Raw genomic sequence first — 112,337 nt, forward strand, 5'->3', positions numbered from 1 at the left:
CAGCTGCCAAAGGCATTTATTGGACAACAGCAACAGTCTGTGGACTTCCTCATCTACTTGATTACACAATCTCGTTACAAACTCCGTGGTACTTCTTTTAAATGGGGAGGAAAGATCAACAGAGTTTATCTGATGTGGACTTTGTTAGGGAGTAAACTACATCCTTCAGAAGGCATCAATCCCTATTTTTTTAAATTAATGTCACTGCAAACAAGCCAATAACTACAAAATATAAGACTTTATTCAACTTGTCAAATTAAAATGTACCTCCTCAGAACCACAGTACATTCATTACTATGAATATCACATTCTCTTTCATTTGCTAAGATACCACAGAAAGAAGTTTCCCTGTCTAATTGTCACTCAGAATAAAATCAAGAAAGCAACTTCATTCACCTGAAACATCTTGGTCTGTTCAATACACCACCTTGGCCCATAAATTTCAGGTAAATTCCACGATGCTAAAAAAATTCCTACTAAAATTAATGCACATTGATGGAAGTAAATTTAAGTTTTACATAAATTCATTCATTCAAAAACAAAATTAATATTTATCATTTCAAAATACCTTAGAATATCTCCTCTCACAAATTGAAAAATAATAATCACAATCTCTTCATGCAGTCTTTAACTGAATTTAAATACTAGTTAACATCATGAAAAAATGTCATACTAAGAACTACAGATATCTCTTAAGATGCCTCTTACTTCAATATTTTTGATATTAGTTTTCTGTAAACACCACTGTAACTGACTGTGGAATCCTCCCATTTTGAAGAAGCTGAAATCTTATCTTACTCCCCTTATGTTATCTCCTCCCTTGACCCGAACTCTAGACTCCCCCCATGGAATACCCGATAAAACCCCACCACCCTGCCCCTGCGGGCTCTCTTCACCTTCTCCTCCCTCAGAGGCTCGGGGTGGGGGGATGGAAATAAAATGGACTCTCGTACTTAACCAAAGAGACTTGTCTCGTCTGTTTCCCTGCCGGCGGCTGTACCTCCCTGGACACAATGAACACTGTAGCCACGCCGTGCTACAACTAACACCTTAATAAGTACTTTACTTTTCTTAAAATATTAATAACCAACATTTTCACCCAGTCCTACATGCATTTAATAACACAAGGATGCCATATAATGCAATTAATAATACAAGGGATGTTAAAAATTGTTCGTCAACAAAACGTGCAGCAATTCTCTGCATATATCATGTCTGGGTTTTTCAATGTCATACACTCCCATACTGTGATACTAAAAGCTATGCTGAATATTTGCAGTGTCCAGTAGTGTTCACAAGCCTCTTTAGAAAGCTACTCTTGGGTTTCAAAAATAAGTGTTTTAACAAAATGCAAAATTTAAAATAAAGATTGTAAATGAATAATTTCATGGATAACTCCAAGATCTTATTTATCTTTTCACCTACCATTTGTATAGCCATCTGGATACAATCCTGAGTATTGTGCTCTAGGGGAATGTGCTTGAGCAGGAACATTGGACTAGATGACTTCCAAAGCTACCTTTTGATGTTACCCAGTCAGTCATTCTGACATTTTGTTACATAGTTATATATTCACCAATTCCTACTTGTTGCATTAGAGCTAATTTATGCATTAGACTATGACCTGTGCTTCTGAAATGGCACAAGAACAGACAAATTCCATTTCAGATCAGGAGAGAATGCTCTTTCTTCCTTAAAAAAGAAAAGGAAGAAAAGGTGTAAATGCAGGAATTTCACTTGATATATTAACAATAAGACTCCAATTAATTAATGCTATTCACCTCAACAACAATTACTAGTGCATTTCAGAAATTTCTGATTCTGTAAGTATTCTAAGCTTAATAAGTCTCTTCACTTACTGGTTGTATAAATCAGTGAAGAGTCTCTGAAAGAGTCTGTTGCTTGAACATCGATCCAGCCACATATTAACTAGTGGGAAGTCAGGGGCATGGAGTTTACTGCTTAGGAGACTTAAACTGCTGGCCTGAGGCTTTGATTATTTTGTTTCCATGCACTGCATCTTCATTTGGCCTGACCATCTACTGGGAATTTTACTGGTTGTTTTCACAATGTCACTCATCACAGATACAACAGCCTTCCAGAATAAACATGCAGAAGTCTTTGTGCCCTTTAAAATCTATCCTTCTCAAAGTGCATCAGCATCCTCCTTTCTTACCAGGTTAATTCAACAGTTTCTAGATCCTGTGTCAATCTTGATGGCCATGTTGCAATACATACTAACACTAGAGGGTGACAGCTTCATGTAGCATAATCAAAGATAATACTGGCCACTCCAAGCAGGCTGTGATGACACCAAGGTATTTGTAAATCAAAGTAAGTTAGTGAATAAGGAGAAGAATGTTCTGTAAAAACAGTTACATTCCATCATCAAGAGAAGCCTCTTTTTGATCTCTAAATGCAGGGAGACAAAATTAACCCAGTTTTCACAGAGAAGGAAAAGACTGAAAATCTGCCTGCAGCTCTGCAGTTCTAAAATCAGTATCTCAGAATAAGGCAATAAATACTTCAGACTGCACTGACAACATACATTTCCCACCATAGCTTAGGAATCCTGCTACATTTCTGCAGCTAAGAGACAGATTATCTACAATACATGATATAAGCAGCACCTGTAGAAAACTAGGCCAAAGAATGTCTGTATCCTTTGTGGAAATCTTGGCAAAGATAACAGTGTACAAGAAAAACACTTTCCCATTAAGCTGAAATACCAAAGAAGAAATAATGGCACTTCATACTGTGTCCATCCACAGAAAAAAACAATGAAAACTGAATAGCTAGACAGAACCTTAACTCCTAATGAAGCCTTGCTCCTACTGCTTATGCTGGCTAACCATAGCTAGCAGCTCTAAAAAACCTAGAGGCTGTGCAAAAATAAGATATCTAGTCAGATCTCACAAAGATGTCATATTTCTGAACGTTTTTACTCTAACAATAGTCTGTTACGCACTAACTAGAGCCAAAAACTAGATCTGCAGTACTTTACTTCATCTCTTTTTCTTTTTTTTCAATAACCACTGATCTCTCAGTTATATCTCTGTATTAGTTAACTAAATTTCTCTCTAACATTTATTTAAGTTGGTTGACTTGGCTTACCTGCACAACAGGATGTGGCTCCCTTACAGTAAGAGAACTGACAGAGAGAGAGCTCATCTTTCCTGATGTATAGCTGTGTATTTTAGCTGGCACAGGAATATTTGAATCGATGTGGTTTTCAAACTCAGGAAAAAATGCTTTTCCATACTCAGCAGCCATAGTAACTTCTCCAAGCAGTGCACAATGCTCCATTTCAAAGTTACTAGATGGTCTGGGGTGCTGCTTTGGTCCCATTCAGCAGAGCAGCTATATTTACTGGTGCTCCACAGTCTTATCCTCATATTCATGGTACATTTCAGAGATCAGTCTTCTGCAGCAAAGGGAAGCTGAGCACAGCGGTCCCTAACTTTTCAAATACTTCAGGGCAAGAGTGTCAATAATATATTACTTTGACCACTATCTTCTCTCCTGCTTTGAGCTTACATGAGAATGTGCACTTTCATATCCTGCTTCGTTTTGGATCATGCATGAATTAGATACAAAAGAACACTAAACCAGTGACACAGAGCAACAGAGGACAGGTGAACGACTGAAAGTTTTTCCTGGAAGTGTTAATAGGAAAAAGCAAAGAACATAAAGAATCACAGCTCTTCCCTGATTGCAAAGTTTTGCTGTCTCTGGGGTTTTTTTGGGGAACCTGAAGAATGAACTGCCTTCTCATCTAGGCAGTGAGACAGACAGAATAATCTGATACACTGGCTGATTACCTTGAACTAATTTGTTCAAGAAAAACTTGTTCCATTTTATGTTTCAAGGATCAAAGAGAGAAGAACAGATGGATTGTGCACGCTCACAAGATTCCCAGGCTCAGAGCTAGTGGGAAGCCCAAAAACAAATGTTGAAAACATTTGCAAGGGAAAAAACTCTGAAAGTTTTAAAGTAGTTCATCATCCATGTATTTTATTTAGTCTGAAAGCATATGGTCTAGGCTTAGGCTGTTAATAAATGTTTACAGTCACTAAGCCTCACCAACTAACTAAAAAGCTGTATTCCCACTTACACTGTCAGCAAAAACCTCCAATGACATGTCAAGTTAAAAAAATCCTCTTCAACAAGATTCTGCTTTTAAAGGCAACACTTGTATATAGCTTTGTTCTGCATGACAAACTATATATGCTTTGAATACTTCCACACATTTTTCTTAATATAATTTATGTATTAACATACCCCTATTTTTCCTCTCATTTGACATACACGTGATTTTTAACTCCCATTTCCAATTACTTTATTGCTTCATCATACTGGGAAATTAATCTTAAGTAAATCCAAATAACATAATCCTTTAGCCAGAGAGTTTAAAGTTTGTTTGTTTGTTATGCTGCACATTTATGGCATCTCCTAATGCTCTTTGCATCAAAGTGAGAGCAATGAGTCACAGAATCACAGGATCATTTAGGGTGGAAAGGACTAAGTGCCATGTCCAGTTGTTTCTTGAACACCTCCAGGGATGGTGACTCCACCACCTCCCTGGGCAGTCCATCCCAATATTTAACAACTCTTTCCAGGAATAACTTCTTCCTGATGTCCAACCCAAACCTCCAATGATGCAGCTTGAAACTATGTCCTCTTGTCATGTTGTTGATTACCTGGGAGGAAAGACAGACCTCCACCTGGATACAACCTCCTTTCAGGCAGTTGTAGAGAGCAATTAGGTACCCCTGAGCTTCCTTTTCTCCAGACTAAAAAACCCAAGCTCCATCAGATGCTCCTCATATGACCTACCCCCCATACCCTTCACCGGCTCCACTGCTCTTCTCTGAACATGCTCCTCAATGACCTTCTCAGAGTGAAGAGCCCAAAACTGCACATAGGATTTGAAGTGCAACCTTACCAGCACCAAGTACAGGAGAACTATTCCTGTCCTGGTCCTGGTAGCCACAGTATTTCTCTGGCTATATTCTGACCTTCTTGTCCACCTGGGCACACACTGGCTCATGTTCAGCCTGCTGCAAACTAGCACCTCCAGGTCCTTTTCACTGGGCGGCTTTCCAGTCACTCTTCACCCAGCCCATGAAGTTGCATTGGGTTGTTGTGACCAAGCATTTGGTCTTGTTCAGCCTCATAGAACTGGCCTCAGTCCATCAATTCAGCTCATCCAAATCCCTCCATAGGGGCCTTCCTACCCTCCAGTGGATCAACACTCCCATCCAACTTGATTTGTGAACTTACTGAGAGTGCACTTGATGTCCTCATCCAGGTCATCAATAAAGATATTAAAAATGACTGGCCCAATACTTAGTCTCAGGGAACCCCACTAGTGACCAGTCAGAAACTAGAGGTAGCATCACTCACCAGATGTCTCTTGGCCCATCCAGCCAGCCAGTTCTTAACCCAGCAAAGAGTGCACTTGTCTAAGCCATGGGCTGACAGCTTTTCCTAGAGTATGCTATGGGAGACAGTATCAAAGGCCTTGCTGAAGTTCAGGCAGACAACATCCACAGCCTTTCCCCTATCCACCAGGTGGGTCACCTGGTGATAAAAGGATATCATGTTGGTTAGGAAGGACCCTAAACCCATGCTGGCTGAGCCTGCGTCCTTGGTCATCCTGTATGTGCCATGTGATTGCACTCAAGATGATCTGTTCCATAACTCTCCTGGTCACCAGGGTCAGGCTAACAGGCCTTTAGTTCCCTGAATTCTTCTTCTGGTCCTTCTTGTGGGTAGGCATGACATTGGCCAACCTCCAGTTGTCTGAGACCTGCCAGTTAACCAGACTGATTATAAATTATGGACAGAGGCTTGGTGAACCTTCCAGCAGCTCCTTCCATATCCTTATGTGAATCCCATCTGGTCCCATAGACTTATGAGTGCCTAAGTGGCTCAGCAGGTCACCTGTTCTTCTCCACATTCAGGTAGAATTTCTTGTGCATCTGTTTCTGCCCATGTCCTATCATTTGGCACCACTGACAAGAATCTGGCTCCATCTCCTGGCACTCCTCACTTAGATACTTCGACCGCTGAACAAGGCCAGCTCCCTCAGCCTTGCCTCCTAAGAGAGATTCTCCAGACCCTTGATCAACTTTGTAGCTCTCCCCTGGAACTTCTCCAGGAGCTCCATTCTTGTCCTGAGGAGCACTGGACACAACACTTCATGTGGCCTCACCAGGACTGAGTAGAGGGGCAGGATCACCTCCCTGACCTGCTGGCAACGCTCTTCTGAATGCACCCGAGGATACCATTGGCCTTCTTGGCCACAAGGTCACAATGCTGGCTCATGGACAGCTTATTGTCCACCAGGACCCACAGGTCTTTCTACACAGAGCTGCTTTCCAGCAGTTTGGCCCCCAGCTTGTGCTAGAGGTCAGGGCTATTCCTCCCAAGGTGCTGGACCCTGCATTTTCCTTGTTGAATTTCTGAAGGTTCTTCTCTGCCCATCCCTCCAGCCTGTCAAGGTCCCTCTGAATAGCTACACAGCTCTCTGGGGTGTCAGACACTCCTCACATCTTTGGGTCATAAGTGAACTTGCTGGGGAGGCATCCAAGTCATTGACGAACAGGTTAAACAGCACTGGGCCCAGTACAGAACCCTAGGGGACACCACTAATTACAGGCCTCAAACTAGTCCCTGTGCCACTGATTATGACCCTCCAGGATCTGCTGTTCAGCCAATAATGAATTTCCAGGTCATGCTGGAAATAGTGAATTCTCCAGCCCAGCCTTACAGATGTTTCATAGAAGAGTGAGCTTGGTCTGGCACGGTAATGGTCTGATAAGTTTTACAATTCTTGTTTTAAAGTCAGAAAACTGGACCACAGGAAGCAAAGTGACCTAGGGTTGTGACCCCCAGAATATTTTACAGTACACAGAATATGCCAGAATCTGTTTCTGTACTCATCATTTCTGGTTTAAAATATAAAGGGATGAATGGTGTTATTTGTGTGGAAACACAGAGCATAAAGAGCACTTGTTCAGGAAGCAATCATCTCTAAGAAATTGCTAAGCTTCAGGATCTCTCTTCCTTAAAGAGGAGCAAACAGCAATCCTGAGAGTGGTGCCTGCCTCACAAAGAGTCACAGGAAAAGATAAGAATTTCTTTAGCTCACTTTCCCACCAGCTCACTCATCTGGAAGCAGGAGGGAAAAAGGAGACAATCACAGACCTCCCAATTCCTTTTGGCACGTTGTACTTATTTACATTGGCATGCATGCCAAAGAATTCTACACACAATTGGAGTGTACTGATTGGAGATAATCATACAAGATTATGCCAGTCTCATATTTCAGTAAAAACCTTTATAGACAAATACCAAGTACTAGTCAGAGAAACACTTGTTAGTGTTACTACATAGACTTAACCTTTCTCTAAGCAACAGTGCTTACGGTACTTCTGACCTCTTGGATCCATCTCCTCATCAGCTGCATCTTAGTGCCTGCGTTTATCTCAGTTAATCGTAATTCTGTGTATTTGATAGCAACGAAGTAATTTTTGAGCCTTAAAACCAGGCTTTAACTTGAGATAATATTTTCCAAAGGAAAGGTCCTTTGAGGCAAAAAGAAACCATTTGATCTGTTCTCTAGAGTTAAATCTTAAGTCTTTTTTACAGCTATTTTAGCACATACTTTGAACTCTGAAAATGCACAAAATAGAAATAAATATTGAGACAGAAATCAAATAAAATTTGAGAAAGAAAATGAAATTCTGATTGCCTGACTTTTTCAATCCACTTAGCCTCCATTCTACAAGGATATCTAGTTGTTTTTACCTGCTAGCACCAAAAAGCTGAAAAAACACTCTATCAAACACAACTCCCTCAAATAAGATTCACTTACTGCCTCAAGAAGTATCTATATGTCAAAGCAATACAAATTAAACTTGGTTCACCTGCTGAATAAAGCTCAAAGACAAATAAGACAAATAAGGTGGTAAGTTCGGTCTTCATAGAAAGACATTGTGGTACTCAAAAAAACGTTCAAAATATTTCAATTCTCTCTTGAATGATCTACTGAACTTTAATTTGTCCCCCATGCTGAACTGATTTTGAACAGAGTATCACTACTGAATCAAGTATTACTATACCTAGAATGCTGGTCAACAGGCATGACAGACAGATTTGTTAAACTTGCTAAATGTTGTCTACCCCATTGCATACCAGATGGTCAAAGCTGCTGAGCTTCTCTGTGACCCCACAGAAGATCACTACAGATATTCTTTGCATTTATATTTAATAGAATTTTGCTTATGCATAAAAGAAGAGCCTGCATTTTCCTCATGGAAAATATTGTATAGCAAAAAAAAAATACACTGAATCAGGCTTGAATCCACTATTTATGTGATAAGAAGTTATAAGCACTGAACACTAACAATGTTTTGTGAATTATGGGGATATAGCAATAGAGCTGCACTACAAGGCAACTCAAACCACCTGACCAATCAACAATTTGTTCTTTAAAACTTCCTCTTTAATAGCTATGTTTTTTGATACTACCAGCACTTTCTTGTCCTTTCGAACATTTTTCTGACATTATTTTTGCTTGCACACTTTATGAACAAACCTTAGAGAGAAATAAATATGCACTTTTCTCCAACAGACATCTGTAAATGCATCTGTTCTTGTATTCCAAATTTGGAATGCATATAAATTATTTTTGATTAGCTATCTTCATTTACTGAAATGTCACCCAATCCAAGCCTTTCTCAAAAACTTGTATGTAAGTAACACTGTTGTATTGTCCTGCTTCATTAAATCATACCTGTTTGTTAAGCCAAATGCAAAGTTCCCTAAATAATAAAACACAATGGCTAAAACTGAAGTGTGAAAATCTCCAATTTCTTTTTTGAAAGTGAGAAGCAGCCTGTTGAATGTACTCAGTTCAAAAGCTGAAGAAAAAAGGCAGAAAGAAGGATGGTGTTTTGCCCCTTCCCCCATAACTTACACACAGGGACCAAGTTACTCTTGAAGAATGTGGATGTTTACTCATATTAATTTTCTTTGTATCTCATAGGAGAATGGAAATATGGATATAAAATGCAGGATTTACCAAATGCTACCTGAACCTTTTGATTATGTATCATAATCATAAAATTATCACCTACATCCATCCATTTTATTGCATCAAGATCTTTTTTATGGGCACACACATCTGCTATCACTTCCCTGACTGCACTTACATTGAACATACCTTTATGCTTCGACAGTTATCACCACTTGTCTTTGGAGCTTGGATTTGGTGATTGATCTTGAGACTTCCTCCATTCTGATTTCAATCCAAAAGGCGATTGCATAAATGACACTTTTTCAAGACAATGCAAACTACTGACACCCATGAGTCTAAATGTACTGACTCTAAATTTCACTTGACATATCTTTCAGCTTACACCACCCTTCTTTATGTAATTTTATAAACACTAAGTGCTTCCAGGAAACATTCCTCGTTGCTAATCACAAACACCTCCACTAGATTAGAGTTACTGCTTCCAAATACTGCAAGATGTTCTTCTACTGCTTCATTATGCATGCTGAGATAACTTACTCAGTTGGGGAAAAAAAAAAACCAAACTCAAAACAAACAACAACAACAAAAAGACAAAAAATACACCAATACAGACAAACAAAAACAGGATAGCAACAACAATACAGCAAACAGCTGTTCCACTGCCTGGCCAGGAGCTAAAAGATCCATTGGGGGATGTATAGTAGAGGGTACGCTAAAGGTAAGGAAAGGCAAAGGGACAGAAAAGGGGAGTGTGAAAGAGAAATGGCAGGGAAAAGTTGAGGGGGACAGGAAGGATAAAAGAACCAGTTTGGCCTCGAAATGCAAATGAACTTGAAATGCATCTGCATCTGCACAAACTGGGTGCAGATGTACAGGAATTTGTGGTTGAGACCTTTGATATCCATGTGCATTAAACACAGCCTCAGATGAGAACAATACAAAAATCTTTCCATGATCCAAGAGCAATATACCAATCAGAATATGGAAGATAACAGTTTTCACTGAGTGTTGTGGTTTAACATAGTTTGGTTTTCAGTTGGGGAGGAAGTTCACAATCTGCAGAAGTGGTTCTCTGTGGTGATTTTGGCAGCTGCCTTCGGGCCTGACAGAACTAACCAGCTGGCTAATTTTGAATACTGACACCCTGTTAAACCACTTAAGAAAGCTGAACACGCCCCTGTGAAATGACATTTTCTAATGAACAAACCCCAGGAAAATCTCTCTTGCTTCCAGCCTTGGAACAGGTGATTGGACACTGGCCAGGCTGGGTCTACCCACAGTGGTCTACCACTGCCAAGTTCCAACCATGGCCAGTGGGCCAGGCTGGCTCCATTCGGCTTTGGGACAAGCCAAGCCAGGCTCCACTCCAGCTGTGAGCCACTGAGCCATTCTGCTGGGCCATGGAAAAATCATACGGCTGAGAACAGAGGCAGTCCTGCAGTCCCGTGCAGAAAGCAGCCCTGCAACTGGAATTGACTGCAGCAGGGGTCAGGAAACAGCCATGCAGCCACAGCCCAGCAGGGATCACACGGCCATCTGCAGCCCCAGGCAAGATATAAACTCTTTCAGTGCACAGACGAAACTTGCAGACATCAATCCTCTCTTGAGCGAGAGAAAAAGGAAAGAGTGAAGACACATGAAAAAAACAACATGGAAACACTAAGGTCAGTGAAGAAGGAGTCAAATATAAGATGGGAGGAGAATGAGGATATGCCTCTGTCTTGGGCTGAAATTCTCTTGTAAGGCTATGGTGAAGATATAATTGATATCTCAGACTTTTTTTCCCCTGTAACTCATGGAATGCACTGGGGGGATGTAGCATTCTAACCACAGCAATGAGTAAAGGCACCCATGTTGAAGCAAGCAGATGTTGAAGTAGCTGTGATCCAATGAGAAGCTTTAACACAGAGAAAGATGAAAGAGATGAGAAACCTTGCCCCAGAGACAGAAGAAAAAAAAAAATCTGTTCCCAGAAATAAAAGAAGATATTTTTTTCTATACTAGAACAGCTCATCCTTAAAATTGTACCCCAGTAAGCTGAAATGACCCATGGTGGTAGTTGTGGGAAACTACAAAACCACAGGAGGGACTTCATGATTGCAGATTTCTAGGCGGCTGCTATTTGTAAAAATTAAAACCACAAAAGAACTGTTTCTTGTGGAAAAGTCTCCATAGCATGGCAAGAGAGACTCCTCTAAGTGGAAGTTTCTCCCTAAAGAAAGTTTATTTTAAAAGTGGTAAACTGACTAAAAAGACCGAATTTAATCTCTATGTTGTCAGCAGGAAAAAATAAAGTTAGGGGGAGAAGAAGTGTTCTGAAGGTTTATTCTAATTTCTTATTATTTTTCTTTTAATTTTGTTAATAAAATTCTCTTTATACCCTTTAAAGTTTTGAGCCTGCTTTGCTCTCCTCCTAATCCTTATCTTGCAGCAAAAAATGAGTAAATAATTCTAATGGGTACACTGGCATTTGGCCAGCACTAAAACCACTACACTAAGCCTGTGATTTTGTCCAATGATGAGTATTATTAAGGCATGAGGTGTCAAGGTGTACTTTATACTACCAAAATATGACAAACTTTCAGCTGAGAAATTTGTCCAGCCTTATTAACCAGTTATCCAGTCTACAATCTGAGCAATTTGGCTATCAATTACAGTTGATAGCAAATTTATATCGGTTACATTTTTTCTTTTATGTGAAGACATTAAAGTTAATCAAATTAATTTTTCTTTTTTTTTTTTTTAGCTAGAAGCTCAATGTTAGAACATAGAAATAAAATAAATCTGCATCACATCTGTAATCTACCACTGAAAATTTATTTATTCTAAAACTCATCCAGCATTCCTCTACAGTCTCAACAAAGACCAGCATATAATACTGGTTTCCTCCCTTGCACATCTAAGTGACAAAGGTAACTGCACTTTTAAACTGTTTAAACTATGTAACACGGTTCATCACATTTTTGTTTGGTATGGGATAGCTAAACTTCACCCTTCATCAAAATTTTTACTCTTTTATGACATAAGAAATACCAGACACATTGGTTTCCTCTTTAACTGTCAATGGTATGGAACAAAACCAGATTTACATCAAAATATAGACCCATTCTAATACATCAAATTAGTCTATGAATGAACTGTTTAGAGAAGGAAATTAAAGTTTTCCTATAGGCTATTCATCCTGTGTTGGTTTAGCACAGATGGTGAGGAGCAATTGGTGATTTTCTTAGAATTGAAAACCAAAATAGCCAATTGCATGCAGGGATACACTTCTGGGTCACACAACTTTAAAAGTTAGAAGGAAGCTTGGATGATTTTTTATTTTTTTTTCCCCCGCCCTCACGGGAGGTGAGGCAGTCCCAGCTCTCTCCTTTGGAGGGGCTGAGACAGCCCGGCCTGCCCGAGCCCAGGCTGTCGCAGGAAGCCGCCTGGCCCAGCGACTCCCTGGCTGGGAGAGGGGATGATGTGCCTAGCCTGGCCCGGATTGGTTTTTAGCAGCTGTAAACACCCTGCTGCTTCTCCTGTGAGGGGGTGACCTGGCCTAAGGCCTGGCCATGGGCCTGGGCCCTTTCCCCCAGCAGGGAGAGGGGAGCCTGCAGCCACTCCAAGCTGGGCCATTTCGGATGAGACCGAGGGGTGGGGGCAGGAGGCATCCATCACCCAGGCTGCTCTAAGATCTCTCAGACTGAGTTTTCTTTCCCTATTCCCGCAGCTTTTGAAAATCTTGACGCTGCTGCCTGGCAGAGATCACATGACCACTGCAGGCCTGGGCAAGCTTTAACTCTTTCTTGCTAGCAGATGGAACTTCCAGAGCACTAGCTCTTCCTGGAATGAGAACAGACAAAGTAATTGAATATAGAGAAGACTTAGCATAACAGTCAGATGGAGAGAGTGAGAAAGGGATTAATGAAAAGAAGGATGAAAGAGTTGCCTGCATATCTGGACTTTTTTGTTTGAGCTATGGAAGTGAACTCTATAGGTAGACTGTCCTTTAAATCATGGGAAAAGTATACATTTGGGGAGATGATTTGTGGATTTTTGAGCAAAGGTGTTTGTGATGGACTGAGTAATATTGCGTTAGAATCTGTGATTCTTGTAGTCCCATGAGATGCCTGAACAGAGAGAAAGAGATGAAAAGCTCCTGCACCAGTGAAAGAAGTGAGACGACATCTCTGTTCCTTGAGATGAAGAATCCTTTGCCTTTGAAGTTGCTTATCTTTAAAAGGTGACACCCCAGATACCGAAGATTCCTAGATTCCATGACACCTAAGCAGCTTGGGAAACTGCTAATGGGAGGAGACCACATGGAAGCAGGTTTCCCTGGGCGGCTGTTTCTGTGAGAGTTCAGACCCACAAGAGAACTGTTCTAGGTTGTCAGTGGGGAAAATTCCATGGTAAACTAAGACATTCCTCTCCTAAAGAATTGATGAAAGACTATATTTAAATAGTGAATCTGACTGAAAATTACAGATTTTGTCTCTATGTTGTTTGTAAAAAGTAAACACTTGTGGGGAGAGGAGGAGGGGTTTAAAACTTTCATCTTTTTTCCTTTTTTTCTCTTTTCCCTTACTGTGTGTTAATAAACTAACTGTGTACCTGTTGGAGTCCAGGACATCCCCTTGGATGGCCTGGGACCTGAGGAAAGGAGTTTGAGCCCTGGACAGGGGGGTGTGGAGACGGTTGAGGGGGCTCGGAGACCTTGGCACAGAGCCCAGGAAGACACCGGGTTTGATTTTGGTCCATGGGAAAAGCTTTCAACATTGCAGAAGTAATTACAAACTTCCAGGATGTGAAAATTGTAGTTTAGCACAGTAGATGATGTAGAATTTAATAGTTTTAGAATTTTTAGAATAGAAGTAAATGGGGACAAGATGGTGGAATTTGGGTGGTATCTTATGTACTTCTCCTTCTTCCTCGTCCTCCATTTTTCGGGGCGGTGATGGCACAAAGTAGTTAGAGTGGATTGGACCGAAGTAGAATGTCACTTCTGGTGTGGGCACTGGGCATTGGCACAAAATAGTAAATAACTAGTACGTAATTATCTGTATAAATGTTAGGGGACATCCCATCTGTGGGGCAGTCGCCTCGTGTCCCAGCTGCTGTCCAGACCTCGGCTGGGAGCAGAGAAAATTTTGAGATACCAAATAATAAACAACACGAGAAACCTGAAAACAAACCTTGAGGACTCTGCTTCTTTACATGGACGCGACTCAGGGCTTTTTAGAGGGCTAAGGACTTTAAACCACCTAAAGCTCAGGTGAGGAAACCCCCCCGACATCTGGCGTCCCTGGGTGGACACCGAGGAAGCACCTCACCGAGAATTGGCTTCACTGGGTGCTTTCCAGTGAACGCACAAAGCCCTCTAAAGCCAGGAAGAAATCCAGAGAAGACAGGGGAAGATTTGTGGCCACAGCAGCTGACTTCAACTTCGCCTTGGACAGACGAACTCCAAGGGCCCTGGATTCGTCACCCTGAGATCTGCTGGTCGGTGATCAGGACACCTCCGGGACAAATTTGAGAACATCTGCACCCTGTTCTTCAGTTTTGGTGAGACCGGTCAAATGTAGAACACATGGGGGTGGGAGTCTCCCAGGAACAACTTAAGATTCTATCTGTTTTACGGGTGGTATGTCTGCACATCCTGCAGGCCTTCCTGAAAAGGAGCTTCAAGCTCTGCTTTTGTGGGTTCGGTGTCACTTTCCACATTGTGAAACCCACGTCCCATTTGAGCCGGCATTTTTAGCAGAAGGCAACGCACAGGCAGACAAATTGGCCATGCCAATTTCAAACACTTTGCCAAACATCTTTGAGCAAGCAAAGCTGAGCCATGCATTTTTTCATCAGAATGCTCAGGCATTGATGGAAACTTTTCGTATTTCCAAAAGTCAGGCGAAGGAAATCATCAGTACCTGTCCAGACTGTCAGCGTGTACAGCCTCCTGCATCCATGGGAGCAGTCAGTCCAAGAGGGTTGCACAGTCTGCAACTATGGCAGACAGATGTTACCAAATATCCATCTTTTGGCAAATTTAAAAATATTCATGTTTCTGTTGATACATTTTCAGGTGCGGTTTTTGCATCACTGCACACAGGTGAGACGGCACAACACGCTTGTTGGCATGTACCTTAAGTTAAAGCCTGTTTTACCTTTTTCTCCCAAAATCTATCTCCCAGCTGGCAAACAAAGCTCAGCAAACATGAAACCACCACATCCTGTTTACAGTATTTTTTTTAAAGAATTCAGCAACCAAGTCAAACCTGTTGGCAAAACCAGGATTGAAGGTTACCATTCAGGAACCAAAGGCAGAATTATCATGTAAGAAGTAAGTGTCTGAGAGCTTTAAAAAAAGCCTATTGCAAACCAGCACATGACATTATCTTCTCTTATACTAAAATTCAGATACTCTCTCTCCACACCAAGTGTGTGAATGAATAAGTAATAATATAGCTATCTCTTACACTTCCTAGCCTGGTATCTTATTCCATTAAGCTGACTTTTCACAATATAGATACCTCTGTTTGGTCTTTCATGTTTTTGCCATTCAGTAATTACCACTTAAGATTACTTCAAGGCACAATATGTTTCAGCTTTTTCAGATCACACCCAATTGTTTGTCAGTCACTGGACATACTCGTTTTACAATACAAAAATCTACAAATTCTGGCAGGTGTTTGGTAGTCCTTTGAGTTAATCTCTATATACTAAATCTTAAAGCTCAGTTGTAATTTAACAGCTCAAACTTTCAGATTATTTTGAAAAGCATATTCTATAATTACTTTCAAAGTAATTAGAAGACACTAAAAATAAAATATTTATTTGAATGAAAGCAATCACATACACAGGATCTCTTATTACCTGGAAAGAGGTTATAAAAACTGAATAATCCAAATGAAAAAGGGGTGTAAAGGATGGGAGGGAAGTGATTATCCATAACTGCAATGCAGAATGAAGCACTGTGATCAATAAACTTCATTATTATCAAGTTTCTGCAAGATGAGGAGAGTTTAGAATGAGCCATGGAATGCAAAAGCTTCAGGCAGAGCAGAATTCTTGTGTGTCAAAAGGAGCTGTGGTATTTTACTGACAGCTTAGTAAATTATTAACACCCTAGTCTGCTGCTTAGAAATATATTACCTTTTTATACTAGTTGAAGGTGTGTGGTCTGCAGCTTCAAAAGAGGTAGCTCTGGTTCAACTGAAACCTGTGGGCATGAGATGTAAAGAACAGGTAATCTGCCAAAGGGGAAGAGAAATTAAAATGAAAATAGCCAGGATATGGAATATAGAAAAATCAAGATAAGGCATGCTTTGATTTCTTGATTTTCACAGTTTAAACCTAAGAACTAATAGCCTTGAATCTGTATGTTAAACTTGAGGAAGGGTATCCAACCAAAGAAGAGCAATGAAATTATTAAAAGTCTTGAGATCAAGTCTGATGAGCAGGTGAGGGAGCTGGGGTGGTTCAGCCTGGAGAAAAGGAGGCTCAGGGAAGATCTTAATCACTCTCTGTAACTATTGAGCAAGGCAGGTGTAGGGCTCTTTTTCCAAAGAAGCAATTATAGGATGACAGGAAACAGCATCAAGTTGCATGAGGGGAGGTTTAGATTGGATATTAGGAAAAATTTCCTCACTGAAAGCGTTGTCAAGCCCTAGAAAAGGCTCCCCAGAGAAGTCAGTGGTGGATTTGCTGTCTCTGGAGGTATTTCCAGGAACCATAGATGTGGTGATTTGGAAAATGTTTTAGTGGAGGTCTCAGCAGCATTAGGTTTACGGCTGGACTCAAGTCTTACAGATCTTTTCCACTCTAAATGATCCTATCATTCTAAGGGGAGAAAAAGTTAATGTTTTTAACTAACAGTTGGTGAGCAATGTTTTTTGTAGAACACAGGATGCTAATTCCCCAAAGTAGTTCAGGGGCTTATGGCATGAAGAAAACTTTGTTTTCTATAGTGACGTCAGCATAAAGATTGGAGGTCACGTTGTTTGTACATGTAAGTGGTATCATAATCACAGCATGTAGCTCTACTTGAATATTATAATTAGAGTCCATTTCTCCATCAAGCACTTGGAGCACAAAGAAAGGTGTGCCCTTGTTTTTTTTCTCCCGAACGAAAAGTCATCACGCCATAGCACAAACGGTTCCCTAAATATTTCCCGTGGAACTGTAGCTGTCAGTGAGGTTAAGTTCATGCCAGTGAAAGAAGACCTCGAGAAAGCCTAACAATTCGGTGTGAACACAACTGCATTCAGGACTATAGGGAGCGTGGTTTAAACAGACAGTGAGCTTTGAAAAGCTCCTGGAAAGCACTGTCTAGGGAAACTGCTAAACCGGAACACAGGGTGCAGTTTGAGCCCTGCCGTCCCTTTCTCTGAAGAGCTTTGTAGGTCTGAAACTCTGCCAGCTGGGACAGGACTGTTTCCTAAAATTTATTCATCCCAACCCTTCCAGCGCCTTTCTCGCGGAAACCAGCGAGGAGCAGCCGGAGGAGCCGACGGGCTGCTGTGAGAAGCCGCCAGCAGGCAGCGGGACTCCGCGGGCCAGGCGGGCCGAGGCCGGGGACCCGCGGGGCGCACGGCGGGAGACGGCCGGGGACGGCCTCACCCCCGGGCACAGCGCCGGGGACAGGCGAGGGCACCGGACACAGCCCTGCCTTGCTCTGCCCCCGCTCCCAGAGCCCAGCCCAGGCCGTCCGGGACAGAATCCCGCCCCTCGGGCCCAGCGGCTGGTCCCGGGATACAGCCCAGGCTGTTTGTAAAGTTTCACTTCTTTTAAAGAGCTCATTTGTATCGGTGAGTAGCAGGTCCAGTAATACTTCTAACCTAACCTAATCTAACCTAACATAATCTAATCTAATCCAATCCCACAGTTTGTACCGGAGCACTCTTTGCTGGGTTAAGAACTGGCTGGATGGCCGGCCCCAGAGAGCGATGGTGAATGGTGCCCGGCTGGGGACAGTCACCAGCGGTGTCCCTTAGGGGTCTGTGCTGGGACCAGTTGTGTTCAATATCTTTACTGATGACATGGATGAGGGTATTGAGTTTTTCATTAGTAAATTTAGACAACACTAAGATGGGAGGATTGGGAGGGACGAGGGCTCTGCAGAGAGACCTGCATTGGTTGGATGGATGGGCAGAGTTCAATAAGATGAAATTTAATAAGTCCAAGTGCTGAGTCTTGCACTTTGGCCACAATAACCCCCTGCAGCACTCTAGGCTGGAGATGGTGTGGCTGGACAGTGCTCAGGCAGAAAGCAACCTGGGAGCACTGGTGACAGCAGCTGAACATGAACCAGCTGTGTGCCCTGGTGGCCAGAAAGGCCAATGGCATCCTGGCCTGGATCAGGAATGGTGTGGCCAGCAGGAGCAGGGAGGTCATTCTACCCCTGTACTCAGCACTGGTAAGGCCACACCTTGAGTGCTGTGTCCAGTTTGGGCCCTCAGTTTAGGGAGGATGTTGGGACACTTGAGCGCATCCATAGGAGGCAACGAGGCTGGTGAGGGGCTTGGAACACAAACCCCGTAAGGAACGGCTGAGGGAGCTGGGGTTGTTTAGCCTGGAGAAAAGGAGACTCAGAGGTGACCTTATCACTCTCTACAACTTCCAGAAGGGTGGTTGTAGCCAGGGGAGGGTTGGTCTCTTCCTCCAGGCGGCAAATGACAGAACGAGGACACAGTCTCAATCTGTGTCAAGGAAAATATGGGCTGGATATTAGGAAAAAAGTTTTTTTACAGAAAGGGTGATAAAGTACTGGAATTTTCTGGCCAGGGAGGTTGTGGAGTCACCAACCCTGGATGTGTTTAAAGAAAGACTGTATGTGGCACTCAGTGCCATGGTTTAGTTGAGGTGTAAGGGGTGAGTTTGACTCAATGATCTTGAAGGTCTCTTCCAACCTAGAGGTCCTGTAATCTACTATACCCTAATCTAATATGATTTTGTAATCTAATCTAATAGGGTTTTTTTCCTACAGTCTCCTGTAGTAAAATTCTAATTGTTTGCAAGGCAAACTGAAACATTAACTCATAATGCTACTCAAAAAGTGTTTCTCTGAAACTACCTGCCCATGGATTGCTAACACCTGTCACATGCTCTGTGCTTGTGCAATGTTCCCATGTCAAGGGATCTTGCTGTCTATCCGTCCCATTTGCTCAATATATATGTATCATCATTAAAAATGAGCCTAAGGAAAAAGTCCAATAAAGCAAAAGAAAATACTGATAATGAGGATGTGGAATGAGGTTTGTTATTTGCAGAAAAGCCTAAATATTATTTCTTTACATGATCTAGATGTAGGTAGTTTCTTAATGCATAACTGCTTCTTATTTACCTATTCAAGGATGTTTAAACATGAATGTAATATGAAGTGAACGCCTCATCAGGTATGACAAAAATGTAGACAAGAGCTTGTATTCTCTCATGACAGATATTTAAGTTGATAATTTTGCACAAAGTAATTCTAGGTGTTCAGTCCCAGTTGGGTTTTTTTTTTCCTTTTCTGACCCTGTTGTACAAAGGTTACTACAAACTGTCACAACATCTGATCTGCTGATTACTGGCTATTCAAACTTATTATTCCATTCCTGCAAACTGGTAGTGTTACTAACAGCTATAGGTATTAGGAATCCTAGTGAAATCCAGCAAAAAGAGTCTATTGGTTACACTCAGTTGGTCCCAGAAAAGTAACTGCTTGTCTCTTCACATACTTATCAAATGTATACCAAAAGTACCATTACCTTCCTTCATAATAGATTTTCTTTTCTTCTAGGCTTGTCCAGAGTGTATCCAGATCCCACAGAGCAGGACAAATGCATTCAGATTTCTTTCCAGGTGGGAATCACCAAATTATTTGGAAATTCTTGAAGATACTAGCTACATGTTGCAAGGAATGGGAGAGGGTAAAAGAGCGGAAGACAGCCACGTCTTCCTTTTCCACCTTATGAAATTAGTTGTCTAGAAGGGCAGTGTTTCCATGGGAAGATATAGGTAAGCTATCTCTGTACTCCTGTCTATTTTGTGTTAGAATTAAGCATCATTCTAACATTAAGCAAAATCATGAGCCAAACCAGTTTCTGGTAATTTCAAAATTACCATTTAAAAAAAGTCTAAATTTTTACAGTGCAAGCCAGTTAAAGAAATAAAACATTCATAAAACAAGGTTGTCCGCTAATGATTTGGATAAGAATTAGAGTTTCTTAAAAAGGTGTATTTGTGTTGGGAAGTGGCTATCTAAGAGGGGTCATAAACAATCTGCAGCTGGGTAGCAACAGGATGCTAGCAGCCCTTATCTTTACAAACAGCCCTTATCCTTAGACAGAGACTGTGTCCTTGAGGGTGCTTCTGGACAATATCAAATGTGTAGCAGAAGCCATAGGAATGCAGAGGTGGGAGTCAGATTCGCTATCTTCATTTGACCAATGGTATGCTTACTTTTAGTTTTATGCATGAGCTTATTAGGTGTACTATATATTCTGTAAACGCTTCTAATAAACTGAGTCTTGCCATTAAATCGTATCGATTCGTGGCAATTTCTCCTGCTGACCACGACATAATATTTGTTCCAAAAGAAGAAGTGTTGGGGAAGATGAATCAGAGAAACCTTATAAATATGATTGCTTAGCAAAAGATTCTGAAAATATGAATCCTATAATTGGAATAGAAATGAAAGCTTACTTTGAGTTGTAGGATACTGAGTCTTAGTGACTATATGACCTGAAAAAAATGGTCTAGCTAGCTGAAGGCGAATCCCTTCTATTGAGCAGAACGCTTTCTGCTGGCTAAGGGATCCAAAGGTCAATGTAGCAAAACAGAAGTTTAAAGAGAAGGTTTTAGAGTTTAAAATATAACACAGTATGGTAATAAAGTAGTTCTTATAGACTGTATGTAGATTCTGTAGGATTTTGTGTCCTGTGTTGGTTGGTCACTGAAAATTAGAATATTCATCACAAAAGGAGACATAATGTATTGTAACAAGGACCTCGCTCTCTTACCCTTCCTCTTCCCCCTATTCTTGCTCTCTCCTGCTGTCTCCCCCCTGCCACTTTGCTCTCTCGCTCCCTTCTCTCTTAGCTCTCACCCTGCTGTTCTTTCTTCCTCTCTCTTTGGAACTTCCCTTCAGCCGAGGCTGGTGGCTGAAGGCAAGGCCCTTTTACCCACAACCCTTGCAATAAAACCACATGTTCTAGAATATACAGGTTGGCAGAATTCCTTGTCCCAGCTGTTCGCGGATTCGCCTACAAAGAAGGAATTATGCAATGTAAAAATTGGATTAAGAACAGTAAAAAGACTTGCAGCACTGGAAAAATGGATTATCTTCTGTCCAAATTAGATCTGGTTTTGTATCCAGATCTTGTTTTGTATTTCATATGATAATCATTGTGTATATTCTCAATATTTTGCTCACTCTTGTATAATAGAAACTATTTCACTTCAGCTGTTTCTTCAGCACACTTACGTCTCTTGTTAGACCATTCATATGCTAATGCAGCCAAAAAATCTCTTTTACAGTGCTCCAGAAAGGTTACCTATCCCACATCGTTCAGCAATCACTCCAATGATGAATCTAACACATATCTTCCATTGACACTTTTGGGTGTTCTGTTTGTCCTGTGAAATATATTTCTACAGCAGACCTACCTGTGTTATGACTTTACAATCACACTACATTTGGTGCTCTCCAACCTATCTACGTCTCAAACATTTTTTAGGTCAACGTTGTGGCCTCATTCCTCAGTGACAGGACAAGATGAAACAAGAAACAAGAGGCTGCAAACTGGAGGTTTAGATTGAGTAACAGGAAAATTTTCTTCATTGAGGAAGGGTTGACACTTCTGAACACTGAAAGGGAAGTGTTTGAGTCACCATTCATGGAGGCATTTAAAAGACCTGAACATGTGATTAGGAACGTGGCTTAGTGATGGGCTTGGAAGTGTTAAATTAACAGTTGGACTCATTTATCTTAAGGCTCTTTTCTAACCTAAATGATTCTGTGATTCTGAATCTATGAATTCTATGATTCTATGAATGTCTGAATAGCTTCATTATCTTAAGAAATATAGGCAGTGTTCAGTGGATTAAATTTAGGGTTATATATTACCTGTCAGTTTGATCCAGCCTGTAAACATGTCAAAGAAGTAGGAGTTTATTGCAGTGATGTTATAAATAGTATTACTGAAACTTTTATCTGAAAAGGCTAATTGACTAAAGTATAATTTCCATTTTGTAATGATGCTGTTATTCTTTATGCATGTCAGGTGATGGATAGGATCCACCATTTTTTAGCAGAAACGAATTTGGTGCAGGTGGCTCTATCTATCATGATAATTCCAGCAACTCAAAAAGTACTTCTTATCACACACAAAACCTGAGCAGGTTGCAGACTTTAAATCGTGTGTTGTAAAACTAAAAATAGAGAATATTTTTTTCTTTTTCTTTTCCCCTGGAATCTACAATGAAACTTAGATTATGAAACACAAAGTTCATCTTCACACACACAAAGGAGCACAGAGAGGACAGTGATGGTAAGGAAATGCTTACAACTGACTGAGAGGGGCTGGGTCACTCTGATCTTACTTCTTCCAGGGCAGACACAGGACAGTCAACCTCATTGTCTGTGTGGTGAATGCCATCGAGGTCAGCCAAGTGGATGGGCTCTCTGTGTCACCTTACAGACCAAAGAGAGTTACTGCCTGTGGGATAGGTCTTGGGATTCTGCAAGACATTGTATAGGATACTTTGAATAGGAAGCAAAGACAGTTAAAAGGGGAGATTAAGGTGTTTTGAGAGTGAACAACAGTAAGGACATAGAGAGAGAGTGGTATTTAGTGGGCTGCTTGCACGTGAAGAGGTTGCTGGTCAGTCTGCTCATGTAGTCATGCCCTGCAATTGGTCAGTGCATTCTGTCCTGCTTCTTATCAAAATCCATTTCTATTTTCTAGTGAAACTCTCTCTACTCTCTAGAGTAATGTTCTGAGACAGTGAGTATAGGATGATTGCAAATTGTTCAATCATCATGTTGTTTCTTGGTACCTTACTGCAGTCACTGGATGAATTTTATGTCTTTGTCAAAACTTCCTTGAGTTTGTTTTTTTCTCACATTTTCAATTGTAGATCCAGGATTATTTGTGATTACATTATTTGGCATTTCTGTTGCTTTTACACTGAAGGAAATGTTAGTAGTAAGATGTCAGCTAAAATTGTGCATTATAGAGTTACACTTTGAAAATATGTATGTATGGGTAGGAATTAAGCATTGGTTATTAGGCAGGCGATAGAGGTGTGTTTTGCACCTCTCTACATTATCTTCCCTTGAAGTCAATTTTACCCTATCAGTTTTCATTATTCTATCATGAGCATTCACATACACATACTTAGCCCACATATGGTTTTCTCCCATTCTTAGCTACTCACACCTTAGCGGCACTAAACTGATCCTTCCGATTCGGACTTTCCTCATTTCTGTTTTCATGAGTACAGCTACGCTGCCTTCTACGATCCCTTTTATGCATGCACACATATGCTTCCTGAAAGCACTGCAGTGTTCAGCAGTGGGTCTGAAAAGCCTCTTCCCTTGTTGATAATGCGTGGAGGATTGCACCTTAAAATAAATTATAAATACCTCCTAGAGCCAGTAGGGTTTTGTGTTTTTCACTTAGCTTTCCTGAAACTTCGCTGAAACTGATGAAATCACTTTCTAGGGCTGGTCAGATCTTTGCTTCTATGATGTTGACTTGCCCTGATTCAGGTGCATAATAATAATAATAATAATAATAATAATAATAATAGTAAATGTGCCATTTATGTATCATTTAAATTATAAATAATTGTTATTATTATATCTCTCTATATATAACTTGACAAAATATGTGCCTTTCTGCTCTATGGATGGAAATACTGGCTTATAAAGTCAATTGGAATTCTGTCATTGATTACAGTGGGGCTAGAAATATACAGAGTGTTACAGCTGTCTGAATGAGCCTCAGGAGATCTACCAGTTTTGTTGCTGCTATTAGAGATTTGTGTTTTATAAATGGCATGAATCATCAGCAGCACTCTGTTGTCTTTTTTAACTTTGATTTGGGAGAAATACATACTTCTCAGAAGTCTTGTGTGCAAAGTCTTTTCTAAGTGTAATAAATAAATCATTCTCTAAATCACTTGCCAAAGCACTGTGAGTCCACCGAAGTGATATAATTTATTGCCAAACTTCTCATGATGATGTACTATTAAAACATTTCTATAAAGACATTAGCAGAACAACTTGACTTGTTTAAAAACATATGAAGTAAGTTGACACCTTTTGGAAAGTACACACAAGTATCTCCAAACAACAGCACTCCAAAGAGTGACAATTTTAAGGCACATGATTATTTTGCAACCTTTGTTACATAAATGTCTGACTAGATCATGTATTTGTAATACACAATTTCATATATTTAAAAAACTAGGTTCACAGGTCAGAAAGACAATTCATCTCAATGCAGGCAACACTTCTGAGGTTTTTTTAACATTGCTAGATCATAGTGCAGCATAATAAACATGGTTAAAAAGAACTTTATTCATGGAGCAAAATATGTAGAAGGAACATCAAATATTTCTTCATTTCATCTTTTTGCAACAAGGTAGACCATGGTTACTTATTAAATAAATAGCAACAGTGGAATGCCCAGGTTTCTTTTTTTCTGACAAAACACATCACAAAAAAATTTAGAGACAGAGTTTCAGGGAAGTTAGAACTGAACCGGCCTCACCAGACATGAATGAGTTGTCAACTGATCACTGTAATCTAATAAACACGGGCAAAAAAAGCTGATACTTCAGCCACATCCTCAACAGCTCTGAATTTATATTGCTGTGATAGAAATTAGTGGTACTTGACTGATTAAAGTGTGATGAAGAAGTAACCACTTTCACCCACAGATACACATAACACAGGAAATGTGAATGTACAATGAAAGAGTATGCAAAAAGAGAAAAATGTATGACAAATCATCAACTGTTATAACCTGCTTTTTTGTATTTACCCTGATAGACATTGGGAGCAATTGCCCTTGACAAAAAGAAGGAACTATAATTCACTATTTTATAGCTATGAGTATATTCTCAAATGTGGAAACTGGGAACATGGAAGTTTTTTTCATCACATTTCAAAGTGGGAAATTATAACAAACCAAACCTTGCTGTAGAATCAATTCTACTAGAAAATCTCTTCCAGGGCCATAAGAGCTTCAGGAATTATGCAAGATATTCGAGAGAAAGGTCTCTTCACTATCAGAATTGTCCATTTTATCCTTCAGTTTTGCTGTAGAGATGCAACATATAGAAAATGCCTAAGGCCTTTGAAATAGAGAGGCAAGCCCTTTGTACATAGTCTTTTCATTTCTGTTGTTTGAAATGGTGTGGTGTTTCTGTTTCGTAAAACTACATCCCACAGCCCCCTCAAAAACATATGGGGTCCTGCTGACTTTTCACAGAGACTGCTGTGTTTGTAAATATGGTAGTGTCCATGGATCCTCTTTTCTTTAGCCTAAAACCTTACAAGAACAATAAAAACATACCTTGTGATTTTCAAAATTGCATACTATTGTCTGTGCAACATTTGTGTGGTGAAAACTCCCATCTGTGGATGACAGTTTGCAAATGTTTCCTTGAGGTAGCCTGTAACCAAAAACATATTGGTAATGGTCTAACAAGCATGCAGAAAACAGTCCTCAGTGTAGTTCTCTTTCTGACTGCAGCACAGCAACGACCTCTGTATGACACCAATAAGAAATGGAAGTTTTATTTCAAAGCCAACACCTGATGAGCATCTTGCCAATTTTGGTGTTGATATTTCAGCATTATGCTATGAGACAGGAAAGTAGATTTTGGCACATTGCACTTTACCTGTACTTACATTTAGGATCAGTCATGGTCCTGTTACATATCTATGCCAATTACTAAAATATTTGTTCCAATTATAATATCTAGAACAGCATTAATATGCTCTCTACTTCATCATCATAATATGTTCACATGTACTCGGTTTCACAAAAATTGTATTTACGTTATTGAATTTTAACAAGGCTAGCTGTGAGTGATGAAGATTTCCAGGAAGTTAGGAGTACTGATTTGGATCATTGCCCAAGGTGACAGTCAAACAGGCAGCTGCTTGTGGTTGATATCAAAAGAACCACTTCTCTGAATCTAGTCTCTAGAGGTGTACAGTTTGTATCTCTCTAGGTTTGTGTTTGGCATTTGTCATCACATCTCTGCAATTTGCATCAGCTTAACATACAGTTTTAGCATACAGGACAAAGATAGAAAAAAAAATGTGGACTTGTTTTCACACATTGCTCCATTCTTCTTGGGTGTCTGGATAAATCTCAGTTTTGATATATTACAGAATCATCTCAAACCTATTCAAAATCTGGGTAGGTAGAGTGAAACAATCAGTAATTCCTACAGATAAAGTAAAATTTACAGCATAAAACCAGTGTCCAGGATCCTGTCTAAAACAATTCAGATACCTCCCTGAAGGTGACAGTTCATTTACAAATGGTTTACACTGATATCAACTACAAAGTAGGAGCACATCATGATCACAGAAATAGCTAAGCACTCTCCTTCTATTAATGTCATAGAACCTTTACAATTTATACCACTGAAGATTTCAAGCCAAAATTTCAGGACTGCAGTTATCCAAAGCAAAATGGCCAGAGGACTATACACAGGCATGTAGTAGTATACATCTGTGAGAAGTCTAAGAGTTTTCACTTTTATTTAGTCTTCATCTGAGTTGGCTTTCACTGATGTCTCCAGCTGCCTTCAAGGTGATGTAGATCTAACTCATATGGAGAAAGTGTCTAGTGCAATCATAACTATCATTTGAAGACCATGGACAAAAAAAAAAAAAGGACATTCCTAATACAAGTAGATAAATACATGCACAGTAGCCAGACTGCCTCTGTACAATACCTTGCACCATCAGCATTCTAAGTCTTTGTGGCACTTAAACCATGTGGCAAAATGCAGAACACCATCTGAGAGATCACCATCCTGATCAGTTATTGAAAGTGATACATAAATTTACAGGATAATCTAACAGTATTTGGAAGGTGTCTTCCAAAGCAGCAGTAAAAATGACAAATATTTACACTTCTGTCTGAGTGAGGCTATTCAAAATAGAGCAGCTTAATTAAGAATATGAAATTAATTGCCTGTGACCACGCAAATTAAAATTCTGAGCTAATTCTGGATGTTCTTTCTTTCCAGTGCCACTGAGTTGAGGGAGTGAAGGTGAAGGAAGAATATGGCCCTCCTGGAGTACTTGATTAAATTTCAAGATGTTAGCACTTTCCTCTCCCTGGAAAGTTTTACATGACAGCCAGTATTCCACAATTACTCAGTGACACAAATATTCAAAAGGAGGAAAATATTTTTCTTTAGCTTGCATTTATAAAAGGCACTGATCCATTTCAATCAGAGTAGACACAGCAGGGAAGATGCTAACCATTGGCTTCTCTTACTTTAATTTCATATAGCATAAATGCTTAATTCCATTACTGAAGCAGCAAATGCAGCCTAGTCCTTTGAATGTATTTATGGCATAATGGCATAATAAACCATCTCCGTGTAAAAAAACACCAAGGATTTACCATTTGAAAAGATTCTTGGTTTAGCCCTCCAAAAATAATAGATTATTTGTAACAGTCTACATGAAAAAATAACAAGGAGTCATAATTCCCCTTCACTATGCACTCTTTCATTATGAATAAGAACTTAAAAATATAAGTGCAGCAGAAAAGCTCCAGTGTTTCTGACATAACAGGACCCCACTCCCTTTCCGTCTGAAGCCATTCTAGAGCAGATCCTATGAACCAATAGGTTGCTCTCTATTTTTACAAATGCCCTTTGTTCATCTTGTTCTTTCAAATAAGTCCTGGCTCACAACTGAGTTTCCTCCTGTTCCAAGGAATGTGGAGGGATGTGGCAAGATGCTGGAAGAGATGCCAGCTTCTGAAGTTTAGGGTGATGCAGAGGTTTTGGCCTGTGGAAAGAACGTCGGCTTTGTACACGTCTGGCTGCAGCAGACCTGTAATTCCCGTCTACATCAAGCAACATTTTCTTCTCTTGGGGCTCCTTCATGTAAGAGTCTTCCAGCCCTTCAAACATAAGCAGAGTATTCTCTTCTTGTGAATTCTCTGACTTGAAGCTAACTTCAGAACAATAACCTGAGTTCACTGTCTCTTTGTTATTCATATCTGCCCCTGATTCCCAGAAGAGATCAGGTACATTTGGGTCACATGAAGCAATGTACTCAGAGACAGCAGAAAGAGATATATTCCCTCTGTTTTCCAATGAAGAATAGTTTTGTGTCCAAGGCATTTGAAGACAAGAGGGAAAGAAGTGGAGGGGATTCACTGAAACGCTTCCATTTTGGTTTAGTTGATCATCTGAAGAGGAGTATTCTGTCATTTCAACATCATGGTCCATATCACCTAGAGAGCACAATTAAATAGAAACATTTGTTTTCTATTTGCACATACTTTATATGTTAGCATGCTGGCTATTGGGCTTTGGTTTTGGCTATGTTTGTGAAAGTCTTATGGAAGTGAGTAGTTTAAGATTTTTTTTTCCCTGAAGAACACTACTCTGTATCCAATTCTATTTTGGACAACCTGAAGTGAATCAATTAAAATTTTTATCCTTGCTGAATGCCAGGCAAAACTTAGCTTACTGTTTATGACGAACACCTTCCTGTTTCAGATAGTTAGGAGTTTGAGCCATTGTCTGGTCACTAAGGTGTATCTTTATCTTGAAATAGTCCTGATATTCAGCAAGCAAAAATTTCAGATTTTTTTCTAAACAAATTATACTCTTCCAGTCAAGTAGCAGAGGCTTTGATTCTGCTATTTGAGTAAATCTCTTACTGATCAGAATCTATGATCAGTTTTCTATATACATTAGATATGCAGAGAAGCTTAATATTTCCACTCTTGGCTTCCAGTTTCCATTGTTTTTTAAGGCCTTTAAATTGAAATTTTAGTACCATTCTCTTATTGGGTGAATTTTGTTAAGGAGATTATTCGGAGGACTGTTTCAGACAGTAATCAAGGTGTACGCTTACTAGCTTGGGAAGTCTAACTTGGCAAAGCATGTATTAAGAAACACAGCAGGTAAAAATCCAGTAATTTTGACATATCTAAGATATCCACAAATGAACTTACACATAGCACTTCCTAATAATAAAGTGAATCATAAATAAAGCAATTATATGGAGGAAAAGAACAAAAGCTAGCAAGAAAATGTTCTGCAGGTCATATGTCAATATTCTGTGACAGTGTTCTCAGTGGGGAAAAAAAGAGAATTTCAGTGTAGGTAAGTGTCAAGGTGGAATTTTCATTTTGGAATGCTGCTCATTGTTCACACTTTTAATCAGGATATTGGTAATTCACAGTCCTTTAACTAATCCTGTGTTTATTTTAAAACATCATTTAAAAATAAACTAAGATGCATTATTAAGAAACTGAGTACTGAAACCAAACATAGACCTACAGGCCACTCCAGTAAAGAAAGTGATGTGCTTCCTCTAATTATCCTTGAACTAGCACATCTTCTGAAGGGACAGAAACCAGAACAGAAGAAAAACGGAACTTCCTTTTCCATTTCTTTTCAAGTGAAATTCTTATGTTAAAATTAGCAGTATTCACTTTTACCCTGAGGTATTTGTGTGAACAAAGTTTCATCAACCAGCTACAGAATACTTTCAACTTACTTTTTTTGTTGATGCGCAGAGGACACTAAGACATATATTTGTGACCACGGGTTCCACAAAAGTGTATTCACGGTGACACTGACTTTTGTGTTTCATTGCACAAGCCCTGCAATGCCCTGTGTTCTATTCAGTTATAATATCTGAACTGTGGATACCCACCTCATTTGAAGCACTGCCTGACTTGACTATAAAAAATCAGCCATCATCAAAGGCTGATTTGATGGTGTGAAAAATTTCCACACAGTAGAAGTTAAAGGACAATTTAACATTAATTTAAACCCAGAGTCAATTTAATTTTGAGCCTCTAATACATTAGAAGCAACAAGATATGTGCTGCATCAGAAAGCTAAGACTTTTTCTAGTTTCCGAATAAGGTGTGGATTAAGATAAATGCACAGTATAAAGATAAAGCTCTAAATGGAATTCTGCTTCTCCACAGTTCTGTTGTGTAATATCCCCACAAGTAGACTCTGATGCATTTTAGTAAACATGATTAATTTTAAACCCCTTTCCTTATGTAATTTATTGGTACATCAGTAGTGTCACTGAATAGTTGTATTGTAGCAGTGGGGTATTTTTGCTTCCTGGACATTGGATAAATAATCTGGACAAACATTCACACTAATTCATGGCTCCTTAGCAACAGAGTCAAAAAATTTTATTCTTTTTAGTGAATTCAGGTACCAATTTTCTCATCTAGGACTGACTAACCAGGAAACCTGAAACTTCTTGAAAATGTATGCCAAATATTCTTGTACATGGAATACTATTTTCTTGGCATTTAAAATATCCAAGTGAAAACACAGAGGAAGACCCTTATCTGCTGTAAAAGTAGCAAGACATTGGACCCCATATAGTTGAACAGCTCTTCTGCAGAAGGAAAATAGAAAGATGTTTTGTTAATCAAGTTGGAAGGAAATAGAAGATGTTTAGTTCTGCGAAGAAATCAGGAAAGAAAGAGATTTTCTGAAAGGAATGAAAAACAGAAAAGTAAGTTTGCTTCTCAGGATTGTTAAGAAGTCTGGTTAAAAAATAAAGGCGATAATATCTTTTAAAATATTACATATGTGTCGATTCTGGGAGAAAAGATCTGGGTCGGTCCTCTGGGCCATCTGCTAGCAGGAAGGAATCTGTTGATTTATTGCTGAGCCGGATTGGAGTGAGCCGTCTGAAGTTGTTTGGAGAATATGGGAGCTGCACTCGGGCCCTTTGTGATGGTACCACAGTGTCTTCACTAGATAACCATGGTGAGAACTTCATGTAGATGCTTTGGTCATCATCAGCTGAAAATACTGGGTTATCAATTCCTAAAAAAAATTCATGGGTGACAAATAAAAGTAATCAAAATAGTTTCTTGGTAAGACAGCAAGATGCTTTATAAAAGGAGAAGGGCTGTTGGAAAAAATGGGCTGATACACTGGTACAGGTGTGACTAAGTCAATACACAGACCATTACAGACAAATGCACCTTGGGTTCTGCTAGACATATATTGGACTTCAGTTAAAGAGAAAAATTTGTTATCGCATCAGATTTGCAATTATGTTAGGGATATCTTGAGACAAAAAATAAAATCAATAAAAGAAATAAACAGTCCACAAGTGTTAAGCAAGAAAAAAAAAAGTGCAGTGTAGAATAACCGCAGAAAATTCAAATCAAATCCTTAGAAAAACCCACGATATAGAAAAAAAACCCCAACAACTTCACCACTCCATAAGCAGATAAGTATGAGACAGCTATGGCAAGCCACAAAACAGTCAAAAGTAAGATGTATGAGCCTGTTCATACAGTTATCAAGTTTGATGAGCTTCCACTTATTTCTGGGTGTCTTTATAAATATTCGAGCATAGTAATGAAATTTGTCATGAAACAGTGTCATGCATAAAGTGCATTTAAGGGTGTCTGCCACAAGAGTATGCACACAAGTGTTTTTCTTCACTTTAAACACCAATTACACATGAAGTAAAAAGTGGCATGCTGAAAAAATTTGAACACAGAAAGGCTAAAGAGAAATACTAAATTTTATAACTCCATAAATAATATGATAGGGTTTCTGTTATATATAGTTATAGGCTTTCAGTCTGATATTTTGGAGTCTTTCAAAGCTGGAAATCAAGGGCATTGAGTTCTCCAGAAATGCCGCAAATCTGCCCTTTTCAGTAACTTCTATAAGCCTATAAGAATCTGACGGGACTGTGAATATAAAAGGAGAAATCTTGCCTGAAATAAGAAGAACAAAATTTATCACAACGAAGTTCCAATGCAAGTGAAAAACAATTCCAGTGGACTGGTAGTGACTGGTCTTGTGAGGTAAGGCAATTCTAAAATAAGTTTCTGCTGCTAGAAATAATTAGTGGCTTTAAAACTGGTTTAAGTAGTCATGTTCACAAGTCCTGTCAGTTTCAAATGTGATGCCCTCCATACCTCCAGATATCCAAAAATATTTATGTTGACATTAATATTAAGCAAATGTATTAAGATATAAATATTAAGCTAATATATTAAGATTTAACACATAAAATCACTCAATCAAACAAAATAACCAAGCTAGCTAAATGCTAAACATAAACATTTGTAGTACTTCTTTTTATATTTGAGGGAAAAAAAAAAAAAGCTTTGTAGGTAATAAATATTTTTACCGGCAGGAGTATCTGTGAAATTTTGTTTCGTCACATTAGCCAGGAAATCAACTCCTTTGCCTAGATGCAAAGTCTCATAATCATTATTTTCTTCTGATTCAGAAAACTCCAAATCTAGGGTGGGGGGCAGGGGATAAAAGAAAAGAAAAAAAAAAGAAAGTGTCATTTCATTAGAGATTTCTGTCAGTTCTGATAGAACATGTTATTTCCTGCTGGTTTGATGCTGCCATGGTTATCAAAAATACAGCATTAGCAAGGATTTTTATCACTTGACACAGCTCAGCATTAGTATAATGACTAGTTTCAAACCTAATGAAGTCATTGCTGCTTTTACTGCAATATAATAAGTCTTGTAATAGCTGCTAAACCACTTGTTAAGATCATCTTCCAAATAAACTTTTTTGGTTTTAAGTAGATGATGACATCTCTGTGCAGAGTTCTTTAATAAGACAATATTCAGTGACCTACTAATGAGTATTTGGAAAGCTCTTCCCAAGCAAAGTAGTTCTAGAATATTACACTTGGGGAGCCAGCCTGTACTGCCTGTCTCAGTCAAACAAAAACAACACTCAGTAAATGATTTAAAGAAGATACATAAGGAAAAATATGTTTGCTTGGAGCTAAGAGAGAAAAGATAAATTTTAGAAAAGATAAATCCCTCTCTATTTTACTTGAGTTGTCTTTGAGATCAAGGAGTTACAGGCATAAACAGAGGGAAGAACACAAATCAAAGTTAGTTCAGTGGCTTTTGACCACATTTCAGTTTTGAAGTAACTCGTATTATTTTATAATTGCATAGCAAACATGTTAGCACTCATCATATCTTGCCATGTCTGACACCAGTGCCAAAAAAATGGCTAAGACAGAAAAGAATTTGTGGCTTTATATGCAGAACCAACTTTTTCTAGGAATAGCCCCCAGGCTGGTCAGCTTCCAATTACACATCTAAGCCTGACCCATGTGATAGATACATTCATGAAGGGTAAAGCAGTGCTGGAACTGACCTCTGACTATGTGTTCCTTCCAAAACTACACCCTCCTTGAGTTATATCATACTTGCTTAGCCTCAACTCTGGTTCAGACCCTTCTAGAACAGTGGACTTTGACTCAGATAAGAGTGTAATCTCAGCTACTGGATTTTATATGGCTGAGGTCTTAGGTAGATGGATCCTGCTGTGATGAAAAAAAGTTAGCAGCCCTGTGTACCATCTCTCAACAGAAGTTGAAAGTTCATTATATTGCAGCCACTGTATTGATTCGTTTACAAAATATAAATGTGATATTTTTTAAATGTGAGCAAAAAGGCCAATTAAAATTTTGTTTGTTATCCAGATTCCTAAAAAACAACTTGTAAATTAACTGATATATCACTGCATTTAAGCATGAAGCAGATCACCACTCCAAGTTTACAACTATGACTAGAAGTCCCTTTTTACTATCAGATTGGCTATGGCATAATATTTTAGTAATGCTTTACTGGTAATGTAGCTGGTATAATTCAGTTAATGAAAACAGTCTAAGAGTCTTTTTACCTTTTTCCTTCAAAGTAAAACTGGATTGTACTGGATTTTCTGAAGGAATGCTTCCATTTGGTATGACACTGCTATTTCTCTGAAAAGAAAAAAAAAAAAAAAAAAAACAGTGACCAGAAATGTCATGAGATAGCAATGGCAGTGAAATGACCCTTTGAAATTATGAGTCCAGCAGAATAACTGTCAAATCCATTGTAATCTTTGACTGAAACGCAATATGGATGCCACTAATTTCTCACCTACACCTGAAGTGTAAAGACAGGGTAAAAAAAAAGAAACTTTGGCTCTTTTTATGCTGTGTGTTCCCTCTTAGTTTCACACTAATTTGGTTGAATGCTCCGTGCTATAGAGCTATGCTGCTACCTCTCCCCAGATTTTTTATCCTGCAAAATCTCCCCACAGTGTAATAGCATGGTTCAGGGTTTGTTGTTTTTCAAGTGATCAGCAATCTCTAGCCCAGAAGAAGAGTCCCAAAGCATAGAGAAGTGCAGAATATGAGAAGAAGCCCCTTGAATTACGTCCTAGTTTAATCTCTTCTTGCTTAGGTACTCCAAATTCATGAAGTTCAATAGGACAGAGATAAATGCAGGACTTAGGAGTTTTCTGAGTCTTCCCTACCCTTCCCACCACTGAGTTGGTATAATAGGTGGCTACATCTGGGTCCTTGTGAAAGTATTTTTACCCTTTTTTGGCCCCGGTCTCGTTTGTGGATTTTATTGAACTTCTTGGAATGGTTTATTCCTAGTTTGGTACTCTTGAAAGATTCTAAGCGCTTCCTCATTGTCCTATGGAAAATCTCCTTGTCTTGTTTGTCATCTTCACTGTGCATGATCTCATGTCGACTGTACAGGTGTTTGTGCTGGCCAGGAAGGGAAGACAATATTCATTTACTTAGAAATACAGATGAAAGCCCTGAATCAATGCATTCAGTGTCACGAAAATGTAAACAACACCATAAGAAAGAATGAACTAAAGACTAGTCTGAAGGCCTTAATGAAACTCCCATTTTTGTTTATTCTTCATGAAACAAGTCCAGGAATTTTAAGTGTATAAGAGTGGACTGTCATTCAAAGTAAGCGTCTCGCTCTAAGTGTCTGAATCACTTCAGTTGATAACACTTCATTTAATCCTGATCAGAACCTTTGCTGGACACAGTTCTGCATTCCATGGCCCCAGTGATTTCAAAGGCACTCATTCTTTTAAAATGCTGTGTTCTTAAATGAGAAATCACACAAAAAGCCTGTCTTCCTCAAGGGTGCAGATTTTGCAGTGGATTCCCTCCTTTTGAGTTTCACTAGCAAATTTTGGTTCCTATTTCCTCTTAGTTTTAGATTGGAAACCAGTCTAATGCTAGCCTCTTGCTCTCACCTCCTGCCTGGGTTTATATAGGTACTGTTGTAGGGTGTGATGAGCAAGGGTATCTTCTGTGTCCCGGATACTTTTCCTCCTCTGTTCTAAAGCTTGCATGTCAAGGCAGACCGGTCCAGCTTTTTCTCTCCTGAAGAAAAACCCAAACAGCAATTTTTAAAATCAGTCATGGCTGAAGGGGAAGAAAAAAACGGGAAGACAAGGAATGAAAAGGAGAAAACAAGGTTAAGTTTAAAAAAATAAAAAGGAAGAGTAAGAACTGACTAAATGACGAGTGAATAAATGGAAAATATGAAAAGATCATTGGTTTCTGTCATTCCAGGGGCTGTAGCATTAATTAATTTCACAGTTTACATGACACATGGTCTGTTCAGTGACCGATTCATCAAAAAATTAAGGAAGGGGCAATTTTTTTCCTCACCTCTCTCCTTACATTTTCTGGAACAAACACAAAAATAACATCTAGCCCTATATATAACAGTTGATGAACCAAAGGCAAATGAAACAATTCTAATGTGGATACCTGCTTAATCTTACCAATCTTTACTGAAAAAAAAAAACTGTGTGTAAAATACAACATTATAAATCCATATACACCCATTTTCTGTGGTGGAAAATATTAATTAAAGTTCAAAAAAGCAGTGACTGAAGCCCCTGTAATTTGCATTTTTCAATTTTTTTGCAGTGTTTCAATTTCCTTTCATATACCACCCTGTCAGCCCACATTACTTACAATAAATAAGAGACAGAACTTTCCACAGTGCTTGGGAGTGGAGTGCTGAAATCCACATTTACCATGTTGTCTGTACTTGGAGAACGTATAAATGCCAGCGAACCTCTACGTTCTCCCTGGTCATGGAAAGAAACAAGACATATTACAGCTGTAAAAAATTAGGACAAAATGTGTATCAGAATACAGATAATTTGTGAGACTGTATTTATGCAAATGGAAAAAGAAGCATGGAAGGAGTTGTATCTAGGTAACAAAAAACATTTTTTTGTGTTATGGTTTCTTTATGTTGACTGACATTATCCCAACAAACAAAGCATTGAGAAAATCAATTCCACTCTTAGAAACTGATTTTTGAAGGGGTGAATGATTTCCTGTTGCCTCAGTAGCTTTGCAATTTTACTTTGTACAGTGTTGCAAGGCAAGAACCTAGGGATATACATACAGATGTTCATGTATCAACACCACCACAGTATCAGTAGCATCTTCAAAGACACCAACACTAAGTTTTCTGTTCTCTACCAGACTGGAAGCAGCAAATATTGAGTGGTGATTGAAGTCTACAAGACTATTAGAAAGAGGTTATGGCATGATAAGATGAGATATTGAAGAGATGAGATTTTTTTTTTTCCAGTTTCAAAACTAGTGTCACAGAAGTGAACTGGTGGAAAAGCTCAGTTTTATGTCTTCATCCTTTTCCCCACACCTTAAGTAATCTCTTGGTTAGTTCAAAGGTATCTCTTGAGTGACATTGTGGTTACACAGGCTGAAACCACCTGTTGTGTTTTCAATCACAACAGAGAGAAATCACATAGCAGGTCTCTAGATTTTAAACAGTAATAATAAAGAAAAGTAATCTCCCTTGCAGAACAGAGATTTTATCTACATTTCTCCAATTTTAACTTTACTGTGTTCCCTTCACATTTTCATATACATGGAGCAAACCAAATAAATATTTTCTTTTGCTGTGATAGCCCACATATGTATCACAGTATGTGGGTTACCAATGACATTAAGAAATAGGCTCTGGCCTCCACAGGCAGAAACCTTGAGGTTAATAAAATTGAGTTCTGGGAGAACATTGTCCCATCCATTTTCTTAAGTGAATCTGACTTTCTTTTCAAATAAAGTTTAATGTTTCATGCATACATCATACCATAGCATTAGTGAAAGAATTTTAGACAGAACAAGTTATGAACCATGAGCATTTTAAGTCACTTCTCTTCAGGTGCTCTGGATTATTTCATTTTTCTTGGTTTAGGTTCTTGCCTCTCAGCTGTAAGGAATTTACTTAGATTGAGACTGAACTCTCTGAACTCTTATTTATTATACAGATGCAGCATAGCAGCAGAGTTGAACAAAGAAAAAGATACAAAAATATTTTTAAGCTCCTCGGTTTCTTGCAAGTAAGAAGAGAGTGAGTAGCTGGGGGAGGCAGTCTTAACTTGTCCTGGAAGAAATGGTTTCAATTAAATGTCAGCTTGTAATTCATAGGTATTTAGTTCAAGGATATATTTGAAAAGTGAAGAAAAATTTGTTAAAGCAGTGTATCTTTGAAGCAAATATTAAAGGTGAGAAAGGTGAAATGGCTTTAGGATTCACAACTCATAATTAATTTCTGTTGGAAGAAAATATGTTGCAAAACTTCTGTAGAACTTGGAGAACTTTTAATTTCTTTATCTATTATAATCAGATCAAGAGACATTTGCGAAATAGAGTTTATCTGCAAGAAACAATATACACAAATAGCATTTGGACTAAGGTAACAAAAACAGTTCCCTTGTGTTTCGTCTCCTAAAAAATAATTAATCTAACTTTTAGTAAACTGTCTTTACTATATGGGATCAAAGAAGTTACTGGGTAAAAATTCTAATTCTAAATCTGCATGTGGTAGTGATTTATAAAGCCCTTTGCATCTGTTAAAGAGAAGAAACACTGTAATGAATCTGCTGAACAGATTCAGCAATTAATCTGAACATGAGTTTCATGGTCATCTTCCTCAAAGTCATTATCCAACTTTCTTCCTCTGAGGTGTGACCCAGAAAGTATCACAAGAAAGAAAATTAGTTCTTAAGCTCAGATGGTCTAAAAACCACATGGATAATTTACAATATCTCAAAAAGAAGAATTTGCTTGTCTTGTGAACTATTCTCTATCTTTCGTACTGACATAATTTCTGAATTTCATCTTGTGTTCTGAATTCAATCTCCAAAATTATATGCTTCATTGGAAGAAGACTAAGAAGACTGTCTTGCTGTAACTCAATTAAAAAAAAAAAAAAAAAAAAAAAAAAAAAAGCTTAGTAGTAGTAGTATCAATCATAGTAGTAGTTTTTATTTAAATTATAGAAATTAACTGATGTATCACCAAACTGTGAAAATTAATTCAATTGGAGATTATAGGCATGGATTGAGCATAATTTTAAAGACCACTTTTAAAAATATGTCATTTAAAACTATCCTGTGTCAGTACTGCACATTCTCAGCTGTTTCAACTAAGGTGACTAGTTTCGTACTGAAGAAGATAAGGAATTCTTACACTGTCAGGCAACATTGCTGCAGTACTCCTGCAGAAAGTAAAAAAATCTTCTTCAAATCTCCTTTAAAACTTTTTCCTGTTGTAAGTCTTAAGTTTCCCTAGCTTCACAATTCTTTGATTGCAATTGATATTTGTAGTATATTTAACCCTAGTTATTGAACCGTGGGGGTTATGATTCCATTGAATATAAGTTAAAAAACAAAAACAAAAACAAAAACAAAAAAAACAACAACCAAAACAAAACAACAACAGCAACAAAACAAACAAACAAAAAACCAAACAAAAACCAAAACAAAACAAAGTTGGTTTGGTTTTTTTTTTTTTTTGGTCAATGTTACAATGATCTGGCAGATTGAGATTAGCAGTCCCATGCTTTGGCCACATATGCACATCATTTCATCATTTGGAAGTGAGCTTCTTCAAATCAGACTTGTCATCACATAGAACCACTATCCTGCAGGAGTCAGACCCTGTTTACACATTTAGAATGACAACATCCTTCCAGAATGACAGTATTTTTTTTCATGTAATAAATACAGAAACAGATATTCAGTAAAATGCAACAGAATTGTACACTGAAGTAAGAACAATATACTAGCATTTGGTGATCAGGCAGAACACTGAGAACTACAGCTTCTCAAACTGGCAATACTGACACTCAAAACACATTTAAAAGAAAAAAAAAGCAGAACAGAGATGGAAATAGTTTTCCTTTGTGCATCTCCTGCAATACATCAAGTGTAGATTATAGTATAAATCTTAAAAAATCAAATTCTAAATGATGCTATAATATGTCAACAAGTGTTTGTAAGTACCTCAGCCACATAGCTAATTGCATCCTTCAAGTTGAGCTCATGGAAAACATTAAGGATTTGGTCTCTTGATTTTTGAGCAGACCTTCTCATCAGTATTTTTCTGAGGAATTTCCTATCAAAATTGGACCACCTGATAATTTAAACAAACTGTGTTAATGGCAACAAGCAATTTTAATTTCAAAGCATTTTTAATTTAGCATAAATTATATTTTTTGAGCTAAACACTTTGAAAAAAAGGGTGAACAGCAGAATGTGAGGCACTTCTGTCTTGAAGCTTTTCAATTAGCATGTAAAGGAAGTCAAGGAAAAGCCTGCTACAGACTTATGCGGCTGTCACAAAGCATTTAATCAGTTCACTTACTCAACACTACTGCAAGAGAGCTATGATTACAATATCCCATTTCAGAGTCAGTAACACATTTTATACTTTGGAAGATCATGCTACCTTATTTTTCCACTTCTGATTATGTTTAATTTTCTTCCGCTGTTGGGAAAGTAATCTGCTTTTCCCCAGGTGTATTGCAGGACAGCCAGACCAGAAAATCAGTTCAGTATAACAGTGCCCTTCCAGAAGCTCTACCAGAGGGCCTTATTTATGCCACTTGTGTACTGTGCTCTGGAGATAGTAGCCATGTGTATTTTCAATGATTCACACTTCCAAGATTGTCTGACAGTAGTGTATCTGCCTTGTCATGTTTAGGGTCCAAAATATTTAAGGCTGTTGTACTTTCTTCTAACTTCCTCAACACTTCATCTAAAGGGCATGAGGCAGTTTTGGAGACTATTGCTTAGGATGACTCTATCCATCTCACCCAACGGCCATTTTGAGTTTACAGCTTTTGATTCAGATTGCTTAAACCTTTTTGTGTTAAATATTATTCACATAAGTGATAACTATTCCACTTCTCTGGCCAGAACATCTGACCAGCAGGCTCTAATTCAGGCACCCACACCTGAACCCATCAGTGAGGATGCTAGGGGTTGCCATTTCCTTATGGAAGCAACACTTTCATGTACACAGAGTCCAAAAGGCAGCCTTAAGATGGTCTCATTCAAAATACATTAGTCGTGAACCACATACCCAGCCATGAATCTACACTAAGCTACTCTTTCTGTTCTTACTCAAGGGGATTACTTTCTGACATGCAAGGATTCACATGCTAATCTGCCACTTTAGAAATACAGCTCTATTTTTGAGGCAATATATCAAAACTGGAGATGTATTTGCCTATATTATATATAGCCTACTGAAATTCATTCCCCAAAAGTAAACCACAAAATTAGACCAAAAGAAAGATGTTCTGAATGGAGTGCCTCAGGAAAATCCTTCACTGCATAAATGAATGAAGAGCAAAAGAAAAGGAAGGAGATTGTCTCTGTAACTGGATGCAGGTGAGCAATTCCGCTTGAGTTCCAGTACAAGCTAACTTCAGCCTAGGAATTGTATTGTTTTGCATGATAATGCTAAACCTAAGCTAACAGACTCAGCTCTCAGGGTGTGCTCTGCAGAAAGCTAACACAACCACATGGCTTTTGGATTGGAATTGGCATGTTGAGTCAGCAAGAGGTTAGCAGGTCAAAACTTCATGTTTGCACCTATGAAATGACCTGACTCAAGGGAGACAATGGCCTAACTTGAAATAACTCTATTAAGGATGGCCAAAATTAATGTCCTTTTTTCCTACATTTATTCATGTAGGTATGGAAGTGTGTCCATCACAAGGGTAACTCTTCACATGTATTTTAAAGGAAATGATGTGTCTTTCAGCTGAGTAATTCTGCTTCTTCTGAGATGAATCAACTATACACAGAGGGGATGGTTCATTATTGGTTTCAGACTAATAGGCTGAAAATGTCAGAGCAATTTCAGAGCATCCTCTGCCATAACTTTCAGAGGTGTTGAACATATCATTGTAGAGATAGCATAAACAGCTAGCATAGTTGCAGCTGAGGATTTTTAGTGCCTCCGCACATAAATAGTTCATAAAATGTAGTATTACAAAAAAACCCCAACATTAACATTCTAGGTGAAAACTCCTGCAAACAGTCAGTTCTCTAATCTTGAGAGAATGACCCCACCTGTGAATTGAGGCACCTGCAAAGGCATGATCTGAACTGTGGAAGAGATTCTAGTTGTAAGGGGACAAAAATACAGTTTTGACATTTGCTGTATTTTCAGTATGTAACCTCTAACTACATTTAGCATCTTTGCTTTCCCTAGACTCACAGTCTTAAAAAGTTATAATGTACAGATTTTATTTCCTAGCAGTATTTCAAGATTCTAAATTGTTTACTACTTACTTGTCTCTCAGATAATGATGGCCTATTTGTCCAGAAATGTCTTCTATAGCAGAAAGAATGTGATCAAAGGCCTAGGAAAGTGACAGTGGAATTAATATCTTTACAGAAATAAAAAAGCATAATTAGAAAATAGCTGAATTTATTTCAAGTTAGAGCAGGTAACTATGTAGAACAATTTTATGGTTGTTAAAAAAAAAATCCCATTTACAGAAGTACTAACTACTATAAGCTTTTCTTCAAAGCTCCTGAACTTCCTTTTCAGTTCTTTATAAATCCACTAAGTATTCTTGAATTACAAGGGTCTAAATGAGTAGGTACTTAAACTCCCATTTTAACCTTCAATTTTAAAACTTTTATGGACTCATTTTACCATCTCCATTTCTGCCTTATGAAGTACATCTGCCACTATTAGTGTAGGTGATTATTTCACTTGAACCATTTCCCCAGTGATTCTTTTTAAATGTTTCAGGAGTTCATACTCCCCTCAGAGTAGAAGTAGACACCATTCTTTTAATATCTAGGGCAAAATTTCATACTGAGTATATTAGATGGCTGATAGAAATCAAGGCTTAGAACTCTTGATTCAAATCGAGGCAGCTGCAGGTACAATTTAGCCTTTTTTCTGTGTATGGTTATTAACATTCCACTCTGAACATTGGAATAATTACTGAACAATATATCAGTGCTAGGTTTGGAACACCACTGCTGATATTTGGCACTTGTGAGGCTGTATCTCAAGTCCTGTGTCGAGTTCTCGGCCCCTCACTTCAAAAAAGACATTGAGGTGCTGGAGTGTCCAGAGAAGGGCAACAAAGCTGGGGAGCATAAAGAGTCTGGAGCATAAATCCTGTGAGGAGTGGCTGGGGGAGCTGAGGTTGTTAATCCTGGAGAAAAGGAGGCTCAGGGGAGACCTTATCACTCTCTACAACTGCCTGGAAGGAGGGTGTAGCCAGGTGGGTGTTGGCTTCTTCTGCCATGTCTCAAGTGAAAGTACAAGAGGAAATGACCCTCAGTTGTGCCAGGGGAAGTTCAAATTAGATATCAGGAAAAAAGCTTTCACTGAAAGAGTGATAAACACTGGAATAATTTGCCCAGGGATGTGGTGGAGTCACTGTCTCTGGAAGTGTATGAGAACTGTCTGGATGTGGCATCTGGGAATATGATTTAGGGGTGGTTATGGTGGTGATGAGTTGACAGTTGGACAGGATGTTCTTGAAAATCTCTTCCAACCTTGATGATTCTGTAATGTCTTATAGTCTTCCATCCGTTAACCTGTATTTGTATTAGAAGGTTATGTTTTCTTTTACCAAATGAAAACTTTATAATGTGATGTGAAAGTGAATTGGAAAAGTTTGTGTTTCAAAATATTCTAAAAGAGTAAAGAGATCCAGGGACATACAACATTCACACCGAATTAAAACTGTTGTCATTAATCTGAAATTTCAGTGTATAATTACCCTTTACTGGACAGCAGACTATCTTTCTATATAATATGCAAGCTACAAAGCCTGCTTTCATACCTTTTCCAGAAATTAACAGGTTTTGAGAAGGAGAAATATTTATTTGGACATACTTTTCCCCAGCAGTCATCAATCACTCTCATCTTTTAGATGAAGAGAAAGCAGCATACTCCATCTGTGCTGTTTCCTCAGGACTCCCAGCCCCACTGAATTCTCAAGAATTCACTGAACCAGACCTCTCATATGAGTATCCTCTCACAGGACTCAAAACAAAGAGAAACAGCAACTTAAAAATAACTTTTGAAATGTTTGAAGGATTTTGCTCTTGAAATTTGATAGCCCACTCCTATACAAAAAAAAGAGATTTTGACTAACAATTTTGTTTTCTCTTAAGGTGCTCTGTAAAAATCCAAAATATACCATGAGGGGATTTTTTTAAATATCTTACTCTGCCATGAAGTTTCTCATTCAGTTTTGGTTCTCTGTGTTCAGTTTTCTTCACTTTCAGCCACTGTACCAAAGGTTTGATAGTCAGGCCCTAAAGATTGAAACATGACAATAAATACTTGGAAGTCCTCTTAGACTTTCCTCCAGCTGGGTTAACAGAAATAAAGCACATTTGTGTGTTCTTTGGTGGTTCTTATACTTTCTCAGTTGATTTCTGTTCCTTCTAGAAGATAAAATAATGCAGTACCCTCAGCTCCTATTACAAAAGTTTGAAAAGACAACAGTGGAACACTATATTATCTACAGGGAAAATACGGTAGTGGAAGAGTAGAAGTGTTTCCTATGCCACTGAATGTGATATTTTCTACACAAATCAGGAGTTTGTAAACATAACTAAACTTTCTGTAATACACTTCAGAAAATATTGCAAGCTGCTATCAATTGACATATTTTCATTTAAATTACTGTTTTTTCATCCAGAAAGTGCTAAATACTTTCTTGTCCCGCTGCTTGCTGCTATATTTTAAAACAAGGACTGAGGCTCAAATAGATCAGCTTACTGACTGTATCTGCCCATTAAAAGCAGTGTTCCCTATAGCTATTCACATGAGGTAAAGGATGTTTAATCAGATATTAACTTGGCACTATTAATACCAAGCAGCTAAGACTGAACAATTTTTAGCACAGAGGAAATTGTGTTTTGCCCCATGTGGTCCCACATGAAAACATAAAATAGGATCTTTGTTACTAAAATTACAAATTCAATTATGCTTTTGGTTCAGTGAAACAATATGCAACCTTCAGCTGAGAACTGCTTTAAGCATTCAGTACTTTTGGGGGACTCCTTCTCCTTGCAAGAAGCATGCTTAAGTTACCTGGAATATAACAGTAAAAAACACAACAATGATAGTTGTGCTGACAAACAGATTTCTGTCTCCCACTTTATCACCATCCAGAAGTGCAACAAGAGCAAAAGCAACTGCTCCTCGTAGTCCTCCATAGGACATCACCACCTGGTCTATTATCTCCAGCTGGACGGTTCTGTAGCGGTTAAGAATCCACGTCTGTATAACAACACCTGTAACAAACAAAGGTCAGCATGTCTAGAAATACCTTTATGGAACGTCAGTATCCCAGGTGTGTAACAGAAATGGTGCCACCAGTCTGCCTTTATAATAATCTACACCATTTACCCCCTCTTATCACTGTGTTGCACAATTGGTGCCTTCTCTTTACATCGAGCCAAAGGAATTAGGTGAAGCTGCTTCTGTGAGCCAGCAGCTTTTCTGAGAGTGCTGCCCTCTAGCAAAGGCACTCCAGGGAAAGTTCTGCCATGTGCTGACCTTGGAAATTCATTAAGAAAGAACAGATTTTTTTTCTAGCACTGTAACCAGTGTTACAGTGCATAGGTTCAGTTAACAGAAATGGGTTAAAACAGCACTGATTTAGGGAGTGTGGTACCCTTTGCAAATCACTGAAAATGACATTTAAGTTACTGTCTTATGAAGGGTTGTTTAATTATGCTAACACTATCTTCAGACCTACAGGTGAGATGCTGCCTGCTGTGGGAGACCTAAGGCTCTAACTGTCTCAATAAATCCCAGAACTCCCACCATACAGAGGGGAAAACTTCAACACTGTGACTGGCATGGCATGTGTGTCCTACTGCAGCAGGCCAGGGTGGTTAACCAGTGCAGAACAGATCCTTCTTTTTCTAGAGAACTTTGAACTTGTGCCAAGAGAAGTGTCTTGTCACTGTAAAAAGGGCCTCTGGAGGATGGGACCTTGGAAGTGCTACCAAATCTGACTCCTCCAGGGAATGAGAACTGCAATTATGTCAATAATTGCACAATATCAGCAGGTATTTATTAATTTGTCAATGTCTAAGATCAATTACTTTAGTGGGTGCTTATTTTTATTGCCAAATGTTTACTATTTACTAATCACATCTATTACAGGATTGTTAACCACTCTTCGAGCAATATAAAAAGTGTCAGACAAGACATGGAAAACTATATTAAGCACCTTAGGCCCATTAACAGTTATTGAGAAGCAGCTAAATGAGCAATGCTTGCAGACTATTTAGAAAAGGAGGGCAAGGAGCTAGGCACTTCATTTCTGCTCAGGAGCTTCAACAGAGTAAGAAAACAGAATCTAGGAAAACTGCCAGCTAGATAGATGTGTGACCTGTCATTTGAATTTAAGTCAAGACAGACAGGCAAATAAGCTAGTTTAACTTATTCCCATGGGTAAGTACACACACTAAATTGCTGTGTGTGTTACTCTCTATAAGTACTTCATTCTACAACTTTTTAGCAATTTTAGCAAAACTATAGCAGAACTATGTAGCTGGGCAAATCATCATTGGTATTTTGAAATGTTTGCGAACTTATATAAATGCAGTAAATTGACAGTAGGTTATCCCTACCTGCCCCAGCCTTATTTACTCATTTTTTCATCACTCCCTGAGAATTATTTCTTAAGCCAGAGAATCCGCAGTGTAATTATGTATGGTCTGATATCACTGTGTGCCTAAAACCTGAAGTCAACCATAACATTAGCTTAAGACAATCTCTTTAGTGCCAAAATGAAAGAGCTGAAGGGAAGATATGACTAACAAGAGTCACATCTTTTGTTAGGCTGCAAGTTAAAGAACAAAGTCCATTTTACTGGGAGATTTTGCCAATACCATTTGCTGGATCAACAAAGGTTAGCCACTGAACACATTGTGTTAACTGCTGGGTTACTCATATCCTCACACATCACCAATAATGAAATCCTGCTATATTTTCAGCGTATGACAGAACTTACTGTAGAGCCTACTCTTCTACTCTAACCCAAACCCAACAATAAATTCAACTAAAATAAATCGAATGTTTTAAAAGGAACAAACTTAGAGATCCAAATATTTTCTGGGGAGAGGGATAAAGAATATGTGATTGCATCAGCAGTACAGTGCAAGAACAGGAAGGTCACCTCCTTACCAATAACTCTATATACTGAGATGAAGACTAGAGTCAACAGAATAAAAGCTGTATTCCAAGTCCATATATGTGGATCCACAGCTGAAATACCCAGGAACATGAAGATAATAGTTTCTGCTCCACTGGCCAACATTTTCATGGTATATCTTACAGTTGTAGAAGACTGTTCAGATATGTTAGCCTTGACATATTTCTGACAGCAAATGCCACAGAAGGTTATCCTAGAAAAAGAAGCAATTGTTGAGAAAATTTCTGTTGCAACATTTAATATTATTTCCATTTGTCTGTCACATAGTGATAAAAACACGCCACTAATTCCTAAGAAAATATACACTCATTTACACTTGTGGAGTCTACCCTAGGTAAAAAGCATATCTTAAACATATATGCTGATGTGACCTCAAGTGGCCTGAAGACAGCATTTCATTAGAACATAACAGACTGTAATTCTCTTCAGGTTACTATACTGCTTTCAATGCAAACCTTGTTTTCAAACTTGTTTTCATTAGACATAGTCTTAAACTAATGCTCTGTTTGCAGAAAGATTTTCAGACCTTGAACACACTTACTGTATCATCTACAAACATGACAAGCAAAACTGAGAAGAAAATATGCCAGGAATCAATGGATACTGAGAGAAGAAAGGCCACAGAGGTACTCAAGTCAAAACAGGCAACATTTAGGCAAACGTTAATGGCCAGCCAAGACAGAGAGAGAACAGAAAATAGTGACATTCACACAGTGCCTTAGAAAAATATTGCTTTAGTTTCAAATTATAGGGAAAGATGTCAGCACAAATGGACAAATGTTAAGTTTGAAGTATTATTAATATCAGAGAGGAAAGAGTCATGTTTGTATTTTGCAAAGGAATTCCCCCATTGCTCAGCAGATACTGGGAAACTTACATTCCTTTTCAAGGCTGAATGACAGTATTTGCAAACTGTAATCTACTGCAGTGTGAACATAGTAATATCCAGCATAAACTTAATGAGTGTTGTATTTAATAGTTGTCCCATATAATTTAGGTTTTCCTGTCAATGTTTTTAAAAACCATATTCCATTCTCATCCCTTTCATAGGCAGTAATAAAAAGAGACTTACGCTAAGATGGCGGAAAGAGAAAGCATCTCTGCTGTGAGGTAGGACAGGTAAGAAATTATAAACACAAATCCAGGTTCAATGATCCTCACATGCTTGGTGAAACGACTGACCAATGAGAGTAGGAATGCAAAGAAAATGCCAACCAGTGTCCCACCGAGGCTCACCACAAAGAATGACACTGAAAAACAAAACACCTAACACAGCTTAAACCATAGAAATATAATGGTTTGAACTCCAGAGAGAGGACAGCAAATGCCCAGTAAATCACAGAAAAATTTGGAGGACATGTCAAATTCATTTCCAGGCTCAAGGCTTTTTTTTCTGTTAAGCCTCACCATTTTACTTTTATTCAAACCCGCAACATTTCTTTGTACTATTTTTTCCCATGCTCCGTAAACAAATATTTTTACAAAAGCATATTATAGAATATGACAAAGTCACTATTGAAATATTTATTCATAAGATAATTTAGTTTTATGCAATGCATGGAATGGGAAATAGTGACTAAATTTTCAGGCAAAATTTTATGATAGTTACTGGCAAACATTACTTGGTGGTGATCAGTGATAAGGAGTGGCAATGCCCATATGCAATCTCAGCTTTCCTGGAATGCAGGAAGAGCATTGGCTGAAATTAAGAAAATACTATTAAATACAAAAAAAAGATATGTGGCTGTCAGGTTTGGTGGTCTCCACATCTGTTGAGTCTCCTCAAGAGAAAACAGATCTGATTAAGTTTCCCAAATATTCAGGAATATTTATTAATTTATTTCTGAAGACATTTGCCTATGCCATGTGAGTGTATGAATATAAGTAATAATGGAAAGGGTTGAAAAATAACAGTTGCCAATAGCATAATAATAATACTTTGTTTAAAATAGTGCATATATACACTGATTGTGTGATACGGAATTCACTTCTACGCACCTATGCCTTTGAGACAGTCAATCCCCGTCACATTTGTTGCACCCATTGCAACAAAAGAGTCAAACACATTGTACAGCACCTGGAAAGAAAAGTAGACTAATTTAATAATTGCTCCTGAACTGGCCCTATTAAAATAATCTCTTTAGGGACCTCAACATTATAAAGTCTGAAATTGTGTTTGACTGAGGGAAATTCTGTCCAGAGAGAGAATTTTGTATTTTCTCAAAATAAAAGAAATGCAGTGGGCCAAGAAGAAACAAACAAACAAAAAAACATAGACAAACAAAGAAACCTCACAACATTACATTTCTCACTTCAATATCACTTCAATATGTCCCCTATGTATAAAAAGCATTATTATATAGATATGTTTTCTAAAGCAATTCTCGCTGTAAACTCCAGGTATTTATTTGAAAGATTCATTTACTCACATGTATAAGATAAATAAGATGCTTAATAAAACAATAATAATATGCTAATAGTAAGATACTGAACTGAAATATGTTGAATATATTATGAGTTGAACACAGAAGAGAATATAATAATTGTGCTAAAACTTCTTAAATAATTGACTAACAGTGATATAGCTGAAAGTAAAGAATCCACCTTATATATACCTGTGGATAAGGAGGTTTATATGACCATAATTTTCGAAACAAGCCCATTTAATTTGCTCTTAAGTTCCTCCAATGATGAAGGAGGACTTTACTATGGCTTTCTCAGCTCTCCTTGTTCCAGCCAAACTTGATCATTCTTATATTCACCCAGTCACGGTATACAGGTTACTTTTTTTTCTGTCAAAGTAGTCTTTTACATATTTAAAGAATGCTATACCATCCACTTTCTTCTGTCCTCCAGTCTTTCCTTTTTCAAGATATTAACTCCACTGTTTCAAATTTACCCATAGGCTGTGCTTTCTAGCTCTGGATCATACTTGCTATTCTGTTTTTATATCAGCAAACAATCAAACTTGCTTTTATTTGTCAACTTGTGTTCATTTCACAGTAACAAAAACTCCTTTCCTTTTGAAAGCTAAGGATGTCATACTTGAGTTCATCAGAGGTTTATTTCAATATTTGTTCCTGGCAATACCCCAGAAGTACTAATGCTACTGATATCCAAGGGCAGTCAAGTTTCTCTGGAAGCCATACCATCATTTTCAAATTCATGTGGACAGTTAGGCTGCTGCCAATGACCTTGGAGTGCTTTTTTTCCTTGGCTGCAAAAAGTTAAGTCACTGAGCCTCATAAACCTGTTTTACCCTTCCTTGCAGACAGGCAGGTGCAGGAATAGGAAATGATCCAAAAGTGAACTGAAGCTGCACAGCAACTTGGTTGCATAGCATCTTTCTGCCTTAGGACTTCCAGATCCCTGACCACTAACACTGCGCTACAGAACTATTGACAATTTTATTCTGGGGAAAAAAAAAATGTGTGAAAAGAAAAGGTGTTTCAATCAAAATAAAAGAATCCTAGATTTCTACTCGCATTTTTAAGTCTATTAAAGACTTTCTAAATTGAAAAAACTGTTTGCAAAAAACCCCAAACAAAAACAAAACCAAAAAAACCCCCAAAACCAACAAACAAACAAACAAACAAAAAAACCCAAGCAGAAACTTTCTAAAATGTCACTTTGTTTTTTCCCCCAAATTGACTCTTTCTTATACATCTGCTTGATAAAATCTGATCAAAGTAAAACTGAGGGAGCAGGCATAAACACTTAGAAGAGTATTTTCTCTCTCACTAGCTGAGGTATGCATATAAGTTATGAGCATAACACAGCTATGCAGAAAAATGTATGTGCATTAAAAAACAACAGGAAAGGAAGGCTTAAAATCCCTGGAACTAATTTCAGTAAGTCATGAAAGCCCTGCTTAAACAGGAAAGGAAAACAGACCATGCATCCCTGAAACTTCGTTTGAAGTGTCCAACCCAGGATTGTATGTTTTATGTCACTTACCAGGTCCAAATAGCTTTCATGCTCAAATATCTAGTGTTTGTAAGCAAGACAGAAAACACCATGAGCTGCACTACAATAGCCTGTGTGTAGATGCACACAGAGAGTACAGTGTTTCTTAAAAGGGGAAAACACACTTCAGAAGAAATCCCCTTGAAATGAGTTGACTTTGGGATATATAATTTACTTACCACAGTTACAGCATCATTCAGAAGTGATTCTCCAAAAACAATGATGAACAGAACTTCATTGACATGGACTTCTTCAAACACTGCCAGAACAGCTACAGGATCCACGGCAGCAATTAAGCTGCCAAAGAGGAGGAACTCCAGTAGCCCAGATTTCATTTCACCTTCAAAAACAAAGCAAACAAATTATAAGAAGAATCATCTCTGTATAATCAATAATAATGACAGTCTGGAATATTACAGATAATGCCAAATACTGCAAAACAGAGATGCCAAAGTATCAACTGAAAAGCGTGTTATAGTGACTACTTAAAAAGTTCTGCACCGAGTCATGTTGTATCATACAAGTTTTGTTGGATTCAGCATGGGCCCATGTGGATCAAATTTGTTTTTGAGAGCAGGACCAGTACTGGCCTGTTCTTGTGGCAAGACAGTTCCAGATATAAACTGACTTACTATTTGTGTATGGCATCTAACTTGACTTTGTCTAACTTGACTAAATTATCCCAGGATAACTGACAACTCACCAGATGTTAAGAGGGACATACCAGCACTTCTGAAATAAATGTTCCAAAATACTTCATGTCACAGGTCAAATTTGACTTTCGGTCACTAAGGACTGCTGCAGTGGTGTTTAACTGCTCTCTGTACAGCTAAACACTAGTTGTGGCCTCCTTACTCACTGATAGGTATGGCTAAGCCACTTGTTCCCAAATTAGAATTCATGAGGCTGTTAAATTGTCTGCAAGTGGACCAAAAGAATAGATGAAGGACCAAAATATACTTCAGCACGTTTCTGTTGTGTTTGTGCAGCTGCTTGGGATTTTTGGCAATGATTTAAAAAGTTTTGAAACTAGTTTTGAAAAAGTTTTGAAACTCTGCTGACAGTGCAACCCAGTATTTTTTTAACTTTCTTTTAGTTATTAAGGTTATTTTGTTCAGTTATGCAAACAGACTGAGACAGGCATTCACTGTCATTTTAAAAGTAGCAGAAAAAGCAGCGCCACAAAAATTGCTTTGCTCATCTTCCTAAATACCTTGCAAAATCTACTCTTCATGAAATCAAGAGTGGTAATCCAGTCGTTTTTTCTGGGCATAAGATTTCTGAACAGTAAAATTCCCTTTGTGTTCATTAATGGATGGAGGAGGAAGCAAGGTTCATTAAGAAGTGATGATGCCAAAAACTGTATGAGGAATAGCAAAGAAGGAACAGGTTGAGAATTCATTCATTAAAACTCAATGCAGAGGCGCATGCTCAAAATTATCGAGCATGATTTCTACAGGTAAAGAAGAAATTCATCTAATTAAATGGTTTTGAAGCATGAGTCAGACAATGACAGTCACTAGCCACAGGATCAGTAGTGCCTGGAAGGTACCTCCAGAACAACATGGCTACCCCTCTAAAAAGAACTCTGAAAAGTCATTTTTCAAATTCAAAATCGTTTGTGCTTAGAATGTAATTGAAACAGAAACCAGATTCCAAATATTTTTGATACAAAATGGCACAGGCATATTTACTCAAGAAAAGGATACTTGTATGGGCAGTCAGAGAGATGAGTAGAAAACATCCTGTTATATGTGACAATGCCCAATACTCTAGTGGAACTGCAGATGTATATATTCTCTTAGCTGGTATCTGCCAATCAGAATATCTATAAGGTTTCCATATAGTTTGTAGGCATCTTGGTATGGCCCTGAAAACAGAAATTCATAGCTTGCACAGATGTATAACTAACTTATTTTTTCAAGAAGATAAATAGTCTTGCTCACACTTGGGCATATCCAGCTGACAGCAAGGACTGAGCCTATCAGTTTTAGCATGGAAGTGGGATCGAGACAGTGACCTTAAGTCTATGCCAAAAATTCTGAGAACAGCCTTAAACCTAGTAAGCAATGGTTCCACCAAATGTTGTCCTTCTCAGGCAGGCCTAAAGAAGGAACAAACCCAATGACAATAACTATCAGATATCAGGGTATAATACAACGCAAGGTTTGAAAATAAATTGGCTCACTGAGATTGCTTATCTTTTTTATGTGTTACCAATTATAATAATTGGTACATTCTTTGAAGACTTGTAAAGCTAGTAAGCAAATATTTGTGGGGTGATTAGGACACATCTGGAATTCCTACAGAGCACTGTCAAGAGGCCTGGAGTTTCTAAATCACTTTCATTTAGAGTAATAACAGCAGTTATTTTCAATTGGTACGTGATCATGGCTTCCTCCAGCTCATCAGTGACCAAGATAAGTTCACTGGGCCCAGTATAAGACTTTAAGACATACTCAGCATGTTGCAGCTATGACCTAGATTGTACAGGAAAAACTATTTTAAGCATTAGTCTCAACCACAATACTTCAAGTGTTAGTTCACCAGCAGATAATGAACAATGCAATGCAATCAGCCTGGAAGACCTAGTATTACATAATTCTTCCTATTCTGTGCAAGTAGACTGGTATGACTGATGGTAAACAGTTAATGTGCTAATCTTTTTGTTTCAGTTTTAAAAACGATTTCTTTATCATTATCACCTTCTCCATTTTCCTTCTGCAAATTATAGTATCTGCAAAGGTATTGAATGCCAGCAAAGAGATGTTTTTGTTGTTTATTTTTGTAGGAAATTTTTACAATCCAGTTTGGATTATGCACTCCTAGCTTAATGTACAGTACTAGAGGCCCATTGAACGGCAAAGCTAGAAGTCATTTGGTTTTAGTTCATCTTAGTCTGTAGTGGATTTACATTTCTACATTTTAATGATACTAGGTTTAGCATTATTCACCTCAATTGTAGAACAAGAAGGATAAAACAAAAAATATGCCATAGAACTTCAACCAGAAGGTACTATGAACTTTTCTAAAAATTTAGTAACTCAGCATTCTCAGCAACTATCTTCAGCAAGTAACAACAGCAAGGTTTCTCACAAAGCGTGATGCTTAGATCTTGTTGACCTCTTGGAGGTCAACACAATAGATTTAGTGGATTAGTAAGTCTATGTCATGTAGATATTTTAGACTCCTACTCAGCTTTGCTGGAGAATGACATAGTTTGAATCAGGGACAGCTTTCTCTGGTCTTTTTCACAGCTGAAATTAGAACTCTAGTAGGTCTTCATGGCAAAGACAGGACCCCACAGTATAACAATAATGCTCTTTCTAAATATTAAAGTTCACCAGACATCTCAGTTTATTGTTCGCCTTTATTAACATCCCCATATTTCTCTTGTAGAGCTTTAGCTGTGACCTGTGGTGGGGGTTGATTCCCTGGTGTAGCTGTAAGCTCAGAGTTCTAGTATACACTGTCACTAAAATATTTACATACTGATGAAACAGAACATGTAATCATCAAATCCAGCTTTTGCAGTTAGTCAAAAGTTGTTTACAGATTGGGAGGAGAATAATTTAGGTGAAATTTTCACCTAAAATAAAATTTTGGAAAACAGTCAACTTTTCCATTTCACATGTTGTAAGATAGTCAATCCTTTCCCTTTAATGACTTATATAAACATATTTTTAAAGAAATTATCATAAATTATATTTCCCAAAACATGATTTTAAGAAAATAATTTTGGTCATATTTTTAAAGTTGTTCCAAGCATCTTGGATATTTAAATAAATAAATAGTTTTCCAATATGCAGCAGCAATATTCCTGTCATATATTTTCTTCCTGAAAACCTTATTTTAATTATAAATGTGATATTGTGGATGAAATATATTGCTTAAAGCACAGTAAATCTCTTATCTACCTAAAAAAGTCAAAGATTTTTGCATCTGAGCTGTCCCCTTTGTATCTTCTAAAGAAATTATTGTTCCTTCTAGAGTAAGAGTTAAGGTAAATACCAAAAATGTATCTATCATAGCTGTTTATATTACAAACATCTGCAATTACATAACATCAGTCTTAAATGAAAGTCTGTAGAGATTCACTACTGTTGCTCTGTGCCTGTTCTAGCAGCCCTGTGCCCTTGTATCTCAGTGTAACTAATAAAGTGTGTTTGGAATCATAGAATGGTTTGTGCTGGAAGGGACTTCTTACACCCTCCAGTTCCACTACCTGTGACACCTTCTGCTAGATCAGGTTTCTCAGGGCCCCATCCAACCTGGCCTTGAACACTTCCAGGGATGGGGCACCCACAGCTTCTCTGGGAAAAGCACAAGCAATAGGACAATAGGATACCCTCAGTTTTTGGATTTGTGGTTTAGGAAATTGTGCATCAGCCACCCTTTCAAGCCCCTTTGGACTGCTCCCATTAAAATGGCTTTTTTCTTTTTCTTCTTCTTTTTTTTTTTTTTTTTTTTTTTTTTTAGTAAGACATCTGCCACTTCATTTTGTAAAACTTACAGATCTTCAGTTACAATTTCCAGACTCAGAAAATGTTAAAGAGATGTGTAGCTCATTCATGCATAAATATCCACTCCATAGCCACTTAATATTGGGTAACACTTACTATAAATAACACTTAATTGCATTAATAACATTAAATACAGTAATAACATTTATTATTAAATAACATAACACATAATACTAAAGCTGACTTCAGGAAGACACTTCCATTTCAGAGTAACCTTTAATGTTTCTATCACAGCAGAAAGAAACAAGCCCTTTAGTGTGTATTTTTCTCCAGATGTCCATGACCAGAAAGAATCCTGAGCTTTATCCTGAGAGTGTACACACACATTTAGAGCAGGACAATATGAGACATGGATTTCAAGTAGTTTTTATACTTTCCTTAGGGAAGATTTTTCAGGTCATTCTTAAATTTGATAAAGACATTAAAAACTGCACCCATTAAATTTTAATTTTTCTGCTGGAAAGAGTTGTTAAATTGTAACTTATCACCCATCTAACAGTATATACAGTGGCATTCATAACTGTGCCTTCACAGATCAAACTTACCCATTATTCCTGTCAGATAGACACCATAGAGAGAGAAGCCAGTTGTGGCAGCATTCCAGACTGTCCCAATGACAGCATACAAAAGGATGGAGCCAAGATTTCCAAAGAACAATCTATTTGGCATAAAATATCCAGCATCCAAAACAATGGGGGGCAGTAAATAGAAGAAAAATACGGTTGGTGTCAGGGAGAAGGAGGCAATGTGATCTGCTGCCCATACAATGCCACCGAGGAAAAGACCAAGGACAATCAGCAGAGCACTTTCTGGAACCACCCGAGTGACTTTGTGGGACAAGTGGAAAACTGTAAGGAAACACAAAAACAGTGAGTCAGAAATTAAATAGAGAAACAATTTGAGCAACAATTGTTGTTAGCTGGCAATTCTGACACCACACAAATTTCTTGCTTTCACTGTGGTTAGACCCAAAAGCGTGCATGGAATGCTTGGGATACAGGCACTTATAGAATAATCAAAAAAAAAAAACAAGTTGATCTTCAGATTTTTTCCAGCATATTTTAACTTGTATGAAGCCAATATTCCATGACATCTATATCCTTCATTAGATTATCTTCTCTTAACAAGATCTGTCTAGGGAAAGATGATGTTCTGTGCAAGGCAGTAAGTGCAAGGCTGAAAAGCAATGGGGAAGTCCTGGAAATGTATGACATCAGGGTTTATTTCTGTATCTAAAAATACACATCCAGCCTCCTAATGATTATCTTTAAAAATGATCAGTTTATTAACAGGCTTATTGGAAGATGTAATAAGGATGCTGAAAGGAAAACTAGTTTCAAGACAATTCTTTTTAAATTTATAAAGAATATTCTGATAACGTAGACTGCAGCAGGAACAGAATGAGGCTTGTATCCTGGGAGATCCCTTTTGAGCCTTTTCTTCAAGACATCCCTAATAAGGATTTCTCATAATTCAGAGGCTTTCTGAAGGAATGAAGGCTTTATCTGTTCCTTCAAATATGTATTTATGGGGAATGGTTCTGCAACAGGCTGCTTTCTTTTGTGTAAGGTGTCATGAAATCTGTATGTTACAATAGTCTGTAAAATCTGTTAATAAAGACAAACAATATATGTTACCTATCACAACAAAATATGTAATAGTATTGTGTGGTCAAACTATTAAACCAGCCAATAATTAGAAGGAGGGAAAATTACTGAGTGCCATGAGCAAATCTAAAGAGACAGAGAAATGGCACGACCAGACAGAAAAAACAGGCTGGTCAAAGTGACAGAAACACAAATAAGACTGCAAATCCATGTGGCAACATATATTTATAGTGCATTTGTTAGGTATCAGATAAAAGAAAATAAAAAAGCAAAGAGAAGAACAGAGAGAAGTCAAGTCTACAAAGAAAGATGGAACATAAAATAGGAGGAAGAGGAAGAAGTGTTTGATAGTAAGGACGGGAGGTTTAATTGACTTTCTTGGGATTTCTGTAAGCTTGTCCTTCAGTTTATCTTAAGTAATTATATGTCCCAGATGGCCTGAACCCTGGTACTTTGTGAAACTGACCTAATAAATGTGGCTTTACTTGCATAGCTTTGTGTTGAAAATGTGAGTTACACTTCAGGAAGAAAATGTTAGCAAAGGCCACCGAGTTTCTCCTGGTTTGAACATCAGCTGTGTTAAAGCTGTTGCAATGCTAATGCAATTTAGCTGAGAACTAGCTTGGACAAGAACCCATCATTATGGATTCCAGACTCTTAAGCCATAGTGGAAGAATCTTTCCTATGACCATGTAGAAATCTTAGACCAGCTTACTTTACTGAAAGACCATTGTTTTTCTTCCCATCCAAGTATCTGTCCTTGTCAAACATTTACTAGTTACATTTGAGAGTGTTTTAAGGGCCCCGCTCCTGAACCGTTGGCTTCTGCCTTGGCTGCATCTACACAGGCACCATCCATAATTACAGCAGCCCCACAGTAATGTGGTTCCTTATGCTGTAGAACCTTCATGGTCTCATCAGAATAGAAAACATGAAAGGAAAAGTGACCACAGCCTCACTATGTCAGTAATGAGGATGAATGTAGATGTTCCTGAGTGTTTGCAGAAAAGACTTGAAAACATGTTAGAACACAGTTAAAAAGTGGGATTAATACAAAAGCAATCAGACATGAAAACAAACTGCATTCAGTGAAGCTGACTAAACCATTCCAGCTGTCTATGTCATCAGTGTCATGTAATCAAGAGACGAGTAACACTTCTCAGAAACAAACACTCTGGTTTTTCTGTTAGTTTCTTCTCTTTGTTATAAAGTCTCTTGGGCTTGCATTAAAAAAGAAGAAGAGAGAGGAAATTAAATGAAGAAAAATAAACTACTAAATAAAACAGCTGCTATTCCATGTGTAAAAATTGTGGCATTTATCTTCTTTCCTGTGAGTCATTCTCGATTCCTTGAATTTCCAGTCAGTGAATTATCAACTAATTTATCACCTCACAGAGAGGGGATTATCTCCTTATCCCTGAAAATGAATGTTGCTGAGCTAGTCTTACTAACCAAAGTCTGTTTTTCCTACTCTTAAATTAGCAGATAAGCCATGACTACAAGAAGGTAAAGTTAAAATTTCAAAATGAACCTGTGAAGACTTTTCAAAACTACGCATTTGGAAAAATAAAACAATGCCCAGCTAAAATTTCATATTCTGCAGATTTTCCCCCTTTACAACCAAAACCAGTTTTGAATACTGGAAAGTCAATCTGATTTTGGTTGTAGCATTGTCTCCTCCTAAAAGTTGCATTTCCCCAGTGAATCAGCTCTGTCTTATCTGTCTCTGCTCCTTTTGAACTCCAACCCACTGATTACCCATACCAGATTTTAATACTATCGGCAACAAATTATTCTATTCTGCTAGTTTAAGGATGCAGGCCTTGGACAGGAAAGTTATTGCATGAATGGGCTCTAGAGAAGCCTCTTTTTATTTTTGTATTTGGCCCAAGCAAAATCTGAAAACCAGACTGTATTTGTTCTAAGATAACTGCCTGGCTAGCTCTTCAGGCAGTTAGCATGCTATATGATTAATGGAAATATGTCTGTAAGCATAGAAATATATAAAAAGAAAATACCAAAACTGATGAAATTCAATAAAATAGCTTTGGACTGAGAAGCAATTGGAACTTAGATTAATGTCTGAGCTCATATTTGCACCTTCACAGAGTGATTTTTTTTTTTTTTGGCTATGTGTATAAAATATATTTAATCAAGATTGTACATTATGCATAGATTTTACATTTGTGGAATTTTATATAGATTCATTCCAAATTCACTCCTTAATATTTATTTTTGTAATTCATTATTCTGAAGCAATGTCTCTGACATATTCTGAGAGCATTACAAACTGACATAATGATAGGACTTCCATTTCATAAAGTTTGCCTTTGTCTAAAAGAAGTCCAAAAGCTGTCCCATAAAATTAATTGTGTCCCCTTGACAAACTAGAAGTGGAAGCGTTAATTACACCTAAATGTCTAGCATGACTAGGTGTTTCACCTGACTGAGGAGCAAAATACAATCCGGAAAGGTTTGTAAACTCCTAATGGACAAGGAGTTTAGTTTGATTCTGATGTGATGTGAACTATCAGGAAGGAGGATAGCATGCAGTGCTGCACAGATAAATTACTCTGTGACAGACCTAGAGATGAAATGATCTACTTTCACTACTGTTAATAAGGAAAAGTACATTAAAGTATTTTAATGAAGAGAGGGAAAGGGTAAAAGAAGAACACCTGTTGACAGTTCATGGCATAAAAAAAATAACTGTGATAATAATAATTTTGCGATCTATAAATTTTAACATTTAGCATTTGGAATTCTTCTACCTAATTCTAGATACAGTATTAAAGAAAAAGTTAAACATATGCCTCCTTTCCAGTACATGCTATACTTGGTTAGAAAGTGGGTTGGACTGGCTACTGGGTAAAGTGTTTAAATTCAAGCTGAGCATCACCAAATTAAAAGCTTTCTACAAAATTAAGAAACACTTGCATAGTAGGAACATCCTGTGGTTTTTTTTCAGATGCTTCATTTGAGATCCAGGTAAGGGACTGTAGCATTTAAGCTATCTGACGAAAAAGACGAAAAACAAATTAGCAATCAGTGATGTGGTGGCTGGAATCACTTTCTTTTGACTCAAAGAATGAGTCACTTAAGAAGTAAGTTGGGATTTATGGCCTTTTATAAACCCAGTAACTGAGATCAAATCCTTAAATGGAATTTATAGCATTCAGTGAATGACCTCTTGCTTTCTAAGGCCATCTATGACTGCTTTGGAAGATGTGATTCAACAGAATAAGCTTTTTCTCACTTACTCAAAGAAATGAAGAGAAGAAGACTGGTTAAAAGAAAGAAAAAATTAATTTTAAAATAATAAATAGATACTGTACAATTCATTTTCAAGTTGTAATATTTGTAGACACCTAAAAAAGTTCTGAAGTAGGGTTTTCACTTTTTTTTATCACTAACAAAATCTATTTTTAGTAAATACTGATTTTTTTCTTATCAAAGGAAATATTTTAATATCTTAGATCTAGATTTTTGCATTATTTTCAGCTGAAATGAACAATTCAAGATAGCTTTACATCCTTTTGAAAATACATCACTGCAAAACCAAAATTCTGAAACAACCTATTTAAAATACTGCTAAATTCCAGGATTTATGCAGTCGTTTCAACATTATTTCAAATGAATAATTACATTTCCATTAACTTTGATAGCATAAAATCAATTCTCTGAAAACAGTGAAATTATTTTTGCAGCTGGTATCACTGTTCCAGTCAATCACCACAGCTACTGCACGTGCACAGTACACAACGTATCATCCAGAAAAATCAAGAATTGACCTATAATAATGATGGTCATTCTCTGCTGATTTTTTTTCCACGTGTCTTTGGATAAAATCCAAGGACTCATAAAATAATTTATAAAATTAATATATGTCCAGCCTTATCATTTCCATAGTTTCCGTGAAAGCATAGATATGAAACTGAAAACATTTCTAAACTACTCCTATCAGCGTTAGTGGCAGGTGTGAGGTCTCCCATTTGCATTTTTACTACTGGTTCAAATATGCACTGACACTACCTTTTTAATCTGTTTTCCGTTCTGACTTTTTATTTTCACTTATAAAGTTGAAGTTATCATACTTCATCAAGCCATGGGTGCTTCTAATTGGAGCTCCAAGATTTGATTCTCTGCTCTTCTTTTCTCTGAAGAAAAGCTGATGAAAATCCTTGCCATTGACCAGAGCAAGAGCAGAACACTGTAAGCCTTTGTGCTTCTTTACTTTTCAGAGATGCAAATAACAGTATCTCCAAGGCAGCATACAATCAATTTTTTTTTAATAGTACAACAAAGAAACTTCTTAAGAGAAGGCATATTAAATTACACAGAAGAATATTCTGTTCAAAGGGAGAATCTTTCCTCTAAACATCTTCCAGTAGTTGGATACTGACGAGCAAGCATGAAATTTTTGTATCTTACCTTATCTACCTGTTCACGTTCTCCTTGGCATTATAAAGGAATGCAATTTAAAACCTGTTTAGTTCTACCCTTTTTGGAAATTTTCCAGTGGTGCCTTCTGCAGATAGATGTTATTGTGTAACACATGCACACACACACACACAAAAACATTCTTATAGCATATCTGGAAAAAAACCTGCTTTATCTTACCTGTATAATAGCTCAAAGTATAGTCAAATATCAGTTTGTGACCTAAATTTTATCAACTGTAGCTGGTAAGTAATGTAGTTCAAATGACTCTTGAAAGCCCTGATCCATTGCCATTATCTTGATCTACCTGACTAAGACATGCCCAAATCCTCTAAAATATAATACAGAGCATGCATTTTCAAGACAGGATCATTTTGCTTCCCCTGTCCCTAAAAGGCATGGATCCCTGGACACTCTCTTGCTCCATAGCCCCACACTTTAGCTGCAGCCATGTAGCAGGTCACAGCTGGCTAATCAGCTGGATCTTGCCATACCAAGAAAGAAATGCATTTGGTCTACACAAGCCCCTGCAAGAGATTGAAGCATTCATGGTGTAAGAACTGTGTAGATGCTGGAACAGAGACAATTATGTGTTTTCTATTATTTTTCCTCTTCTTGTTTGCAAACTCTTAATCTGCAAACTCTTTTAAGAGATTAGATTAGATTAGATTAGATTAGATTGGATTGTTTGGAGATAGTTTCCTATTAAACTGATAAGTAGGAGCCCTGACATCAAAAAAGCAGCTGAGCAGTCACTGTTTTAAAATTACTTTTCACTCTTGGTTTACCAAGTGATTTACTTATAATCACTGAGTTTAATTGGCTTTGTCTGGTGTGTGCTGTGGTCCTCTCACAACACTGAGGACAGTGTATATCAGTCCCAATCTGCACATCACCTAGTCCAGACCAGCAGTGAATTTTTCTTATAAAATGGACAGCAAATTTCCCCATTGTAATGGTTTAGAAAATTGTTAACAATAGTGACTATTAGTGTTTCCCTTTTTAATCATGGGAGGTGGGGGGGTGAGTGTTCATAAGTAGTTCTCTTCAATGTTACAGTTACTTTTTGTTTATTGGGCAAATTTATTTATACCTCTACCATTTTAATCTCAAATTTCTCCAGAAGTTTTGCTGATAAATCTAATCTCTTCTTTCTCCACTCTTTACTAAGAGAAGGGTTTTGATACAATTTCCTGCTTAATGAACTTTAACTTGTTTATAATTCTCTTATCTTTTATTATGGCTCCCTTTACTTCTCAACAGTAATGTCCACCTACTAGTTCCCTGATAAACTTCCTGCACATGCCATACTTGATTTCTTTATACTCTCAGGCCTTTCATTTTCTGCTCTCTTCTTGTAATTTTTTGTTACTTTCGCAAATGCACCAGTTTTGCATCCTTCAGTGCATTGACCTCAGTTGTACTGGATCTCTGTTAAGATGTCTTTCACAACTTGACTTCCTGAGTTTCCTGCTTTAGCAAGTACAGCATTTTTTTGCCTGGAGAGCCATAGGCACACCTTTCAACGAATTACAGCTGCTTATGTAGCCTGCTAAGGATATCTGGGAATTCTCATCAAGAACCATAAGTACTAGAAGTACTATTTAGCTGTTTATCCAGACCCTCATTATCACGCCATCATATTTAATGATCCTCATTTCAGAGTATTATTGCTCCAGCTAAGTCTATGTGAAGGTACACCACCAGCTCTCATCACAGTTAGAGACTTCATTCGGATTTCTAGCCTGAACTTGTTCACAGCTATTTTAGGTCCCTTTTCCTTTGTGGGAGTGATATCAATTTTCTTAAATAGCTGGTTTGCCCTAATATTAATTCCTTCATTTCTTATTATATAAGCAGAGAGAAAAACATATTGTCCTTCTGTTGCTTGTCTCTGTATTTTTTTAAGTAAAATACTTCTTTTCAGTCTTCAGCTCTGCTTCAATCTGAGTTCACCTTTGTGGATTCAGAGCCATCAGAAATATAAACTGCATTCTGCATGAGTCATAGTAGAAGTGGGTCCAACAGCATTAATAATTTCCTATCACAATCTATAGTTCAGCTACATCCTGGATTCTTTATCACACTGGTGACTCACAGTCACCCTGTATCCACTTTGCACAGGTGTACCTCTCTTTTCCTTCCCATTCTTGTGTCAATTCCTGTCATGGCCTCTGAGTGAAACTGTCTTTGCTATTACTGTATTACATCCCTCCCTGTAGTACTCGAGATTATATATTTTTCCTTGTACAATACCCAGATCTACATGAATACTGATAATGCCTGCAGAAATGTGGCATCAGAAACCTTCAGTAGGAAGGCCCACCACTTTGTGCAGTGATAAATCAAAAAAAGATCAAAGCCAAAGCCCTGCATAACACCAGTCAAAAAACTAAACTCTAGTGACTTCCTGTGGCTGAAAAATAATCCCCTACTAGTTTCATATTTTATCTCATATTTTCTTTCTCATGCAGAAACTATTTTACCTTGTCTTATTTGCAGATGAATTTAGGCTTAAATCAAAGGAAAAAATCTTCCATTGTGTTCTAAGAGTGGTTCAGTTGAAGCAAGGATTCAAAGCATTAGGGAACTGCATTTCTAGTCTGTCCCGGAAGTGTTTGGGCAGACTCATCAGAGCTGAAGCTGATCATTATTATCTATATTTGCCTTTCTAATCGTTATCAACAAAGTGTGTTCAGTTCTTTTTTTTCCTGCTCAGGGGACTGACAGTCCTTTGGATTGTGTTCTGTGGACCTTGCAACAACAAAACAAATGTTGTGAATTGATGTTGCCATTCTGAACTGTTTATATACAATGGACAAAAATCTCTTAAGAAAATATATTTTAAGGATTTCTCCTATCAATAATTTCTCCTATCCTTAGACAAACATTAAATTATTTTATTAATCATTACCTTAAGTTTTTTCCCAATCTAGAAAAAAACGAGAGATTTATTGAAAAAAAACTTGGAGCTATCTTATATCTGAAACTCAGAGATGTAATATACATGCATTGTACAACAAGAGATAATGGCCACTTTTGATATTGGATCTTGAGGCTGCCTTAAAATATACTACATGAGCATGCCTACTAATATTTATACTTAATCTTGGGCATATTTTTCCTAAGCAAGGCACAAAAGTCCTTGAAATGGAAGAACTGGTTTGAGTTTGGTTTAATCCAGCTCAAGAAAGCTTTCCTTATTTGTCACATGTATAATGGTCACCATTTAGAAAGTGTACAGCATTGTAATGAGCTCATTAAGGAGGAGATTTTAGGTAGCTGTTCTCTGTAGGTGAACAATTAACAAAATATGTTAGCAATTAAAAATGTAACCAACATACGGGTCAAGGTTCCCAACTGATAGGTCATAACATAATAAGATAGCCTCAAGTCAAATTTAAAGAAGTATGTGAGTAAGCAACTATTTCCTCTATAAGCACTTAGAACACAATGAAGTTTAAACAGTCAGGCAGAGTTTATCATAATTATGCCAAATAGTTCTTTTTTGAAGGAGCAGTCCCACCACAGTGTAAGTGTGGTAGCATTTGGCCCTCATGGAAGTGAATGGCACGGAAAGAAAAATGGGAACAGTCAAAAATAATATTTCAAAATGAGAGCAAAGTACACATTAGAAACACCTTGAAGTATAGTAGAGGATATAAAACAGGACAGTAAAAGAATCATAAAACTGCTTCACTTGCTATGTAAAGGTATTAAAATTAAGTTGCAATATGTTGCAACTGTTCCAGCTTTGAATTTGTTTTCAAAGATTCACTGAAAGTTTTTAACAGTGAAAGCATTTTTTATTATTTTTAAAATACCAAAGTACTTTTCAGTAACATGGGTTAAATAAAGAAATGCCAAGAACTGAGTTTCAGCTATGAATTTTAGATTTTTCTTTCCTTTTAACTTCCATTTTAATATGATAAATTAATTGAAACTAAGACATCCTCATGGGAATGTTCTGGCATCTGCTCATACAGATAAAAAACTCCATGGAAATGGGTTACCAGTAATATGTGGAAGCAGTTCTGTTGTATGATAAATTGTGTAAGGAATTACCAATGCCTGACAAAAAAACATAACCAGTTCTCCCTGGCTGAGGTCTACTGTACATGAAGAAAAAGAAGATGAGGAAGAAATAATTTAAGGAATACCAACAGTAGCCTGAAACTCTGAAAACATCCCTATATGGTCAGGACTTTCTCTTCTTCCCCTGTACCACTTCCAGCAAGGCATAGTAAGAATTGTTGCTGCTAAGAAGGGCATGAGGGACATAATTAAACCCTAAGGGCTAGAGCAAATAGCTATGAAGGCTGCTCCAAGTCATGGGGTAGGAAAGTACTTTTTTTTGAGCACTGGCAGACTGGCTTGCTTCCTGCCACTTACATTCCACCCCAGTAAGATTTTAATTAATACAGGTGGAATAGCATGGAATTACAATGGAAGTATTCCTGATTACAGCAATAAATTAAATAAGCATTAGGGTATTCAAATTCACTAGCAATGCCCACAGACAAAAAAATCTCCCAACGAAACAAACACATATATATCAGGTAGCTCTTGCTTAACACTGATGAGAGGATTAACAAAAATATGCCAGGCTTCCATTGAAAGTAAATACTACTGCACCCTCTGAAAAGCTTCAAAATTTTGCCAGTCATATGTTGGAGGAGAGAGTCTCCAGCAGCTTGACAAGAGTTTCATGGTAGACTACATCATAATTTCAGGAACTCAAATATATTGTTTATATGTGCTAGAAATTTGGTCATCCCAGATTTTCTAGGTGAGATTTTTAAGCAAAATGTTAGAACTACTTTTAAGAGAAACACTCCCTATTGACATAACGTGTCCAAAATGGCAACAGATAAAGTCTCTTCTTCTCAAGCTCAACACAATTCAGCAGTATGTGCTCACAGCCTAGAAATCCACTTGAATCCCAGGTTGCATCCAAAGCAGCGTGGGCAGCAGGGCAAGGGAGGACATTCTGCCCCTCCACTCTGCTCTGGTGAGACGTCACCTGGAGTTCTGCATCCAGGTCTGAGGGCCCCAGCAGAGGAAATGCATGGAACTGTTGGAACAGGTCCAAAGGAGGCAAGTAAGTTGATCATGGGGCTGGAGAACCTCTGCTATGAAGACAGAATGTGAGAGTTGGAGTGTTCAGCCTGAAGAAGAGAAGGCTTCAGGGAGACTTCATCCAGTACCTAAGGGAGGATGCAAGAAGGCTGGAGAGGAACTTTTCCAATGGACACATAGTGAAAAACCAATAGGGAGAATGTCCTTAAGCTGAGGGAGAATAGATACTAGGAAGAAATTTCTTTGCTATGAGGATGGTGAGGCATTGGAACAGGTTTCCAGAGAGGTTGTGGACTCCCAATCCCTAGAGGTGTTAAAGACCAGGCTGGATGGGGCTGTGGGTAACCTGGTCTAGCGGAAGATGTGTTTGCCCATGCAGCAGAATTGGAACAAGATGATCTTTAAGGTCCCTTCCAACCCAAACTATGATTCCATAATTCTCTAATTTTATAGGTCTGTGGAAGAATCTCAGTGAATGATCCCAGAGCTTTGTCATAAAATGGAGAAGCAAGTAAAAAAATTTGTCTATGGGAATGCTCTAGACATAACTTCTCACTTATCTGTTTCTCCATATGCTATTTTGGAGAATGCATTATGGAATTTACTTCATGATAGAATAGCTCTTTTAACATTAGTAGTGATAGTCAGAAAGAATATGGTAAAGAACTGAGCAAGGTGATATGTGGGAAAGAAAGAGGCAACAATTCTCATGCTACAGTAGTTACACAGTACTCTGTCTATTAAGAAAACACCATTTTCACCAATCAAGCCTGTGAGTTTCTGGGTTAGGCAACAAAAAACAGAAGATGTGACATGCTTTGTTACTGAATGCACTCATTCCTGCCCATAAGAAAGTAAATTTGCTCAGAAATCCAGATATGTGATTTATTTTCCCTTAGTCTTAAGAGCAAGGTGCATTTTAATTTATATCACTCTGATTTTTTCCTGCAAATGGCTCTGAGATACTGCTGTTATTCAGTGTGCTTTAGCATGACTTTTGATTTTTGTCCTTCCAGCGTCTCCACTTAAGTAACACGTTAAATCTAATACCTTCATTATATCATTTGAGAGGTGATGTACACGATGGTAGCAGCAGGAAGAAACGTAGTTTACTTACAAAATGTAGTACATGGAAAATGTACTATTTGTACATTTGATTTGATGTTTGAAATGCAGTAAGAAGGTGGTAAGACAGCTTTTTTTTCAGTTATGCATTTGTGTTTTGTAGTGCATGCACAAGCAAAGTGAGAAAGAATAATGTGCAAAAACAAGTTCACAGGGAGATTAGTTTAACATTATTTTCCAGTGGAGAAATAAAAAGGAAGGGAACAAAACACCTGGTTAAACCTGTATCTGAAGCCTAGCTCACAACTCAAACATTTTGGGCACTTAAGACGACTGTTTATTTCAAGAAAAATGAAAGGTAGAAACCAGACACAAATCCTTTCCTAAGTAAAAAACATCCCAGAATGCCACATACATAGACTAAGCATGATTCTATTGTATCATATATAGTACAATAGCATATCAACATAGGATTCTTTCTTTGTACAAAAATGTGCTTAATATAGTCAGATCTCTTCCAACAGGGCAAAAAGATTTTGCATATATTCCTAAAAATAACTGTGCAGAAATTATATTTTGGGAGCAGTGAGAATTCAGTATGAATCAAATATTACTAAATGATCCACAGTAGTGCCTCTTTTTCTGTTTTATTACCACATATATAAGAATTAAACTTCATTGAATCCCAAAGTAGTTAGGGTTTGAAGACCTTTGAAGGTCCTTTACTTCAACCCCCTGCAATGAGCAGGGACAACTTCACCTAGACCAGGCTGCTTAAAGACCTGTCCAACCTGGCTTTGAGTATTTCCAGAAACTAGGCATCTGTCGCCTCTTGGGGTAACCTGCTCCAGTGTTTCACCACCTTCTTCATAAAAAATTTCTTCCTTCTATGTAGCCTGAATCTTTTAGCTAACAACCATTAGTCCTAATGCCAGGCCCTGCTAAAAAGTCTTTCCCAGTCTGTGTTGTAGGCACGCTTAAAGTACTGAAAGACAGTGAGGTCTCCCCAGAGCCTTCTCTTCTCCAACCACACAACCTGAATGTTCTCAGCTTGTCTTAATAGGAGAGGTGCTCCAACCTTCTGGTCATCTGGGTGGCTTCCTCTGGACCTGCTCCAACAGGTCTCTTTCCTTCTGTGCTGAGGACCCCCAGAGCTGGACAGAGCAGGAGGAGAATCCCCACTTTGACCTGCTGCCCATGCTGCTTTTGATGCAGCCCAGGAAGTAACAAAAAAAAAAAAAAAAAAAAAAAAAAAAAAAAAAAAAAAAAAAAAAAAAAAAAAAAAAAAAAAAAAAAAAGAAGAAGGAGCAATGCCAGTGTTTGCTGGCAGCACAAGAAAAAAGATGACTGATTCACAGTCACTGACCACCCCTCACAGAAATGCCCCAAGCAATACCCTGACCCCCTCTGCCTCACAACCCAACCCAGACGGGGAACCCTCCCAGCCTCCCTAGAAAATAACTTGAGCGGTATAGAATCACCTCCTAGCCATGCCCCTCCTGGCTACTGGAAAAATTAACCCTGTCCTGGCTGGATCCAAGATTTCATTTTAGGCACTACAGCAGAAACCCTACCATTGGCTGTAGTATTTCTTCACCTCCCTATAATCAGAAAGCATTTATCACATGAGGGCATATCAACCAGATTCTACTGACTTTCAACACATTGGGGTCCTCCAAAATGCAACAGACAACATATGCTATACCAGGCAGCAAGACGAAAATGTAAGACCATAGTTCCTTACATTTGCATAGGTCTTTCCTGACACAAGCACTTCAGTACCCGCACACAGGCTGAATTTCCACTTGCAGTGGCAGGTTTATCTTGGACTGCTTTTAATCTTTACTCATAAATCACAATAAACAGTAGGAAACTTCATACTTCCTCCTGCTGTTTTTACATCCTCATACTTTCAAACACCAAACAGCATTATTCAAGTGAGCATGCCTTAAGAATTATGGTTTTTAGTAAGGTCAACTGTGCTGTATTCCTCAAGAAAGTCTGAACAATTAAGATGCTTTAAGTGCTTGAAAGTAATCATTTTGGTTCAAAAAAATTTAGCTTTTCCCTTAATTACCATTTTCTTCAGTACAAGTATTGAAGACATGAAAACAAGATGTTCTTCCATTTACTGAAAGGTTAAGGACCATAAAGTTCAAATAAGATTAATGTATTATGTACTAAATAATTGCTGCTCTCCTTAAGTCCATGGTAAATATGACAGTCTTTTTTTTTTTGAAGCTCATGTAAATTGTAATAACCTCACCCTCAGATCAGAGAATGTCTGAAAATTGATCAAATTAACTGGAGCAGGGGAAGAGGAGGGTGAATTACAAAATTTTATTTTTCACTGACTTCAGTGCCACATCTATCACACTGAAAAAAATAAATTGAAGTTTCTGAACTCGCTATGTTCTTTATTTCTAACAAAAATTTTGGAGGAATGTTGACTTTTTTCCTAAATTTTGTCAAGGAGAAAGTAACAAAACCAGCCTTCCCTTTCCAGACACTTGTACTGCATAAGCAATGTAAGTTTTCACTGGTACAAGTTTCAGTCTCTGTTATAGATGCTACACAACCACTTAGATATCTGGCCTGAGTGAGCAACTAACCTATCTTTTATTCTTGCCTTGAATCACAAGACTTTTCTCCATGAACCAATTGGCAGATCCAATTTCAAATAGCCCAGAAGATTTATAGCATCTCTGGAAGCCTGTAGAAGGGGGCTCCCTCATTCGAAGGAATACTTAGCATGACACTGAGCTGAAAAATTGATGCTGCCTATTCATCTTGTCTAAGAAATGCTGCCTTGACAGCAGATACACTGTACTCCACAGGATAACATGGAGAACTACTGGATGAGTCCTCCTAAGGACAGATTGCCCAAGAGCAAAAGCAATCTTCTCAAAGCTCTACAGGGCAAAGTCCCAAAACTTTTACATTGCTAACTCATGATAAGATTTTATGATTAACAAACATCTTGATAGAATCTGTCAGGCAGTATTTTATGACAAAATCCTTTCAAGGAATAGAAGATATTTTAACAGAAGGCCTTCAATGACAGTCCAATGCCTATCTTTGTGATAACAAAGCAAGAGAATTTCAGAAAATAATTATTATTAATATGTATTATTAATGCATTTATATGTTTGTTAGGCTCTGAATATAATAAATATGGAGATTCTTTCTGCTCTTTTTCTTGTTCTTTCTCAATCTAATTCAAATTCTTTTATGCTTACATAGCAGCACATGTAGCTTCCATCCTGCCCTTCTTCTCATACATTTTATTGTACTTTTTTCATTACTGATCAGTTCAAAAGAGTTCATTTTTTAGATCTAGATGTCTTTCTCAGCTCATTACACCAGAAAGACTGTGCAACGCAATTTCAATTAGTTCTTTGCCTATAAAGTTATTTGTGATCACTTTTCTACATGGCTTCTATGGTAGCAAGTGAAAGAGTGGAGAAACATGAGAATAAACACAGCGTTTCAGCAGTAGTTCTACTTAGAAAAAAAATACACTATCCTCCACTAATAATCATCCACAGCTGCTGAACTGAGCAAGTAACTGAGTTCAAAATATCTTTTATCTACAATTCAATAATGTTTCCTGACAAAATGTCTGTTCAATAGTTGAAATGTCCTCCTATCTGGAGTAAGAGTTTTCATAGTCTTTTGTGAAGTGAAATGAAGTTAGCCAAATGAGTATCATTTTGGGAAGGAATAGAAGACCATTACGGTCATAACTCTGGGGTTGCTTTTTAGAAGGACAAAAGCAGTCTTCCTGAGAAAAGCCCATTAAAAATGGTTGCAAAGTGCCAGTGTTGTAAGTGGAAGACACAGAAGTAATAGCTGCATAGTACAGAGGAGAACCACAGAGGTCTGCTTTCCCGGCATACAGCTCGTGCACAGGAGAGAGATTTGTAGGAAATAGGGTACACTACAAACATCACCTCAGAGTTTACACATCTTCCTGCTGACTCATTTAGCTGCTGCTTGAGCTTGGTACTACCAGTTAACAGATCTCAGGGCACGTTCCCATCAAGTAATACTATTCATTAGAATATCAGTTTATCCTGGAGAAAGCTTTGGCTAAAATAAGAGATGAAACTCACACTGTATCAGGTAAGAGAAGGCAGAAGAGTGAGTGACATATGAGTGAAAGCCATTAATAGGAGAAAGGTAAAGCCACTCTGATCAGAGAGCACCTAGCTTAGGAGAGATATATTTTATGCTGGTACTTTGTCTTTTATGTAACTCATGATGGCGTTACCCTTGTGGCCACTATATGTCCACCTTGTATTCTTCTCTCCTCTATAGTGTGCAATTTTGTACTAAAGCCAACCAAAGTGTACCAGCTGCATACAGAAGTATTGCTTTCTTTGACCAGGTAAAATGTAGATAAAGGTCCATCCATGTATGACCACTGCTAATCCAAGGTTCTGCAGATCTAACTGATAGAGCAACAAATTCTGTATACTGACATATGAAGGACAAGAAATTTCTCAGGAGTCAGCATAGTTCACTACATGAAAGTGCTTGACTAACTTGCTAACAATGAAATGATGCACCTAGAAGATGAGGGGAGATCACTGTCTGACGATTTTCTAATGAGCCATCAATAAGGCTTTTGACGCTGCCTCCCAGAATAGCCTCAGGCTGTTGCTGCAGGAGCTGGATGGGCAGACAATGGAGTGGATTGAAAACTGGATGAATGGACAGACCTTGAGGGTGGTGATCAGTGCGGCAAAGTACACTTGGAGGCTGGTAACCAGAGGTGAACCCTCGGAGGTCTGTACTGAGTCCAGTCCTGTTTAACATCTTCATTAATTATCTGAATGATGCAGCAGAGAGTACCCTCAACAATTTGGCCGACGACACAAGTTTGGGAGGAGTGGCTGATAGGCCAGAGGGTCAGACTGCTATCCAGAGGGACCTTCAGGGACAAGCTGAAGAAATGAGCTGACAAGAGCCTTGTAAAGTTTGGCAAAGTGCAGAGTCCTGCAGCTCATGAAGAACAGTCCCCCACACCAGTATATGCAGGGGGGCACCCGGCTGGAGAGCAGCTGGGCAGAGGTGTGCGGTTGGCCAAAACACTGGCACAGGGTGCTCAGAAGGGTTGTGGAGTATCCACCCTCGAAAACAATCAAAAGTCGTCTGGACATAGTCATGGGCAATGAGCTGTAGGCCCCCCTGGGCAAGCTGTAGCATAGGACCAGATGTTGCACCTTCCAGCCTCAACAAGCCTGTGCTACTGTTACTTTAGGATTCTGTGAACCCTATAGGAGACCCAGTATCCAGCTGTTTTCCCTAGTTCACTGCTGTCCCGAATTTATTCCCAAAACTAAACAGGATGGAATACCTTAGGGCCAGAACTATTTCAGTGGAAAATCTAGATATTTAATTCAAACCAGATCTTAGAGCTCTTTAAACTCCAGACTGTGCATAGATAGAAGAGCAAACATTCGAAGACTGCTTCACAGTCATTCTGAATCAAAGTTTTTACCCCTTAAACCACTAAGTAGCATTTATTAACTGAATTTCCTAAGCATATATCTAAGCTGCCAAGGTCTGAAAATCTACACCTAGATATTCATCAGTTTTGGTATTTCACTGGAGTAGAATTTTAGTGTCTCTATACTATACCTATATTTAGTTTTATGTATGATCACATAAAAACTCTACCTCCAGTACAACTATTAGTTGTATCAATATTAACATTAACATAAAGCCATCTTACACTAACTGGTATCACCTAGTCCCTGGAATATTATTATATCATCAAACCAATGTAACAAAATTAATTTTAATAATGGAGCTAGCAGCCTCTCCAGTTTACAATCTGTTCTCACCTGGGGGATTTTCATTGTGAAATCTCACTCTCTCAAGACTTTTTACTGGTTTCTGAATATTTAATATTTTCATTAAAGCTCAACTTATGAAACTAGATGAATCCATAAAGCTTCTAGTTTAAACTTTTCCCCCATTTTTAAAAAACTGTAATTGAAACAGAAAGAATCATAACCAGATGTTTTTAAAAATCAGTCAACAATCTACAGAGAGATTTTCTTCCGTGGTGTATGACTACTGGTATTTTAACATCTGGCTTTGACAACACCAAGGCATTTTTTCTTTCAATAGATAAAAGCAGAACTTCTCTCCTAGGCATGTTTTAGTGAATCCAGAATTACTGCTTCTATTTTCAGCTAATGGAAAGGGAAGACTCTCCAGATCCAACTACTTAATACTCCTGTTATTTTGCAGGCCTTTCAGAATACCTTCCAGTTTTCTTCTTCCATGAAAGAACATTAAATATTCGTGCCTTAATTAAAAGTGTTTCCACTTGATGTCTTGCATTCCATCTTGGTCAGCTCTTCCTTGTCAGCCTGTAGTTTCAGTATTTATGACTTTACAGTGCTTTACATAGCAGCCAACTGGGTATCAAGTCACTCCTTCCACAGGGGTAAATACTCTGCAAATTGCTTTACAAAAAGAAACAATATATTGCAACACAGCCAATCCACCATGCTCTGTGGTTTACCAAGACTGCTTAAATGGTCTCTAGTTTTAAATGGTTGCCACTTGTCAACAAACTGAATAACAATTAAAGACTCTAGTTCTTCAGGCCAGTAGTTTAACTGCATTGCTGTAGAGAGAAGAGAAAAATCAGAGACATTTTCCTGAAAGAAAAAAAGAATACTCAGATAAGAAATATTCTTCTATAACTTTGGACTCAACATTTCATCTTGGAATAGAGTGAGCCATATGAAAGACACAGAAGAAGTAATCCACTATCCCTTCAATTCAGAGCAATTAAAACTCTGGTAAATAGCAGGGAAAGAACTCTTCTTGTTAGATTCCAAATATTTCTTAAAGCAGACTTGTGGTAAAACTACTGATTTTTGACAGACTTCTGGTTGTACATGTCAAACAAATAATTCAGGATTTTCAGTACCAGCTTCCCTGCTAAGTATATCTAACACACAAAGGTCCACAAAAACAAAGGGGGACCTCAGAGCCTTTCACTTGAAGAACCTCTGTACACTTGGAAGGGTTTGCTGCTTGCTCTTATTTCTTGTGGGGCTGTGATCTGCTGCATTACCACGTGAGAGATTTACAGTCACTTCGGGGGTTTAGATCACTCTTGCTAATAAGTGGCTTGAGCTCTGAAGACAGTAAATCAATAGTTTCAACAATCCTAAAACTACAGTATAAGAAGGATTCCATTGTTCTGCAGAGAACGCTGAGCATTTTGCACACAGGTGCCTGAAAGTAATTGATGGCAAAGATCCTTCCTTAGCTATGCATGCCTGAACTGTATTCAATTCAGGGCCATTCTCAAAATGCCATTGTTTTCTTATGTAATTCACACAAATTGCCATTATACATTTGCTATTCACCAGGGAATGTAATCTGAATCTTGTCAAATTATACTATCCTGATATCTTCTTCCCTGCTCTAAATAATTAAGACTTGAGACTTTCAAGACATGGAGGGGGAGGGGGAAGAAGCTAGATATGTGTTACAGGGAGACAGGAAGTACAGGAAAAGGATGAGTAAGGCACAAGGGTAAAATGGAAATAAAATGTGGGAATAGGCAGTCACAGATGATAAATTAATAAAAATATGGCTCACACAGTTGTTCCTACCACTGGAAATGCAAAGCTATTATTCTGTTTTGAAAATATTCTTTTCAGGTACCTAAAAGTCATAAAATGTAAGATACAAAAGGTAATTATTTAAAAGATAGAGATTTTACAGTACTTAACGTTGCCATCTCACAGGCATTCTAAACAGCGCTTTGCAAAAAGAAATACAGCATCTTACAAAAAAGAAGACACCGCAGATATGTAACAGTTGCCAGCACAATTTTATAGTGCTTCTGAGCATATCCAGGGGGGAAATGCATATAACTCTGCTCTAAGTATGCTAACCTGTTTCAGCTTCTACTCACTTCACAATAAAGGTAAAAGAAGCATTTTCCCCTTCTTATCTTTGTCAGTATATGGGGAAGATAGCCAAATCCAGACTTCTTAAGTCACAATGTAAAGACTTTTTCCATATTATCACTTGCTGATAAGCAGCTTTTAACAAGATCTACAATCATGAGGAGGCTGGTAGTTTAAATTTTGCAGGATCTGGTGATATCGTCACCTTTGAATCTCTGACTCCATTTTTAGTTAAATACACCCTGTAAAGTTCTGCTAAGCACCCTTCAACATTTCTTCGTAACGATGTCATTTACTGAAGAACTGCCAGCAGAAGAGCTAGTCTCACATTTTTTATTTTATTAAAACAATACCCTAAATCACCTTCTCCATGTAACTGACGCTTTTCAGTAGCTACCGTGCCAGGAGGAGAAACTTTGGAGTCAAATGGGCTTTTGTTTTGACAGTTTGCTTTGGAGGGAGGGTTATTGATTTCTTCAAAGAAAATATTGCCCTAGGAGTCTAAATTAGATGGGCGGTTAGACCTGCATTTCAGTTCCTTCCCTAGCCCATCCCTAACATGCTTAAAATTCTCCACAGCAATTGTTTGTGTTAACAAAATACTCCATAAAGAGCTCCTTTCTCAGGGTAGTTTGAGACAATGTGAAGGAGCCCAGGCATGCAGAAACGAGATTGTTTGTGGGGACCCATATCTCTAAGCTTAGAGGTGAATTGTTCTTTGCAGATCACGTCGTCCTGGGGTCTCAAGAGCTGATGGACTCAACAAGGCCATCTGACACAGTATCTTCACCAGCCTTCTCCTAAGTATTTGTTCAGTGATATTGAATCATTTCTTCCCCCTCCTCCAAAGCATTGTGGCGTTCCTGAAGACAGATTTACCAGCTTGCCCTGGATTCAAATTTCACTCCCACTTTTTAATTTCTTATATAAAAGCCTTTAGAATTTGTGTGCAACTACACATAAATTAAAAAAAGCTTTCGTGACATTCTTAGATTCAGCATAACCTATACCAACAAAAACAGTTGGCAAGAGGTTCGATTCAGATTATGAAAAGGCTGTGTACCCTTCCTTCTTCTTGTTCACAGTCACTCACTCTCCCACCATTTCTTCCACTTGCTTATCTGCACACACTGAGCAAATCCAGGGGGCCAGACAGATAGAAAGGCTGCTTTGTAGGGCCTTTTTTTTTACTTTGGGACAGTTACCTATTCTTCTGTAAAAATGTTGAAAAAATATTATTGTACAGAAAAGGATTTAAATTGAAAGAAGAAATTTCACAATTTCCCCAACATAACCTCTATTGAAGATACAAATACAATCTCTCTTTATTTCCTAGGATTTTTAACAAGTATAGAAGCATGTACTAGGTATCGCCCAAGTAGAAAGCATACTTTTTTCTTCTTTTTTTGCATTGACATGGCTGAGAAATACCCTCAAAAAATTGCATACAATGTTCAGTATTAAAAATTTTCTTCTCTTAGCCATTTTTAGCTTCTGAGCTCATTATTCCTTTCCTGATTCTACGTGTTTCCAAAGTTTTCTGATTTTCCACCAGTTTCTACCTCTTTCTGTAGAGACTTTCCTGCCAAAGTATTGTTTGTGTCTTCTATGCATCTATTTATTCAAAGATTATTTTCAGGATGTTATCCATGACAGACATATATAGAAGAAGGAGAGCACCTGGCCAAGTGAACTTAAAAAGAACATGAGAGTCTGGTCAGCACACAAATGTCTTTCATCTTAAACCAGAACTATATTGTGTGATCATGTTGTTTAGAAATGGTACATCCTTTACCTGCAGGGCTACAGCAAGGAAATGTCTGTACTGTCTGTAGCTATAAATGCACACATGTATGCATTTGAAGGTTATTCTTTTTCAGTGGTATTGCTTATTTCATCTGGAGCACTGAGACACCAGGAAGTGGACACATGAAGTCCACTATGAGGGTCCCCAGCTGTACCTCATGTACCTTCTTAGATAAGATAGATAGATAGATAGATAAGATGATTTTAAGATGATTTTCTGGCTTAGATTTACAAATGTAACTAGTTTATTGGCCCTATCCCACAAGGATATTCCTCTGTAGTGATAACACAGCCTATCAAAAGAAGAAATAAAGATCATTAGCCAAAGTAGAACACTGTGAACCTTAAGAGTGTTCCACTTGAAGTGGAAGAATGACAAGTGGGAATATTTCAAATGAAGAGGGTCAAATAAAATCAATTAGAATATGTAAAACAGTAGACCAAGATGCATCAGAAGTTTCATGGAAAGCACAATTTTTTTTATTTTCTATAATGCACAAAAGTCGTTAATGAAGATTCTTTTCCACAGTTTCATTTGTAGCAATATTTAGAGTTAACCAATAACTAGACTAAACTAAAACTAAGAGCAGTTCCCTTCTCCAAAAGTCCAAAACACTAGGTACTTCTTCCTGTATTTGGAGTACTTACGAGATTTAACATACAATAGTTTGTGTTGCAGAATACCTTATACACAACATGAACATCAAGTCCCATGAAATCTGTAAAAATTTCCTAATAAAAAAATTCTTCCCCATCATATAACATGAACTGAAACTTGTTTTTCACAAAAAACCAAACTTCCACACAAGTGAAACTAAATAAATCTAAAAACACTCCCCAAAACAACAAAAAACCCAAATAAACACAAAACCACTAACACTATTCTAATTCAAGAAAAAGCCAAGTATTCTCATACACCTTTATCTCCATATATCAAGTGCAATTCCTAGAACACTTTCTGCTGACCCAATTGTCCATCATCCATCAGTAAAATGACTCCCAGTCCCTGCAGCCATAGAGAAGTGAGCTTGCATGTGTAAGAACAACTCCTCCCCTGCTGAAATACCCAGAACAAAACCAGCACTTTCACTCCACTACAACTGACCTATTTCAGTTGTAGTGGAGTGGGTTTCAGTAAAGAAACCCAAGGGCAGATGTTCTATATTTTCTTTCTTCATTCTTTTCTGTCTGCTTTTTGAATATGTAAACCTTCTCTGATCCAGCACAGGACTTCTGCAATTCAAAATCTTCTCATAGATTTCTGACCTAATTTCCAGAACCCTTGACACACCAAGGCAGACAGAAGGTTGAAAAGCTTTTTTTTTCAGTTCCCTTTCTCACAGATTTACATGAACACCTTCATGATTTTTTTATTAAGGTGGTGTTGAACAATGAGTGTACATTCTTGCTTTTCTGTGTGTTTTTCTGTTATTTGTGACTGGTGGGGAAAGCAGAGACAGCACTTACCCACTGCTTCTTCAGAAACCACAGCCAGAGTAGTATAGAATCAAAAATACAAATGTGAAGAGAAAAAAGAACAAAGATTGAGAGCTTTGGGGAAGAAAAGTGATGGAGGTGATGATAGGTACAATCAACTGATAAGTGACATGTTCTGTTCAGCTGTGAAAGAAGTACAAAGAATTTCAAAACAGAATCAGGATCACTCAGCTCTTGACACTGTGCTTTATCAAGAGTTTATATCAAGGACTTCATGGCTCATATTAATCTCAACTAATCTCAATTCAGGCCATTGCAGTTTAAATGTAGTACAATCTAACTGTCCTTTTCTTGGGTTCAGTGGCTTTGGACACAAACTGATATGGTTGTGTACCACTAATATTACATTGTACAACTGTGCCACATGTACAGCACAAGGTCCTAGTAACTATATTTACTTAGAAGAATATCTCAAAAAGAAGGTTCAAACAAACACCCTGTTTGTTACTTTATTCAGCAGAATTTTATAGGTACTCAGTGTTGTCAGTTGTTTTCTGTGTATGGTTTCACCAGCTTTCTAATTGCTATAACTCATCAATAAAAGTCAATTAAAACATAATTGTCTTTTATGTAATCTAGGTGATGCAGCAACTGTCTGAAGACAGTCTATTTGCACAGTGTAGTCAAACAGGTTCAGATAAAGGTATTTAGTTATATAGCTGTGGTTAATCAAGTAAAAGCCAAGATGCAAATATTACTGGAAATTGTATACAATATCACCCCAACTTATAACATGCTACTCATTTTTTAAATGCTTTTCTTTGGTTTGGAGACAGCGTTTTCCATCCAAGTCTTACCATGCTTATCTTATGTACTAGACAGAATATACCTAAAATACCTGTTTATATCTTACATTCCCTGTGGCATGAAAAATCCATGGAATGTGATTCCAGTATACTAAATTAGTAATAGCAGTACAAGTTCAGGAAAGTCTTCAGTAGGATTTTCAGCTGATCTTCTGAGAAGAGATTGATTATACAATAGATTCATTTTAAATGAAAATGGCATATACAGTGTCAGCCAAACTGGAGTTCAGTTTTTAGGTCCAAAGGCAAAAGGTCTGAAAGTAATAGCTATAATCAAGTAAAATACATTCCAATTAAACAGTGACTTTTCTAGTTCAGAAAACTGCATTATTGATACAAGATTGCTTTTGGAAAACTCACAAATTTCAGAATTCAAGAGTTGGAGCATTCATATAAATTCATTTAAACTACACTGAAGTTAGGTTAAATCCTTGCTTTTCACTTATTCCAATTTCTTGAGGAAAATTCTGAGTGCTCTAAAGCTTATATTTTTTTCAGCTACATCAGATGGTCTGATAATACATATTACCCTTCTCTACAAGCTATGTCTTTCACTAATACAGCAATGCACTTCAAAGCCAAGAATGCTAGGTTCATATGCGGAGTTTGTGGTGTTTATATTTGATGTTACCCGCTGATATTGCTAACAATCATAATCAGGAAAAAAGCATATCATGAAGTGGAACAGATATTGCGTAAACAATAAGGCCCGATTTCCGTTTCACTTTCGTAAAAAGGTTTTCCTGGGAGCAAGAGGAATGCAAGGGCTCAAGGAATTGCAAGGGTTTACAAGTCAGATGCAGGAGCCACAGTCGTGGGCGGTGAAAATGAACTAGGCAACCCCTCGAGGCTGGTGAAAATCACACTGCTAAGCACCGTTTAGGGCAGTACCATGAAATCGGGACAGAGTACAATAAACCCCCTGAAAACGATCAGCGGACCTGTGATAAGCTTTCTTCATTTACGTAGGGTGGGAGAAGGGCAAGGGGGAAGGGAAAGGGAGAGACATGTATTAATATGTAACTCCAGACTCACCGATTTTGGCCAAGCTGGCCACAAGTACCCAGAGTACAATGACATAAGGCTCCTTGACGTGATCCCATTTGAAAGAGACGATGGCAAAGGTTTGGTTGCTATTTTTAGGGCTTTCCGAGCTTCTCTGTCCCAGCGCCGCTGGGAGAGCCATCAGCCCCAGGAGGAGCGCCACTCCGGATACCTGCCTCATCTTCAAGCCACACAACAAATTCCTGCTTCCCCTTCCCGGGATGATCCCGCCTCTTCGGAGGTCCTTGGGGCCGAGGTCCTCGTCCCTTCGCAGAGACACACCCGACGGCTGAGGACCGCGGGACAGGGGCGCGCGGGGCCGGGGGCGGCGCGGTCCCCTCCTGTCCCGAGCCGCACCAGCCGCCCCAGGCGACTCCTTGCGTGGGGTGGCAAAGGGCGGGTCAGGGGCTCCGCGCACCAGCAGATGCTTCGAGCTGGGGTCCCGCTAGTGGCCCGCACCTGCCTTTATCAGGCTGTAGCCGACCGGCGGAGGCGGAGCCTCTCGCCGCTCCCGCACGGGCTGCCGTGCGGAGCCGGCGATGCCCTGACTGACAGAGCGCCCGGGGGTCGGCGGGCGGCTCTGCTCGGCTCCGCTCGGCCGCGGGCTCTGGGCTGTGTCCGTGCGGCCCTGGGCAGCCGGGCAGCGAGCAGCAGCGGCCCGGAGCTGCTGGCGCTCGGAGCCGGGGCCAGGCGCTCCCGCGGGCATGTCCCAGGCGAGCCCGGCGTCCGCGGGCGCGCCGCAGCTGGCTGCGCAGGACATCCACAGGGCTCCGGCCGGGCGCTCTGGATGCTTTTGTATCAGCCTCCCTCCCTCGGCCCCGCTCTCCCAGCAGGTTGTCACAGAGGAGACGCACTCTTTTCCGTTTCTCAGCTTCGACTCCACTTCTGAGCTCGATCTAGCTCACCGAGGGCACAGTAGCGTGTTTCTCAGACCAGCTTTTCCCTCTGTCCACCAGAGCACGTCTTCCCACGGTGCTGGGGGAAAGGACGCCAGCAGGCAACATTCGGCTTTCCACTTAGATCTGCTTGCAGCTGCTTATTAAAATGCGCCATATTACAAACGCTCTCTGGCTCTTTTCTTCCTTGGTTTTTGGTGGTTTTTTTGGTTTTGTTTGTTTGTTTGTTGTGGTTTTTGTTTTGGTTTGGTTTGGGGGGTTTTTGGGGGGGGGCGTTTGGTTTTTTTCTGTGTGTGTGTGTTTTCGTTTTGGTTTTTGTTGTTGTTGTTGTTTTGGGGTTTTTTTATGTTTACACAGCGAGACCTTTTAGGAGGTTCTACGCTCCCCCTAAAGCCTCTTTTCCATTTTGCTGCTGTCCTGGATGGTCCGTGTTATCGTGGGTCAATGGTGCTGCAGGCAGACAGACCCATGATTATAATCATCACCCTGCAGTAAAAGGGCAGCAAAGCATCCTGCTCCCGACAGGCAGAGCTGAGGGCGCCCTTCCACACACCTTAGCAGCAGCAGCAACTCCTCTCCACTCTTGTGTGCTCCAAAACAATGCTTGCAGCCGGGTCCTTCTGTGACTTTCTGTGGAAAAACACTACCTCTTTGTTTTCCTAACGTGGCAGGTTTTATCAGGAGGTAAAAAATGAGCAGGATAAAGCTGTCTTTTAAAATTATTGGAAGACAGATAAATTATTTTGATTATTTTCATCACTAAGGAAAAAAGCTATGTACTTTTTCACAGTCATCTGTCCTGCACAGACAATTTATAAATCAATTAGCTAGTTAACTACACCTATACATTTCCATGGTATGTTATGGTCATTTTTATCTCAAAGCAAGTGCAGGCCCCAAATAGGACCAACTGTCTTCAAACAATGAAACATCTTGAGGACTTTATTTCCTTCTTCATTATTTAAGGGAAAGGAAATTACGTGGGGATTCTTTTTTCAAGTATGTGGAACTTTTAGGAGCAAATCTGAAGACAGAATTGGCAACTGTTTTTAGGAAGCATGACAGACAGCAAAATATCTCCTTTACCTTCAAGAAATGTTGGAGACAAAGACCTGAGGAATTCTTCAGCATCTTACAACAAATTCTATCTACATTATTTTTTATCTTTTTCAGAGCATGACTTGGGCACCCAAATGTTGCTCCTAAGTTCTGTAACTGTTCTACAAATGGCTGTATCAATGCCTGAGTAACATTTCTATGGATTGCCGGTGGAGAGAGAAAACTGTAGCCAGAAGTAGGGAGCTGCTGATCATCTGTGTAACCTGTTGCTGAGCCCTGTGGAGAGCAGTAGTCCCTAGTCATTAACATGAATTCTGTTTGCTACTATTGGGAGAACCATGATCTTCAGTAGAGACAAGCTGTCAGCACTGTTTTTACTGTGGCAACTTATTCCAAATATCTTCATTTAATTAAAGATTTCAGCTGCAGCTAATAAAAGGTGACTGCAATTAACAGTTATATTCATGATTCTTCCCAAATCTAGTTCTAAAAAATGCTGACTGGGTTAGAAAAAAATCTTTCTATTGAAAGTGCTGAAGTTGTCCAGATGGTTACTATCACATGTCACAGATCAAGAATACCTGCAGCAGAGCTAGAAAAATGAGAAAGCCTTCTCCGGTGGATCTTTTCTAGAGATAAGCAAAGACTTGGAGGAGTAGCAGCTGAGATCATGCTTATGATTGCCTGTAGGCCATGTTCTACCCTGACAACAGCAACCAAAATTACATACCAATTCTGAGTTTGCTGGTGGAGGAAACCAGTATTTGGGGGGAAAAAAGGTTGTCATTACTGTCTTCTAAAAAGAAGGTTTACAACACTGTACTTTTTTAAACAACAATAAGAATAGTTCAAAGTGTATTTGTGACTGCTTATGAAATTTCTTTAATTCGGCAGGGTATCAAATGATTGTAGATATCAGGGAATGTTATGCAATTCATTAATATTTCAGCAGGACACAGAGAGGACAGAGGAAGGGACTGACAAGTTGTGAATCTCTTATAGGTACATCAATACATCATAAACCAAGAGTCCCACTGAGTATACATGCACTCATATACAAAATATGTACTTGTACAAGAATACATTTGCATATATGTATTTATTATCAGAGTCCATTTTCTTGTATGTTCTTTATGGAAGCCCTGACATAGTTTCCGATAACCTGCCTCTGTATCATTAACAAAAAACATTGGTCGAGTATTATGCTTGCAATAAAGATACCATATCATACAGCAGCTGATATTTCTTGACCTCATTGCACAAGGAGAATTTCTACTTACTGTAAAAATAATGGTAGTGTGTCCTGAGTTGGTGTTTTTTTTGTTTTGGTTGGGGTTTTTTTTGGAAAGGCGGCGGGGGGGGGAGGTGCTTGGCAATTGACTGAACCCCAGCACTGTATTTTCTGGAAATATTGTGTATGTAATGGCTTAAAGAAAATAATTATGAGTATCTTAGTATAAGTGTTATACAAGTATCTTATATACCCTTCACATGACCTGTGTCCTGTAAATATTACTTCTTGGTGATTTTTGCAAAGCTGATGTAAAAGCCAATTTCATTTAAAAAATCCCTAAAATTGTATCAGTTTTCTCCAGAAAGTACACACAGTATTTCAGTTATGCTAATTTAGATGTAGAAGCTACAAGTAACTTTTAATATTAGCATTTGCCATAAATCTGTTTAAGGTAATATGAAATTAAGAAGCACATCCCTGTCAAACTGAGAACTCTCGTGAAAGGAAAAATAAATGAATAAATAAGTAGCAAATATTTGGCGAATGAAGCTTGAAAAATCTCCTAATGCAACATAAGCCATCATAAATCACTTATTATCATGCCTGTCTTTCCTCAGGAAAATGCACTCTTTTTATTTTAATGTCTATTAAATGCATAAGCAGGTTAAGTTTGAATGGAATATAGTTCCAGTACATATTTTTATTCCATAATGCCAACTGTATATAAAGTTTAATAGAACAGTAATAAATGCCATTGTACCAATATATCTGCATGATTTGGTGAAAATTATTGTGTTTTATATGCAGATGAATGCAGAACCACAGGAATTTATAGTGAATTTACTTGGTTCAACAGCTGACATTTTTCCAACCACTCTCCAAGTGAAATGAGTGCCACTGTGCAAGTTTATGCTGCAAGGAGTTGTACAAATACTGCTGGACTAAGTGATGTTGCAGAGCACTGTGTTACAACATTATAAATATGAACCTCTGAAATTACATTAGATAGTGTATTAATTCAGCCCACACACATTACTATCAGTTAAAGTGAATAAGATGAAGACTAGGGTGAGAACAAATTAATCAGAGAGGTAGTTGGGAAAAGATTTGGCTGGGAAGTAGGGTGAAAGAAGAAATTAGCTGAATTCTTCATGACTTGTTTCAAGACATAACTTTAAGGACAGTAAGTGAAGGAGATTCTTACCAGAACCTTCATTTTAAGCCTCAAATATTTTTTGAAATTGGCAGATATTTTAGACAGACTGTGAAATTTTTCTGGTGTGTTGTTGTTGCAATTATTGTTTTTAATGGACCTTCACATTTATATTAGGTTTTAAGCTGATCGAGTAGGAGTGGGGCAGTAGGAATGACAAACACAGCCTAGGATCTTCATTAAGGAGAGTCCCTCCCACAAGGGATTATATCTGTGTGAGCTCTCAGTGCAATGAACAGTGAAAAGGATGGGACAGAAAAAGAAGTTCTTACATATCACCAGACACCTGATACTTTTTATCATTTATGTTCAGGGAAAAAAACTCAGGTTTTTTTTATAAAATGCCACATGTATTAAAATACTCTTTATTTCAGCTCCAATTTCAAGGAAAATTCTACTGTTTATGAGGACTCATCTAGGCTTGCTACTAATCAAAAATGGCCACAGAGATTTCCACCTGTGACAGTCTGCATCTTCCACGCTTTCTGTCTTGTACTCACCTCATTCACATGTTATTGGCATCCCACTTGTATTTCTCTGTTCTTTGTTGTCCATGTCTCTGCTCCCTTTCCTTTTCATGCATGCCTTCTGTCAATACTCACCAAAAATCCCTAATAGTGAGACCTAAGGAACACTCAAAATGCAATTTGTATATGATGTTTCAACCCAATACTTAAGATATGATTCTCTCTCTATCCCTTCCAATTCAGCTTTGTCATTTTTCACCACATATACTCCTTCCAGGTACTCACATCAGCCTGACCAACACTAATGTTTATACTAGACATAAGACACAGGTGATTACTGGTTCTCTAGCCATGATGGAGGTTGTATTTTCTTATCTTTAAAAAATTGTCATTTTGTTTTATGCTAAAAAAGCTGGGGGAAGACTGGGACAGAAACGATAACCCCGGATTTCAGAGATCCAGTGGAGAAAAAAGGAAAACAAAGGTGTACCTTGGCATTGTATCTGTGTGCAGGTATTCAGCTTCCTGTAGCATAACCTGAGAGGAATAGCAAAACAGATTAATTTTAGGAAAACAGAAAGGCTCTTCAATAACAATGGCAGCTAAGTAGAATATTTTAATTGCTAGCATGATAATTTTACACTTATTTCTTATGTTTATAAGTAGACTCTGATGCTTCTTGGTCTTAATTTTTGGCTAATCTATGGAGAAGGAATCTTTCCTTTTCCTGATTCTCCATGTACCATGCCTCTGTGAAATCCATCGTTCATGCCTCCCCTGCCTAGCTAAATGTGTGCATGTTCACATGAAAAGGTTCAGCTGATTTCACCTAAAGCCACTCCAGATTCAATACACCATCCCCAGTGCTCCTGTTTTGGCAGGCAGATAGATGGATTGTTCGAAATCACCTTTGACACTTGCCTCATTTGGCAGCAGCCACTGCCCTGCAATGATCCATACTCGTCTCCATTAGTAGGCCATGGGGTGGACATGGACAGTTTAACCAGTATGTGAAAACCCAGTCACATAAATAAACTTACCTCCCTCTTGCAATCAAAAGCTAATTCCAGCAGAAGGTGTTCTGCCTGAGCTTGAGGGCACTCACTAACCCTTGAGGACAGGGCTTCCTGAAGCATCTTTGATCTGATGAGAGTTTAAATCCATTCCTACCTTTAGATGCTTCCCAATGTCAAAATGCCCAACCTAAGCCTCCCTTCTGTCATTGCACATAAAGGAATTTTCCTCTAAAATATTTCTACAAGGCAGTTGAGATTTGGTGAGTGCAAAATTTCATGTGTTTTTACTTTATCTAAATTGTGATAAAGGAAAAAGTGAACCTTGGCTGAGGAGCAGCAATAATCTTGTAATAATTAGCAATTCATTTGAACTTAAATCACGTAAACCAAAGAGTCAAATAATTAAATAATTTATGATGCGAAAAAAAAAAATCTGCCAACACAATATATGGCTTAAGGTATTGATTATGGCAGTTTTATCCACAAAAAAGACATAAATGACAGGCAGTACTACTTTGCTCTTGATGTGTATGTTAAAATCTGCTGCTATTTAAAAAAAAACCACTTTAGATATAGTGGAGATTTTTTGTTAGTTGATTCCAGTTTACTACAATCCAAATATTTAAGTGAAACATATATATTTTTATGAATCTTTCCTCTAGAAATCTTCACATGATCAGCATGGTATTCCTGGCTAAAATCACAGAGGAAGTAGAAACTTCAGCACTAACAACATCAAGAATCTGCCTAGTTTAGTGCAAAGACATAACCTTGGATCTCATAGATTTCAGGTGAATGCCCTGATCATGACTCAGAAGATTTTAAACATGGTTCTGATTTTATTTTATTGTGCAATGAAGCAAAAGCAACTGCTGAACTTCAGTTTTTGAGGAAAAAAGGAAAAAAAAAAAAAACCAAGACCAACAACAACCAAAAAAACCCCCACCAGCTATTTTTCCTCCAGTTTGGGTTATTAAAAGCAGTTATTATATTATTACACAAATTTTCACTAAAATTACAATCAATTTGGAGAAGTTTGCAGGTGCCATTTCAAAGGCCAGTTGAGAAGGAATGCTGTAGTTGTTTTGCAGTCCGTGGGACAGTAGTGGTGTGGAATAGGAAGAGACAGCCTCTCACTACTGGTGTAAAAAGTGACAGATTCTTTGAAGTCGAAGGGCAACTCCACTTTGCATAGAGGGAATCTGAACTGGTTTGCTGCTTATCTTACTGAAGTTCCAAAGGCCACAAGGTGCAGAGTATACATAACATGCACTTCCACATTACCAAAATAGCAGCCATAAACTAATTGACTAAGGTTAGTAAATGAGTAAGTAAATAAACAGGAAGAGGGATGTTGTCCAAATATGCAAAATAATTTGACACTATTATATTTTATAACTAACTACATCACTCTGCGATGACAAAAATTTTGGCGTCTGGAAGCCTTGACCAGAAATATTATTAAGTGAATTTTCAAGAATATTATTTAGAATCAAAACATGATAACTTTAAAGTGAAAACAAGAAAGGAAATGATGAGAACATTACTCTCATGAAGCTGCACAAATAAAATTAAGCAGAGGATAAAAATAAGCAGGCTTTGTCAGATTAATATATTTTAAAACTGCTGTTTCCTACAAAGTCTCACTACTGGAATACAGAAAAATAAGATGACAGTGTGCAGAGAATAAGTACTAATATCTCCTACATGAAAATAAGAATCCACATAGTAAACACATAATTTGGGGAAACATTTCTAAATTTTAACTGTTGTACCACCTTGTTGAACTTGATCTGCAATGATGACACAGGCATGCATCCAGTTTTGGGAGCTTCTGGAAATTTTGCTCCTGGGACTGAGGATTCAATCCTATCTCTTGGCCCTGGCTGCACATTCTTACAGTTTTCCTTCTATTCCTTGCAGGAGCTTTTGATAAAGTCATTTCTCACTGCAATGCTGAAGTGAGGTGATCCTAACACAGGAGGTAATTGTTCTGAAGGCCCTCACTAGCTTAATCTTGATTCAGGACATCATCAAGGTTTTATGGACTGGACTCTCGGGTTTTTTTGTGAAAAAAAAAACCCACAGAAATGCAGGTAATACTGAAGAGAGATACAATGAGATGAGACTGTGAGGACTGTCCTGATCACTAAATTCCAGTCTCCTGGGACTGCAGGCACCACGTTGCACGTTTCCTGCATATATTTGCCACACATTGTCCTTGAAAACCTTGTCTCAAATACTTTCTGCTGGTTAAGCATATTCATATAACATCTAGCCTAAACTTAATCAGAAAGCTTGCAACCTATTTATTCCTGTGTGTTGTCTTTTAACACTGTTTCTTCTGTTGTTTTTTTACCCATTAAAAGAAATCATACACTTCTTGAATAGAAGTTTTAATTAATACTTCTAGAACAGAGCCAACCAGGACATAGACAAGTGAAGTTTTGCTAAGCTTTGTAGGCTGGCACAACACTTCCTCATCACAAAAATACAGCCTGACCACAATGAATGCTAGTGGTTCATCCACATGTCCAGTTTTATTTTCTTTTTTAACTACTTGCTTGAGAGATGCATAGAGACAGGGAGACACCATTTCAGCAGTGCATTATTATGTAGCTGAAGAAACCACACAAGCTAGAAGTTTTTACTTCCCTATTGCCTTGTGCAAACAACTATGACAGTCCATCTATTAGGTCAGACAATAAATCTTGGTTTATTCTAAATCAGTTTGCATCACCTTGCATCACCATGTTCGGTGTCACTGACCTTGCAGCAGCTATATTTATCCCACTCCTCCAGGTCAGAGCAGGGTGAAAATAACCACTATTTGGTTATGTTGAGGCAGCAAGTACTTTCTAAAGCAATTAGTAAGCAAACTCAAGATCTTTAATGCACTATAAACTTGTCCCATATAGATGTGAATACCAGATGTATAATAAAGTTCTCACTCTTCAGGTAAATCTCTTTGAACCTCAAGGATGACATTTGTTAATCAAGGACACTATTTGATTTTCTGGCCCTAGAGGCACAGACATCTGAAATTGCTAAGAGAAATGCTGATATCCCAATGTTGTGTTACTTTGGGTGAGTCCTTACATACAACCTTAATGCCATTAAAAGCAGATCTCAAAATGTAAGTTTTGTAACATAAAAATGTATCTCTCTTCTACATCAAAGATATGCCTTAATTAATTTGGATTAATTATTAGTTATAAAACATAGTACATAAGGGCACTACATCCTTGACTACCACAGGCTGATCACCAAATCTAATGGTGAATAAAACTGCTTGTCATATCATCTCTTTATTTATTCTGTATATATGGTCCTTAGATAAGATTGAATACTCTGGATTATCATATGTGGTAGATCTGCAGAATATTAGCAAACTCTCTGTTTCTTATTTTCTCTTGAAAAAATGTGCTTTTTCTCTCACATAATAAATTATGGTGGAATAAATTTTGCTCTCTTCATATATAAATAGGCTTGTAATAATTCACTGATGATATTAATAATGGGGCACTATTCCTAAAATCATATTTACTTTCAGCTATATCAATGGAAGTATGTTTATAATGGTTTGTAGACTGTAGGAGAGAGGAAAGAGGAAGAGGCCCAATGTATTTCATGGAAGTACGTAATTGAAATTCTTTTAATATTCTCTATACTAAAAGCTATGGAGAAGAAGTCAATCCCAGTCACTACTACCTGAAGCACCTTAAAACCCGCAGGCTGCTCAAATTGTATAGGAATTGAAACAATGTTCAAGACAAATCTCCAGGAATAAACACACAATTTCCTTCCAATGAGAAATACCAGGGGCATAATTATCCTGTTCCTGAACTCCTTACTAGGGCCAACAGATACTTGCCACTGTAAGAGAACTAGGTGACTGGTTTGAATCAGGGTACCTTCCTTATATTCTTATGTTCATATCTCATTTAGCTCCAGCAGTGGTGCTTATTAGTTACACTTAGCATGAAGCTTCATGACCTAGAAAATACTCTAACAAAGGGAAAAGAAGCTAAACAGAGTCAATTTCTCATTATAGGGGAGGTTTCTGAAAGGTCAGAAAGTTTCTGAAATAGAAAGCAGTAGTGTATGAGCATACAGTTTAAAAAAAATTAAAATCATCAGCAGCGATTGAGTCTAGACAATATTTTCAATTATTAGACTTTATATAAGCAAAAGAAATTTTTAATAAAATTAGAAGACATTAAAGCCTGGAGAGTTGTAAAAAAATTTAAAGAGATTGAATTTATACTTACAGACCAGAGCATTCAGTGATTTTATTATTTACTTGAAATAATGTGACTCATGCCCACAATAACTGACTACCTTCTTTGCCACTTCTACCTCTAATTATTAGGATTGTAGTTATGGACTGAGTGATTTTTTTTCCTGTTCATGAGGTTTGAGTTTATCATCCTCCAGTTTCACAGAACATTTTCTTGTTCATGTTATTGATAGGAAGAGCAAAAATTCCACCATTGTTTCCTGCGTTATTCTACCATGTGTATTTAGCATATGCACTCTTACTCACTTAAACCATATAATGCTTTAACCCTTTCTTTAGATGTAAGTATTTTTGCCATGCTTCCCAGATTCTTCAGTGTGGCTTCATTCTGAATTACTACATCAATATTTTGCAGTGGGATACAATGTAATTTAACCTTATGTTATATACCTCACTGAAGTTAGGACCATACTCATTTCAGCATTCCCAGATCAATGGAAAGACACAGGCAGCCCATAGAGAAACTCAGGATATTCCAAAATAAAAATTAACTTCTTTCTGGAGATGCCTCTTAATGTTAAAAGCAGGGTTAAAGTGGTCTATTTCATAATTCAGCTATCTTAATGGTACTCTTATTATGTGAGAAGAATGTGGACTGAAATTAAAGACAGTGAACAAAATATTCCAGATAAGATTGTCATTCCTCTTTTTCTTTTTTTCCCCTTTTCCTATTTTAAAAGTAATCCTAATTTCTGTTGCATGCTTACTGGGGTTGTTTCATTTGTTGTTTTGGGGAGGGATGGATTTTGAGTGCCAAGAAATGATTACACACAACCTGTACAGAAGATGATACTATTTACTTCTGAATTTTCTGAGTAGTTTCCCACAGTTATGTCTTTCTCTGACTAGTTTCTGTAACATAATGTCACTTGGATATTTAAAGTGTATTAAATTGGAAGTTACTACAATTTAAGTATATTTGAACTACAGCAATCTTTAACCAAGGAGTGATTGATTCAATAGGCCTAATTCTACTGTTTCAAAAGTTCTTAATCAATGCTACAACGAACACCATATCAGTTGAAAACTTGAAATAGAAAGTACTATTTTAAAAGCTAAAATCTCTTGCATGTTCATAGTTATATAAAATGACTTGTATTTTCTTTTGAACTGAACGAGAGTATGATCCTATTTAGATCAAATAGAGACATTGCTTTAGTTTGCAAACTGAAACCGTAGTCCTCAGTAAACTCAAATTTGGCAATGTAACAAATGCAACAACAACAAAGCCACTTCTACATGTTGGTTCTTCCTTGCAGCTTTGAGTAACTTCCCATATATCAACACAAAGCCTAATATAATCTTGATCATTCTTCTCCCTCTTGGGGTCTTTGTAAATTGTATTGCTTTAGGAAATTGCATACAGTGACTACCCCACCAAAGATACCTCAGAGGAATAAGGAATACACACTAAGCAAAAAGATGTGTTTACTTGTAGGACTTCTTTTTCCCCTGCATATTATCCTTTGAAGCTATGTTGTTAAATAGCATATTCCAAATGTTTTAACAGAAGCTGAAAAATTCCAATCAAAAGAAAAAACAGACTTACTGTTACAACTTTATCTCAGAGAAAGTGTTTTATTGCACTTAATTTTGTATTATGTATATTATATAAACAAACACACATATCACACATCATGACCATTAAAATACTATTCATATAAAATCATTTGAAAGCAGATTGATAGCTCATGGCAGGAAAGCAAATTCTGCACAAATTCTGCCACCTGGGACTCTGTGAAGGCAGACAGCAATATTTTTGCTTGTAGCTTTTGACAATCTTTTTCCTGGATCATAAATATATCTAGAAATTAGAGTTTTTCTCTTGCAGTTACCTTTGAATTTCCCTTAAAAATCGCCATGTCATATTTAACTATAATAAAAAGATGGAAATGGTTGGCATATATAATCATTTTCTTGATTTGCCTTTAAAAATTTTTGAAAACAGAATTAATTGGTTTTTAGTCTTTTCCCTGACATTGAGTGTTAGCTTTTTGTACCTATCTATTAGTAAGATAGATTCTGATTATAAACTTATCTGAGTAGGACCCAGATTCCATTTTCATTTTTACCAGCTGTTTGTAAACATTGTGGAATAACTTGGTCTGAAGCTGACTGCTCTGTACTGAGTTCATTTTTGGCAATTAAAACTGATTAAGAATCAAAGTTATCCAGTATTATTCCACTGCATATAGTAGAAAATGAAGTTTCCTGTTATTGATTGTAATACACTGGAAAATAAATGAAATGGCACTGATCAATAGGAACAGTTATATTTGGAAAACAAACTTCCTTTATATTAATTCCAAATATTGATCCCCCAAAACATATCACACAGTTCTTACAATTATGATAGGTCTCTAATTAAGTGCAACTTGTTATTCTGGTACAGTACTAAGTGAAGAAAGAATTGAGGTAAGATTTAGCTTAATAGAGAATGAGTTGATCTCAAGATGTTGCTGCCCAGACTACTCCAACACAGTCTGTTCTGAAGCAAGTGTGAAGTACAAGTTGTCACGTTCCTGAAAATCAGAGTTTACTTACTCTTGTTTACATTTGGGCTGGAAAAAGGTCTGAACATTCTCTTCAGTTACTTGTATTCCCAGAACTTGAAGCTGTAAGGAAAGTGCCTCAGGTGCCTTTCAGCTGCCACGGAATTTAAAGTTCAGTAGAGTTTGATTTCTTCTAACAAATTAATAATCAGAAGGACAAGAACAATATCTCTGGGCAATCTGTGTGGGCATCAAACCTGTCCTCAGGATAGACCCCATCTGCAGGCTGCCCAGAAGTCATAGACACATGAAACATACACTAACACTTGATGATCCCCAGAGTGTAGAAGGAGATTAGACTCCCAGGACTTTCAGTGCCGTAGGAAAAAACTAACTGATGTTCTTCATCAATAAATCAATATTTTGTGACAATTTTTTGTCTCACTGTAAGGTTATTACTATCTGCAGTATAAGAGGATTTACCAGTGAGTGAGAAGAATCAAATGAAACTTCCTCAAGAGATCCCAGGAAAAGAAAACACTGCATGTTCCTCTCTACTAAGGAAAGTTGAGGTGTAAGCTTATTCTTCTTTCGTATCTCCTCACACACTGAAAAATGACAGCACATCAGCTATGAATAATGAGGTATCTCTATAACATAGGGATGCAGAAATGATCACAGTGTCATTATTTGACATTATAGATATTGGGGAAATAATTAGTGTTTTTTATAAAAATATACTGTATCAAATGCCTCTACCTCCACAAAATAAAAGTGATGTGCAACTACAAGCTGCTTCCAGGAATAGGAGAGCCACCCATCTACAACACAAGGAAGGTGTCCCCACCAGGAGATGGGTCCTCTTCGGAGATGGGATTGTCAACGACCCAGTGATCAACACCTGATTGGGATCTATCTGCATCGGACTGGTGGGCATGTGAATGCCAGGTTCCTGTAAACATAGTCAGAAGCCTCAACACTGCCCGGAAAACTATTCATCAGACCAGCAGAAGAAGAAAAAGGAATATGAATTTGAAACTCCAGTGGAGTGGAACAATGGGATGAGGCAACTTCTGCCTCTGACAAGAAAAACTGTATAAAAGTGGACCGTGCAAGGGCAGACTTTGTGAATGGGGGAAGATACGGCACGCTGCAGTTCTAAGGTTCACCCAGCATTGATCCCAGGCTTGAGGCTGTCTGTTGATTTTGGCTTTTTCCAAAAAAATCCTATTTCGCAATATTTCCCAATAAAACGGCATATTGATGAAATTGGGACTGATCATTTATTACATTACAATTAAATAACTACATAGTACAGTATGAACTGTCAAGGCTTTGCTGGCATTTAATATTTTGTCAGCCTGGATATATGGACTAACTGTGAATATAATTGTTCTCACTTTCACACATCCCAGCTTTTAAGAGTTGTTCATTAGTGTGAATGACCCCGGCTTTTGCTGTCAAGATGTAGCCACAGGATGCTTGTTTACAAAACTTCTAAGAATGACAGGAGACACAAATGAGAGAAAGTCAGAAACCTGGTTTTTCAGGTATTAAGGAAAGGCACAGTATAAGCAGAGTGAGTAGTGAAGAAAATTGGAAAAACCTGAGATGAAAATCGGGACATGATGAACGCAAGGCAAAAGAAAGACACTTGCTTGGGACAGCAAGAAATGGCCTGAAAGTGGTGTGTGTGGCAGTCTAGCGACCATGGTTCTGGCACACGCTTCGTGTCTTGAGAACTGCCCATAATTTGATCTCACTGAGAAGCAGCTTTATACCAATTCTTGTACCTGGAATGGATCTCTGGACCCTCAGTAGGTCATTGATGGTAGATTTTGCAATGCTAGAGACTAAAGCTGAGAACAGAGGCAGACGCAACAGGAAGAAATGGGTTTTGCCATTCCCTTCCTTTCACTGTAAGATTTGTGATACTGTTGTCCAGTTATTACAGCTGAAGGAGCATATCACATCATTAGACTTTGATGGGGGAGAGAACAAAAAATCTCTTTTTTTGGTTGATTTTACTTTCTCATGAATGTAAATGAAGAGGTGAATATCTTGGCAGAATTCATGAATCATGCTATCCATGCAAATTCTCTTCAGATCCAAGAAATCATACTTCCTTTAAGGCGCAAGCAGGATTCAGTAATCCAAACTAGTCTTCTATTAGGAAAAGTTGTATACTGCTTCTGATACTCAACAGGAAGAAAAGTCTTCTTCACAAGTCAATACATACATATTCGATACTTTTTTTTTTCATATTAATTTGAGCTTACTTCTTTATTTCAAGAGAGGGATCAACATGCTGTTTTATATTTTAGGGAAGTGGCTTCCTACTGAATTTTCCAGTCCTTGATTTCTTAACAGCAATAGCTGATACTATTTCCATCCAGTCTTTCCTCTCTACTTAACATCCTCCTGGAACTGAATTGCTTCTGTTTGCATTAGACAAGTAGGCTTTGCTGGCTGTTTTGCATTAGACAAGTAGGCTTTGCTGGCTGTTTCTTCTGGAGCTATGGTTCACATCTAAGGTAGTTCAGGAGCCCATTAAGAGCAGCTATTAAAGAAAACAAGATAGTTCAGCCGTCCCATTCACACATTTCATTGTATTTTCATTTACTTGCATTTGGCATTTCTCAGGTGGTTTACTCATAGTCATGAGACACATCTTTAGGGAGTATTGTTGTTCAAACTCATTTCAGCTGCCACTCCTGGAATAGTTCATACTGCGTGTCTGAGTCCCACAGTTATCCAACAATCTGGTCTTGTCAGGTAGAGATTTTTTTGGACAGAAAAAATTACATGAGTAAACCATGTAAACAAGAACAGAACAAAACAAAACACAACAGCATAAATTATAAAGGGATCAAGACAATGAATGATGACTTTTATATGATTATTAAAAATTGTAAAACTGAAAATTGCAAGAGAATATTACCATCAGAAAATTAAAAACTATCCTTTCTTCTATTATTCACTGATCAATATAAAAAGAGGTCTTGCAGCATAAACTATATTAAGTACAGGTATTTGCTAATCACTGTTCCACCTGTCCATTACATTCTAATGGCTTTTCTTTTAAAAATATGCTTAAATTTCCTTAGGCAAAGCCTGCACTATGTTTTTGCTTTTCCAGAAGCAAACTTTGTTGCTCCTGAGACCCCTTCTATTCATCTGACATCTCCTATTTGTCATAGTCAAGTCAGAATTTTGAAAAATAGCAGTTGATAAAGAAATTACTCTCACTGAAGAAAGAGAGGTATGTATATGGTATGCTACAAGAGAAATGAAATAGCACTAAGAACCATTCACTTAAACCTTTTCTAGTGGTAATGTTTTCTGAAATGAATAAAATGTAAGAAATTCCCATTTTTGACACAGTCTGTCATTTGTTGGGAAGGTTATGCTGTTTGGAGTGTTGTGCCAGTTGTACCCTGTCTGTTAAGAAGCTATGCTGTTTGTACCAAAATTTGAACCGTCAAAGCCTTGTTCCAGGTTGTATACCCCCTCTAAAACCCCGGGTTCCCTTCCCCTTCCGTCGGGCTAGACTGTCGCCGTTCCCCACCAGCTCCTCGAACTGCTGGCCCTGCCTAATAGGAAAATCCAAAGACTTCCATGGTGCACCGCTCCAAAATCGAAGTGCAGTTGCCGGCAAACAGACCCAGAGGCCTAGACCCAGCACAAAATCCATATAAAAGAGAGACACTACAACAACGAGAAGACCCTCATCTACCGAAGGACTGAATTCTGCTTCTGCCGCCTCGCCATGACCAGAAGGAGACTGGGAAACAGTGACACCCCTAGACCACACGAGCCCAGTTGAGTTCCTGAAGATTCCCGCGAGGCAGGAACTCCCGACTCTGCAGCGAGAGCAGCAGATTCATCTGACACCTCGTCCTCAGCGGCGGCCCAGAGGAGAACGGCAAAAAGGGCGAGAATGGCGAGAAGGGCGAGAACAGCGATAGGAGCGGCGACGGCGCAGGCGACCCCTCGAGTTCCCCCCTTGAAAGAGCTGACTAATAAAGGCCTTTCAAAGGAGCAGGTCTCCTGGCCCATTTTTAACATTTTCCACCTGTTACCATAACACATTAAGAGCTCAAATAACCACAATCTAAGTGAATCTATCTTTTAAAACAACTTTAGTTAGATATTATGGAAATATTCTAACTGGACTGAGATTTTGAGTGAATTACTTCAAATCAAGTCTCTTGGCTCCAATAAGCCTGGGCAAATTAAAGTACATTGATGTTGGTTCATGTACATTCATGTACACTCAAAACCTTTATTTAAAAATAATGTGTAAAAGTGTCTTGAGTTATCTAAGTGTGCTGGGAGACAGCAGCTGGGAAGGAGAAATGTTTCTCAACTGCAGAACAGAGAAATAGTAATGAGTGCTTTAATATTTATGAGAAGAAAAAGGGAAAAAATGGTTACTGTCAGAGAGACAAGCCACACAGCTGATTGCTTTAGAACACCATGTAACACCAGCACAGTTTCAGGCTGTGGTTTCTGAATCTGCGTATGAAAGCAACTGCCAGTCTTCTGCATCTCACTGGGATCAGTTTCCTAAAGTAAGCCTTCACCTTGTGCTGCTCCTGTCACTTGCTGGCTTCCAAGGCCAAACCAACTGTATGATCTAACTAGTTCAGAACTCTCACTGCATCCCTGCACTGTGCTGCTCAACACATCTGCTTCCAGCAATGTTGGGTGCAGACAGCACAACTACTGTGGCACAATCAGAGTCTATTTATTTGGGTCCTGTGCTATATTTCATCTCAAGTGCCCAAGTATCTACTCCTGTGAACCATTCATTAACAAACAAGTGGGAATTACTTGTGAACATCTATGGTTGTCTTCATACTGTGCCAGGATGAAAACACTTCAGTGCATTATTTCTACAGGAACATAAAAGTACACATAAACCAGACAAAACACATTCCTACATTTCTTAAAGTTAGTACCAAACCCTTGAATAAAGATTGGTAGATGCAATGTGTTCTTTCAGTACCCATTAGTAACTGGTCAGTAACTTACCAAAAGAGGACATTAAACCATTGTGTCTTGTTGTTAAACAACGTTTATCTGTTGTGAAGGCTCTTGTGGAATGAGTCACTTCTAAAAGTTACTCTCATTTTGTAGACACATTGTTCCTTGTGACAGGATTGTTAACAGACAATTTACAGCTTCTTTTCATGTGGGCTTCTGCTGGTATTTTAGCAAATCTGCACAAACAGGTACAAGATATACATATTTGTCATTCACTCTCCACCCTTTTACATTGTGGGCAGACTTCCTATAAAGAAGTCTTTTTTGCCAAATGGGGGTGCTTAGTTTTTTAATAATTATTCTGACATCAAAGTGAGACAAAAGAATAAGAAATTTCTCTCCAGTTGCTGTAAAAGACCAGTGCGTGGATATTCCCATTAGGAACATGTCTCTGTGTATTATCATCTACCACTGTGCTGAGTTGTTTACCACTTTGTTATCTTCTATATTTCAGGAAATTGGAATATTAATGTTGTCAATGAATCAGGGAGCTGTATTGGCCATAGCCTATCATTAACCAGGGAGAGCAAAGGGCCATTTTATGACCTTTGGCTCCTACCTAGGAATCTTGCTCTGAATAACCTAACTGAAGTAATACATGTTGAGGCTTAATAATGACTTCCAGGAAGTTCTGGGATGTTAATTTTCATATTGATTATACCTATTTGCATCCTGTCATTTCCTTAGCCGTTAGTATTGGAAGACATGATATTATGTGAAATCCTCTCCAGCCTACTTCTCAAGAAAAACACTTATGATATGCCCCAAAGCCTAACAACTACACCTGGCAGAGATGTGCAAACTGAAAAATACAGGGTATTCACTCCACTGCTTTCAGGGACCATCAGTTTAGGACATCCAGCAAATTGGCAGTGATACTGCAGATATGAAGATGTAGGATTTCCTAATGCCTGCCGCAAGCCATACGGGAGCTTTGAAACACAGGATAAACATGACAAAATGGTTGCTGAAGCAAGCCAGAAGCCTATACATGCTTCCTAATTTCTGGCAGACATCTTTTACACAGTAAAATTCCTATAACATAGAAATGCCCCACAGAAACTTTGTAGAAAATTATGGCAAAGAAGTAATTATTACCAAATATTTTAAGTAACAAATAGCATGGGAAGAATGCATTCATATTATTTTTGAGTTTTATTTGGCCAGATATAGAGTCAATCAAAAATTCCTAGAAGGATTTCCCCCATATGTAATATATTAATTAATGACACCATATAATGGCACTAAGATATTCTACAACATCCACACTAGCAGCCAAATTAAAATCTGAGAAAATATTGGAAAAGTCAAGATACTTAATTACATTTGGCCTCCACCACCACATACATAAAGGAAGGAGAGCAGAATCAAAAGCGTATCACCCAAATCATGAATCCTTTAATGAATATACAATCATACAGAGAATATGTCATATAAAGGGAAAGTTTTCTGCAGCCCAGGTTACCACCATCATTTTGCATTGGTTATCTGTCTCTTCAATATTCAAAGCTCAGCCCGCCTCTGGGAAAGCCAAAAATTATGCAGTGAAACAAAATGTCATCTACATCTTTACAAAACTAGAGTTTCAGGCACCACAGCATTTCACCTACAACCGAGTACAATGATGCAAAACTGATTCAGGAATACCTGAACACTGGTCAGGCTTGGCACCTTTACAACGGGGGACAGAGCCACCACTGCATTCCTTGGTTGACTGCATACAATGAAGTGCAGAAATAAAAGACTGGATTTGCTTTCAAAAGATACCCTTGGGCACAGCCCTAAGCAAAGGTTGGCGTTTAACCTTCCAGTGGGAGTCACAGGAGGTAATGCGTCCCAGAGCCACACCTCAGGGGCCAAACTTAAATACATTGTTTCCTCATTGCTTCAGGGGGGTAATAATTTACTACTCAATCAGTAGCATTGCCCATCATCTTGCAGTATGTATGATGTGAGGCTTAGACTGCCTCTCTTCTATGTTTTCTGTCTGTCCCCATGCTCTGAAGAGGTTGCAAATGTTGCCATGGAAGGTTGCCTGCACACAGAAAGGAATGGAAGTGTGTAAGAGACAGTCTTTCTTCTGCAATTACTTTTCTAAGTGCCTAGTCTAGATAAGTCACCAGAAAACTGAATCTCCAACTGACTTAATATAGACATTCTCCACAAGACCTGGTATTTCCTCATGGTACTTATTAATCTGTTCTATATAATTTAGATTTACTGTTTCTTTTAAATTCCTTATTTTACCTAGCTGTAGGCAAATTAATAGAAGGCAGTATTTACACCCTGGAAAAGGGTGATCAAATAAGGCTTGGAGGGAAGAAAAGCATACTTCTTCTGCTCCTTGTATCTGTTTCATATAAATAACCTCAAAAAATTATATGCTGGACTTTATTTTATTGCATGCAAAAATAGTCAAACATAGTTTGCAATATCTTAGGAAGAAATTAATATTGAAAAATAAAAGAGAAACTTTATAGAAGGTTGCATACTCCACTAGGACTGATGAAATGTTTGGAATCCTAAAAGTATTGATTTGACTAAGGTTTTTTTCCAAACTTAGCCAGATAACTTAGCATCTAGAAACTTATCTTAGTTTTTATTTTGTTGACTCCTTGCTTGGTTTTCACTTTGAAACTCATCAACCCATAAAAATTCTCCTGCCATGATGAAAAACTTGCTTTTATTTTGCCAAAAAGACAGTGTATGTACGTCAATTATTTCTATTAAACCCGAAAAATACCTTTTTTTTTTCCTTTTTTTGATTTGAAGTAGTCTAGTTGCATTATCATCTTTAAGGTAAAGGATTAAACTAATTTGAAGAAGGGAAAACAAAACTATTCAATAAAGTTTTAGCACAAAAATGTCTTACAGATATACACCAATTTCCCATTTCCTTTAAGAAAAAGCTGAATTTGGACTCCTTTTCTATCATGTTTTTTTGATTGACAGGGTTGAACTGAGCTAAACAACTGGCCTCTCTGACTTGTTCCTACTACAGTAAGTTTTGATAGAATAAAACACCTACTAATTTTAGAGTTTCTCATTCATTCTCATTCTTTTACAGAGTTGCAGAATGTTTTCCTGGGCAAAATTTGGCTCAAATACAATGGGATTCAAAACTATCATTGCTTCTAGTCTCTTGTGATAGCCTACTTGGAGTACTGCCTTCGGCTCTGGGGCCCTCAGAAGAGAAAAGACATGAATATATTGGAGTGAGTCCAGAGGAGGGTCATAAAGATGATCACAGGGACAGAACACCTCTCCACAATGAAAAAACACTGAGGGAATTTGAGCTGTTCAGCCTGTAGAAGTGAAGGCTTCAGGGAGACCTTGTGGCAGCCTTCCAGTGCCTAACTGGGGCCTAGAAGAAACCTGGAAAGGAGCTTTTTTACAAGGAGATAATGATACGACACATGGTGATGGCTTTGAACTGAAGGAAGGTAGATTTGGATTGGATATTAGGAAGAAATTTTTTGCTGTGAGGGGTAGTAAAGCACTAGAATAGGTTGTCCAGAGAAATTTCAAATATTTTGTGCCTGGAAGGCATCTGGTTAGTGGAAGATGTCCCTGTTCATAGCAGGGAGTTTGGAACTAGATAATTCTCAAGGTCACTTCCAACCTGAATTATTCTATGATTCTTCTTAAAACCCAAATAGTTTCTGAAATTTTGGAATACTGATCTTGTCTCATCTAGGTGTGGCTCCCTTGAAGAGCATATAATCCCAAATCCTATTTAAACCCCAAATCATAATAAACTGCCCTTCTTTTCACTCCTCACTTCAACCTGACTGTGGTTCTTTCGTGTCCCTAACAGCAACATACATCTTAGTTTTTAAAGATAAGGTGACTTAAAAAATTCTTTGCTAAACTTTTATTTCTGAATTTACAGACATGCCATTCATAAAGGGATTTACATAGAAGTATTGGAATTTGACCTGTAATTCCACCAATGGAAACAGCAGTATTCCATATAGTCTTGCCTGGCTATCTGCCCTACAGGGTACAAGACCACACCAGTACACAGTTGGACTCTGTCAGGCTCAAACAGGCCTGTCGAGCATATTTCAAGATAAATTTACATCCCTCTGTAACATCTGCCTGCTCTTCCTCACTTGCTAGGATTTTTTCTAAAGTAAGGCCAAATGTCCCAGGATTCTACTTAGCTCATCTGTCACTATCTGTCCAGATCTCTCACATGTAAGGGAAAAATGTACTCGGTAAAACAAACCTTATCTTATAAGCTCATCATGAAAGAAAACTAATAGACATGACCAACAAGGGCTCAAACCCATTTGTATAGAATAGTCCAACATAGGAATTCACCAACTCATTACTTAATTCATGAAGTTTCTGACTCAGATATTTTTCTGAGTTAGAGTTACAATCATAACTTATAACTCATGCATATATGAATAAAGTAGTTACCTAGCTGATGGTGAGAATGCTCATCCCTCCTCCTTCCCCATGATGCAAGCACTCCCTATATTCCACCCAAAAGCATGAAAACTTTGGGAGCCCATTTGCTGCTGGATCAGATTTTTGAGGCGTAAGCTGATGTATTTATCTCTTCCAGTTTGGAAGTCTGGTCTATTTCCACCCATTTTTACTGGATTCTGAGGAAACTTCCAGAAAACTACTGATGCAAAGATTCAGCAGGAGATCACAAGCTGTGGGCTGCACAAATGACCTTTTGCCATTTCTTCCCAATCATACCCTGCCTATGTGTTGCCCTTATTTTGAGCTAATGGGACTGCTCCCAGCATGGCCTTAGCATGAGCTATGTGACAGCCAACATTTGAGCAAGATTTGAGTGAACAGTCACACTCTATTCAGACAGAATTTTCTGATCATTATTCTGCTGTCAGTGGTAGGGCTACACAAAGAAAGATCTACATATCTCTCTACTCAGACATGAAAATGATTTGTGAAAAAAAATTAAGGGTTCTAGAGACCATTTTTAGAAATGGAACTCCAGCAGACATTCTTCCTTTTTTCTGGCAAACTGTATTTGCTCTTTAGAAACAGAGTCTAGCAATATGCAGCCTAATGGCATTTAATTCGTGCCTATTTTTATTACAAATTGCTGTTGGTGAGTGTAATACTTGCAATGGTAGATATAGTAGATATGGATGAAAATACAAAATTTTAACCGTAGTAACTGATCAGTTATGTGTAACTTTCCTCCAGAAGAACTGTTCAAACTGGCCTTTTCTTAATATTGATTGTGCCATTCTGCAAATTTGTTTTATAAATTCTCAAGCATGCAAGAAATGAGAAACGTGCATTAGAGCATGCTCTCGCTTGTCTCTGCAGAATAATCACTGTACTTGGCAGTCTCCTTCTATAGTTAAATATGGGGTTTTATTACAGAGAACCAAATTAATATTTTTCAGCACTCCAAAGGAGAGATCGATCCCCCTTCCTCTTTCCTCCATTTTCCTTGTCTAATCAAACACTGTTTTCACCTTCTGTTAATGCTGGCACTTGTCTGCTTACATCGTGAACTTATTCAAGCTAAAAACACACATATTTTTGCTCAGTTAGTGAATTGAGTCATCTTAGCATGTGATCAAAGTAGTGCCAAAAGCTAGGAAGAGGTAACTACACAATTGAGAGCACAGAGAGAGAGATCTCAGCTGCAAGCTGATGCCAGTTTGGACACTCACATAAACATGCAATCTCCATTAAAACTTACTATTACTGAACTTCCTATTGTAGGCAAAATTATTATTGGAGCAAGGCACTGTGTTGCTGTTGATTTTACTATCACACATCATGGCCACATAGTTTTCGCATTAAAAAGTCTTGTCTAGGTTAGGATAGCATTTATTTTGTTTTCTTTCCAACAAGTGCCAACAGCATGCAAGTTGATCCTTGCCAGTTTATTCTGCAATATACTTCACGTCATCCAGTATGGTATTGGTAACTTTTTCCTAAAAAATGGCAAAAAAGTTGCAGTCATTTGTGCTGATTATAAAGAGCTTAGGTGGGGAAAAGCAGAGGGAAAAAGCTTTTATTGTTAATGGGAGATACTGTCAAAATAAATATTCAACATAGAGAAGCAGAGTCACACAAAACCACCAAAGCACGCATTAGCTCCCTTGGCTTATTAAATAAATGCTTATAAAATAAAACAGTTAATAAGATACTCGATAAGTGTGTCTCCTGAAATATTGATAACAAAATTTTGAAAAAGAAGATAATGGGCTAAAACTCTTCTTTTACCTTCCCATAGGTGACTCCTTAAAACTCAATCCTCTCTAAGGTCAAGGCCAATCCTTTATATCTTTTAAGTGCTGTATATGTCAGAGTATAGCACAACTACAGTACTATTTTCAGGGCAAAGAGCAGAGAACAGACTTGTGCTGAGCACTAAGGAGATAGCAGGTTGCAACTTTAATAAAATTAAGGTAGGCTCTGCCCTTCCAGGATTGTGATAGATGACTCCATGCTGTTTCTGGGCAAGAATTACTTATTTACCCGCACTGACATGAAGAAGCATGTTTCTTAAGAGATGCATTCCAGAAAATATTTGAAGTCTGAAATTACAAGCAGATTTGGATTAGTTAGGGAGGTTTTACATTTTTATCCTATATCCTTCTGATATATATGTTAAAAAACCAAGATGATACAAAATGTAAGCATTGCAGTATAGAATACCTCTCTGCAGCACAGGGAACAGACTTTCCAAGACATTCATTCTAACTGAAAACTAGCTGGCCAAGGGGTCAGCATTGTGTCTACCTCAGTGTAAAGCCCTGTTGCTGTGCAATTATTCTAACTGTGAAGCAGGGTATGTTACTGAGAGTGGAGCCTGAGCTGATGTCAGTCAAGGCTCATATTTCTGTATGGCACTGAGCTGCCCTCTGTAGACACACCAGCTTACTCAGAAATAGCTCCAGCTTTATATGTAAAGCTGTCCTCTGTGATGGAGACATTACACAAAGTTTCAGGTTTGGACAGAAGGGTCTGCTTTACCACCCAAGTAAGGCTGCACTGTTCTGCTCTGTTATCCAGGGTAGCCTGTTGCCCACATAACAAGCCATTTATTAAGCACACCGTGGAGAGCACCACGTTGCAAGTTCACCTCTGCTTGCTGTTTGAAGCAGTATAATCCAAGCACTTGAAAGAGTCCTAAAGGAGTCAGGAACTCACTAGACGTGAGAGAAGTCATGTTGCACGTATTTACTGGTAATAATCAATTATTCAGTCAGCATTAACTTACTCATAATTGAGATAAAGCAGGTAAGTGGATGGGCACAGCATTTCAAAGGAGTTCTAATAGTCCACTAGCTCAGCACATTACTTGGTTTTGGTAAAATACATGAACCATCACTCCAGTGGAAATATGAGAGATATAGACTATTATCAAGAAACTGATAAACGGAGAAGGAAAACTAGAAAGGTGATTTTAAAGCAGCCACCCTACCATTAAAGCTGACAGAACTGTTGAGTAAAATCTGAAAAAAAGGGGCCCACTGCTCATTGAAAGAAAAAGAATCTTGGAAGCTTTGATATAATATCTAGCAAAGGATATTTCACAAGAAAAATCTTGATAGTTTCTGTTACACAAAAGCATAATGTACAGGATACAAAACTCACAACAAGTTGAAAACAGAGATACTGTTATTGTTTTTACTGCATATTAAACATGCCATGTATTAGGAATTCACACTAAGAACATTCAAAGAAGTAGGTACAGAACAGACAGCTAACTGCTACACCTATTTTGTTTCTTTTCAGAAGGCATTATCCTGTGAAGTCCTATAGCATGGGCTTTCAGGTCTGTGGAATTCCAGTCCATCAGTATCATCATATTCAGATGTGTAAAGTGATTTGTAGGGTGTTAACCTGATAAGAGAATATTTCCATGGGAAATCACCAAGTTAATAATATAGGTTTACATGTCTTCACTACTGTTTAGCATTGTTGCGAACTTTATGATGAAGAATTAAAGACAACAGAAACACCAGGAAAATCACACCAGACCCAGATTTTAGGTCAGTCAAGCAGACCCAAAATCTGAGTCTGGTGTGATTTTAGGAGATGTTACAAAAAAGGAAAAATAATGTGTCAGAAACAACAGACCAGATTCAAAACCAGTTAAGACATACTCAAACCCCCAAAATAACATGTCTAAAAGGAAATGCATCATCAAAAGAAAAAGTGCTAGCCAGGCACTAACACACAAGCAAAGACAACTCAGGTGGCACATCAGGTTTAAAAAACTCAGTAGCAGCATTGACTAAGTTATTGTTTTATGCAGGAGAAATAATGTATATTATATTCAATATATTTTAAATACTATCTCTCAGAACGATGCTTTTCTCTCATAACTAAACTGAAGTACAAGTACAAGATATGGGTCATCTTTACACATTTGTGGCCAGCTATTTTATTTTTACTTTTCTAGGAAGTACATGAGTTACTAATAGTTTAGAAAGTTTTAAGACGACTTTCCATTATCCTAGATGAATTGCACAATACTGCTCACCAACACAAGAATGAACAAGAATTTGAAGTTCTGTTTCATGATCTAGGTTGTAGCACTATACATACAATTACTGGGGATAATTTTTTTAAAGCTTGAGCAATAAATGATTTTTTAAACTTGAACAAATTATTTCCTGTAAAGTTATATGTATGCTTGTAAATGTTCTTGTATAAATAATAAGCTCTTCTGAATAGAAGCATTTTCCCATTCATCATCTGTACACACCACATCATCTTTTAGCCAAATTCACATTACAATCCAATTAAAAATCAAAATTTTAAAAAGTGATTTTTATAATAATAAAGAATCTGAGTAATATGTTTCTGTCTCTGCCTACATTTCATTTAACATAAATCCCTGGGACAAAAAATGTCTGTGATTGCCATGTACTAAGACCCTGGGTTTTTACAAAAAGAGAAACAGAACAATACTCTTACTTAGGTCGGATATGGAATTTGTTAATACGCTGTGGAAAGAGGTCCAAATCATTATCATTTGCAAATCAAGATGCATTGACATAAAGAGGATTGCCTAAGTTCACTGGCAACCTCTAAAAGGGAGCTGAGAACTGACCTACCCTGCTCCCTGGCTCAGTCATTGCTTATGAAACTACAGGTCCTAAGCTGGGATGGCTGGAATCAGGATGTGTCTGTGGTCTTCAGCAACGCAGAAGCATGTTTCTGTCATTTAACTTAATGCAGGACATGTAACAGGAAACCCTGTCACCAAATGCTAGTTAAACAGCATCCCTCTGGCATTACTATGCATGTTAGGAGAGCAAGCCAAGGTATTTTGGTAAAGTTATATCAGCTGAAAAACTATGTCAAGAACAGGAAACTGTTTTTTACTTTTTCTATAAAGATGCAATGTTTCAGCCAATTTCAGAACTGGATGAATCCTTTGAAGTCTAACCTTAAGTATGGAAGCAGAGGTGCTCTGTCACAGTACACACAAAGGGGAAAAGCTAAACTATCTAAGTGACCTAGTGACAGCAGAGCTGTGGGACCTCTAACAATTCCAAGAGATAAAAAGAATTTTAAAAAAGCCACTATTGTTCTCAGTTTGCATGATGTAAACACAAAAAACCCCATCTGTAAACACAGAGAAAGGATTTCCCGCAAGTTAGGTGGGGTAGTTAAAGCTCGCATCTGAAACAAATTGAGCCAAAAATGCTAGAATTCTTAGGACGTTAGACTCTTATACAAAGGGATGTGCCTCTGTCAGTATCTGCACACGTAAGTAAAATCCTATGTGCTTCCTACATTTTAATCGTTGCAGAGGTTTTAACAGTGTTTGCCCAACAGCAGTTTCCTGTTACTAATACGTATGTGTTTTCTTTTTGGAATTATTAAACTGTGGAGCAGTGGACAATCCTGGTTTTACTCTGAATCATTGAATGTGCTGCCAATTACCTTACTAGACATCAGTAAATTATATTTCTGATACTAGAATGTAAGAACATATTCATGTTGATATTTTAATCAACACACACTATGGTCTCAAGAGAGTACCCAGTAACAATTTGTACAGCTTGCAATGAAACCCTCAGATCAGCCGGAGCTACTCTGTGCTGATTTGGCAATGATTAAATGCAGTTCATGTGGAAGTTTAAAAATGCATTATTTTTCAAGCTAGCTAAACACATATCAAATGGAACTGAAATGTATACTGTAGTAAATGAGAACAAGAACTTCCTCAAATACATGATTCAAAGATGGCTTACCAGTTCCCCCTTTCCCAAAGCTCACGCTTTTTGGCTGCAGATGACCAACAAATTTCCAGCACCATGATTCGTCAAATCCCATTGTGGGTCATAAGGCTTTGCCTCTTGTTGAAGGATGAAAAAATAAAGGTCAAAATCTCAAGCTCTCATGGAAAAACTCCAATATCAGCATTTCTGTAATTATGATCTTGCTATAAAAATTTTTGCTAAACAAAGATCTTTTGTTAAACAAAACTAAAAATCATACATGTCACACCCATATAGAGATGGAGAGAGACTGTCTTCAAACTCTAATGTAGTTCCAGTCAGTGTTCCAGCATTGTGAACGTGGGAGTCTTATAGTCAAAGAAAAGCCCTAATTTATTACTCAAGGAGAAGTCCTTGGTGCTTTTTGATTTCACAAACTAAGTGAATTACTCAACTAGTTGAACTGAACACTAGTTCAACGTCTTTTTTTTTTTTTTCTTTTAAATAAAATAATCTTTTGCTCTACTAGTGAAAAAACAAAAGCAGGAATTTTCCTTAACTCCTGAAGGAATACAAGTTAGTGACATGTCTACATACCTGACAAATCTATTTTTTCAGGAGTCAGTGTTTGCCTGAAACTTATCTCAGTAGCCTCTTTCCTGACAAAATACCATGCCCTCATCTTAGCTGACTAGTATAATATATATTTTTGAAGTAAATACTCCTTTTTCCCACCTGTTGTTTCATTAGGTCTGCAGCTGCTGTCAGCTGAGCTGATTTCACTTGTTTAACACCTGCTGAATCTACATTTAAACTGAATGGCACAGTCCTGAAAGACAATGCTCATCTCTGAACTATCCCAAGTGAATTCTCTGTGGTCAAGAAAAAAATGGGATTAGATAAGGCTCCAGATCCATTTGCAAGGACTGTAGGAACAAAACAGCTGCTCTCCCTTAGGAGCTATCTGTTTCCTGGCCCAATCTCAAGCACCTCCAGAGTTCGTGACAATGAAGGAGGTAAAATACCACCTTAATTACTCTTCACCCTGGTTCCAATGTGTCTGATTGGGTTTTTAAAGAACTATGTAACAGCAAATAGCACAATCAACACATATATAGTCTTCAATACTGAGTGCCTCCAGGTACAAGATGTTATAGCAAGGAGCAGCAGACTACAGTGAGGACCTAGATTTATCACAGGACCCTTGTCTGCCTCACAATCACTCACAGATCACAATTATTTTGTAGTTACACCCCATAGCACTCTGGTATGTTCATGCCCTTTCCTCATCTTAAAATATATTAGAGAAAAAGTGAAAAACACTGTGAAGTGGTTTTTGCTGCTAGAGCTGTTCATTATGTTTCCACACCTTGGGGCTAGGTGGATACACAGAATGACAGAAATAACTTAAAATCACAGAATCACAAAATATGCTGAGTTGCAAAGGAACCAACAGGGTCATCAAGTCCAACTTCTGGCCCGTGTTGAAGATAGAGGCAAAGAATGCATTAACCACTTCTGTTTGTCACTGTTTGTGAGATGACCATCCTTATCCTGCAATGGAATGTAACTGTCTTTTGCCATTAACATATTTGGAAAAAGCTTTTTTTGCTCCCCCACAGTTCTTGCTGGCTTCATCTGTAATTGAGTCTTGGCCGCACAAATTTTCTCCCTACATTGGCAAGTAACATCCCTGCATTCTTCCCAGGGCACCTGACCTTGCTTCCACTGGACATAACCTTCCTTTTCCATCTCATTTCCAAGAGAAGATCCCTGTTCATCCAAGCCATCCTTCTGCCTTGTCTGCTTGACTTGTGACATTTAAGAATAAACCATCTTTTTATAGCATAAAACTACTCAGAGCTGCCATAAGATTAATTTTTTTTTAATGGCAAAGAAAAAGAATCAGAATTAATTTTTCTAATTAGTATAATGAAACCTATCTTTGGCATTTTTACACTTATACCATCCCTTCACTAAGGTAGAATTTTTAGTTTCAATTCAAACTAAGTAATATTTATCACACAGCCAATCTTTGGAAAGCAAGAAATTGTCTTCCCTGGAACAGTATGCTTGTTCACATACTCCACAGTGAGTGTAAATCTTGCAGTAAAACAAGCTCAGATGGGATCAGGATAAAAAGCATGAATGAAAAGGATAGGGAGCGCTCATACAAACAGCTCTGTAAACAGATTTTAGAGACTTTAAATACCAACAAGAGCTAGCTGACCACTAGGAGCAAACCACTCCTGCTTGGGAGTAGCAACCAACTTCCTTATCTCAGCAGCTAAGTGATTTACACATAAGGCATGTATTTATACACATAGAGAAACAGAACAACAGTGCATTCCAACAAACTTTACATGTATTCTAAATATTCCTTCCAGGAAATCAAGATGTGTGTGCACATGAGATAAACACTTAGCTAGAGTGGGAAAGGTCAGTCTGTTGTTGCAGTGGATGACTCCTTGGTGTCTGCCAAACTTAAGTTCTCTTTGTGTTTCAGGAATTTGACATTACCAGTGTCAGGAAGGTCGGACAGCCAACTGTGTAGAATGTGTGTGAAAGGACTAGTCTAGAAGCCAATGACCTGTCACATTTTTAGTTCAACAGCAACTTCAAAGATACAGTGTTCACTAGAAATATGTCATTGGCACTGAAATATTCATCCAGACTGGCAAGTTGGACAGGATCTTGAATTAATTGAGTTGTTGTGGAGCAGGGTCACAGCAAATCATTTTGACATCTTGAGCAGCTTGCCAGGTCTTGTCTCAGAGAACTTTCGCTTTCTACAGGCCTATTTTGAGCAGGTGAAAGGAGAATTCAAGACAAGTCCAGCACAGTTTTTCTACCTCCTCTCTATTGCTCCACTCAGAGAAGCAAATCTTCAGAACTGTGTCTGAAATAGTAGGAGCAAAGAAATACACATTTGCTGGTGATGTGGAAGATACCTATGAGTGGGACAGCTGGTCACTGTTCAGGAGTCAACTGGTCCAAAGACAGACTTTGCTTGTACAATTGTAGTGTCCACATGGAAATGACCTATTACAGGATGCTGCTCACCAGTGACCCACCTTGTCTCTGTCATGCTTGTCACAGCAGATGGAGCAGGACTCTGGACCACCATTGTGCTGGACTTTACTCATTTTTTATTGCCTAACTTGGTTTGTACAAAACTTGTTGTGCACACTGCCACTGCCCAGTGGGACTAATTCATTCAACCTCCTCTGTCATTAGCAAAGTTTCACTTCTATTTGTCTTATTGCCCTCTTTCTATTTTCCCATTTCTTTTTCATTGTGAAGTCAGGCAGTCAGGAGGAAATTATGATAAACACAGATAGTTGTTGCAAACATATACAAAGTGGAGAGTGGATCAGGATGACCTGCAAAGGAAGGCAATGGCTTCAGGCTCAGTCAAAACCAAATCATTTTACAGAGCTGACATTCTCTAAATCAAAGAAGTCTATTGATTGTCAAAATGTTTGAGGTTTTTTTAAACTTTATACCCCAAGGTTCATAAACAGAGAAAAATCTTCTTCTGTGGTATATATAAAATCTTCTTCAGTTTGGTCTGCATGTGGAAAATCTGCCTACAATAATGAGATTTATAGGAAATACTAAGACATAATACAGTGCCACATCTACAAGACTGAAAGACTGAGATTTCCAGACGCAAAAAAAACCCAACAAAACATATTCCCTTTGGTTGCTGCAGGATGTGTTTTGCAGAAGCTAAAGAGAGCAAGTAAGAAAGAACCCTGCAAAGGGAATGGGAGGAAAGCAAACCTGGTAAGTCAGAAAGGAGAACTCAGTAAAATGAGACAAAATCAAAAAAAGAGGAATCTATTGTATTCACATACTGGTATTAATTTCAGCTTTTCATGAGTATACATTTTTTTTCATAGAAGACATATCTTAGGAATGCTACATCTTCTTGGCCCAGTGTACTGTTTATCCTAGTTTAATCAGATTTGATAAGTATTATCACATTTAATGTTATTTTTCTG

The 112,337-nt window shown here is 38.0% G+C and overlaps 1 protein-coding gene across 1 annotated transcript; it reads right to left on the reverse strand.

The window, feature by feature from the left end:
• Positions 1-30,854: 30,854 nt before the first annotated feature.
• Positions 30,855-80,649, reverse strand: SLC9A3 (solute carrier family 9 member A3). Its single transcript, XM_066328821.1, has 16 exons — positions 80,409-80,649; positions 55,670-55,972; positions 50,781-50,941; positions 48,634-48,712; positions 47,708-47,885; positions 46,608-46,828; positions 44,499-44,701; positions 43,625-43,714; positions 41,717-41,787; positions 39,416-39,545; positions 36,066-36,181; positions 35,333-35,462; positions 34,647-34,823; positions 33,965-34,043; positions 32,433-32,546; positions 30,855-31,102 (listed from the first exon to the last, which is right to left on the reverse strand). The coding sequence occupies exons 1-16, from the start codon at positions 80,596-80,598 to the stop codon at positions 30,855-30,857; spliced, it is 2,490 nt and encodes an 829-aa protein (XP_066184918.1). The 5' UTR covers positions 80,599-80,649.
• Positions 80,650-112,337: the final 31,688 nt, after the last annotated feature.

This window comes from Sylvia atricapilla, chromosome 1 (genome assembly GCF_009819655.1).
Source record: "Sylvia atricapilla isolate bSylAtr1 chromosome 1, bSylAtr1.pri, whole genome shotgun sequence".
Classification (NCBI taxonomy): Eukaryota; Metazoa; Chordata; class Aves; order Passeriformes; family Sylviidae; genus Sylvia; species Sylvia atricapilla.

What these genes read in the sequence shown, in the direction of transcription:
- SLC9A3 (XM_066328821.1), bottom strand. Translation starts at nt 80,598, where the DNA reads ATGAGGCAGGTATCCGGAGTGGCGCTCCTCCTGGGGCTGATGGCTCTC. An exon ending in CAATTAGCTATGTGGCTGAG is followed by an intron (nt 36,182 to 39,415) that starts GTACTTACAAAC and finishes TTCCATGACCAG; the next exon opens with GGAGAACGTAGAGGTTCGCT. An exon ending in AGTTCTGTCTCTTATTTATT is followed by an intron (nt 35,463 to 36,065) that starts GTAAGTAATGTG and finishes GTTTTTCTTCAG; the next exon opens with GAGAGAAAAAGCTGGACCGG.